Source organism: Ochotona princeps, chromosome 26 (genome assembly GCF_030435755.1).
Source record: "Ochotona princeps isolate mOchPri1 chromosome 26, mOchPri1.hap1, whole genome shotgun sequence".
NCBI lineage: Eukaryota > Metazoa > Chordata > Mammalia > Lagomorpha > Ochotonidae > Ochotona > Ochotona princeps.
Genome location: NC_080857.1, coordinates 18,638,569 through 18,779,225, shown reverse-complemented (window position 1 = coordinate 18,779,225; position 140,657 = coordinate 18,638,569). Strand labels below are relative to the sequence as shown.

Genomic DNA, 140,657 nt, shown 5'->3' with positions numbered 1-140,657 from the left:
GAAGGAAAGACAGAGAGCGAGGACTTCATCTGCTGATTCACTCCCCAAATGGCCACAACACCGCAAGCTGAGCTGATCCGAAGCTGGGAATCTGGAGCTTCTTCTGGGTCTCCCACGTGGGTTCAGGGGGCCCAAGGACCTGGGTCATTTCTGTTGCTTTCCCAGGCCACAATCAGGGTGCTAGATGGGAAGTAGAGCAGCCAGGACATAAACTGGCACCTGTACGGGATGCCGGCACCACACGGTTTAGGATCAGCCTGCTGAGCCACTGTGCCAGCCCCATGCAGCTATTTTTTTTTTTTTTTGATCTATCATCTCTCCAGCCCCATCTCCAGTTTCCTGGATTTGTTGTTGTTTTTAAGCACGGGGATGCCACCATCTTGCATTTGAGGGGGTGAAGTTGAGCTTCTTCCCAGGTAGGAGGGGTTGTTTCACATGCTAAGGGTGAGTAGGGCTTCCAGATCAAGCTGGAGCACACAAAAGTTGGCCCATGCACAAAACTATAACACACGGAACAATGAGTTCCAGGAGCTCACATGCCCCCAGGACCAAATGCCCAGTGGGGGCCAGGAGAGCACTCCCAGCCTGTGGTCCTGTCTTAGGACTGGAGGTACTGTGGACTCGGTTGGGTGTTAAATGGCCTCATGCTCCCTGCCTCACAGCATAGGCCCTCTGTGGCTGGTCCCATGCTTGGACCACTTGTTTGCAGCCCATAAAACAGCTACAGAAACACCAATGCTTCCAGCCCCAAAATCACACGCATGCACACACACACACACAGAGGAGACATTGTACACCAAGTTGGCATGCCCTCCTGCACCTGTGATCTGCTCCTGTCACTCCCTCCACCCCCACCCACATACATGTGGCCATGACCTCTATCTGCTTCTCCCTTCTCTACCCTGGCTTTGCTCCATGCTTGGACCGCACACTGAATAGCTAATTGAAAGGAAAATACAAAAGCCAGTGAAGCAAAAGCCGCATAAAAATTCCAGATACTAATGTTGGTAATTATATGCTGCTGCCTGGAGGGAAACTCAAAGAGAGGCCACCGCTATGGTGTCAAGGGCCCTGGCCCGGGCGCCAGGAGATCTAGGTGCTAGTTTTGCCTTTGTCACTAATTGGCTATGCAACCTTGGGTGGCTGACTAATCTCCCTGGGTCTTTCCCTGAAGAATCCCAGGCCCCTTTAGCAGCTTTCTAGAAACCAGCTGGGCAGTGACAAACAAACCTGCCACAGTGAGCAAGTGCAGCAAAGAATTTCCTTCCAGAAAACTACCTTTGCTCCTGGCAAGGCCGAGGAGGTGACTCGGGGACTGACAGATCTGCTACTAGGCAACCTTTCCATTCTTCTTGCCATTCCCTCTTGTGGCATTTCCTGGTAAGCAACGAAGCTCAGCTCCCAGAAAAGTGAAGTGTAAGCCCAGGTCCAGCGTGCTGAAGGAGCTGCCTGAAGGGAGAAAGGGTAGGTGGACACATTGACTGGCCACTCTGGCACACGGAGGAAGGGACAAGTTCACAAGGAAGGAAACAAACTGTTCTGCCTGGAGGAAGTCCCAGGAGGTTTCCTGGGGGAGGTGACATTTGGGTTGCATTTTACTAAAGGATGAAACATTCAACAGGCAGGATAAAAGAAGAGGAGGAGGGAATTCTGGCTGGGAGTTGGAGCAGCATCCAGGAGCGAGAGCTAGAGAGATTGAACAAGGAGTCCATGGGATGGGGGGATAGGGAACGGCGGAGGGCTTAAGATGCTTCTGAGTGAGAGCAGAGAGGAGAGAGTGGCTGCGGGGAACGGTGGCAAGTTTGCACTGCCTGCAGCGGAGGGCCATGATCTGCTGCTTTCTAGACTTTCACACTTGCTGTTCACTTTCCTTCTCTCTGGGAAAGTGCTTTCAAGTGAAACTCCCCACCGACTTCCCATCTTATCTTGATTGACCTCAGGAAAAGGGCAAGGTCCAGGCTTGGGCCAGGAGAGCTGAGTCAGGCAGAGCAGCCCTGGAGGCCCATGTTGAGAAGGCAGCAGGTGTTCTTCCTGGGACAGCAGACTCAGGGTGGGGCAAGGAGTGGGGTGGCGGAGAGCAATCTGGGAATAGCAGCCCTCCTGCCAAAGTTTCTGCACTCTGACATTTCCCTGGTGGGCCTGAGGTTTGTTGGAAGTCAGCTGGGGCTGCTAATCTCTTTCCACCTGGGGACTTCTTTTCATCAGCTTCTTCATGCATAAACTCTGGATTCTGTTTTACAAGGGGTTGATTTCCTCATAGCATTTCCCAGGGGATGGAAATCTGCACCCAGTGTGGGGAGAGCTGCTTCCATGGCTGTTGCTTCCCTTTGCCACGTGGTGCTGCTGCTGGTGGTGGTGACGGGAGAGATACTCCCTCCCCATGGGTGGGAACATGTGTCTTTCTCCAGCCCAGGGAGCAGACTGGGTCAAGGCCACACAGCTGTGACCCATAGAGCCCTGGGAGGAGCAGTCTAGCAGAGGACAGGGATAGGCAAGCTTTTGGGCTGTCCATCAACTGAATTCTGTACCTTGGGGTGTGGGTCCCAAATAACACAGTTTCAAGGAATGAGTGTGTTTGAGGGTGCAAGCATGTAAGTGGAAACCAATTTCTGACTGTACCCAGAAAAAGCCCTGCAAACCCTCCCTGGCTCTTCGGTTAGTGCTGGATGCTTCTCCTTCCCAACCCTGTCCAGCGGCACAGCACAAAGTATATCTCTTCAGTTTCCCTGCTGGGGGGCCTGGGACATACACTATGACAGCTGCCCACTTCTCTCTAGCAGACTGCACCACTGGGTACATGAACTTTTCTTTAGAAACCCACTGATTCATGTGAAGGAAAGAAGAGGACCAGCATTCCCAGCCCCAGCCAAGGCTGGCTCCCTGCTCTCCCACTATGCACCTGCTCACCTAGGCCTACGGAGGACAATGGGTGAGAGGCAGAACCAGAATGAAGGTGGAGGACCAGGGCAGCCGCTGTAGATCCCGCTCAGATCCCTGACATGTCCTACAGCATCCGAAGTTGCCTTGTTGTTGGAGAGGAGGGAGCTAGCAGAGAAGCCTGCCCTCTTGCCATCCCTCACTAGCCTGGAGCCTGGGTGTGGGAGAGGGTGGGCTCACTGGGGGTGGGCATACCCTGCAGTGTCAAGCTGATCAAAGGGTTTTCTCAACTGGTGCAGTGACAAAAATGAAAACAAGTGACAGAAGGGGAATGCCTCATGTTTGCTTCATGGAGCCCTGGATTTGAAGCATCTGCTCAACCTTGATTGTTCTCATTTGCATGTGTTGTCCCCAATTTACATATAAGGAAAATGAGTCCAGAGGAGGTCATTTTTGTCTGGGGAAAAATAAACACAGAAAGTGCTCTGGCATGGTGTTGTATCAGACTAATCCTCCACAAGCGCCCGTGCCTTCTGATACAGCTCTCTGCTTCTTGGCCTGGGAAAGCAGCAAAGGAAAAAGGGATGAAATGAGTGACAAGTCACGCCTTCTCTATGCCCTTGCAACCACAGCCAGCTGGGTGGAGTCCACAGAAAAAGGTCCTCTTGGCTTTCACCTTTCCCTAGGAGGATCCAGAGTGAGCCCCAGACACCAATAGCATCCTGCCTGGAGCCCACTGAAGCGCTAAGGCCCAGGGCCCCAGAGTGCGTGCGTGCAGGCTTGGGTGTTTGTGTGTGCATGCCTATGCATGTGCAGACAGAAACCACCGGAGTGTCAGCCCCAGCGGTGACATCTGAGCTGGGAAAGAAAAGACACTTTCCAGCTGCCTGTGTCTGCAGAGAGCAGTGACCCCTTAGTGTTTCCTGGGATGCTGGAAATTGACAGGGCTATTGGGACTAAGAAAACACTTCTGGAGGAGCTGAGGGGTGGGGAAGACTTTTCATACTCTTTAGTTTGCAACACACAGAAAGCAGCATGGTTAGAGTGTCTACTCTGCAGCAAACATATCCATCTTTGAATCTTCAGAAAGATTCCATGGAATGGTTTGAATAAAGTCTAAAAGAAGTGAGGCTCATGTGTCGGAGTCATGCGTTCAGTCAGTAACAGGCAAGGTTGGCAGCCGGCGCTGTCTGATAGTTAAGCTGCATTGCTCCCAACACTCTTCCCTTGGCCCTACCCTTGGCCTAGAGATTGGGACATTTAACGAGGGAGCAGGAGAAGATTGAAGAGGAAATGACCTCAAAATGCCCAAAGCAGATCTGGAAATCCACCTCACTTCCCACTGCAGGGCAGGACAGCAGCAGCACAGGTTCCAGGTTCTCTGCCAGGTCAGCTGCTGCACTTGCCAAACTCAGGCACATGGGATTTTAATGTGCTTCCTTTGTTTATATCTATTTTGCTTTCTTTCTTTCTTTCTTTCTTTCTTTTTCTGATGCCCCCCCCCCTTTTTTTTAAAAAGACTTATTTAGGGGGCTGGCATTGTGGTATAGCACATTAGGTCTCCATTTACAACATTGGCATCCCATGTGGATTACAGATTACATTTCTTCTTTTTTAGATTTATTTTTATTTATTTATTTGGAAAGGCAGAAATACAGAAAGGAGGAGAGATAGAGAGGAAGATCTTCTGTCCGATGGTTCACTCCCCAAGTGAAGCAATGACCGGAACTGAGCCAATCCAAAGCCAGGAGCCAGGAGCCTCTTCCAGGTCTCCCACATGGGTGCAGGGTCCCAAGGCCTTGGGCCGTCCTTGACTGCTTTCCTAGGCTACATCAGGGAGCTGGATGGGAAGCAGGGCTGCCGGGATTAGAACCAGCGCCCATATGGGATCCTGGAGCTTTCAAGGCCACTATGCTATTGCGCTGGGCCCTGCAGTTCCATTTCTGATCTAACTTCCTACTAATGTATCTGGGGAAAGAAGAGAGGGAGGCTCAGGTGTTTGGGCTCCGGCATCCACATGGGAGACCCAGCAGAAAGTCTCGACTCTAAACCAGCCCAGCTCTGGCTGTTGCAGCCATTTGGGGGGAGAACCAATAGATGGAAGATTCTCTCCCTCTCTCCCTCCTACTTTCTCTCTCTGTAACTGCCTTTCAAATAAAAATAAATAAAAATGTTAAAATGCTTATTTGTTTTCATCTACTTGAAAGGCAAATGCACACACACCCACAGAGCGCGCAAGAGAGGTCTTCCCTTCCACTGACTGGTTCAGTCCTCCAATGATCACAACAATCAGGGCTGTCTGAAACCAGGAGCCCACAGCTCAGTATTTAAGCTATCAACACCTGCGTTCTGGGCTGTGCATGAACAAGATGCTGGAGTAGAAGTGGAGCAGCCAGTACTCAAAGCAGGAATTCTGATGTCAGATGTGGGCATCTCAGGCAGTGTCTTAACCCGTTGTGCCACACGGCTTATGCCATGCCCATCCTCCCCGCACCATGTTCCTTTTGAAGATCCCAGCTTAATTCATCTAAGGGTGAGTGAGTGAGAGAGGACAGAGCAAAACCTAGGGGTTGCAATTCACCTTGCCTTCTAAGAGCTCACCACTTGAGCCTTGGAAAGGTGTGCGTGAGAGAGAGAGAAGCCATCCTCAGAGGCCAAGGCTGTTACAGTTATCATCTGCTGGGGCTGTGAGTCACCACAGCCCCAGCAGATTTTGGGGACACCTAAGCAGGGTCCTGCCTCTCAGGACACATGCATTTGGTTTCACTCTGTCTCCCCCATCCAGCCTGCTATGTAGTGCTTACCTACTGGCTCCTACGCCTGTTACGGCAGCCCAGATTTGGGACCCTGACTGTGCTCTTTTTTTTTCTTTTTTTTAAGATTTATTTATTTATTTATTTATTTATTTATTTATTTTATTTTATTATTATTATTGGAAAGCCGGATATACAGAGAGGAGGAGAAACAGAGAGGAAGATCTTCCATCCGATGTTTCACTCCCCAAGTGAGCCGCAACGGGCCGGTGCGCGCCAATCCGATGCCGGGACCAGGAACCTCTTCCGGGTCTCCCACGCGGGTGCAGGGTCCCAAAGCCTCGGGCTGTCCTCAATTGCTTTCCCAGGCCACAAGCAGGGAGCCGGATGGGAAGTGGAGCTGCCGGGATTAGAACCGGCGCCCATATGGGATCCCGACACTTTCAAGGCGAGGACTTTAGCCGCTAGGCCATGCCGCCGGGCCCCCAAGATTTATTTATTTTTATTACAAAGTCAGATATACAGAGAGGAGGAGAGACAGAGAGGAAGATCTTCCGTCCAATGATTCACTCCCAAATGAGCGCAATGGCCGGTGCTGTGCTGATCCAAAGCCGGGAACCTGGAACCTCTTCCAGGTCTCCCACATGGGTGCAGGGTCCCAAAGTCTTGGGCCATCCTTGACTGCTTTCCCAGGCCACAAGCAGGGAACTGGATGGGAAGTGGAGCTGCTGGGATTAAAACCGGCGCCCATATGGGATCCTGGCGCGTTCAAGGCGAGGACTTTAGCTGCTGGGCCACCGCGCCAGGCCCTTGACTATACTCTTAACCTTAGAGCTCTGCCATGTCCATGGGAATATTAACAAGAGGAGTCATGGAGGGACTCTGAGCCAGGCTGGGCACTGGCAGCTGGTGAGAAAGGCCCAACAGGGATAGGGAAACATGGAGTTAGGGACAGAGAGAGAGATGGGTAGAAGGATGAATGGCTGGGTGGGTGAATAGGAAGGTGGGTGGGTGTGTGGATGGATGTAGGGTTTTTTGAGTGCCTCCCATACACCAGGAAATGTTCTGAGAGTTTCATATGCCTTATCTCAATAATCTACTAACATTGTGAAGCAGGTGTTCACTATAAAATACAATTTATATTGATTGTCAGATGATGAAACAGGTGCCAAGTCTTATGCTGGCTGCTCCACAAACCATTCCCCTTGTTGTACCAGGGGAGCAGAGATCGCAAGGGGCCCTGCAGAAGCCATTGGCAAGAGCTGAGCTGAGTGGTTGGCTTCAGATAGGCCCAAGTTCAGATCATGGGAAATTGATCAAGGCACATTTGTTCTTTTTGGAAGAGTTCTCTGGCGTGGTGCATCACGAACCAGACAAAAATGCACCACTGGGAATTTGTCCTAAGGTGACATCATGTTCACTGAGTAAATACTAAGTGCCTGGCCTTGTTCTGAATGATTTCAGATGAATAACTGAACAGCTCCACAGAATAGGCACCGTTGTCATTGCCACAATATGTCTCTGAAGACCGAGTCATACCATTTACCCAGTTATATGACTTGTCAGGGCAGAGCCCAGATTCCCAGGCAGGCAACCTGATTGTATAAGCTTCTTACATAAAACTGGCCATTGTAGTATTAACTGTTCTCACAGGGGCACACATTTAGCCTTGTGGTCAAGATACTGCTCAAGACACCTGGCTGCTGCTCTCTGTTCCAGCTCTCTGCTAACGGGGACTCTGGGAGTTAAAGGGAATGGCTCAAGTAACTGGATTCCTGCTACCCAAGCCAGAGATCTTGATTGCATTCCTGGCTCTTGGCTCCTGGCTCCTGGCTTGAGCCTCAGCCATGTGGGGAATGAACCAGGGGTTGGGAGCTCTCCCTGCCTAGTTCTCTGTCTGCCTCTTAGATAAATAAATAAATGATTATCATTGAAAAAAAATTGCTGTCATAGAAAATGTGGAGCATGTACAAATGTCCAGGAAATAGAGTGATGGGCAAAGAATATATAATACCACGGAGAAAATGCTTACTGTCATATGAAGTGGGAACAAAATCAGGTTACAAAAATTGCGCATATGATAAAGCCACATCACGAACCAGGGGAAAAAAAAATCCCAGGAGGAATTAAAACAAAATGCTGCTAAGGTTTGTTTCCTGTTGGAGGCAACTGTAGTTCGTTTCAATATCCCCCTTGATTCTTTAATTTTTTTCTATTTTCTAACTTCTCTGCAACATGTATGTATTACCTTACAAATCTTTTAGAGCTTAAATAAAACCAATTGTTCCCTCAAGTGGATGATTGAAACGTGGGGTTCCCTTTGAAGACACATCTTCTCTCTCAATATCTCACTCCCAGCAGGGAAGGATGGAGGGATGGGGGGGTGGTGACCTCCACCTCTGGCCTGTCTCAGTAGGAGAATGATTGTAAATGAGGCCACGTTTCTAAAGGATTCTGTTCTCCTTGCAGCCCTAGTGATCCTCACAGAGCAAAGGAAGGCACACAAGAAAACAGCAGGGAGGAAGTGGGGAACAGAGTGGCAGGAGAGGAGGAGGTGGAAGCAGGGGGAGAAGCTGTGGGAGGGGAGGGGAAGAGGGCGAGGAGAGCTGCATTCCCTGGGAGGGTTTGGGCAGCTGGGAGAGGAGAAAGTGAGTGAGGGATGAGCCAGACAAAGAGAGGGCAGAAGGAAGAGGGAGGGAGATAGAGCACATAGCAAATTTTAAGAGGTTTAAGTCTTTCCATCTGCCAAGTTCTGGCTAAGCTGCAGTGATTGCTTCAATGTTACAGAAACTATTTCCACCACCCCCCACCACCCCGTGGGTAAATGCTGCTGTTGCATCAGAGGGAATCCTCTTTGCAGGCTTGCAACTCGAATTTCTCTCTCCCAGCTGCCCGCCCCGACTCTAGGACCCAGCTAACTAGGAACTCTCTGAACTGCAGCTACTGCAATGTGCCAGGGACAATTAGACTCATCCCTGCTGCAAACTCCACCAGCCAATCCCAGGAGCCTTGGCCGCAGTGGGCATGAGTTAGGACATAAGCAGGGGCACTTGTCCAGTTGTCCAGGAGCAGCGTGTACAGAGGCAGCCAGTTTTTAAGCCAAAACGTTAGAAAAAGAAATCATGGGACGTCAGGTTTTTCCAGGGTCATCTGTGCAGCCCAACCGCAGGGAGAGAAATGAGGTCCAGAAAGAGAAGATTGGGCCAGAGCCAACAGCTTGATGGTAGGGGAGATGGTAGGGCTTTCTGACTTCTTACCCAGGAGAAAAGTCACTTAGCGGCCCAGTGCGGTGGCCTAGTGGCTAAAATCCTCATCTTGAATGTGCCGGGATCCCATATGGTTGCTGGTTCTAGTCCCAGCAGCCCCACTTCCCATCCAGCTCCCTGCTTGTGGCCTGGGAAAGCAGTAGAGGGATGGCCCAAAGCATTGGGACCTGGCACCAGCATGGGAGACCTGGAGGAGGTTGCTGGCTCCTGGCTTTGGATTGGCGCAGCGTTGGCTGTTGTGGCCACTTGGGAGTGAATCATCGGACAGAGGATTTTCCTGCCTTTCCTCCTTTCTGTATATCTGACTTTGTAATAAAAATAAATAAATCTTTTTTACAGAAGTCATTTAGAACAGGAGGGATGTTTTGTGCTTTCAAAGGGCTTGTTGGTGAATCTGATGACCCCTCTTGGACCTCCTAACACTTACTGAGGAAGGTAAGCCATGTGTGTAAGTTCCTTAGTAGTAGGTAGAAAATTAGCAGCTCAGATCTGCCCTGGAATTTCCTCTGCTAACTCTGGGCTGATGACTGTTGGTTCTGGGCTTGCAGCTTGGCCCTTAAAAGAGCTTCAGGCTAAGCCACGCACTTTCCAGGGCAAGTAGCAGTCATGGCAAGTCAGGAGCTATTTCAGTGCTAGCGCACCTTCCTGAACACCATAGCCAATGTGAGACCGAGGCTTCTATTCTAAGGTTCTGGTTTCCACCTTGAGGTCATTTGCACAGCTATAGTTGTAAAGAGTGTGGGCTTGAGCCCATTATCATTGATTACCATTATTTGATGAATGAGAATACTTTAATTCCACAGAAGATGGAATTAAAAGATAAGTTTTGTAGTGGGCATTTGGCACAGTGCTTCACATGTTGTTTGAGGAGGGTCATATGGCAGCCGGTGAAGCTGCGATATGATGGTGCCAGCCTCCCAAATGGCTGCTGGTTTGAGTCCCAGTAGTTCCACTTTCTATTCAGCTCCTTGTTAATGGAAGGCAACAGAGGATGGCTTAAGTGCTTGAGCTCTTGTATTCCTGTGGGAGTCCAGAAGAAGCTCCAGGCTCCTCGCTTCCACCTAGCTCTGCCCTGGCTGTTGCAGCCATTTGGGGAATGAGGCAGCAGATGGAAGATCTCTGTCTGTCTCCCTCTCTCTGTAACTCTGCCTTTCAGATAAATGAAATAAATCTTTAAAAGGAAAGAGATGCTGCTTTGCATGCCTGCATCCCTCTGCGAGTGCCTGGGTTCGAATGCCAGCTCTGCTTTGGGTTCCAGTCTCCTGCCAACGCACACTCCAAGGGGCAGCAACTGATGGCTTGTGTAGTTGTGTCCCTGTTCCCCACAATCCAGACTGAATTTTCATCTTCTGGTTTTGACTGCTTCAGTTCTGGTTCTTGTGAACAGCTTGGGAATGAACTAGTAGATGTAAGATTTCTCATTGTCAGTCTCTGGCTTTTTTTTGTTTTGTTTTGTTTTGATTGGAGGTACAGATTTAGAGAGAGAAGGAAAGACAGAAGGATCTTCCATCTGCTGGATTACTCCACAAGTGGATGCAATGGCCAGGGCTGAGCCGATCTGAAGCCAGCAGCTTCTTTCCAGGTCTCCCACACAGGTGCAGAGTCCAAGGCTTTGGACCATCCTTGACTGCTTTCCCGGGCCACAAGCAGGGAGCTGGATGGGAAATGGGGCTGCTGGGACATGAACTGGCACCCATATGGGATCCCAGTGCATACAAGGTGAGGATTTAGCCACTAGGCTACCACACTGGACCCCATTCACGTCTTTTGTAAGAACGACAGGGCTGGTGCTGGGGACTTCCTGACCACTCCTAACAAGGTCTTACTGGTGTACCTCATTTGCTAGGCAGCTGAGGAAAATTCAATGACTAAGTAACGTGGACTACCCAGAGAAGGAAACTGGCCAGACAAAAGTCAGGAGCCATGAACCTGGTTCTTGTTATGGGTCTCTCACATGAGTGGCAGGGGTCTAATTACCTAAGCCATCACATGTCTCTTCCTGGGATATATATCAGCCAAAAGCTGTGCTTACAGACCAAAGCTGGGACCTGAACCCAGGAATTTCGAAATGGGATGTGTATGTTCCAATTAGCATCTCAACTGCTATACCGAATGTCCAACCCTGGTAAATTCATCCATGTAATACAATGAAGTTCTTTGAATTTTAGCCAAATTTGAAGTGTGAACAGTATTCTACAGATTCCTAGGCCACACAGCTGTGGCTGCAGGGAGCTGATGTCCTTAGGAGGTTTCAGGTAAACCTGGTTTTGGTGTTTGGTTAACCTGGGAAAGCCAAGAATGTTTTAAACTATGTAGGTTCTGGGCTCAGAAGGGCAGGCTCATAGTTTGACTCAACCTCTTCTTCCTCTTTCTTCTCTTCATTTCCTTCTCCTCCTCCTCTTCTTTCTTCTTCCTCTTTTAATATTTATTTATTGTTATTGAAAAGGCAGAGAAAAGGAGAGACAGAAAGATCTTCCATCTTATGGTCATTCCCCACATGATCACAACAGTCAGAGCAGAGCCAATCAGAAGCAAGGAGCTAGGAGCTTCTTCTGGGTCTTCCACATGGATGCGGGTCCCAAAGCCTTGGTTCATTTCTACTGCCCTCCCAGGGCATAAGCAGGGAGCTGGATGGGAACTGGAGCAGCTGGGACATGAACCAGCACCCTTATGAGATGCCAGTGCCTATATGGGTGATTAATCAACTGAGTCATCACACTGAGCCCTCAGTCTCTTCTTAACTGAGCTGCTTAACCTCTCTGGGCCTCAACTTTCTCATTATATAAAGTGGGGTTAATAATAGAACCTGTCTTTCTGGGTCTATTAATTGTTTAAATATTTGCTGAGTGATCACTGTGGAGCCCTGTGTTAAACAGTGTGAGGCAACTGTGAAAGAAACCAGATGGAACTGACGGTTTAGGGTGGAGCTCAGGGACGGAAGAACTACGCTGACAAATCAAACCTGTAACTGTGAACAAGTGCTGCCAATGACAGCCACATGGTGTTAACACTGCTTATGACAGAGGGCTCGCATGTGGTGAGGGGTTCCAGAGAAGGTTTTCCTGGGAAGGGGAAGCAGAAAAGCGTCAAGAATGAGGATAGGGAAATAGATAAAGGGGGAAGCAGGAGATGCATAAGTCCTGGGGTAGACAATCTGAAAGTCAGTGAGTCAAGTGGGAAGAAAATAAAAATGAATGTGGGAACAACTGAGGTTGGAAGGTGCCAACAGGGACTGAGAACATTAAATCTGGTTTTGGAAAAGAGCTCTAGCTGTGTATAGGTTTGGGGGAAGGTGGCAAAATTAATACGGACCCCTCCCCCCCAGCTAGGAAGCCAATCTTGTGGTCCAAGTGAAATAGTAAGGTAACCTAGAGGGGGTAAGGAACAGAGAGACTTAGAAGTGACCAGACACGAGAACTACTTAGGAGATGGAGTTGACAGGACCTGTCAGGAGACCAGCGAGGGCAGGGTGGGGGATGGTGAAAGCAAGGTGTCTGTCATTCTGATTCTTAAGATTCCGGTTTGGGTAACTGGGTGCCTGATGGTGCCCTCTCCAAGAAGAGGGATTCCGTAGAAGAGAAGTAGGTGTCAGGTAACAAGCCCTGGAGTCTTTGAACCTGTTGGTTTGTGCCCTGAAGCACTTCTGGTCAGGTATAGGGGGCACAGCTCAAAAGGTGGATCTGAACTGGAGGCGCCAATTTGGGGGCCGTCAGCAGAGGCGGTGATCAAAACCATGCAAATGATTGAGATGCCCAAGGGATTGCATTCAGGTGTAGAACTAGGAGAGGGTTGGGTAGAACGAATGAACTTGAAAATAGACCAGGGTATGAAGGGGGCAATAAAATCAAGGGCAGAAGTCATGGGTCATGAAGGGAGGTGTGACTGAAGGAAGGGGAAAAGATGATGATGGAAAAGTTGTGTGTGGACAGAAGGATGATCTTTGTATTTTGCAAAACCAATTGCTGTGGACCCCAGAGGGCTGAGGCTGTGGAATGATGGGCAGGAGTCCCTATGAGGAGAGGGTGGGAAGTGAGCAAACAGTGAACATAAAGCAATCTTCACTGTTACAAGGTCAGAAGGGAGAGCAGATGGGGACCCAGAGTCAGCTTGGGGCATGGTCACCACTTTTAAATGTGCTGTTCCAGCGAGGAGTTGGGTGGGGAGTCTGGTTTCAATGACAATGGTGCCTATATCATGCCTGACCCCGAAGACACATGTGTAGGTCATAGAGAAAGTGATGAGAAGTCCTAGAAAGTGGCAGTTGTCTGAGTTCAAGGCTTCCCTGTGACATTGACCATACTTGCTGGCTCAGATTCCTGAGCCCTGTGGACTGAGCCCTTCTGTAGGGGAGGCTGAGAAGGCAACTGCCGAGAGAAGGAGCTAGAGCTTCATTCTCAAGGAAGGTCCTGGAGCCATGGAGGGCAGGCTGCCTTGGAGTGCAGAGGCAGGGAGGGTGTGTCTCCCTGCATGGGCCACGCCTCCAGGGACTGCAGGTCCCAAGCGGGCCTCTCAGTCCCCATCTTGCTTGCTGTTCCTTGCCACTTCCCCCTGCCACTTTGGCTCACTCATGATCATCATTGTTGAAGACTTTCCTGCATACGGCCAATGAAATGGGGCTTAGTAGAAGGAGTTTTTAAGTTCAATGTTTACAATCTTTACCTAGTACAGGATCAGTAAATGAGAACAGTGAGGCTGTTCTGAGGATGTCAGAGAAGAAAAGAATGGCTGGGTGTTCAGGGCAGCACTGAGACTTGGCTTGGGATGCTTGCATCCTGTATTGGAGCACCTGGGCTCAGGTTTCAGTTTGGCTTTCCACTTCAGCTTCTGCTCACGCCCACCATGGGAGGCAGCTGTGCTGGTTCCAGGAGCTGAGTTCCTGTTACCTCCACGGGAGACTCAGTTGGAGTATGAGGTTGGATACCTGCCACCCAGGTGGGAGACCTGGGATTGAGCTCCTGATTCCCAGCTTTGGTCCCAGTCCAGCTCCAACTGTTGCAGGTATCCAGGGGTGAGCCAGCTGGTAGAAGCTCCCTGTCATTCTGTTCTCTGTCTCGGCCTTGCTGCCTCTCAAACACATAAATCATTTTTCAAGGAAATCAGGAATTCCACTTGCTTCAGACATCAACATGTTTCTTTATTTTTCTTTGATTGTGGAAGAACTCCCAAGTCCTGGTTCATTCAGATCATTAAGTCACCAATAATCACAATTTTACCTTGCAATGGCAGAATACTTGTTAATAGAAGCTGGAAGAACATCTATTTTAAGGTCTACACAAGTGAGCTGACCTAGAGACTGAGTCAGCTTCCAGTGTGTTGGAATACGACACATGGGGCTGTTGTTTAGCCTAGCAGAGATGTTGGTCAAGATGCCCATGTCCTGAGGTGGAGTGCCTGGGCTGGATGCCAGGCTCTGGCTCCAGAGGCCAGCTACCTGTTGATGAAGACCCTGATAGGCAGCTCACATGATTGGGTTCTTGCCAGCCATTTGGGAGACCGGGCTTGGATTCCCAGCTCCTGGCTTCAGTCTGGCTCAGCCCAAGCCATTGTGGGCATTGGGAGAAAGAACTAGTAGATGGGTGATCTCTCCCTTTCTCTCTGCCTCTCAAATAAATAAATAAGAATACAAACTATGACTCATAGCTAAGTTTCTATGCTGTCTGTTTATAAAGACATGTGTGTATAGAAACATGGATATATTTAAATTTGGCAACTCATTTTCCAAATGTTGTGCACTGTATGCTTCATTATATTTTGCAAAATCAATGCCTGAAAACAACCCTTGGAAGTAGCTATTATCATTCCCATGTAATGTGGAAAAACGGGGTCTTAGAATACGTAGACTTCTGTTTCTGGAAACAAGAAACTTGTCAGAACCAAAACGCAGTCACTCAAGTCAAGCCCCACAAACAAAGCCAGGAGTTTCGGAAGGGAGGGCCTCATGTACACCTGCCTACATGGGTCTTTAGCCAAGAGCTTTCCAAATTACAGCTTGCTACGTGAGTCACAGGACGGCTAGCTGGATGTGTAAGAACACTCGCCTGACACACTGTCAGCGCTAATGAACTGACGTCAGCTCCTGAGAGGCCCCAGAACCAACCAACATTTCTTTATTTCAAACCAAACCCTGAGTGTTTCTTGCCTTTTCCTTTGTAAATTTCCCCTTACCTTAATTTCCCTATGTCTGTGAGAATCCTCTCCTGCTCCAGGTGAAACGGATTCCTCAGAATAGTCTAGATTGTTGGCTAGGTGGGTGCTTGGTATTATCAGAAGACACTTTCACAGAAAATGACTTATAATTCTGGATGAAATATTTGTAATGCATCAGTGATCTGACCAGAAAGTAAGGAATTTACAGAATAAAGAAGGAATCTACAGAAGTCTACTTGCTCATGGCTTCGCAGGCTTCCTAAGCTTAAGGCTGAGACTCTAGGTAGGGCTTGGGAGACAGAGCCTTCCCCTTCCTAGGTCCTTGAACTGTGAGCACGGCTAAAACCCCGAGTTAGCCTTAGGTTTCAACAATGTAAGCTCATTTTCTAGGATAGGAACTGAAAGAACAATGAGCAATCTCATCTTTCCAACAGTACCAGAAGCAAAGGGAGTGCCAAAAAAAAAAAAAAAAAAAAAAACCCATAGTTGACGTGCAGCAAACTTAGCAAAGAGGGAAACGAAACACTAATGTGATGAATGATGCAGAAATTAACTCAAATATTGTTTCTTGCAATTGTATTGAATGTAAGTAGATTAAATGCTGTAGCAAGGGATTCTTTTTATTTTTAAATTTTATTTATTATTTTTAGTAAGAGATTCTGAAACTAGGCAACAGGGGTCAGCATTGTGGCACAATGGGCTAAGCCAAGGCTTATAACTCCAGCATCCCTTGTGGACACCTGTTTGAGCCCCGTCTGCTGAATTTTCTGATCCAGCTCTCTGTTAACGAGCCTGGGAGAGCAGTGGAAGATGGCCCCACGTACTTGAGCCCCTGCCACTCGCATGGTGTTATAGGGTGCAGCCAGTGATAGCCGGCACCCGTCGACAGTGGGCAAATGGAATGTGGCTGATTCCCCTACCCTCTGTCCTGAAGGTGGGTCCTAACAGCAATGGAATGTTGATTCCATCCTCAACCACTCCCACCAATTAAGTATTCGCTCCTGCTCACCTGTGACTCACCTATCATCTGAGAGGGGACAGTATTGCATTGTTGTGTAACCACGCATCTCAAAAGCCCCTTTAAAAGAAGCAGGGGCTCGCTCTCTCTCTGGTCAGGTGCTTCCATTGCTCTGGCACATCGACTCTTTGCTGACCCAGGACAGGTAACCCCCTGAGCATGGTCCCTGTGTACTGTTTAGATGGGACAACAGATATAGCAATGTTATTTCTGGTTTGTGTACTATCAGGAGTCCCAAGAGAGATGACACCTAGCAGTGATGGAATGTGGGCAGAGAAGCCAGGGAGGGGTGAATGACTGCAGCTTTGTGTGTCCAGGTTATTTGTTGCATGTCTCTTAGGATAACTTACATTGTTGGGGAAGCTGGGACATAGGTCTTCAGTTTAACGGATGGGCTTAATGGTAATGACCATTTGTTCCTCTTAGGGTTAGGTTTGGTTGGATTATGATTGGCTGGATTGCCATATGGACTTGTGATTTGCTATTTCTAGTGTGCTCTATTATCACCAAACTTGGTTAATAAAGACTCCTTAATAAACCTTTGACATATCTGACGTGATCTCGTTTGCATCTTGTAACAATGAGAGATCTAGTTGGAGTTCCAGCCTCCTAACTTGGGTCTGGTCCAACCCTGGCTCCTGTGATTATTTGTGGATTGAATTGGAGGGTGGAATATTCTTCCTTCCTTTCTTTCTTTCTGTATCACTCTTCCTTTCAGGCAAGTAAATAAATAATTTTTAAGAGATCATAGAATAATTTAAATGCAAACAAAACTGTTCCCTCTACTCTAAAATATTAAAAGGCATAAAAGAATGTAAATAATATATAAAGCAGCCACTAGCAGAAAAATCTCTTGTAACTATATAATAAAGTAAAGCCAAAGAAAAACTCCAATGTCGTAGATAAAGTAACACACAAAGATGGTAAGTTTAATTCTTCCAGAAATCAAATAATCCGTGGGGGTGGGGTGGGAGCCGGGGCACTGAGCCCTGACCTCCCCATCTCTTGGGGATCCCCTTAACCCCAGCAGCTGCCTAAAAGACATACATCACACTCAGGGATGGCCAAAGAGAGAACATGGAGACTCATCTGTCCAGATCCTTGCTCAGCTCTGGCTGCACCTGGAAACCCCATGGGAACTTTACAAAAAACAAACAAACAAACAAACTAACAAAAACCTTGATAGGCCTGTCACAGTAGTCTAGTGGCTAAAGTCCTTTTCTTGCATGCATTGGGATCCCATATGGGCACCAGTTCGTATCCTGGAAGTCCCACTTCCCAGTCAGCTTCCTGCTTGTGGTCTGGGAGGGCAGTCAAAGACGGCCCAAAGCCTTGGGATCCTGCACCCACGTGGGAGACCCAGAAGAAGCTCCTGGCTCCTGGCTTTGGATCAGCTCAGCTCTGGCTATTGCGGTCACCTGGAAAGTGAATGAGCAGATGGAAGATCTTTCTCTCTGTCTCTCCTCCTCTCTATATATCTGACTTTGCAATAAAAATAAATAAATCAAAAAACAAAAACCAATATCCAAGAATACCACCATCAGGGTCTTTTAGGGGGACACAGCATGAGCATGTGTAATTTTTGCAAAGTTCTCCCAAGATCCTTCTGCCTGGTAGGGCTGAGAGCCACTGCTTAAACGGAGCCAGGGATGGCACAACAGCCATGTTTCACCTACTGGTTATTACTTGCCCGGCCCTGGGTGGTTGCTGCAGGCAGTGTCCGTCCTAGGCCTTCCCAGGCCACTTGGCCTCTAAGACTTTGTACTGTGACCTCTGCCTCCACTTCAAACTCTGCCCTTCTTTCTCTTCCTCTCTTGCTCTGTCTTGGCAGGAACTGCTGAGCCCCTTGGGGCCCTGTCTGGCCCAGAAACTTCCTCCCATCCCTCCAATCCCACGCCTGTAGGACATGGCTCCTCAGGTGTGCATCTTCCACCAGCACCAAGCTCTGTCCAACGGTGTGGCGCACGGCCTTCAGACTGCGTGCAGGGAGAGGGACAAGACCACTTGGGACCAGGGGACAGTCTCCGGTCCTACAAATCAGGCTGTGCTGGACTCCAGGAGCTTTCCTGTGAGATCCTCCCCAGAGACAGACAGAGGACTGCTTTGTGGCCTGTCTCCAGTGTTTCAGAGTCTCCTACTGAGGCCCCCCTGCGTGCCAGGGACTGGGATTACAAACACAAGTCAACACAGTCCTCACTTGCAGAATAGAAGCCAGACTTCCTTATGAGTCAGGGAAAGAGGAAGACAAGAGAAGGCTGAAGAAAACCCCTCAGATCACTAGCAGGTGCTGGGTACCCTGTTCTCTGCTGTAGGACTGTGAAACCCCGTGCCAGCAGCCGCTCTTGTACGCTGTCATCAGGGAGTGAAGAAGCAGTGACAAACAGCTTAAACAGCTACCAGTGCTTACACGGCTGTTTCAGGACTAAATCAACATTTATGCCTGGTCTTCCTACTCCCAATCCAGAGCCCATTCTAGGAGTCTGATGGCACCGCTGAACTGAACCTGGGGCTTTTCACCATCCTGAGCTCTGGACAGAGGAGAGACCCAGAACCAAGGGCCTGGCTTTTGGTCCCATATGGGTGGCAGGAGCCCAAGTATTTCGGTCATCTTTCAATGCATTCGCAAGTATGTTGGCAGGGAGCTGAATTAGAATCGGAGCAGCCTGGACTTAAGCAATCATTTATATGTGATGCTGTTGTTAAGCAAGATGCCTTAACTCATTTCACCACAATACTGAAGGTAGATAGTCTAATGATTCTTTGCCAACTCCATGACAATATATTTCTTGGGTATTAAAATTGCATTTCATTTTCCCAGCCAGATATCAATTCATATTGTTTCCACCTGATAAGAAGTGTTCCCAGAGCTCAGAGATGGGGTCACTAGCCAATTTCCTGCCAAGCTGGAGCTGAGCCCCACAGTTGAGGAGCCTGGCACTGGGCAGGGTCTGTCCTCAGTGCCTGGTGAAGGTGACTGCATTTCCAGTGGCCCTGGTGGCAGGATTCCAGGAAGGCTGCATCCCTGGAGCAGCCAACATCTGATCAGACAGGAGGCGGGGGACAGCCCAGAACCAGTCCCAGGGAAGCCTTCCCAGGCGACTCATGCTTCTGAAAATGGCCCTGACGGAGATGCTATCGAAAAGCGTATTTAATGGGTTTTGGAAATTGGCTAATTTTGTAGCAGCCGCCACAGTGCTGTCCCATGCATGTTAAGCATCCAGCACCAGCGTGGCCTTATGAGCAGGGCCCTGGGTGCCCAAGACCTTCAGAAAGAGGTGACACTAGGAGGACGAGACAATGACTGGTGCTTTCTAGTGTCCTGGACAAAATCACCCCATCTCACAGGGACAACCAGGCCTGGTGCTGGGCCAGGGCCCCTATGGGCTCCACAGGAGATTGCTCCCCTCCCCTCCTCTCCCCTCCTCTGGCCTTCTCCTTCACCCTTGTCTCCCCTGTCACCCTTGCCCACAGCCCTGAGCTGAGTTCCCTTACTCTCACCTCCCAAGCCCAGCATCAATAAACCATCAGTATCTCCTCCCACCCCTTGGAGGAACCTCAGCTGCCTGCACGCCTGATTTCCTGAAGCCGTCTCCATTCACATTGCTGCTCACACTACACTGCCCTGCCCTGCTGGGGGTCGGGGGGACGGGGGCGGCGCCTCCTCCCACCCAGCAGTGGTTATCCATCAGCGCGCTGCCTCACTGGTCACATTGGCTTTCTCGAGTTGCCTTCCACACACTTGTTTATTTGCTTCCTCTCCCTCCTGCTTCTCGCTCTTTCTCTGCTTATTCCTGCACTTGATTTCCCACAGGCTGCTGACCTGCCTCGTTCTGCAGAGGAGCCCTGAGACGTCCACTCCATTTCCTCTCTCCAAGTGTCTCTCTCCGCTCTCCAAAGAACAGGGTCACTGAGGCACGGTGACTCATTGTCACACACAGAGGGGACAAGGCCATTGCCGGGGCCCCAGAGTTGAAGTCAGGAAGCTTCCCAATGTGGAACTGATTTGTGGTCTTTTCTGATCCTTGGGTTTGAGCAGTTTAGGGAACTGTGAGCATCTAGCGAGGGAATGAGAACCATTCTTGACTCAGTGCGTTCTGTGGCTTAGGACCCATGCCAGACACCTTCAAACGGGCATTTGAACAAGCCTGGGAACGTGCTTTGTAAAGTAGAAAGTAGACGACAGCAGGCCAAAGTGCCATTTGGTCCACTGGCATTCCCTATCAGTTCAAGCTCTGTTGGTTCAAGTCATGGCTGCTCTGCTTCCAATCCATCCTCCTGGGAAGGTAGTGCATGATTGTTCAGGAGCTCGGGGTTTTGCTACCAAGGTGGGAGACACAGATGGAGAAGTTCCTGGCTTCTGGCTTTAGTCTGGTCCAGCCCAAGCTATTGTAGGCATTTGAAAGAGTGACTTTTAAAAAAAAAAAAGGAAGATTCTCTTTCTGTCACTCTGCCTTTCAAGTAGATGGAATGAATAATGTTTTTTTTTTTAAGATTTTATTTTTTATTACAAAGTCAGATATACAGAGAGGAGGAGAGACAGAGAGGAAGATCTTCCGTCTGTCCGATGATTCACTCCCCAAGTGAGCTGCAACGGCCAGTGCTGCGTCGATCCAAAGCCGGGAACCTGGAACCTCTTCCAGGTCTCCCACATGGATGCAGGGTCCCAATGCATTGGGCCGTCCTTGACTGCTTTCCCAGGCCACAAGCAGGGAGCTGGATGGGAAGTGGAGCTGCTGGGATTAGAACCGGCACTCATATGGGATCCCGGGGTGTTCAAGGCAAGGACTTTAGCTGCTAGGCATGAAATGAATAATGTTTTAAAGTAAGTGCTGGGGCCTGGCACAGCGGCTCAATTGGGTAATACTCCCTTTATAAATGCTAGGATTACATATGGGCACTTGTTCGTGTCCTAGCTGCTACACTTCCCATCCAGCTCTCAGCTTTTGGCTTGGGAAAGCAGTTGAGATAGCCCAAAGCCTTGGGGACCTGCACCTATGTGGGAGACCCAGAAGAAGCTCCTGGCTCCTGGCTTCAGATCAGCTCAGCTCTGGCCATTGCAGCCACTTGGGGAGTGCACCAGAGGATGGCGGGTCTTTTCCTCTGCCTCTCCTTCTCTATGTAAACCTGCCTTTCCAGTGAAAATAAACAAACTTTTTTCAAAGTGCCATGCAAATGCTAACTGTTATAGACAAGCCCAACAAATAATCAGATGAGTACTTCTTATCTACAGAGATGTTAGGCATATGCTGATCTATGAAGTAGGAAAAGCACACTGCAGTAGCTCCATTCTACAGGCAGCAGCCCAAAGCTGGGGTGTGGGAACTTGGACTGCCTCTCCTCTCTCCCCTCTCCCCCGCACCCTCACTCCCTACCTCTGCCCTGCAACTCTATGCAGTGGATTGGAACTGCACCTGTTCCCCTGGGTGACTGACAGGGACAGTATGTGTAGTGTGTGTGTGTACAGCATCTTGGAGGAGGGAAGGGAATGAGTAGTGAAGCTTTGAAAACAGTCGGGCATGGTGGTGGGAGTTGAGAATAGTCACTCAACAGAGTGGGCAAAGCTCCTGGAATCACTGTGCTGGCAAGCGGCTGCCATATCCCAACAGGGCCATCTGGGAAGGGCACAGAGTGTCACATGACTCAGCCTCTGACGGGGGACGGGGGTGGACTTGGCACTCAGGGGTCCAGCAAGGGCTGCTTTGTGCTCTCTGCTGACCTTAAGCCGAGCAGATCATCTCCCAAACATGTCCATTTTCATCTCTACCCTACTGTGCCCCAACCCAGCCTTAGGAATCATTACCAGCTTAATATCCCAGGAGCCTGTGAGTGAACCTGCAACCCTTCTAGCGACCAGTGTAATTATCCAGGCCTCAGCTAACGCCCGTCTGCGGCCACTCCCGGCATCCCACCCATATCATCGCCCTTGACCCTTCAGGATGCCCGAAGGCCTCTTGCCCTCAGGTCAGGATCAGCCCGGGGAAGGTTGCTTTTGGTCTGGTCTTAGATTCCTCAATGAGGAGGGAGCCGAGAGGCCCTAAGAGGGCCTGGTGACCAGGCCGTAGGTTAATGAGGGGACCCAGCAGATGCATCCGTCTGGAGAAGCCAGACGGCCATTGGGATTGTGGCTTTGAGTCTAAGGAAGTCCCTTGCTTTGAGAAATGTGACCTGTGGCCCTGTCTCCTGCAAACAGCAAGTAACAAAATGTTAAGTTTCACTAATGACAGAGATGACAGATTCAGGTTAGACACAGAGAGGTGGCAAATGCCAGTTAGAGCAATGTGGAATCTAATCAGCAGATTTTTAAGTAGGCTAGAGTTTCGCACAGCTGATGATTCCTGGGTAGACTAGTTGAGGGTGGCTGGGTGGGTTGGGTAACCTGTCCTGCCCTGGGATTCACAGCATTTGTGACTGTCTCAGAGCAAGTCCAAGTCAGCGCTGGGTTCAGAACACAGTTCTTGCCTGGGTCTGGCAATCGAGTGTGACCAGGGAAACAAACCTCTGGGCTCTAGGATGCAGGTTTTCTTTTTCCGGCTTTTGCAGGGTCAGGGTAGCCTGGCTACTGCTGCTTGGTCATACACAGCTCTGAGAGAGGCCAGAGGTACAGTGACAGGAAGCACTGGAGTGAGGAGGGGTGTCGGGTGGCAGACAAAGCAGAAGCACAGACTAGGAGAAACTCCTCAGCAAAGGACCTGGCCAATGAGCCACCTCCTCCAGGAAGCACACTGTGATATCTCCAGGCAGGCTGAAGGTTCTTGCTCTGTGCTTGTGTTTATATGCCATGTATACACACACACACACATACACACACACCACCCTGTGCTATCGTGGTCCTTACATGAAACCTATGATCTTGAGATGATCTAAGGATTTCTGAGCCCTTTGGTGGTGAGAGCTACTTCGGCCATGGCTGGTTCTAGGACCATGGGTCAGGGACGGTGCTGGGTAAACAGGTCTTGCTGGATTGACCTGGGCAACAAGTGCACTGTTTGGGGGACTTTGTGCTTGCAGTATCCTCAGGAGGGTAACCTCACAAATGCCCAGCAGAGGTCTTGGCTTTCTGGAACCACATTGCCATGAGACAACTTTAGAGTGGATCCAAGAAGATCTGGGTTAGGTTCCCTGCTCAGCCACTTCATCGTGGCCAGACCTGATTAGCCCAGAACAGTCTCCTCCATGGACTTCAGTTTCCTCATCTGTCAAGAGGGGGTGAAGAGCCCTCGGGGTCACAGGAATGTCTGAGAACTGAATGTGCTCTTGGGTGTGCAGGTGGCGAGAAAACACTGAGAAAGGTCTTTAAGACTTGAACAGAGGTAAGAAGTTATTAATAGATTCATTATTATTCTTACCCACAATGCCTGTGGAAAAGCAGCGTGTGGCAGTCGGCCCCCGCTCCCCACCCTTACAGACTATTTCTGTACCTGGAAAGCAGGTTCTTGCCATGGTAGTCATGGGTTTGCCCTGTGGGGGACCCCAGAGGAGGGCTGGCTGTGCAAGCTGCCCCTCCTGTCCTCCCCTCTGATTTTGGAAGCACAGGCTGCCTTGGGACCCAAGCCTTCCAAGAGTGTAGCAGGCGACATCTTATCTCTGTCACTCCTCTTGATTCTGTCAAAGGAAGAGACCCTGGTGAGGTTCCCAGAGAGGGTTAAATCCTGGGGTGGGCCCGGGGGAGATGTGATGTGTCCCTTTGGGCTCTTTGGGCCATCTTCCCCTTTGTTGACTTCATGTATTAGAAAGGCACGCATGCGTGCTCACACACACACACACACACACACACACACACACACACACACACAGAGTGCTTCGTCTGCTGGTTCACCCCCAAAATGCTTGCAGTAACTGAGGCTGGGCCAGATAGAAGTTAGGAGCCTGGAACTTATTCTGGTTATTCCACGAGGAGGCAGAAATCAAGTACTTGAACTATCACCTGCTGCCTCCCAGCATATTCATCAGCAGGAAACTAGAACCTTGCATTCAAATATGGGATATGGGCATCCCAAGTGGTAGCTCAACTTCTGTGCCAAAGGCTGCCCCTCTATCTGCTATATACTTCCTTGACTGAGAGTTCAGTTGGGCCCAGGGACCAAAGGCAGCAGCCTTGCTCCCTCCTGTGTTTTTCAGAGAGAGGCAGGCTCCCAGAAGGGCAGCCTCTCCTCCATATTCTTTCCCAGGGTTGCACTCCTGCTTTAAACTCACCAAGTCTCGAAGTGGGAAGCCTCAGTACCTGTGGAGCAGGTGGACAATTCCATGGATTGTTCCTTTTCTCACCTCTCGCTGTCCTGCCACATGAGTGTGATGCTTGGAAGCACCAGCCAGAGCCTGCCAGGAAGCCACAGAGCAGAGAAGCAGGTGGCCCAGAGCCAGAAAGAGGTGCCCAGATCTGGGTTTCTGATGGTGACCTCCTCCAGGACACCTGTGGATGCCACATCTATATCCTGTCCATCCTCAGAACCCCCAGAATCTGAGATTTCTAGGGTCCCAGTGCTGGGCCTGATCTCCCCAATCCCAGACCTCACCTTCCAGCATCCCCGTCCCTGTCCCTGAGCTCTGAAGGTCAGCCCAAGGGCAGAGCAGATGAGTAGATGTGGGGTCTCCGCTGGCATTGTGTCTCACCCAAGGCCCAGCGGAGGTAAAGCAGTAAATGCAGAGGAGAGACTGAGAGTCGATCTGAGGTCCAGGCAAGGGTGGAACCTGGAGTGAGGAGGCAGGCCAAGACTCCACCAACCCTGCCCAGCACTCCTTCTACAGAATGAGGCTTTCTATTCTCATGGGGAATGGTCCATCATTCCCAGTTGGGCCCAGCTCCCCCTCCCCACTCGGCCGGCCGGCCAGGTTTGCTAGCTGCTGTCTTCAAATGCTGCCCTCAATTCTATCTTTAGCTCTGGCTGCTGGGAGCCTGAGTGACAGGCAGGGGTGGAGGGGCTTGTGCTGGGATGGGAAACGGGGCAGCTACCAGGTTTGCTGGGAAGCTGGCATTGACTGCAAGAAGGGCCTGGGAATTGTTCACTGTGCTATTGCGGCCAGTGTGAATGTGGGTGTGCAACTCCTCCCACTCTGGTTGATTGAAAAGACAGGAGGATAGATCGATGGACACATGGGTGGATGGAAGGATGCATAGATCCTTATATGGATAGTGTATAGGCCTCTATGGGAGGATCACAGCAGGACCAACTGGTTCATGACCTGAGTCATGGACCCTGGAAGAGCTTGCATGGTATCTGAGCAAATGAATCCCCTCCTGGCTACAGTTTCTCAATTTAAGAGTGACCAAGCAAAATGGTTTGGATTACCTCTCTGGACCACCACCATTACTGCTGCTACCACCTCTCATGTCTGAGAGGTGGCACTGAGTTGCAAGGTTTTTCGGGTGGTTTTTTTTTTTTTTTTGCGTATTTGTTTTTAAGTTTTATTAATTTTTATTTGAAAAGCAAAGTTACAGAGAAAGAAGGAGAGACACACAAAGAGATCTTCTCTCTCCTGGTTCACTCCGTAAATGTCAGCAACAGTCAGAGCTGGGCTGATCTGAAGCTGGGAGCCAGGAGCTTCCTTTTTTTTTTTTTTTAAGATTTATTTATTTTTATTGGAAAGGCAAATATAAAGAGAGGAGGAGAGACAGAGAGGAAGATTTTCCATCCGATGATTCACTCCCCAAGTGAGCCGCAACGGGCTGGTGTGCGCCGATCCGACACCGGGAACCTGGAACCTCTTCCGGGTCTCCCACGCGGGTGCAGGGCCCCAATGCATTGGGCCATCCCTGACTGCTTTCCCAGGCCACAAGCAGGGATCTGGATGGGAAGTGGAGCTGCCGGGATTAGAACCGGCGCCCATATGGGATCCTGGCGCGTTCAAGGCAAGGACTTTAGCCTTTAGCTGCTAGGCCACACCGCTGGGCCCTTTTTTTTCTTTGTTTTTCAGCCAGGAGCTTCTTCCAGGTCTTCCATGTGGGTGCAAGAGCCTAAGGACTTAAGCTATCCTCTGCTGCTTTCCCAGACCATCACCAGGGAGCTGGATCAAAAGCAGAGCTGCCAGAATTTGAACTGGTACCCATATGGGGTGCTGGCACTGCAGGTAGAGGGTTAGCCTACTACACCATGGTGCCAGCCCCTGCAAGAAAGTATTTGATTGACAGGGCTTTCCTACAACTTGCATCTAGGCTGGGTCAATCAATCCTGGACCCTGAGCTTCTTGGAAGAACTGTGTTAGGTCAAGGGTCCTGTGGTTAATGAGGGTGGCAGCCATTGGGCTGAGAGTCCTAATGATATCTCACAGCTCCCAGAATCCCTCAGAAGCATGGTCACCCCTCAGACATGTTTGGGTGTCTGTGGTCAGCACCAGGAGCCACTCCAGAGTGAAACACAAGCTTTACTGAACACAGAGATCATGAAGACCTCTGGAGTATACCTTTCCCTCCTCTTCCCTAGAAAACCTTTGCACTGATAGAATTATTTGAACCAGGAGCTTGGGGAAAACTTCTACAGCTCTGACTTTGAGGGTTGAAGTGGGACTAGTAGAAACATATTTCTTATCATGGAGTCATCTAGAATCTTGTGCTTCTTCCACCCTGTCCTTTGCAGTTTGAGGCCTTGGCTGAGGGTGGGACCAGGAATCAGATTGTGATGTGTGGGCTGAGCAGGGGCAGTGCCCACCATGGTTGTGTTTCCATCTCACTTGCCTTAGGTGGGAATTTGTGTCTTTTCAGCCCCAGGTGAGGGATGAAGGGCTTAATTTATGAAACTATGGACACCCCCTCCCACTTCCAATGGCAACTCAGCTTCCTAAATGCAACCAGTCTTGTCAGCAGGTGGCAGAGTAGCCTGTCAACTGCCTGTCATCAAGACTGATGTGAAAACCCCTTATCTGGACTATAGAACACCAGCAAGCTCCCACTTGGCCAACTATATTATCCAATGAGCACCTAGGAAAGGGAGAGGAGGGGCCCAGGGTAGGCCTTGCAGGGGAACAGCGGGGTGCATTGGAAGGAGCTGACCAAATACCAAGCCAGATCTGGAGGAGGAACATGAGGAGTCTGGAGGCAGGGCAGCTGCCAAGGAGGAAAGTGGGACGAGGATTCTCTTCTGTACATGCTGAAGCGGATGGATCTTAGGACATGGCATGGCCAACATCTGAGGTCTCGGGGACATCAGGAGGCCTGCCATCCTGAGATGCTGGCTGCCTGCCCACCTGTGCTGGCCAAGTGGAGCCTGGGGAATGAGGTCATGGGCAAGGCAGCAAAGCCTCCATGGAAAAGGAAGCCTGGCTCACCTAGCTCATCCCTCATCCTCTTAGGTGAGACCCCCAGCCTTTGGGGTCCTTGGGCAAGTTCCCCAGATGAACTCTCCAGAAAGCGGATGTTCTTACTGGGCCCCTATGTTTCAGCTTCCCAGTTTTCATTCATCTTGCTCACTGTGCCTGGAACAATCCCCCTCCCTGCTGGATAGTCAGGTGTGACTCTCCAAGAGTCACACATGCTCTTCTCACTGGCTGGACTCCTGGACCTACCCTGAGTACCACTGTTTTCTGTAGACAATTCTCTATCTACTTCTTCCTGTCTTCATATCATCCCCTCACTCCCTCCTGCACTGCCTTCTCTTTCTCTCTGCTAAATCAAATGCATGCCCTTTGAATAATTGGTTACTCCCCTCCTCTCCAGGAAGCCTTCCCCAAATAACCCTGTTGTAGTGTTGCCTTCACTGGTGCACTTGGCAGTCTGTAACAGCATCGGCATTTCCATAGTGTGTGCACGTGTGAGCCATGTGTCTGCAGGTTTCATTAAGTCCTGATGGGGGTGGAGCGTCTTTCTTCCCAAAGGGACCACTCCCCCTGTTGCCTCTGGAATGAGATTGGCACAGGATGCTGACCAATCAGGGTCTTGTTATATACAGCAATGACTAGGTCAGGTTTGGTGTCTAGGAAGATGGCAGGAGAGTACCAGATTCAGTGGTGGCATTGACCTTCACGCTAGAACACTTTCACAAAAACGTGGTCACCTGGTGTCCTCCTCTGTCCCTGCTCCGCAGCACCATCATGCGTGAGCTGTGGCAGGGGTTGCAGTTGAGGTGTGGGCCTTGTCGCCTTGTCACTGAAGGGCAGTCAGGATGGCTGGCCTCTTTGCACCTTGCTGGCAGATAAAACATCCGGGGCTGCTTAGGTGCCTGGATTCAATTCTGTGCATTGTCCTGGCATATTGTGTGGGTTTCAATTAAGAGATGCCAAGAACAGCATGTTTTGGCTGCTCAATCCAGCGACCTGACCCAGAGAGTACAACCTTTAGGCATTTTGCAGCTCCGCAATTTTCTTTGTTGACTGTTCTGGTTGGAAAATGAAAAGCCTTCGCTGCCAGCAATTAATTTACCACAATAAACAAGGTTTCTGTTTTTCCGTGACAAAGCTAGTCCCTGAATGCCAATCTTCGGCCTGCCAGATTGCAATTTCAAGTGGGTGCAGCCAGAGCCGAGACACTCACAGGTGATTTGCTGCTGAGGGTGGAGGAGGGAGGATTAGAACAGGTTGTTCCACAAGTTCTTGACCTCATCTCTCACTTCTCTGACAAGTGTTGGTGTCCTTGACTTTCTATTTCCCCCCTCCCCACCAACATACAGTTTTTCCTTTTTTTTTTAAGCTGCAGGTTTTCTCACTTTTCTCACTCTTATTTGGCTGATTTCTCGCCCTTGACTGATTTTGGGTGCAGCCTGGTCCCCTGCTATGAACTGCATCACTGCCTGCCTGCTGGCATCTTGCAAGAAACTCCCTTGTCTTTGCTACAGTTTGCTCGTAGGCCTGGTGCATTTGTCTAAGGGCTGCTTCTGTGGAAACATCCTCACTGCGGTTGCAACTCACTCCTTCCCTTTCCCAGAAGGCTGAGTGATAGGGGATGCCATGGCTTGGAAAGAGAAGGGCTGCTGTGTATTCTGAGTGAGACACAGACTCGCTGGGGTCCTGGGGAAGATTGGCTCAGGCAGGCTAACCTGCCAGGCTAGGAGGTGGGGTGCGAGTGGAGGCTCTGAATGGCAGCAGCCAGGGACCATGAGGCACGATGTTGGGGGAGTTGGAAGCGATGATGACAGCTGAGCACAACACAGCAGCGGCTCTTTCTGCCCAGCCCCTGCCGAGCATGAATCCCTGTAATCACCACTCCTGTCCCCACTGCTGCTCTCCGGAACTCAGCTCCTCATGTTGGTAGATAGATGAACAGGAAGAGAGAGGATCTGCCCTCCAACTTCCTGCTTCCTGCCTACCCACCTCTAAGAACATGGTTCTTTGCAATGTGGATGGTTTTCTTTCCTAAGATGTTATCCATTGGGGTCCCAAGTATTCCCTTGAACCAATGAACCAGAATTTGTTGGGCATGATTTCCAAGATACCCAGTGTTGGAAACAGCTCACACCTGCTCCTGGAGCCAAGGTTAACACAGGTAGCCTTGAGTGGAGCACCTGGAGAATAGCTCCTTTTTGGGTAACCCTGGGAAACTAGATTCTCCCCTGGTTTTTGTCTTTAGCCCTCTTGTTTTTACCTCTCTCATAATCCCATCCTGCAATTTAGACACAACACCCCATGGAGCCTCTTCAAGAGTCTCCCCTAGGGAGACACCGAAGTGGCCCCCCACTCTCTGGGGGAGTGATTAAGGCAGAGAAGTCTTGATGATAAACTCTAACTAGCAATCTACAGATCAGAGTAAGCAGGAGCTAGGGATTCAGTTCAACCCATAATACCCAGGGCAACATGACAGGCCTCGGCAGGAGTGCCAAGTCGGACCCAATGAACAAAAGGACTTCTGCTTCTGAAGGCCATCTCCTCCACGCATTTCTAACGTCGTTTGACTTCTAACGCTTCATTCCAGGGGCAAGTGTCTGGCACAATGGTTAAGGCACTGTTCGGGACGTTCCCCATCCCTGAGTTCAAGTCCTGGCTCTGCTGCTTCCCATTCTAGCTTCCTGTTAAAAAAAACCCTGTAAGATAGCAGATGGTGGCTCAAGTACTTGGGTCCCCGCCATTTACATAGGAGACATTGATAGAGTTCCAGGCTCCTGGCTTTGGCTTGAGGAAGCCCAATCTGTTGCTCTAAAACATTTGGGGAGTAAACCAGCAGGCGGGAGATCATTCTTTCTCTTTTGTTTCTATTGTCTATCTTTCCAATAAATAACAATGGGAGAAAAGCTGCTTCATTTTGTCTGGAACACTCTGGGATGCAGGTTTTGTGGTACTAACAGCTCTGATTCCTTCCCTGAACTCTGTTGAAATTACAGCAGTCATGTCATTAAAATCTCCTGTGAATTTTTACAATCATAGGATATTTAGACTCTGTGTCACTATTGGTTTTAAAAGAAAAAGCTTCTTCTCTTCCCTAACCCCATCCATCTCGAAGTCTGGTTGTGACACTGAAACTGCAAGAAAACGGGTTAATCTGATCCTGTGTTTTGCATCTATGGCAGATTGCCTTACACCCAAAGGACACAGTACCCTCTGTGTCAGGGTTCAAGACACTGTGAACTACCTAGTGACCTCAGAACCCAAGGAAGGACAAGAACACAAGCCTTGGGAATCCTTCCTGGTTCTCAGGACAGCTGCTGGCTGAGCTGCCAGCAGTTCTGCTCTTTTCCCTTTTCCTAGCTCACCCCTCTTCTTCCAGCCTCATGATTGGGGGCATCTCTTTCTGGATTTCTTTCCTCTTGTGTTTTTCTCAGGGGAAGCTCACTGCTAAGTCCTAGCCCTTGCTTTGGCCTTTGATACAGTGTTAGGGTTTTGGACACAACCCAAGGAAAATTTGGCTCTCCCCTCACAAAAGGTCAATCATTCATCACTTAATTAATTCATTATTTAAAAAAGAGTTATTGGCCGGGCGCGATAGCGTAGTGGTTAAATCCTCGCCTTGAAAGCACCAGCATCCCATATAGGCGCTGGTCTAATCCAGGTGGCTCCGCTTCCCATCCAGCTCCCTGCCTGTGGCCTGGGAAAGCAGTCGAAGACGGCCCAAGACTTTGGGACACTGCACCTGTGCGTGGGAGACCCGGAGGAGGCTCCTAGCTTCGGATCGGCTCAGCTCCAGCCGTTGCGGCCGCTTGAGGAGTGAATCATCGGATGGAAGATCTTCCTCTTTGTCTCTCCTCTCTGTATATCTGCCTTTCCAATAAGAAAATAAATAAATCTTAAAAAAAAGAAGTTATTGTCCATTTGCTGTGCTACACCCTGGGATGCAGTGGATGAGCAGAATAGAAATGTTATCTGGTCCGGGGATGTTTACAAGTTACTAGGGATGACAGGGAACAATCAGATAATATTGTCAAGGAAAGAGGCTGACTTGGGTTTGTGGTTCTGGAGGTGTAAGAGCCTGGCACCAGCTTCAGCTTCTGGTGATGGTACCCTGTGTCAAGATGTGTACCAAGGAAATCACATGATGAGAGAGGAAGGTGAGTAAGCCAAGAAGGTAGAACTGACTTGATACACCTGCTCTTGCCATAAGCAATCCAGTCTCACAAGGCCTAACCCATAGCTGGGAAACCTTGTAAAAATGGTGCCCCCAAGGACCCATCAGTATGGATGAGATCTGCCGCTGGGAAGAGACCTGATAGAGGAGCTTGTGGAACTCTTCTGTCAGGACTCAGTCCCTGAAGCTGAGCACAAGAATCAAGGCTGGGAGCAGCCCAGACCAGGGCAGGTTGCGGTGCCCACTAGCATACACAGGGGTCAGGTCTGGGGGCAGGCCAGGCTAGACCAGTTCATAACACCACTGGCAGATGTGAGATCCAGGACAGGGTGCAAGACAGGCTAGGACAGGCCACAACACCAGCTAGTTCACGTTAGGGCAGGGCTGAGCTAGGTTGCAGGACCCACCAGCAAGAGCTAGAACTGGGTGCAGGCAGGGCTAGGTCAGGCTACAGCACCCGCTGACAGATGCTGATATGAGGTGGCCCATGCCAGACTGGGCTGCAGCACCCACCAGCACACGTGAGACCTGGGTTGGGGGGTGCAAGCCTGGTAGGGGAGATATGGGAACTCCCCAACTGGGCCATTGTTCCCACTGGTAAGCCAGAGAACTGGGATGGGGGCAGACCAGGTCAGACAGGGATATAACACTTGTTAGCCTACATGTGAGCTGGATTAGGAGAACCAGGGTGGGCTAACCAATTGACTCAGTGTTGCATGCCTAAGCCAAAGTAAGTGCAGACTGCTTGGGCTTTGCCACAGCATCAGCTGGCAAGTGCTGAGAGTGGGGGGAAAATCCTGTCAAGCTAGATTCCAGAACCACCTGGAGAGTGCAAGATCTGGAACTGGGAGTGGCCCATAGGGAAACTGTAGGCATCTCTTTTTTTTTTTTTTTTTAAAGATTTTTTATTTTTATTATAAAGTCAGATATACAGACAGGAGGAGAGACAGAGGAAGATCTTCCTTCCAATGATTCACTCCCCAAGTGAGCCGCAACAGGCCAGTGCGCGCCAATCCGATGCCGGGAACCTGGAACCTCCTCCAGGTCTCCCACGTGGGTGCAGGGTCCCAATGCATTGGGCCGTCCCCGAGTGCTTTCCCAGGCCACAAGCAGGGAGCTGGATGGGAAGTGGAGCTGCCGGGATTAGAACCTGCGCCCATATGGGATCCCGGGGCTTTCAAGGCGAGGACTTTAGCCGCTAGGCCACGCTGCCGGGCCCTGTAGGCATCTCTCTTAAGGGTTGTAACTCCCACTGGTAAGCTTGAGAACCAGGACTGGGGGGGGACCTGGATAGGCAGGTGGTGGTACCTGCTGGCATGCATGTGGGCTGAATAGTGGTGTTGCTTGGGTTGAGCTAGGCTTCAATGCCCATTGACATGTAAGAGAGCTTAATGGAATGTGGGACAGATTGGACCAGTCTGCTGTGCAAATTAGCAAGCATAGGAACCAGAGCTAGGGACAGGCCTAGTGGGGGTTAATAGGGGTCACTCTGACTGAGCTACAGCTCCTGATGGTGAACATGAGGGCTGAGTGTGTGGTGGGCAGGGTTGGGCTGGGCTTCAGCATTCATTGTGTTTTTTTTTTTAAAGATTTATTTATTTTATTACAAAGTCAAAGTCAGATATACAGAGAGGAGGAGAGACAGAGAGGAAGATCTTCCATCCGATGAGCAGCAACGGCTGGTGCACGCCGATCCGAAGCCGAGAACCTGGAACCTCTTCCAGGTCTCCCACGCAGGTGCAGGGTCCCAACTCATTGGGCCGTCATTGACTGCTTTCCCAGGCCACAAGCAGGGAGCTGGATGGGAAGTGGAGCTGCCGGGATTAGAACCGGCGTCCATATGGGATCCCGGGGCGTTCAAAGCGAGGACTTTAGCTGCTAGGCCACGCTGCCGGGCCCATTCATTGGTTTTTGTGAGATGAGACTGGAGACAGAACTGAACCAGCAATTGCAGCTGCTAGTGTGTGAGGCTGATGTGGGGGACAGACAGAACTGGACCCCATACTGGTAAGCAGGCATAACAGTCATGTCTGGAATTGTTTCAGGCAAGGTTTCTTTGGGGATCCCCCCAACTGAACCGCTGGATTCAGAACTCCAACCATAGAGAGAATTACAGTTTCTGTGGTCTGACCCTGGAGTGCACGTGTCAGAGCTGGGACTCTTCGGTGGTTTGGATGGAGGAGTGCATACCCAGATGCACATGGAAGATATGACAGTCCATTGGAAGCTACAGAAGACATCTGTTATAACAGAGGAAGGAGGGTAGAAAAGTTGGCCAATTACCCCAGCCAACTGTTGGCAGCAAGTATCTTGGTAAATAGAGACTGTAAGGTGGACTATATCAGCCAATGGACCTTGGAAGGATTTCCTCATCTTTGGATTGGTGAGGTAAACAGCATTTCAGGATTACTGAATTATTGAAACCACTTGAGCAGAACCCTTGGAGCATGTTCCACACTGGGGACCCTGGGATGATGTCAGGTAGCTATTCCCAATCCCCAGGTACTGAGGCAGTTGCGAGGCTGGGTGCACCTTTCCCTGTATATCCCCCACCCCCTTTCCGCAGATACAGGAAGAAAGAGAGAGAAAGAAAATGTGAAAACAATGGTCTCACCCACATTCCCCTAACCCTTGGTCCTTCCCACCCTAATCAACTATGTAAACATCATCAAGAAAGAAAGAAAGAAAGAAAGATAAGAATGATGCCCCCAGTGACCTAGTCACCTCTTATTTGGGCCTACCTCCACGTCTTAAAAGGGACCATAATAATGGAGAACCAAGTCTCCAATTTGTTGAATATTGAGGGGAGGTGGAGGACAAACCCTGGTAGAGTGCTTTATCTGTATGGGGGGAAGTGATTGGGTAAGAATCTCCTGGGAAGGAGACATTTCAGCAGAAATGTGGAGGATGAATAGGAGCTAACTCAGTGAAAGAGGAAGGGAGAGAGGACTGCACAGCTGTGAGCGTCCACGGCCAAGGAAGACACAACGGACAGCCAGAGGAAATGGAAGGCCCTCAGCCCGGCTGGCACACGTGTAGAAAGGAGAAGTGGGTCCCTCAGCCTGGGGAGAAGGCGGGGCTGGAAGGCTGAAATCCAAGTAGATAATTATAGCTGAACACACCAGGGGACTCCAAGACATTTGCAGAAAGTGGGATTAAAAAAGGTTGATTTTAATGCAAAAAAACTTCTTGAAATTCATGCATGATTTTTCTCATATATTCATTTTCCATAATTTTTTGAAGACTCTTCATAGCCATAGATTTCAATCTTGTCTTTTTTTGCAGCAAGAGAAACATCTTTAAATTCCATTTTCCATAAACTTTTTGAAGTGCCCTAGCATGCTAGGTTCATAGCCAGGATGTAACCAAATAGTCTTAGTGCTCGCATAAATTAAGTAGGAAGCAGGTTGGAGACTATCAGTTCAGGAGGCTGCTGACTACAATAAAATTTCCGGAAAAATCTCAGGAGACAGAGCAGGAATAAGCTTGTCGAGTGAAGGAAAGAATGGATGGAGAGGGTTGGTGCAATAGCGTCACAGGCTAATCCCCAGCATCCCATATGGGAACTGGTTCGTGTCTTGGCCGCTCCACTTCCCATCCAGCTCTCTGTTTATAGTCTGGGAAAGCACCAGAGGATTGCCCAAGTCTGTGGGCCCCTGCCACCATGTAGGAGACCCAGAAGAAGCTCCTGGCTGCTGGCTTTGGATCAGCTCAGTTCTGGCTGTTGTAGCCATTTGAGGAGTGAACCAGCAGAAGGAAGATCTCTCTGTGTCTTCTCTCTGTAAATTTGTCTTTCCAATAAAAATTTATAAATCTTCAAAAAAGAGATAGATTTAGAAAGACATCATTACAGTATCAGACATGTCTGTTTCCAGCCATGTTCCCGGCAGAATCCTGACCCAGCCCTGCCTCCCTCAGAGCCCATCTCCCATGGTGCTGCTGGGCCATCTTGTAGCCATGGCATTTTACACATGTGACCGTCACAGCGATGCCCCGAGGGCATCACAGGAGTGATTTGCAGCTTGCCACTTCCACTAGACTCTGAGCCCCTTGAAGGCAGTGACCTGGCCTCACTGCTATGTTCCAGCCCCTGTGGCCAGCATGTGCCCAGAAAGCACTGGCAGAAGCAATGCTCGCATCATTCATTCAGCCAGACAGCACAGGGATTGAGATGCGAGAAGTGTGCATTCTCAATCCTCGGAACTAACAGCAAAGACCTTCAGGAGAACCAGGTGCCTTGCAGGTCTGTTTTGTACCCAAAGAGAAGCATTTACTGAGTTAATACTCCTCTTGTTCCTATGGCGATTAAATCAAGGACTTTTTTTTTTTCTGGAAGAGGATTTGGTTTGCTGGAAATGGGCTCAGCTATCTTGCTAAGTCAACAGGATCAAGGTGGGAATACCCAGAAGATTCACTGCTCGACCTCCACACTGCACTGGCCTGTAATATTAACGTTCTGAATATGTGTGACCTTTGTGTTTCTCAACCACACATGCACAACTACTGCTTCCTTTGGTCTGCATGTACCGCATGAGGCATCAACTGAAACAAGTTGAATGAGTCATCCAAGGTCACGTAGCAGATCAGTCAGGCTTTTTTCCTCCTGCACTTCATAGCCTTGCTGTCTGCCCCAGCACTGTCCCTGTCACCCATCTTGAAGGGAGTGGCTTCTCAGCGGTCACACTCTGGGAGATGTCTTGAGAGCCCTTCAGGTTTGGCAAGCAGCTGAAAGGGGTCTTCAGGGGGGCTGCCGGGAGCCAGCATTCCAGAGGAGAGAGGGCTGCCTATGTCAGATACGCTTTTTCTTGCCCTCCCAGAACCAACTAGATCTGAGTACAGGATGCAGCCATGGAGACCATCCCCATGTGAACCTGACAGGGATAATCTGGAGGGAGAAGCTTGCTGAAGTGCAGACAGACAACAGCCAGGGAAGGTGTGGTGGTGGTGGGGCAGGTCCAGAAAGCCTTCAGGGTGGAGATAAGCTCTTATTATCAGTAATTTCTGGATATAGGTGGCAGGTAACTACTGACTACCAGCTCTAACCCCTTGGTCCTGTTCCAGGGCCTCCCATGGGGGAGAGGCCACCACCAGGCTCTTTTTGAAGAGAATAAAACCAAACCAACTGTCACTCTTCCCTCTCCTTTGCAGACTAGGGTGCTGCAGAGTTAAATGACCAGATTCAAAACCTTAAGAAAATGGCTTTTTAAAAAAAAAGATTTATTTATTTGAAAGGGAAAGTGGCACACAGAGAAGTAGAGATGGAGACAGAAACAGAGATCTTCCATCTGCTGGTTCACACCTCAAATGGCTACCGCTGCCTGTGGTAACCAGGCTGACGCCAGGAGCGAGGAACGCCATCCTGATCTCCTACCTACCTGGGTGTTGCACTGCCTTCCTGGATGCATTAGCAGGCGCTGAATCAGGAGCAGAGCAGCCAGGACTTGAGTCAGCATTCCAATGCTGGCATTGCAAGAGGTGACTTAAAGTGCTGTACCACAGTAGCAGTCCCCAAATCACATTTTTCACTGTGAAATCCTTTAAGGATGTGGACCAGACTGTGCTGCAGTAGATTAGGCCACAGTCTGTAACAGCAGCATCTCACCTAGGTGCAGGTTCAAGTCCTGACTGCTCCACTTCTGATCCAGCTCCCTGTGATGCACCTGGGAAAACAGTAGAAGATGGTCCAGGTCCCTGGGCCCTGGCACCCGTGAGGGAGACCCTGATGGAACATTGGCATTCTGGTTTCAGCCTGGCCTGGCCTCTGCCTAGGGAATAAACCAGTAAATGGTAGATCTCTCTCTTTGTTTCCCCGCCTCTGTAACCTTGCCTTTGAAATAAATAAATTGATCTTAAAAAAAAAAAAAGATCTTTAAGGGTGGGCATGTGCTGCTGGGAAGGCAGCAGATGATGCCGAAGTACTTTGGTCCTTGTCACCCACGTGGAAGACTAAAACGGAATTCCAGCTTTGACCTGGCCCAGCCATGGCTGTTGTGGGCATCTGGGGGAAGATCTCCCTCATAGCAACAACAAAAGAGAGATTTCTTAAACAGTTGGCTGAGTGATGAGTTCTAGGCAGTTACTTAAAGCTGAAAGTGGAGTCTATACTATGCAGGTATTTCCCGGCTGGTGAGCTGACACCCAAAAGTTGCTTGCAAGAAAAAGTGATTTTATGTGCCAAGGAGAGAGTTGGCATCTGACTTACTGAAGGCAAATCAGAGTGGGGCACCAGTGGGGCATCAGCCTTGAAAGGAGCCTGGAGTTAAATCTGGAGGACAAATCAGGCGATCATAATGATATGAAGGACCTTTCTCAAGCACCCTGTGTTCTCACTAGAACTGCCCCGAGCTGGGTCTTCTTATCTGTTCTCATCTCCTATTTCACAGTTGAGGAGACTAGTGGCCTTCAGAGGCTAAGTGATTTAACCAAAGTCAATCAGCTAGAAAAAGTTGGCAGGGAGACATAAGCCCAGCTATTGTTTGGTGCAACAGCTAAAACGCCACTGACATCTGCAATGGTGAAGACACCACTTGTAGTGTGCCTTGTTCAAGTCCTGGCTCCAGCATCCTGCTAGTGTGCGCCCTGGGAGGTAGCAGGTGATAGCCTAAAGGAACTGGGTTCTGACATCCCCCTGGGAGACCTGGATGGAGTTCTTGGCTCCCAGCTTTGGTCTGGCACAATCCCAGATGTTGAGAGATCTGGGGGAGTAAACCAACAGATGGAAGATCTCTCTCCCTCTTTTTGTTTGCTTTTCAAACAAAATGAAAATAGATCAAAGTTTAAAAAAACACAATTGTGCAAAAAAGTATTAAATGTTTTAGAAATGAGGAAACAACTTTCCAAGGTGAACAGCTTTCCTGTAGACTCTAGGGAGATGCCCAGTTGTCTTGTGGGACAGTCCACAGTTGGTGCCATCCTCTCTCCCGGGTGCCAGGCTCCTAGATTCTGGAGCTCCATGGCAGGAGCTGAGACCAAGATCTCCAGGCAGGAAAAGATGAGGGTTAGAACAGAAGCTCAACAACATACAGCTGAGGTTTCTGGAGGCTCAGACACAAAGCTCTGGGGCCCAGCACCCCTGAGATGGTCTTGCAATCCAGTATTTTGGCTTTAGGCTTAATCCTAAAGCCCTCTGGGCTCCAGATCCCTGGCCCGCCGCAGCGTTCAGTGTTCCCTGCTGGGTCTCAGTAAATTACAAACCTTGAGTCCTGAATGAGGACACCATCTGGGAATCTGGTCTGACCCCTTGGTCTATCCTAAGCCACCTGTTTTAACTGTGGCTGACAGCAGAACCACTGGGTAGTCCTCGCTGTTTCGGTGAAAGAACTTCTCACCACTGCACAACTGACATGAGCGTAATTTCCCTTGATTGCAAAATACCGTGAAGACTCTCCCAGCATCTCGTGTAGGTGCCCCGAAGAGCTCCATCAATCTTTGTCTTTGGAGTTTCTCTCCCTCATGGCAGAGGCGATGTGGCTGGGGAGGCAGAGTAGAGAGCAGAGTTGTTTGCTTCCCTCACGTCAAGAACGAACACTGCCGCGACTAGCCTGCCCTTTCACTTTCTGATCTGGTGCCTCCAGCTTTTCCACCATGCTGGAAGCCAGCAGACGGATGTCTGTCGGCCAGGTTCCTTGTTGGCCTGCCCTGCTGGCAGTCAGAGTTAAGCTGATCTGCTGGCTGCTTAGCTGGGACGCATGATTTGTGGTCAGGGGCCTGCCAGAGAGGAGCCAAGGCTTTATCTCCCAGAGTCCCTGCAGGCAGGGTGGGAGTGCTGCCATGCCAGCTCAGCTCTAGCATGGCATACCTTTCCTCTCCATGGGGGGCAGCAAAGAATCTGCGCCTGGTAACTACCGCAGGGCAGCCGGTGGAGCAGCGGCAGGGAATGCTTGGGGCGATAGGTGAGGACACTGCTCTGCCACCACAGCCTGGAGGAAGAGTCAGCTGGGGGGGTTGGCACTCACATTGCTCACCCTCTGGGACCCTCAGGACACCTACGCAGCTCTGCCCCTTCTGGACTCCACCCTGCCTTCTATCCCTCACCTCACTCCCTTTCATTTTATCTAATTTTTTAGGAATCAAACCCCTGGTTTAGAGAGCATGGTAGGTTCCCATAGTGATGGGCCGTTCAGCTGTTTCCATGGCAACCAACACCCCGACCATTTAGTTGCTAGTCAACTGACAGCTGTAAGTGAATCGTATTCACTTTAGAAGCTGAGGAATCAGCCCAGGGAGTCTCCTCCAAGATAAAGACACAAAAATGGCTCAACCTCTTCAAAGATGTGTGGGTAACACCCCTCTACCAGATGCGCAGAGCCACTTTCCACCTTGGGGTACACACCGCTGCCTTTCCCACCCAATTCTCAACACACAGATTACCTAGCTGAGCATTCCAGGCCTTCATCCCTGCCAGGCACATCCCAATCTCTGGCTCTGTGAAGAACACTTGTTTAGCATGGCTCTCTTGTTGAGACTCAACATAGAACTCTTTTGTCTGTGCCCGTTCCCTTCCTGGTTACCATGACCCGATCCTCATGCAGCAACTGATCACTTAGCAAGTATTCACTTCCAGACGGTCTGAAGTGAATGGTTACTTCAAGAATATCTCTTTGTCAACCTCACCCTTGTCAAGTCGCCCTTCCTATGTCTGGGGCCAACCCAAAGACCTGTGTTGTATCGGCTTTTGCAAAGCATAATTGAGATCACTATTTCTTTTTAAAGTCAACTAAGATTTCAAAAACAAACATGCAGGCTTTGAAATGACTCCATGTGTGTTGGACTTAATTAACAGACTTCACACCTAACCTTCTCCCAAATTGGGGATACTAGGCGTTTGTTTCCCTTTATTTTGTAAGCAGGGGTGCTCTTCAGTTTATTTTCTTTCTTTCTTTTTTATTTTACCTACTAGAGTGTGGGAGGGGGCTCTGGGATTTAGCTGCTCTGGAATTCATGCAAGAGTTGAGTCTGAACTTCTCAGGTTTGCTCAGAGGACTAGAAAAACCCAAGATTGACATGGGAAAGAGCGTGACCTTTAGAGACTAAGCTCCAATGCTTCTGGCTGTTATAATGACCATGAACCATTTGCGGGGGATGACCTTTCAAACTAATCCCGGCATTGGTGTCCCACCTAGCTCACTGCTTCGGCCAGAGAGCTTCCACGATAGATACAGCCAGAAAATAGATGCAAACTATCACAGTCCCCTTCCGTTCTGGAGGTAGGGTAGTGACTAGCCAAATTGTTCATCTTCTGTGCATTTAACATAGGAAGATAGAGGGGCATGGAGTGTAGGGGGGTGGCTGTTGGCCTCAAAGGAGCTAAACACAAGGAATTCTCTCAGGGAGTCTGCAGACACCCACAGGAACCGAGCAGGGATTTTCTGAGCCTCGTAGGAAGTTCCTGTACACAGAAAAGCCCCATTTTTTGGAGGATACTTCATCAAGTAGCAGATTGAAATTTCTGCTTTCCCAGTTCTTTCTAGACAAAGAGGAGCGTTTGACTCCTAGAACAATAGCCAGCCATTGCAGAGAGTGTGTCACACCAAGGGGGCGGCAGCAGGGGAGGGGGGAAAAGAGGGAGGTCATTCTAAGTGTTTTACATGCCTCATTTCATTTAATCTGCACAGCCTTATAATTATCATCCTTGGCCAGCAAATAAGTGTACTGAAGTGGAGAGAGAAATTCCAAGTGGTTTGAAGGCAGAACCCATAGTGGTTAACCCCTTTGCAATTTACATAATTCTGGTACACCTAGGGCCTGCTTGGGAAGCCAGAGCGAAATGTCCCCTTAGACCCAATGTGAGAGCATAAATAAAAGATCTCAGCTAAAAGAGTTGTGGTTGAATGGCTTCAGAATCAACTCGCAAGGTTTTACTGTGGATAACTTTCTACCTGGTGCATTCCTGACCCCTGGTGGTTCCTCTGGGAAACTCACAGGTCAAAGAAAAGGTTGTAGTGAAACCACGAAGATGGGGAAGAACTGGGCCAAATGGATCATTTGCATTTAACCACATTGTGCAAGTTAAGAACTTCCTGTTTTCTGCCATACAAGAGATGATTTTCCAACATCCACATTATCTAATTCAACTATCAATAAGCTTGTAATTCCTGTGCCATCCACAATCTGATGGCATTTGACGTATAGCTAGGTATGAAATAACCTAAATTTTAACTACTTAATTTTTTTTTCTTTTTTTAAAGATTTATTTTTATTACAAAGTCAGATATACTGAGAGGAGGAGAGCTAGAGAGGAAGTGGAGCTGCCGGGACTAGAACCAGCAGCCATATGGGATCAAGGCGAGGACCTTAGCCACTAGGCCATGCTGCCGAGCCCTTAACTACTTAGATTTACAGCAAAGCTGGGAAATTGATGCTTCAAGGGTCTTTTGCGGGGTTTCTGCATGTCCATGTCCTAAGCGTCATATGGTTTGTTTCTTATCTCAACCTCTTTCCCAGAGGAGTCAGGCTTAGGTCTAACCTCATCTCCTGTGGACTTCAAGGACCACCATGACACAGAGAAGGGATGTATTGCCACTGACAGCATCAGCCTTGGCACATGCTGTGGTGTTGGGATGATTTTGCCGCATTAACAGCCCCTTCCACCAAGCCTCTGAAATACCCCCAAACACCCAAATCCAGCACAGCTCTGCTATCTTCTCATCTGTTGTCAAATTAAACTTTTCTCATTCCTTTACCCTCAGATCTTGCCCTTGTTATTTGAACTTGGCTTCGGGGACAGCACCTGAACTTTCGGCATCAAGAACATCAGAGTATTTGCCACATAACCATGCTTCTACTTTCACAGAAGTAAAAGCCTAGAGTTCCCTGACTTAGCCATTGCTTGCTGCTACTTCACATTTTATTTTCTTTAAAACAAATAGTTAATTTGAGAGTACTCCCCTCAGCTGCTTCAGCTTTCCCAATGCCTGGGCCTAGGCTGAGGCAGAGGGGTGGTTTCTCATCGCTGGCAGAAACCCAGCTCCTTGAGCCCCCATTACTTCCTTCCAGGAGCTGCAATTAGTAGGCAGCAGGTGGCAGGAGTCAGAAGCAGCTACTGTACCCAGGTATTCCAATGTGGGACATGGGCATCTTAACTGCTGAACACCTGCCCCTCCATCTTTAAGTGTCTAGGCTTTCCCTATCAAGGCAGAGGACTCCCGGAAGATCACTATGTGCTACCCCAATCTGTAACTCCAGACTCGTTAGTCCCCTTGCCCTTTCAGGTATTGCAGTATTCAAGTAGGTGGTGAATATTTTCATGGTCTCTTTCAGCTGTGTTTGGTGGTATGTGATGGTGTCAAATAAAGAAGCCCAAGGCCATTCTGTGTAAGATGGATAAGGTCCAACTGGGGAAAAATAAAGAGTGAAAGATAGCTTCTGAGTCAGGTGTTCAGGGAGAATGTGGGGACCATGGAACTGAGTGCTGGTCACTCACAGGCCTAAGGGAACATACTCTGTCAGAAAGAAGTAGGTGGCCCCAGCCCAAACAAAGAAGACAACACCAAAAGGATTTTATTTATTCAAAGCTACATTCCTAGGTGCAGAGAGAAGCTACTAGTTAACGCTCTTAAAAAAAAAAAAAAAAAAAAAAGACAAATCAAGCATGTGTGAATCAACTGCTGCCTTTAATGAAAACCACCTAAGACAGAAGAGATGACACCACCACAGAAAAGCAGGCATCTGCAGCCGATGCAGCCTAGGAGGCTCCTCTCTGGCAGGTCACTAGGTCCCAGCAGAGGTCACTGTTACGGGAGCACTGGAGTCCAGCCAGAGGACATGGTGGCGGATGCACTGGATCCAGAGAGGCACTTAGAGAAGAGGAACCTTCGGGGGTCAGGTTGCAGCTGGTGGGGGGTGGGGGAGTGGTGGTCTGGAAGCCAGCCTCCACGGGGAGGACCAACAGGGCATGGTGCCTGAAGGCCCCCAGGCAACCTCCTTCAGGTTTGGCCTGGTTGGGCCCTCCGAGACGGGTGACTTGATCCCTGCTGTCCCGCTAGCTTTCGTAAGGCAACAGTTCTGGGCTCTCAGGAAATCGGTCCAAGGTGCTGCTGGAGGCTGAGGGGCAGCAAACAGTGCCTCGACACTCATTTCATCCTGGGCGGGGAACAAGTCTCAGGTCTGAAGTCTTGGCCGCCACCTCCCTTCCTCCACCCCCACCGCTAGCCCTCACACAGGTAGGCTGGCCTCGGAGGGCTCTAGGCTGCGATTTCAATTGGGATTTCCCAGCAGAAGAGACTTTTCTGCTTCTCATCCTTAAGTTCCCACTTCACCACCAGTTTTATCTGGAGAAAGAGAACAAGAATAGGCAAATGTGAAACTGGAACTTGATCTCCACCCATACATTACCTACAGCTTTACCAAGTGCTTAGACTTAGCTTGAGCTGGTTTTCAAATCAAATGTACTCCACTTACCAGGTAATAGCTATCATACATTGAATGCCCCGGCTCAACACTCTTGTGTATGTGAAGTTCAGAAATCCTCATGTTCATATGGATACTTCACTAATAAATCTACAAACCTATCTCTATCTCCAACATTCCTTAAGCCTGGACTCCTTATATTTGAATCTTTTTAGAATGTCCTTTAGTGATTGTCTCTTCCAGAAAATAAATGACCAGATTACCTTTAGGTTCTAACTGGTTTCCTATCAAGAAATGCAGGGGAAACAACAACAATAAAGACAAACCATTTTGCTTCACTATTCTTACCAAAATCTCTACCTTTAGTGCTTGGCAGAAAAAGTGGTTGTGGTGGGTCAGAGGTGAAGGTGGAGGTTGTTGGGGGTCAAAGCGAGAAAAAAAGTTAAAAAAAGCTACCTCTGTTACAGCTAGCAGACCTCTGCTCTCCCAATGTGAGGTTAAGTGGGGCAGTCATCTTCTGAAGATAATGCTGAGACATGCTGCTTCTTCAGCTATTTTGGTACCTGAGCCAAACCTTTTAACCCTGCACAGGTTTTGGAGGCACAAGATCCAGCTCTAAACCCTGGATGTCTTATTTCTTAATGGAGTGGACTCTGTATCGCATGACGTTAGAGGATCAAATTTCCTCATCCATAAAATGGAAAGGCTAACACCTTCCCAAAGGGCGGTCATGAGGCTCCAGGGACACAATGCATGTGAAAATGACATCATTAGGTTACATGAAGGAACAGAGGGAGACATCCTCCCCACTCCAGGACCCCTTGCACCCTAACCTATTTCTTGCTCCTCAGATTCTACTTCTTCATCATAGACAGGAGGTGCCCCTGATCACAAGGCTTTATGTCCTGTCCCTTGCCCCTCAGACTGCCAGTCCAGCCCCAAGACCTCCAGTGACCTCACCTACAGCGTCACTCACCGAAGGGTACTCATTCTTCACCGGGAGTTTGTTCAAGTAGCTATAGGTCCGGCCTTTTTGAATGGGGCAGCTGATTCCACTCTTACAACCGTCAGGCTCAGGGATGGGAAAAGGAACCGGAACCCCGAACAAAATGCCATGCACATAAGCTGTGCTGTTTTTAGACTGGATATCTAAAAGGGAAAATAAATAAATAAATAAATAAATAAATAACATAAAAAGACAAGATGGTGGGAGGCTGCTTCCAAATTCTAAGTCAAAAAGTTCAGACATGTTCTCAAGCAACAACATTGTCATCATATCAAACCACAGAACTCACATTTCGTTCCCTGTGTTTCTTTTTGTTGTTGGGGTTAGTACCTTGCACAGAACAGGTGTTCTCTGCAATTCATGACCAATTACTGAATTATGCAAAAAGGAGCAATCAGTAGGAACTTTTTTGCTGTTCACTGCCTTTCACTGTTTCTCAGGAACATCACGGCTACTTGGACAGATAACCTCAGCCAAGAAGGCATCTGATTCTTGGCAGTGAACTTCCTACTCCCTGGTCACACCAGACTCTAACAAAGTTTCTGGTGTGTCTAAAATGCTGTGGTCTGTGACAACAGTGAAGGCGGTAGGTAGCTCTTTGGAGACTGGGGAAGATTAGAAAGAGATATGTTTCATGAAAAACTCCATCTTCACATCCCAACAAGGGCAGCAGGAGTAAAATATGCACAACATTAGTACAACCCGAGTTAGGAGCTGCCAGGCATCTGGGGAATCCCAACTGTTGGCTCTGTGTCTTTCTTTCTGTGCGAGTTGGGGATGACTTTGGTTTTGAAGGTATTTTGTTATTCATTTTTATTGAAAAGTCAGATATACAGAGAGGAGGAGAGACAGAAAGCAAGATCTTCCCTCCAATGATTCACTTCCCAAATGATCGCAACAGCCGGAGCTAAGCCGATCTGAAGCTTGGAGCCCTGAGCCTGCTCCTGGTCTCCCACGTGGGTGTAGGGTCCCAAGGCTTTGGGCTGTCTTTGACTGCTTTCCTAGGCCACAAGCAGGGAGCTGTATAGGAAGCGGGGCTGCCAGGATTAGAACCAGCGCCCATATGGGATCCCAGCGCATGCAAGGCAAGGACTTTAATCGCTAGGCCACTGCGCTGAGTCCTGGAACTTGAAAGTTTTTATATCTGAAGGTAACACATATAGCATAAGAAAGCAACAATTTCTAACAGCATTTCTTCAAGTGAAGAAGAAAGCTCAGGATTTGGAGGTTCTGAGCATTCAGTGAGCTCCCCAGACCTTAGAGAGATGGCTAAGTATCAGCCACACCCTTACTTTCAGCTGAAGGAGTTCCAGAGTGGACAGCCTTGGAGTCTGTGCAAGGTCTCCCACATCTGCAGCCAGGCAGAGCTGACCTTCCCACAGAGGCCTGCTGTGCAACAAGTGCTATAATAGTACAAGGAAAACTCAAACCATTTTCTCTAACCTGGGAAGGCAGTCACTGCCCCACTTGTTTACAGGGAGTCCGGCAGGCATGGACTCTGGGGAATGGGCCTCTGCACCCAGTACGAGAGGAGTGGCCAGTGCCCCAAGGAACCACAGCTCCGCACAAGGCGGGAGGGAGGTCATGGAGGCCAGTAGGCCAGTCCCCAACTTCTTTCCCCATTCTAGGGCTCGTTGGGATCTGTGAGATCTATGCTACCCCTCTTAGGCCAGCTTTAATGGAAGGAGCCGTCTGTACTCACTGCTGGAGAAGGTGACATTGACACCATAGGACTGGCCTTTTTGCAGTTCGCAGGGCTGGACATGGCACGGGCTCACATTCACTTCCTTAATCACCCCAACTTCAGAACCTGCAGATAAAGAACAACAAATTGGAACTGGAAGGAAAGTAAGCTGTGGAGGATTCTCCTTTCCTCGTGGAAATGCGTTCTGCTATCCTAGTGGTCAGACTCCATCCTTCTTTGGCCACTTCCCTGGATGGAATCTTTGTGACAATATGGAATTGAAAGTCAGAACCCAGATCCCTCTTCTTCCTGAAATCACAGCTTGTCAACCAGAGGGAAAGGGAACTAGCTGGTGTTCTGACCAAGACACAGTGAATATTTATCAAACCAAATATCCAGAAGCCATGGCCACAAGATTATACAAACGGACTACACTATAACCAAAGAAATGCCAGGTATTCCTGGACTCGTATCTTGTATTCTCTCTCTCTCTCTAAGATTTATTTTACTTTTATTTGAAAAGCAGATTTACAGAGAAGAGGAAAGACAGGGAGGGAGAGAGGTTTTCCATCTGCTGGTTCTATTCCCAAATAGCTGCAATAGCTGGAGCTGATCCGATTTGAAGCTGGGAACCTGGAGCTTCTTTCTGGGACTCCCATGTGGGTGCTGCAGGGGCTCAAGGACTTGAGCCATCCTCTGCTACCCTCCCAGGTCACCAGCAGGGAGCTGAATGAGAAGTGGAGCAGCCAGGATCCCAACTGGCACCCATATGCGATGCCAGTGTTACAGGTGGAGGATCAGCCCACTATGCCATTGTGTTGGCCTCTGTATCTTGTATTCTTAACATTAAGGGGTTACACTTCAGATCTCAACCTTAAAGATGCTTGCTTCCTTCTTTCTAATTAAAATACTTATTTCTACTTTCATTTCCTAGTACGGAGATACACAGGAACATCTGATTCAGCTTATTCGAGAAAACAGCAACACCAGAACCTGACTTCTGGGGAGGGAGTCGCATCAACTTTCTACCTCAGGTTCTACAACAGCAAGGACTATGTCAGGGTACCTGTTACTGCCTGTTGAAGTTTAGTGGCTTTCAGAACAGACAGACCCTTTGTGGAGTTCCTGAGTCATTTATTCTTAGACTCTAGAAACACTGTATCTTGGGCAGCAAGAATGGGGGAAACCAAGGCCAAAGAGGCTTACCACATCAAGTTCCCCTGACATTACTTGAAAGTATATGAAACAGAAGTGTATAAAGAGGACCGCAACATGCTCAAAGCCACATGGCCTGCAGAGGGTAGCTTAGGACTTTCTGGGTCAACTTGACTCAGACCTTGAGTGACCTTTCAACTTTGTAGCTGTGGTGATAGATGGAAGAAGACCTCCACCACGGATTCCTGGTCGTCCGCTCTTTGAGGCATGTGGTTGAAATGTCAAATTCAACTACAAAAAGCCTTTTCAAGTATGTTGATTCAGCCTCATAGGGTGGCCCCTCACTACTGTTCTCTGAGAGGCTAATTCCGCATCCCTGTTGCCAGCAATGAAATATCATATGACCAAATGTTATATCCTTTCCCCAAACTCCTGGTAAATCCTTGGTGTCACTTCATTCTTTCACACCCTAACCTAGATTTCTAGAGAAATGAACAGACCCATTAGAGTCATAAGCCAAACAGGACAGCCAGGCTGGGCTTCTGAGGTTGGGCTGATTCCGCTGGCTTTCAGCTAAGTAGACGATAGAATTTCGGAGGAATGACCTGCCATCTCCGAACTGGGAATGACTTGTAACAGGGGACTAGCCTGTAATTTCTACAGTGGGATCCACAGTGTGCCCACAGCACTCCTGTGCTGTCTTCAGTCATGGTTTTTTTTTTTGTTTGTTTTGGTGGGAAGAAATCTATGAGTCACAAAATATTCTGGTTTTAAAGATAATAGGAAGTCATCTTTTAAAACTTTTAAAAAGATTTATTTATTTATTTATTTATTTATTTTTGGAAAAGCATATTTACAGAGAGACAGAGAGAGAGATGACTTAGCCAAACAGCTTAAGTCCCTGCTGTATTAAACAGCAATCCTGCTCCGTAAGTCTAAGTTTCTTTTAAGCCCTTACTTGGTCAAGGTCTCTATCCCTGCTGGGAATAATTCCCTCCCAGTATCGCACATGCTTGAAAAATAAGGATCAGATGTTAGCAAGGTCCTAGCAAAAGCCAGAAGCAGGACTCATCGGGCCTCTAGTGCTGCTTCTAGACACTAGTTTCAAAACTTGCTGTAGGACTCACCAGCTCTGTTGAATTCAGGAGTCACCTAACGGGGAATAAAGCCCCCAGGGACAGCCCTATACATTCTCCAGCCATTTCTGAATTTGTACTTCTAGAAAGAGCCACAGTTGGTTCATATTTGATAAAGGAAAATGGAATAAATTACAAAGCTCAGCCAAGAGCCCTGCTTTATGACCAGGGCAGGACGAGTGGGGGACAACTGCATCATCAGGGAGATGTTTCCACACTAACACAGGATTTTAAAGTGGCACAAACATGGCTCAAGTTTAGTGCTCCTGTTCCCTTATTTGAAGGGGCGGGGGGAGAGGCTGTGTTGGTGGGGAGGAGAGTGATCAAAATGAGTCAGGTCAAATCCAGATGCCAAGAATTCAACCCACATCACCACTCGGGGAGCCAGGACCCAAGATCCTGAGCTGCCCCTTGCTGTCCTCCTGGGGTGCCTTTTGGCAGGAGGCTGGGCTGGACTGAGAGAGCCAGGACTCCAATCTGGGTACTCTGCAGAGCTTCAAATATTCCAAGTACGCACCACCCCTCCATTTTGCAACCTTGAGAAGAGACAGGCTCCAGGCATGTCAGCCTTGGGGCCCCACCATTGCAAAGCTCTCAGGCTGCACACATTCTAAGTGTTTGTAGGGTTTTCGACTCTAACTATGGAAGCAACCTCAATTCTTGTCTTGCAGGAAAGAAAAATTTTCATGAAAAAAGAATTTAGTTTTAAAGCAAGATTTATTAGAAAAGCTGAGAAAAGGAACTTCTGTCCTAGTGACAGAAGGGGGCTTTTAGAGAGAAAGGACCTGTACCTCCTGCCATAGTAGCAGGAGGAGGAAATACTTGAATTAATGGTGGGGATAGCATCTTTTAAAGGCTCACCTCAAAGATGTTTGTCCATAAACAAAGGAGAATTCCTGGTTTCCATGGTACCTGGTCCTGGGACAAAAGGCCCAGAAACGTGTCACCGGCCCTTCCTCAGTCCCTTTTTAATAATAAAGAGGCCAGTCTGAAACTACCTCCTTGGTAATGTCCTGAGAAGCTGACACTTCAGGTGGGGAATTGGTATGTTAATGTCACCCTTTTCCCTTGGGGAAGCGTATTCTGGTGAATCCAAGATATGTTCTATTTGAAAAAAAAAAAATGATGACTTGGGGGGGGACCCCAGAATACCCTAACTGCCTACTATCCAGTCTAACTTCTCTCTCATAAGCACACACAGCCGTTCCCTATCCCATCATCTACGGACACATACATATCCCCTGAACTTGAAACAACAGCATGTCAGAAATCAGCGTTGTCGTGGGAGGCTCTCAGATTGTCCAGTTCCTACAAGCTCCTTTTTGAGCATGAGTCACATGATACTTAGTTAGGAACTAAGTAAAGGGGGGGTACTCATAGCTGTGTCAGGCTGCCTTTTTTTTTTTTTTTTTTTGGCTGACAAATTGTTCTTGGACCTCGGATGTCAACAGAACAAAACTCCTTAGCTGTACCCTCAAAGATTGCAAAACTGAAGGCTGCCAGCCCCATATCACCCACTTGAGGAAATCTCACAGCAGGGGAAGGTGGGTGTAGAGCCTAGCAGTCTTTTGATGTGGCTGCAGGATGTTGCTACCTTGTATTTCCCAATCCAAAAGTAAATTGAAAATCTGTAACTGATGCTCTTTGTTCCTTTCAGAAGCTCTTCCCAGAGCTGTGCACCTCACCTTTTCAGGGAACTCTGACAATCTCTGGATTTGCTCTATTTTATGAATGTCACCACTGGAACCTCAAGTGACTCACAAAGCCTTACCAGCTTCCTATCACTAACTTCGCTGTGAGACTTTGGGTAGCAAGCAAGCTAGGTGCCTGTTTGCCAATCTGTAAGACAGATTGTAAAGACTGAATGAGTTAGAAAAGTAATAAAGTAATACAGTGTTTCCATCCACACGTTGACCACCAGTGTACGAATTCATGGAGGGAGAGTCGTCCACAGCAGGTGAAAATAGCATTTCTCAAGCGCCAGTCTCCCAACTCTGAAGCCTTCACAGCTTTGGGGTCTTCACTCTTGAATCTGTCCTGCCTCAGAATGTCACTTAAACCTCAACACAAATTTTGAAGAATCAGTGGAAAGAGTATACATACCCACTCACTTCCTTTTTCAATGTGGACGAGTGTACTCCAAAACTTCCACGGAAAAGGGGGAATTAAAAGATAGTTTTGTTCTGGGGCACATATTTTTGACAAACACGCACAGTTCTTTCATAACGTGTTGCTGTGCCGGATTTTGAAATCCCCAGAAAATCATCAAGTCTGAAGTCGGTGCTAAGGCATAAAGGTGGTTTACTCAAGTTAGCCTAGGTCTCCCAGCTGCTGCAGGATCCAGGGAGGGCAAAACAGAAGGAGAGGGAGCGAGTCCCTGGTTGAACAGCCAAGCAGCCCAGCGTTCTTACACATTTTAGGCTATCAATTATACAGTCATGATTTAGCAGGCTTCTATTGGTGGGTTTGAGGCAAGCAACTTTCAAAAGGTACAAATCGATGAGCTAGACGAGCTATAGGGCGGTGAATCCTATCAAATACCAGGTACCTCCTTCCTGAGGAGTGGTCTGCCTACGTGACCTGCCAGGTGTCCTGCTGGGTGTCACGTTGTCTATCAGGCCTGGAGTTCACATAGCCCCCAGCCAAGCAATTAAGGCAGAATCATAAAAGCAGAAAACATCTAGGTTCTTCAGTGTCTCCCACGAAAAATTTTGTATATCTTTCCCAGTCACTGCTGCCTGGGCTCTGGCTATAAAGACCCAAACATCTGGTTGTCTTTCTGCCAAATGCAGGTGTTTTTTTTTTTAAGATTTATTCATTTTATTACAGTCAGAAATACACAGAGAAGGAGACAGAGAGGAAGATCTTCCGTCTGATGATTCACTCCCCAAGTGAGCCGCAACGGGCCGGTGCGGGCCGATCCGAAGCCGGGAACCTGGAAGAACCTCTTCCGGGTCTCCCACGCAAGTGCAGGGTCCCAAAGCTTTGGGCCATCCTCGACTGCTTTCCCAGGCCACAAGCAGGGAGCTGGATGGGAAGTGGAGCTGCCGGGATTAGAACCGGCGCCCATATGGGATCCCGGGGCTTTCAAGGAGAGGACTTTAGCGGCTAGGCCACGCCGCCGGGCCCCAATTGCAGGTGTTAGGCAGTACCTCAAGAAGTCAATGATTAGGTGCGCTCCAGGCTTCCTTTCTGCGGTTTTATAGAATCAGTGTCCCATGCCTGCCATTCATCACTGCCCCTCCACAAGGAAGTCGCTCAGAATCTGCCCACCCCACTCCCTTTGCAAATCCCAACCAAGAATCCAACCACAGCGCCTGGAGGATGTTATGTGCCGCATTCTGGGACTGGAAATGCGACACGTCTTGTAGAAAAGTAAAAACAAAACAAAACAACAACAACAAAAACACGAGGAAGAATCCCAAGATTCTTTAAGTCTGAGGACGCTGTAAGGTATAGAAATAAATCTCAGGAAAGGGGAGGCGACTCTTGAGTGGTCCCCAAAAAGGAGCGGGAGGAAGCCCTACACCCTTCCCCCTCCCCCCTTCCGCGATCATGACCCTACAAACTTGGGGAAACTTCACTGAAACAGCCACCTCCGGGAGCGCCCAGGGACCGCAAAGCACGCATTCCAAGGAAAGAGTTGTGGGTCGCCAGGTTTCCGCGAGCCCAGCGCGTTCTCTCTACCCCTAAACCCTGCCAAACTTCACCCTAGTACGAGGCTGGGGCTAGCAGTGCAAGGAACCCAACCTACTGCAGCCTGACTGGTCAGCGAGGGACACCCCTCCGGCGAGGGGACAGGGCCCTCGGGTCGGGCCGGGACTCACCGCAGTCCTTGAACCGCACCGGCTCGGCCTGGACCGCGGCGCCGAGCACCAGGAGCAGGAACGCAGCCGACAGGAAACCCATCGTGGATCCTGTGATTCCAGGCTCGAGGAAGTAAGCAGTGGACGCCGCGGTCACAAGATAAACCTGACGGGGCGGGCCGGGGGGAGGAGCCCCGTCAGGCGACTGGTCATTAGCGACGACGGCCGAGGCCTGCCGGCGTTTGGCTCCGGCGAGCCAGGCCCGGTTCGTTGGGTGCCAGGCGCTCGCTGTCCCGCCCACCCGACCGACTGCTAGAGGCCAGCTCCGCCCTGCCCCGCTCCGCCCTGCCCCGCTCCGCCCTGCCCCGCTCCGCCCTGCCCCGCTCCGCCCTGCTTCGCTCCGCCTTGCTCCAGCTCCTCCCCTCGCGCTCCGCCCCGTCTGCCTTGGAACGACCCCGCTTTAGCAACCGGGAATATTTCTAAGCCAATCCAATCCCTTCTTCTCTCTCTCAACCCAATAGGCACGCCTTGAGGGCGGGGTTTCAGGGAAGTTCCCGCCTCCGAGACCCGGGAGGAGGCGGGGATAAAGGCGGCACGAGGGGCGGATTCTTGCGGGGGCAAGATGGCGGCCACCCGGGGGTCGTTCCTAACGGCCTGGACGCTGAGAGCTGTCGCCCGCTGGCCGAGGGACAGGTACTAAGACTGCGGAAGGGCACTTGAGGGAAAGTGGGACGGTCAAGGTGAGGCGTGAGGCCGTGCAGGCGGGGGTCGCCGGTCGACTCCGTACGGGAGTCGTCAGGTGTCCTGTTCCTAGACTCTGTTTGCGTTGCGCCGCAGGCTTCTCGCGGCCTCTCCGGGACTTGAGGCGCGTCGGGTAGCGTCGTCCTCCGGCGCTGAGGCTGGCGAAGGGCAGATCCACCTCACCGACAGCTGCGTCCAGGTACGAGGTGGCTCGCAAGCGCCGGGAACCTCCCCTCACCCATCCTTCCTCCACGGGCCGGCCTCCTGGATTTCCCTCCTCCCTGCTTTTCAGAGGCTTCTGGAGATCACGGAAGGGTCAGAGTTCCTCAGATTGGAGGTGGAGGGAGGTGGATGCTCCGGATTCCAATACAAGTTTTCGCTGGACACTGTAATCAACCCCGATGACAGGCAAGGAGAAAGCCCAGGGGCCGGATCCGGATAGAGGGGAGCGGGACACTTGAGCGTGTCCAGTGTATTGTGAGGGTTTAATTTGATTCAATGTAGTTAGTTTCTAAGGGGACAATTGGCCTTCCTAGTTTTCTAGGTTAGTAGAGGGTCAGGCTGGGCTCCGGGATGCCAAGGTTTAAATAGAATTCACCGTTTCTCCCTGTTCTTCATTGACATTTCTTTAGCCTGAAGGAATGTCAGCATCTCTTGTGGGGTAGGTCGTGAGGGATTAATCCCTCACTGCTCCCCGCTGGCTTTTCAGGGTGTTTGAACAGGGCGGAGCCAGAGTGGTGGTGGACTCAGAGAGCTTGACCTTCGTGAAAGGCGCCCAGGTGGACTTCAGCCAGGAACTGATCCGAAGCTCATTTCAAGTGTTGAACAACCCTCAGGCACAGCAGGGCTGTTCATGCGGGTCGTCCTTCTCCGTGAAACTCTGACTGACGTGGGATATGGGTGGCTCTAACCACCTTCTCCCCTCTGCCCCCAAGTGTCAATATGAGGAACCCGGGATTTGTAGTAGATCCTTCTAATCATGTCCCGCTCCCAATTTTTATTTCCTTTAGTGGAGCCTCCACAGATGTTGTGTTTTGCCACCTTTATTTCAGAATGTGAAGCCTTTGCTCGTTGGCTCCCTCGCTACCTGACACAGACACACAGTGACTGCAGATTTAGTCACTGGTTGAGAACAGGATAACGAATAGAGCACCATTGGAAATCATTTATCTTGGTTTTCCGAGCTGTTTGTACATATATATAACTTTGCATAAAACCTCATTTGAAAGAAAGTCCTCATCTACTAGTGTTTTGGACTTAGGGTTGTATGTTGGGCAGCTTGCATGTTCTCTTCCTTCCAAAATGAGTCCCCTTCTGCGCTTCCCATGTGATAGGACAGATGCGCTTCACTGTCCACTTGGAGCCATGAAATGAAGAGCTCATCACCCAGGGAACCTGCTTGACCCCCCTCTACTGGCTGAATTATTTGAAGAGTTCCTCCCCACTGTATACTCATGAAGACATGTCAAGGTTCAGCAACTGAATAGTTATTAAGATATGCTGATTCACCTATCTTTTGGTATAGGCTGACTGGTTTTTATATGGTAGTGAGTAGTCGCTTGGTCGGTATAGATAATAAATATGTAGGGACCTGTTTTTAGATTGGGTTACTGGATGACATGCAGGATGCTCAGGAAATTTGAATTTCAGGTAAACAACTTAGTGTAGGTTCACAAAATATGCTAGAAATTATTTATTGATTATCTGAAACTCAAATTTAACTGAATATCTTATATATTTTTTAAAAATGCTTTCATGAGAGCAACAGGGAGAGATCTTCTGTCTACTGGCTTGCTCCCCAAATGTCTTGAACAGCCAAGGCTGGGTCAGGCCGAAACCAGGTATGCCACATTCCATTCCTGTGGCCCACGCGAATGGCAGGGGTCCAGGCACTTGAGCCATCATCTGCTTCTGCTGCATCCCAGGATGTGTTGGCAGGAAGCTGGATTGGAAGTAGAGATGCTGGGACTCATAGGATGTGGATCTTGGAGGCTGTGGTTTAACCCATTCTGCCATGATATCTGCCCCAGCATCCTGTATTTTTGCTTGTACTACCTGGCAACCCTATATTTTAGGGTCACTAAAAGAAAAGCTTTTTTTTTTTTTTTTTTTTTTTTTTTTAAGAAAAGCTTTTAAACCATAGGGTCTTTTCTTATTATTTTATTTTGATGATCTTTTTTTATTTGAAAGAAAAAAAAGTTTGATGATCTTTATTTACATAGTTGATTAGGGCACAAAGAGTCAAGGGCTACAGGAAAGCGGTTAAGACCATTGTTTCCACATTCTTCTTTAATGATTTATTTGAAAGGCTCCCACTGGCCCATTCCTCAAACAGCTAAGACTGGGTCAGACTGAAACCTGGAACCTGAAGCTCAGTCTGGATCTTCAAGTGGGTGGTGGGAACTGCAGCACTTGAGCCATCGCCTGCTGCCTCTCCAGGGGTTCATCAGCAGAAAGCCACACCTGAGGAGGAGCCAGAACTCAAACCAGGCACTCTGATACGGGATCCCAGCATCCCAAGTGGCATTCTAAGCACTGTACCAAATAACCGCTTCTGGGGAATTTTTAATTACTTGGCTAGATTTGGTGCTTATACCAGTAACAGGGGTTAAAATGATAAAGTTACAGTGTGGGGCCAAGAACTATATGTAGACACAGACAGATGAAAAATAGAACCCATCACCACTGGTGATTTATAAATACCAATGTTGGGGAAACGAGTCACATTGATTCTGGAAGAATCATTGGTTAAGGCTTTTGCTCTGGTACTCAGAAATTTTAATACAGTAAAAACTTGGCATTTCTGAATTGGATTGGGATTTAGATAATTTAGTGAGACAATTTATCATTAAAAAAAAAGATGAAAAAAGAAAAAGTTTAAAAACAAAGTAACTGAGACAGAAACCTCAACCCTACACCCCTACACTGAGTGATGGCTGCCGCAGGTGCAGGAGGTAGGCTGGGCTTATTGCAGACCTGACACGTGACTCTAGCCTCAGCCCAGAATCGGAAAGGGCCACAGGAGCCAGACATGTCATCGGACTAGCAGGGCTCCAGCCAGCCAGTGATGAGCCTTGACTGACATTCCTTACCTTGTTAGGGTTCAAGCAGAGTCTGTGCCAGCACCCACGTCAAAAGGGGCATAAAACCCTCACCAGCACCATTTTGCCTGCCTTTTCTCCACACCTCTCTCTCCTTCCTCGGGTGTGGGGAGGGGGCTTGAGAGCAAAACTCAGTAAAAGTCTACATCGTTTTTACAACTGGCTGATGTTTTCTTTTCATGGGTAGTCAGCAAATCTAACACTGGGAATGTGGGAAAACCTAGGATTTGGGAAAGGGAGCTTATTGTGGCGTGGTGGAGGAGAACCCTGAGAACCTGCTGCGCTAGACACCTCCATGCTTCCCATTATCTGCAAAGTCTCGCTGGTTGCAGAATTGGCTTTAGTTTTTTATGTGGTCAGCTTCAGGTCATTAGTTCAGAGATGGGCACTTGTGCTCACCACTCAGATTCTGTTGCAGCATCATGTTCTTCAGCTCTGTGACAGTAGTGACTGGCCATATGTGACTCTATGTCCCACCCACTCTATTTTTTTGTGTGGGGGGTTGTTAACTGAATTCAGGGGTCAGAAGGAAACCTGTTTGGAAGAGATCTGAAGGCCACCAGACGCCTCTCTCTCCAACCTTCTTCTGAGAGCCAAGTCCCTTTCTTTAAGGTCCAACATCTGGCAAGAGCAGCCTGGCCCAGCGCCATGGACAGCACTGCCCATGGTTCTGTAGCCCTGCCTGGAAACCTGGCCCTAAGCTGGTGCTATGGACCTGGCCTTGGGCAGGACCCAACCTTGTCCACTGCAGCACTACTAGGCTACGGCATCAAGCCCAGGATTGCTCTTTTAACATCCCTGTTTACCTGTCCTTATAAAAATGCCACATGGGTCCAGCAAAGTAGCCTAGTGGCTAACGTCCTTGACTTGCACTTACCGGGATCCCATATGGGCACCAGTTCATGTCCTGGAGGCCCCGCTTCCCTTCCAGCTCCCTGCTTGTGGCCTGGGAAAGCAGTCAAGGATGGCCCAAAACCTTGAGACCCTGCACCCATGTGGGAAGCTCCTAGCTCCTGGCTCCTGGCTTCAGATTGGCTCAGCTCCGGCCGTTGCAGCTACTTGGGAAATAGATCACTGGATGGAAGATCTTCCTCTCTGTCTCTCCTTTCTGAATATTTGGCCAATAAAAATAAATAAATCTCTAAAAAAATGCCACATGGCTGCTGAGTGGATGTTTACCTTAAGAAATTATGGAATGGGCTCGGCATCGTGGCCTAGTGGCTAAGGTCCTCGCCTTGATCCCATATGGCCGCTGGTTCTAATCCCGGCAGCTCCACTTCCTCTCTATCTCTCCTCCTCTCAGTATATCTGACTTTGTAATAAAAATAAAAAAATAAAATCTTAAAAAAAAAAAAAGAAAAGAAATTATGGAATACTTAGGGCCTGGTGGCGTGGGCTAATGGCTAAGGTCCTCACCTTGAACCCACCAGGATCCCATATGGTCACCGGTTCTAATCCCGGGAGCTCCACTTCCTCTCTATCTCTCCTCCTCTCTGTATATCTGACTTTGTAATAAAAATAAAATAAATTAAAAAAAAAGAAATTATGGAATACTTATCATTTGGTCTTAATTACAAGTTACAGTAAAACAAATATATAAAGAGGGGAAGCATTTAAGCAGTTTGTGGCCAGTAGCCATATTGTTAAAATACTTTATTTTTTGAATAGATAATACATGTTACAACATAATAAAAATGATAAACACACACACACACACACACAAATGGGGATGCAGTGAAATTTCCCAATCCATACCTATCCATCCTACAATCCTTCCTCATAACCACCATTCTTTTTAAGAATTTATTTATCCCATAGATAGAATATGAAATAACAAATACACAAGAATATTCATTACAGCTTTTTATATATATATATATATATATATAATAGCAGAAGATAGAAAGTAGGAGCTGACTTGGGACTGTTGAAATAAATTACTGTGAATGCATGCAGTGAAACCGTAGACAACAATAAAATAGAACTAGGTATAAATACAAAGTGTGGAAGAAGCAAACCGCACAGCAGCAAGCGTGGTACACTATGTTTGCAGTAAGAGGCAATGTGTGTGTGTAAGGTGGGTGTTATTTCTGGAGGGACCAGCAGGAAGGTGAGCGTTCTGAAGACACAGCAACAGCAGGGTGTTTGGGGTATGAAGTTTTGTGGATAAGGGGATATAAGGCAGAATGACCAGGATGGCTATCCACTTCCCTTGCTGCTTTCTTGAGACAGTATGCAGTGACATTTGCTACCCACTGTTACTGCACCTCCCTTTCTGCTAGGGTCTGTCTTTAGCTAGATTCAGGCATTTAGAGTTACTTTTTCTTTTAAGGTTTGGTAGCATTGAAATGTTTCTAATCTTTTAGAATTGATGTTGTAATAAGTTATTTTCTATATATGTTATTTCACACTAGACAAGAATATATCTGAAGGTACAGATTCCTAGAGGAATTACTAAATCAGAGAGTGCCTTTATGCTTTGGCAAGACCTTGTTCTGGCACCTTCCTCAAGTGTGGTCTCTCCTCGCCTCAGCTGTTGCAAGGGTGCCCATTTCCCTTGTGCTGCCAGGCAGGAGTGGCAACCAGCTTTGATTTCTGCCAATCTCGCAATTAAAAAAGATGATCTCAGTGTAGTTTCAAGTTGCATGTCTTTTTATTATGAATGAGATAGTAGTTAATGTATTTAAGAGCCGTTTATCTTTGTCTGCCAGAAACATTCCAACAAATATAATGACCTAGAGCAAATCACTCAAGCATTCTGGGTCTTGGTTGCCACACCTGTACTTTGGGCATTCAGAGTAGGAGTGTGGAATAACAGATTTCTGTACAAGCACCCAGCGCCATGCAGGGCACATGACAAGCATTCAATAAGTGACTGATGGCCGACGGTCAGAGCAGCAGGCAGGACAGGGCAAATTAGGAAACAGTGGCAGTCATCTCTTTGTCCCCAGTCACATGGGCCTTGTCCATTTCCATTGCCAGTCATCAGAGGAGTGCTGGGAAAACTTCCCGGTGTGTAGTAGCCAACAACCTTTTCCCAGGGGAGCCCGTTGCAGATCAAAGGCTGTCACAAGGCTGGCAGCGGGGCTAGCCTCATCTCTGACACTTAGCCAATGTGGCCCAATACGAAATGAAACCAGAAACAGAAGAAGCCGGATGTACACGTCTATCCCACCACAGTTCTGAGCTCCAGCCAGTCTGAGTGGGAGGGCTCTCTGCTCATAAACAGAGAGGGATGCCTCTGATCAAAATCACTCTAGAAAACAGACCTTTTTATTATTGGCTCATCAAACTTGTGTTCACAGAAGGAGAGCCCAAAAGACGCATTTCCTGTGAGAAGCAGTGTGTGTTTAATAAAGGGCTAAGCTATGTGCCACCTTGCAGTGACCCTGGCTGCTGGTGCACAGGGGCTATTTCTGGGTGGACCTGGAATGTTTACCTGAAGTGACTGAGTAGCTTTTTCAGACTTGTACAAAGCCCTGGCTCTCCATCCCTTACCTCCTTTTTCTTACCTCTCTAATACTGCTTCCTTAGGCTCTTGCTCCTCCTTATCTCTTAGACTCAATGAGCTGATACCAGTCTGTCTGCTCTGAGGTGAGGAGCTCTTCTGGCCCTCTGTGCAACACAGGACCAGCTACAGGATGCAGATGTGGTAAGATCAGGGCCCCAGCCACACTGGCTGGGTGGTGGTGATAGTTGTTGGGAGGGGGCATTGCAGTTGGGCAGTGCCTTTCTGGTTCCGTTAATTCTGCAAAATTAACACCTGGCAGGTGCAGCCCCTGTCCCAGTTGTGGGACCATCAGTGTGGCACCTGGATCACGGCTGGACAGGGCTGTCTGCCACATGAGGCCACAGGTCCTTGCACATTTGCACAACGTGGAGTGGGTGAGGCTCATCCTCTGATAAGCATCCCAGAACAAGACCAGGACAGGTGGTGCATTGGGCCTCGTGGACAGTGGCTGAAGCTGAAGTGGAGCCAAGCAAGACATGGCAACAGGGAGGCAGTGGTGGAAGCTCGCAGCCAGAGCCCAAGCTGGGAGAGATGAAAGCTGGTGAGGCTGACCGGGAGCTGAGCTGCTGGGCCCTGGCCTGACGTCGTCATCGCAGTGGCTTCCCAGCTGGGCAAGCTTTCTTTGGGGGGGGCCCACCTGCGGCTGGAGGCCATTTTCAGGCAGCTGGCAAGATGGACCCCTCACTGCTGCTCCTTGGCAGCACAGTGCGGGGGGCCTGCCTCAGCCACATAACCTGGGGAGCAGTGGCAGCGGTAGGAGCCCTCGGTGTTCTCACAATGACCATGGCCACAAAGCGCAGCAGGCCCATTGAGGTCGTCACACTCATTCACATCTAAGAAAGAGGGAAGGAGGAGAGAGTTGGAGGACACCCTCTGCTCTTCTGGCCACTAAGTCTAGGTTGTGCCCTGTAGTGGAATCCTAGGTGGGACAGCCAGAGGCTAATGTCACTGCCCCAAACCAAGTCAAGTCCATTCAGGACAGAGAGCGGTGGCAGCGAGCTCCAGGGGTGCTGTCTGGCCCTCACATTGGTTCTGGGGAAGAGTTTCCTCAGAATGGGCTTTCCCAGCTTGGCATTCCACCTGTCTCTGCAGCTTTCTCACCTGCTGCGGGGAAGCCCCGCCAGGGGGCAGCAGTGGCTTTCCCAGCCATCTTCAGTTGAGTCATCCCTGTGGGCAGTGGGCCAGGGGGATAGCTCCATCCCTCTCAGCTTACCCACGCAGGCCATGTGAGCTGCATCCAGCTGGAAGCCCTCAAAGCAGTCGCAGGTGTAGCCTTCCCGCACGCGCACACAGCGGCCATTCTCACAGCCGTTCAGGATGCCACACTCCTCGGCCTGCAGCCCTTCGAAGCCAGCCTGGGGCTCTGGGAGGAGGGGGTGGGAAGAAAGGAAGATGCGGCCTTGGGCCAGGATTCTGATCTCTCCCAGGCCTGGAACCCTCACCTCTAACACCAAAGCTTGCCCTGGAGAACTCAGGCGGCGGGTGGGGGGCAGGGGTGGTGGTGGTGGAGGTGATGGGTCAGCTGGGGTCATTTCAGGCATGGGGAGCAGGTTCCCACGTGTAAGTGTGAATGTGGGCTGTCCTTGCTGTCTCGGTACCAGCCTCCACATTGGTTGGCCATTTCTCTGTGGTTGGTGGTGATGGGGACTTTTGTCTAAAGCTTTGCATTGTTTTTATGTTGGGAGGCAGAGGGGCCTCCCTCAACACTAAGCAAAACTTCTACCAGATATGCCTGGCCCTCTCACTGAGCACTTCCCACCCCTGAGGGGACCCCCACGCCTCCCTGGCAGCATGGACCCTGATGTCTGACAAGGTGCCTTCATCTGTGGGGGCTCTTGTGCCCATTGCACAGGAGCCAGGTGGGCACAGGAGCCAGGTTGCACTTCCTCACAAGAACCCAGGGTCCAAGGGCTGGAATTGTCCCAGTCACTGAGTCACCCCATGGAGCTCTCCTGTTGCCAGGAATCCTGGCTCCCCCAAGTTGCTGTGTGTGGGGGGTGGGTCTCTTTGGCACAGGTTATTCTGCATCTGAATGGTGTTAGGGAGAGGAGCAGGCCCAGCACACCTGCTCTCCTTCTCACCACCCAAGGCAAGGCTTCCGGAGGTAGGGTAGCACCCAGGGCCTCTCAGTGTCCCCGAGCTAGTTCGTCCCAAAGAGCCATGTCTGAGGCCCCAAAAGCAGAGACACCTGGCATGGTTTGTCTTTCCCCTTCCTTACTCTTCCCCCAATCCCCCACTGGTGGTATGAGTGACAGATGGGGGAGATGGAAGGGAACAGCTTCAGCATCCACTTGCCCCCAACCTTTGCAGCCACACAGACCTGGATGGCTGGCCACATAGTGGGGCTCGAGCTCCGAGGGCTGCAGAGGAGATTCCGGAATTGGAGTGCGATCCCCTGGGGGGCTGGCAGCGTTGGGAAATGGCAGCTCAGGGATGGTGTCCTCAGGGCCCAAGTAGTTGTAGAAGGGGGCTCCGTCCGGGCCATAGAGGCCATAGTGCAGGTCATCAGGGCCAGGGCTGTACTCGTAGCCTGGCCGGAAGTGGACCCCAGCCTCCCGCTCTGCCTCAATCCTGGCCACGTTGCACAGCTGAGCGTAGACCTCTGCCAGGAAGGAGGAAGACATGGGGCTTAGTTGCAGCCCCTGTTTCCCCAAAGCCCGCAAGAGGGGGTGTGTGGGCACAGGATGGGGGGCAAGTCCTCTCCTTGACCACCCACACAGATGGAAGGCAGGGGCACTGCTCTGCCCTCATCTTACACCCCCCGCCCCAGGCAGGGTGTTCCTCCCCACACACCAGAGCTCCTGGGGGGGCACAGGGCGCACTGGCGGCTCCAGGCCTCGCCATCCTGGCAGCAGCACTCAGTATAGGTGGTGTGGCGCCCGCGTAGGGGCTCACTGCATACGTCATGAGTGACTCTCTTCCAGCAGATGTCCATGTGGATGTCATGGTCAGGGAGGTCCTCTGTGGGCACAGTGAGCACTCCACCCCTAAGCCCAGCCCAGCCCAGCCTGGTCTGGGGCATGCCCTCCTCCACTTGACCACTTACCCAGGTTGCCAGAGCTGTTGACACAGCGCTGGCCGCTTAGGTCCAAGGTGAGGGGTGGGTTGCAGAAACAGTGAAAGGAGCCTTCTGTGTTCACACACTCACCGTCCTCACAGGCCATGTCCTGGCACTCATCGTGATCTGGGAGGGAGGCACACTGCAGGGTGTGGGCCATACCAGGGCAGCCTGGCTGCAGACCCCCCTCTCACCAGGGAACTGTTTTTCCCTGGCACCAACCATGATGATCATGACAAGGGGCCCAGGCCAGAGGCCCCTCCCGAGGCACCAGCTGGTGGCCTAGGGCAGTCATGGCAGGGTGGGGAGAGAGGGGTAGCGGACATCCTCACCCTGGCACTTCCTGTGGGTAGCGTCATAGTGGTAGCCAGGATCACACAGGCAGATGTAGCCAGGCACGGTGTTGAGGCAGCGGCCGTGGGGACAGAGAGCAGGCCCAAACATCGCACACTCATTGGCATCTGTAGAGGCAGTGTCAGGGTGAGGCGCGGTGAGGAGAGCTGCGAGGCAGGGTGGCAATCCCAGTGCTGCCACTTGGACTTCAGCAAACACTCAAGGAAAGCCACTCTGGGTTTGCTGTGTCCGTTTCAAGACTGGCTTTGGGCCCAGGGTTCTCAGGAGCCCATAGTACCTGACATCACTGCCAGTGGGCATGTGGGCTCTGCCTCGGTAAGTGGGGACCGCCTGGAACCTCTGTCTGGAGGTGCTCCCTGCTCTGTCTAGGCTTAGACGGGGCTGGGGGTGGGGGCTGGGCAGGGCAATGTAGTTTCTCCCTACAGGGTAGCATGAGACAGAGTTGAGCATCCTGTGGACACGCCAGGGGCCCTGCGGTCAGAGGGGACTGGCTTGTAGTGCAGCAGGTTAAAGCTGCTGTGTATGATGCCGGCACACCATCTCAGAGAGCCAGGTGGAGTCCTGGCTGCTCCACTTCTGATCCAATTCCCTGCTAACGTGTCTGGGAAGGCAGCGGAGAAGTGCTTGGGTTCTTTGCCATCCATGTGGGAGACCTAGATGGAGTTCCTGGCTTCTGGCTTGGCTCAGTCCTAGCTGTTGCAGACATTTAAGGAGTGAACCAGTGGGCAGAGGGTCTCTCTATGTCACTCTGCTTTTGAAATTGATAAATGAATCTTTTTTTTAATTGGTAAATAAAACTCTACAGGAAGTGACCTGAGGCCCTGGCTGGATGCAGAACCTCCCCAGAACCTCCTGGTAGGCCAAGTTGGGCTGAGTCAGGAGAGTGGTGTGTGCCAGGAGTGGGAGGAGAGTTACCTGTGTACATGGTCTGCCCGAACATCCAGGCCTCTTCCACAGGAATGTAGCCTCTGCCGCTGGGGCACAGCTCACTGAACTCCACTGTGCAAGGAGGTGTCCCGGCTCAGGGAGGGAAGGGCCCCATGCTCCCTTCACTCCCCACCCAACCCCCAGCTTCTATCAATGTCCCCTGCGGAGCTGGCCTCACCTGAGTCCTCAAATGGGCAGGGGTCACAGGTGTCTCCCCAGCCCCTGCCCTGGGTGCAGCAGCACTCCGCCTGGGTGGTGTTCTGGCCCAGGCGGCTGGAGCAAGCTGGCTGGCCAACCTGCCCGGAGTAGCACTCGGCACGCATGGGGCCCACCGGCTGGTGCCCCGTGGGAGCCTCAGGAATGTTCTGACCTGTGAGGACAGGTACCCCTGGTTATGCTCTGCCTGCCACCCTCTGGGGCATTGCCTCAGCCCTGGAATGGGTCCCTTCCAACGAACAGTAAACAACACTGTTGTAGATAACACACTGCCACCCAGCTTCCCTCACTCAGGACTCTGAGCAACCTGAGCAGTGGGTGTTACTATCATCCTCTCCCTTTCTCAGAGGAAGCGACCCGTGGAGAGAAGCTTCCTGACTCACCACAGCCACACAGTTGCTCCCCAGGGAGCAGTATTCTCATCTCTCCAGGCAGCTGCCCCCTCCCTGTCTACGTCCCCTCCCTCCCACCCCTGTTGTGGTGGGAGGGCCCCAGGTCCAGGGTGTACAAGCTGACCTCTGTTCCCACGTATATGCTAGCCCTTCCTACCTCCTGTTCCAGGGCCCCCTTTGCCTCAGCAGTGAAGGTCGCCTGGCCCAGGTCCTAGCCCAGCCCCAGGCAATAGCCCTGGGGTTAGGTCTGGCCAGGAGGGTGAGTCCAGCTCAGCACAGCTCAGACCCTCCCTTGGCTAGAGGACTCCCAGATACCAGATGGAGAAAGCCTGAGCTTTCTCTAGGACTGTCACAGCCCTGTTGGCTGGAGAAGATGACCCCTCAGCCCTCTTTAGACTCACAGCCCGCCTTGCTCCTTCCCTGGCCCACACCTCCCCGTGTCACCTCAGTTTCCAGTCCCTCACTGACCCTGCCAGGTCTGGAGGTTCCAGCAGGTAGATGAGCTCCACACCCTAGAGTCTCCTGGGAACTCACCTGCAGGACCCCGCGGGCGGCAGCGCCCCTCCTGGGCGTCGTACTCTTCCAGGTCGCTAGCACAGAGACACAGGAAGGAGCCCTCCACATTCTCGCAGAGCGCGTCCCCACACACGGCCAACATGAGCTCACACTCATTCACATCTGCCAAGTGAGGCCAGGCTCAGGGTGAGAGGGGGCAGGGGGACCCCTCCCCAAGCCCTCCAAAAGAAACAGGTGCAGTCTTAGGGGAAGAAGTAAGAGTGGGGATGAGTTAGGAAGAGGGCAGGCATTCACACAGGGCCTGGGAGTGAAAGAGAAGCATGACAAAGAAGGGGTCCAAAAAACTGGAGCCAGCAACATAGCTACCCCTGGGCATGTTCTCCAGACAAGGTTACCCTCCTTCCTGGGCTTGCTCCCCAGCTGCCCCTCGCCCGTGCTGTGGGGAGCTGCTGTGAAGCCTTGAGACCTCCACTCAGGACAGACTGGAATGTGGGGCGTTAAGGATTCCCAAGAGTTGGGGGAGGGAGCTGCCCTGGCCCAGACATGGGGTAGCCCACAGGCTTCTCACCTACACAATCCCAGCCCAAGGGTGAGGTCTCAAACCCCTGGTCGCAGAGGCAACGGAACGAGCCATCTGTGTTGTCACAGAAGCCATGGCTCCCACACAGGGTGTCGTTGGCACACTCATCTATGTCTGCAGGACAGAACAGGCATGAGAACCCCACACTTTCCCTAGCTGCCACCTCCAGACCCAGAGCGATGAACACTGTAACCCTCCTCTTGCATTTGGGTATTAGCCTTGCAGATGCAAGGGGCACCAACTTCACACAGCCACACCGGGAGCATCCTCAGGGGCTGGAAAGCAGGTGTCATCCCCCTGGCCTCCGACTCACCAATGCAGTCTCCAGTTGGGGCCCTGTGGAAGCCCGGCTGGCAGCCCAAGACACAGTGGAAGGAGCCAGGGCTATTCTCACACTTCCCGGTCCCACATACCAGCTCTCCACTGCGCTCCTCACATTCATCAATATCTGTCCTCAGAGCCAAGAGGAAGGGACAAAGGTGGCCAGGTCACTGCTCTACCTGATGCCCACTGGCACTCCAAGGTCATGTCCCATAATCTCCAGGGTCCTTGTCTGGTCCACATGACCATATTCAGCTCAACCCCAGCACACCAAGTTTAGGACAAGTCCCCTGACCCAACAGGCTTGGGCATTTAGGAAGAGAACTGCACGCTGTTCAGGAAGCCCTGAACTGCTAATCTTCTGAAAATTCTTCCCCCTCCCCCTGCTCCAGCCTCCACCACAGGTGCTGTGTCCATGTCTTTGTAGGAGGCCTTCTCTATGGCAACATAGTCATCTTCATATCTGCCTTGTTCAAGATGGCCTATAAATGTCTCTCTGTCCCAGCAAAAGGCAGCAAATGCAACAGGTGGCTAGTATATCTTGAATCGATTTGCCCTTTAAAACTAGACCAATGTACATGACTGTCATCATCATCTCATCCTCAACCCATCCTGAGCCCATCCCTGAGCCTGTGGAGCCTCCACAAATGCACCTCCCCACACACCCTGGAGGAGCCTTCTGTGGGCAGCTCTTGCTTCCCAGGGAGTTGAGGACCAGGTGGGGGTGGGTCCTGGGGTCCTTACCCACACACTCCTTGCTGTCTGCAGAGGGCTGGAAGCCAGGGTCACACAGGCAGTGGAAAGAACCCTCAGTGTTGACACAGTGTCCCCTCGGACATGGGTCTGTGCTTGCACACTCATCCACATCTAGAACAGGGATGGCCGTCAGAGGGTCCCATGGCCCACAAGAGGGCTGTGGAGTGGCTTCGGACAGGAAAAGTCTGGAAACCAGAGGCTGGGCTAGAGGCAGGGGCCTGGGAGCTAGGCAGCACAGGGAGCATGGCGAGGATCCCCTTCCCAGGGAAAGACCCTCAAGTTCCTTCCCAACCCACTAAATTCCTCTGCACTTCCTGTCACCCACTTTCTCATTCCTGTGTGAGGCCATGAGCATTCTATTTCAGGAGTAGCATGAGCATTAACTCTAGACATGGCCCCCACTGGGAGCCGCTGGACATGGCCGCTGGACACAGCCACTCAGGCTCCTCACCCTGGCAGCTGGTGCCTCCCTCCACGCTCGAGAAGCCGGGTGCACAGAGACAGAAGAAAGACCCAGGGCTGTTGAGACACTCGCCATGAGGTGCGCAATGCTCCTCCTCTCGACACTCATCCACGTCTGCCGGAAGATGGAGGGCAGGGTGGGTATCTCAGGTGTGTGTTCCTGCACCATCACTGCCTCCCCACCCACCCATCCTCATCCAACCCCCAGTTGAGGAAGGCTGGGCTACTCACCCTTGCACATAGTGCCGTTGGCCAGCTGGAAGCCCTTGGGACACAGGCACTGGTAGGAGCCAGCTGTGTTCCTGCACTCACCACCAAGGCAGCTGCTCTGGGGGTCTTCACACTCATCCACATCTGTGGGACCATGTGGCAGAGGAAGCAAGGCAGCTAGTGGCTGCAGTTCCCTGGGGCAGGGTCCAGGGGAGCTGGGTTTCTCCAGCTCTGCCCACACCAAGCCCAGGAGTCTCGACAGAGGCTGGCCAGGACCCCTGCTGACCATGTCACACTGAGATAGGTTTGGGATTTGCAGAGAAGCCAGGGAGAACACACAAATCCAGAGAACTTGAGAAGGTAACAGAATGACAACTCTGCAAGACAGCCTACAGACTGCATGGGACCCCACAGCCACTGGGAAGGGGCAGTGGGGGAGCTTGTTAGCCCAGTCCGAGGCCCCTCCGGAGCCTGCTCACCCAGATCCAAGGCCAGACCCACAAAGCTGCATGTGGACTATAGCCCCTCAGTGGTGTGGCAGCCTATGACCCACTTCACCCAGATCTGCAGCCGCTCCTCTGGTTCCTATTCCGAGGTGGGAGTGAGACCAGATCATCCACCCACCCCACCCCTGCTTTCCAACCTGGCACCCTGGGTGGACGGAAGGACTCTGCTCATTCCCTTTCTAAGAGTGAAAGGTTAGCGCCCTGCTTCCCACCAGCCCTGGTAGGGGAGAGGGACTCTGACCTATGCAGGTGTGGCCCAGTGGGCTGGGCTGGTAGCCCTCATCACAGTTCTTGCAGGAGAAGGAGCCCACGGTGTTGGTGCAGACCCCAGTGGGGCACACTCCCGGGAAGGCACACTCGTCCAGATCTGGGCAGACAGAAGGCCCATCGCTGCAGGAACTGGGAGGGCTTCACCAAACCTCTGGGTGAAGGGCAGGCCCTGGCTGAGGCTTTGGTGAGTGCCCCCCTCCATCCAGGCCAATTCCCAGCCACTGGACTCCCTGCTGTGCTTCCAGCATGCTGCAGAAGCAGCTTGCCCTGGGCTTTCCTCTTGGACATTTTGGGTTCTTGGCTTAGCTGGAACCAAAGCTGAGGGGCAGGCAGAATTCTTGTAGGTGGATAAGAAGGCCTATGGCTCTTTGCGCCCCCTCCCCTGCCCTGCACCCAGCCTTGTTCCATCCTCCCCGGGCATACCTTCACAGGCAGTGTGGTCTTCATTTACCCAAAACCCACTCTCACAGGCCGAGCAGGTGAAAGAGCCCTGGGTATTGAGGCAGAGGCCCATGGGGCATGAGGCTCGGTTGGCACATTCATCCACATCTGAAACAGGCCATGAAGACAGATGTGCCAGGACAGCCAGAAGCCAATGCACATGCAAGGATGTAGGGGAGGATGGGGTCTCAGCAAGGGAAGTGTTTGGGTCAGTGTGGCTGGGAATACAGGACCAGGTATGGATGGGGCTAGCTGGGGTGCTGTGTGCCGAGGGGATGGGCCTGTAGGTTGAGTTGGCATCCTTATACCTTGGCAGCCCTTCTCGTCAGAGGTGAGCTCATAGCCCTGCTCACAGGAGCATCTGAAAGAACCTTCTAGGTTGATGCACTTTCCATGGGCACACACCCCAGGGGTCAGACACTCGTTCACATCTGCAGGACATAAGTTCAAGATGACAGGCTGGCTTGGCGTGTCTCAGCTTCCACCCTGGGGAGGCCACCAGGTCATGCTCCTCGTTCCACCAACCCAGGCAGGGCAGAGTGCCCTTTCCCTTCGTGCTTAGTTTGTCTTTGTCCAGTAACACAGAGCAACCCTGCTGCCCATGTTCTAGAAAGGGGAATGAGGCCCCTTAGCCCTGGGGCTAGTTTGGCCATCTGGGAGCACTTGGAATGAGACCCCTGACACCTCAGTGTGGACCTGACCCCCCACTGGCCTCCTACCTGCCAACCAAACAATGTGCGTTTCTAGCCTGACACCCAGCTTCAGCAGGTGGGAGGGCAGTGTGGAGCGCAGCCAAGCTGTGCTGGATGGCTGTGGTTGTCCCTAGGGCCTGGGAAACAGCTGCCCTCTGCAGGGGCTCAAAGAATCTATTCACATGTCAGTCCCTCCCAGCATCCTGCAGCCAGGGCTCTCTTCCTGTGGGGGCCCAAGAGAACACCCCTCCTGCCTCTCTTGATGGCTGGAGGAGAAGGTCAGGGGGACACACTGCTCAGTGAAGGCTGGTTAGATGCTGCTGTGACAAGCAGAAGGGTACATGTCCCCACAGCCCCAGGACTGCAAAAGTATGGGCTGCCCACTCTCACCACTGGGGTCAGTCAGGCTCCTCGCCCGCCCCACAGGATCTGGCCACATAAGCTTCCATGACCTTAAACACCAGCTCAAGAGCGGATGTGGCCAAGTAGCAGAGGCAGCCCCTGGCTCTGACTCACTGATTCAGAGGATAGAGCCCTGGGACCGGCAGCACCACCCACCTCATGCCATGTCTCCTCTGGGAACCCTGCTGGAGTACACAAGCCACATCCCTGTTCCCTCATTTTCCTCCCTGTGTGTGGCCTCACCCAGAGGTTCCCCCACTGCTGCACCCTAGTAGGCAGTTCTCACCTACACAGCTACCACTCTGGCCTCGGTACCCCTCTTCGCAGGCCTGGCAGGTGTAGGAGCCAGGAGAGTTGATGCATCTCCCGTGGGGGCAGGTGCCCGGGTGATGGCATTCGTCAACATCTGCAAAACAACGGCCCCTCCCACAGTTGTGCCAGGAAGCCCCAGCCCCAGGGGGACTGGGTGGTGACCATGCACACCCTGGACCCTCCCCTTGGCTGAAGAAACAGTCAGTTTGTATACAGACGAGGAGTAGGAAAAAGTGAGTCTCACCATGTTCCCAGCTCTACCGCCCACCCACTGTCCTGGAGAGAGAGAAAGGGAGACTCCCTGATTGGGCGCAAGAGGCTGTGGTCACCACTAGCTGTGGGAGACTCAGAGAGCCCAAGGAGATGGGCTTTGCCTTGCTCTGGGCCGACTCCTGATCCTCTGCAAGCAGTGACTACTACTGGGATTGCCTGGTACCAAGGCCAGTTAGGTTATTGCCTGTGGCCCTGATGATCACCCTGTGGGTGGGCAGGAGAGATGGCTGCTCTGCACCAGAAATGAGGATGAGCACCCAGCCCAGCCCTGAAGCCAAGGGTGGCCTCAAGGGTCGAAGGTGTCAAGGCTTCTCTGCTGGGCAAGGGGTCAGACCCTCTTTCCAGCCAGGAGCAAGAGAGAGCTCCCACTCTGCTGAGATTCAAAGAAATCAGCCAGGAGAGATGAAGCTGGGCACCAGTTCAATAGGCAGGGACAATGACAGCAGAGTGGGGGGTCTTTCCCACAGGTGTTTGTCCCTGTGACCTGAGCTACGGGAAGTCCACCACCAACGTCATGCCATGGGCACTTGAACCCAGGCAGAACTGGAGTGGGGGAGGGAAGGACAGACTCCTGGTTACCACTGTGTGACAGAGTGGCCAAGCTCTAGGCACTACCAGGAGGAAGCCTGTCAGCCTATGTAATTCAGAGTCACTACTGCTCAAGAAGAGGATCCATTCAGCAGCCCTGGGGGAGCACAGGAGGCAGGCCAGGGGTCAGGACACAGTCTCCTGCAGAGGGGTGGCAGGGGTTGCCAAAGAGTAGGATGTGGGGCTTTGGAGAGGAGGTGGCTGGGTCTGTACAAGTTAGGGCCCATCAGATCTCTCTGTTCCTGGGGACCTGGAGCCCTACTTCCCAGGATTCAGTAGAGGAAGCCCTCTCCGCTGGCAGGAGGACCTTGGTGTCTACAGGGAGATGCCTGTGACTGAAGCAGTCCTGGGGACTCCTGGACGAGGCACTTCTCTGTAGAGAGAGTGCCCCGGGGTGCTGCAATGACACCAGACTGTGCCATCCTAAGGGGTTCTGGGCCTGGTGTTTGGTGCAGTGTTTGGGATGCAACTTGAGACGCTGGCACCCCAGAGCAGAGTGCCTGGGGTTGAGCCTTGAGCTTGCTTCCAATCCACTTCCTGCTAATGTGCACATTGGGAGACAGCAGGTAATGGCTCAAGTAGTTGGGTCTGACATGCATGTGAGAGGCCTGGACTGAATTCTTGGCTTTGATACATTAAGCCTGGCCCAGCCCTGGGAGAGTGAATCCATGGATGGGAGATCTCTTGTCTGTTTCACTTGTCTCTCCTTGTAACTCTGTCTTTCAAATAAATAGGATAAAGAAATGAAAAATATTCTAGGGGGTTCCTGAGAGACAGAGAGAGAAACGAAGTAGGACAAGAGCAGCCCGCACCCTGGCCTGCTGGCCTCGGTGAAGCTCGCTGGAGTGGCAACGGTCCTGGGAATGCTAAGCAACCTCTGCTTCGGAACTGCGAGGCTTTGCAGGTGAAAAGAAAGTGACTGAGCCAAGGATGCCACTAAGTCTATGATGAGAAAGATGCAGGCTTTGCCTTGTCTGCTGCAGAAACCAGGCAAGGCCACACGGAGGAGACCAGATTTACCAAGTCTGTCCTGGCCCACTCACACTGGACACCTGTGCTGGACACCTCTGCTGCAGGCAGAGCAGGGACATCTCATTCTGCACCTTCAGGAGACATGGGTTGCCCACTAATGCTGGTGAGGTAGTGTGCCAGCCCTCCATGCTCTGGGCCACATAGGCACCCATTCTAGCCCTCCATGCTCTGGGCCATGGTAGGCATCTGCCTCCTGGTCCCTTGTAGTCAGGTGGGGCTGTGAGACTAGTGCTGGCCAATGAGCCATGAGTGGACAAGGTGTGTGTGATTTATGAACCATGCTATTGAATTGCGTGCCATCCTCCAGATGGCTTCTTCCTTCCAGGGAATTGGCTACACTTTGATGGAGCAGAACCCAAACCATCCTGGCCCACCCCTGCTGGCTCCATCCTCAGATCCAGGCCAGTGATGACCCTAGCCACAGGTGAAGCCATCTGTTAGCAAGCAGGTGAGTAAGAGCAGAAGACCCAAGCAGCATCTCCAGCCTGCAGCTGAGCCAGGAAATAAATCCCTGTGCAGGAGTGGACACAACAGAGCCATTTGCCAAGCCAGGCCAGAGGATCCAGACACAGGCTTGGCTGAAACTGAGCCCAGCAGCAGATCCTGACCCTAAACCTCAGGGCCCAGACTGGTGCTAGTCATTTTGCATAGTATATAGGGTTTGATTTTCATTTTTCTGTAAAAAAATTATGTATGTATTTATTATATAATACATTTGAAAAGAGAGAATCCATCCACTGGTACACTTTCTAAATACCTTCAGTGTCTGGGGCTGGGCCAGGTAGAAACCACAAGTGGGGAATTCAATCCAAGTCTCCCACCTGAGAGGCAGGGATCCCATGGCTAGAACGATCATCCCCTGCTACCTCTCGGGGTAGTAACAGGGAGCTGGGATTGTGGTGGGGCTTGGACCCAAAGCCAGGCCCTCTAATAAGGGAGGTGGACCTAAAGGCATCTGAGGCCCTAGACCCGATGGCCTCTCCTAGACTTTGATGTTAGGGTGTGCTTTGGTGAGTTTGGATGCTCTGTTGAGCGGGGGACAGCAGGTGTCCTACTCATTGCTGTGTTCCCAGCCCATGGCTGGCACTCAACAGATGTTGGCTGAGATGAATAATACAATGAGGTGTCTAAAGCCTTACTGATCATCCTCTTGGCATGAAGCTGCTGAAGGGACCCCAAAGGCCTCCATGGAGCAGCAGGCCCATCTACCTACGCTCTGGGCATCGGAAGAAGAGAGTCCTGGCACTCCCTAACTGGGGCTGTGCTTTGGTGTGTTAAGTCAGCACAGCTGTGCTCAGTGGGAGTACGGGATGGGGTTGGGGCTGGGGCCGGCACTCTGCCAGGGCCCAGAAGCTCTGCCCCCTTGGGTGTGGGTGGGGTCTACAGGGCAGTCCACACCCACTCTCTGATCGTGGGAAGCTGGAGTCTTGGCACGATGGAGATGTCGCCAAGACTGTGGCTGGGGCTGCTGTCCAGACTGCTCAGCCTTCCACCAGACACTTGGGGTTTCAGCAGACAGCGTGGTTTCTTTGGAGACAGAAGAAAGAGGGAGAGGAAGTGGACTGGCTCCCAGGGTGCCGGGCTGGGCCAGCGGTTACTGATGGAAACCTGGAGCCTTGTGGCGGCTCCATCATTCATGCTTTCAGCAGAATCACAGTGCCTGCCCAGGGCCAGGAACTCGCTGTGACCTCTCAGACCCCTTCCTCTGGGAGGGAAGGGGACAAGCCAGAGAGTAGATGGGGGTTGAGGGTGTGGCTCTGATGGTCACCTTCACATTGTGGGGCCAGGGAAGGAAACCCCAGGGCCAGGGCCAAGCACCTCTGCATCGCCCCACAAGCCTCTGCCATGGGCCTGGTGGTTTCCATTTCCAGACACAAGCTTGAAGCCAAACCCAAGGCCTGTCTCCACAGGAGCCTGTGCCCTTAACCTAAAGTGGTCAGGATGACTCGGGTTTTTCATGTTTTCTTGCACTTTTGCTTTTCTACCCAACATAGTATGAACAGACATTGCCTGGTACGCAGTCCCATCACCCAGCAGATGGCAGTTGTGTCACATTCTCTTCCTTTTCATGGTGTGATGGGGACAAACTCCACTGCAGAAGGCCTGGGAGAAGACTACTCAGCAAGCAGCCAGCCACCCTCTGGCTGGGCCCAGGAATCTCTCGTTCACATAACCCTTCATTCAACCAGCACTGCCTGGGAGCTTATAGGTGTCCATGCCTGGTGGCCTAAGAATGTGGTGCAGCCCGTAGCCTAACAAGCTTTAGCAAGGCTGCAATTCTCAGACAGATGGACACTTCCTAGGCCACCCAAGTAGAAATGGAGGTACCCTGTAGACACATTCCTGGGGTGTCAAAGAGATTCAGCTGCCTACACAACCTACGATAGCAGGCTGACAGGAAGCTGAAAGGATGCAAGAACTCAAAAATGAGAAGACATGCTCTGGTCATCAGGGTGGCTCAGCTTCAAGGGGCTGGGCGCGGGGGGAGCAGAGAGCAAGGGGTAGACAGTGTGTTGGAAAGGAACCAGTAGGCTGCTCACCTTGTTCCCACTCCTTACCTTGGCATTGGCCCTTCCTCACCATGACATAACCCCGGTCACATGTACAGTGGTAGGAGCCCTCCGTGTTGGTGCATTGCCCTCCGCTGCACACTCCTGGCTGCTCACACTCGTCCACATCTGTGAAGACACAGGCAAGTCCTGAGCCACAGGCAGCCCTAGAGGGGCCCTGCGGGCATCCCTAGAGATGCTGGGCCTGGGGAAGGGAAGGCTCCTTGTTAGAGCCCCAAGTGGATTGGAGAGGCTCTTGCGCTGCATCTGAGACTGATCTAGCACAGGCTCCTACTAACCCTACATTGCTTTCTCTTAGGGCAGCAACTTTTGGAGTTCATGGAGGCCCTTGAGGCTGCCTCTTCAGCCTGATGGGAGGGCTGGTGTTAGGGCTGGGTGGCAGTACACACAGCATGATTGGAAGAGGTCAATAAGGTCCCCAATCATGTCCCAACACCGGCACAATTCCCTTGGGTCAGCTACAACAGCTCTTCAGGCCTACTGCTACAGCTGCTGCTTTTTAAAAATATATATATATTTGTTTGTTTTTATTTGAAAGGTAGAGTTATAGAGAGACAGTGGAAAGACAAAAGTCTTCCATCCACTGGTTTACTTCCCAAATGGCCTAAATGGCCAGGGCTGGGTCAGGCTAAAGCCAAGAGCCAGGAACTTCATCCCAGTCTCCCTCAAGGGTGCAGGGATCCCAGCACTTGGGCCATCCTCTGCTGCTTTCCTAGGCCATTAATAGGGAGCTGGATTGGAAGAGAAGCAGCTAGAACTTGAATCAGTGTCTGTAGAGGATACTGGCATTGCAATCTTCAGCTTAACCCACCACAACACAATGCTGGCCCCTCTTCTGGGCCTTTATTAAAGTTAGGAGTAAAGCAGACAGAGAGAGCTCACATGTTAGGCAGCTACAGAGCTGCAGGGTGTAGCTCACGTCACTGTACCAGGGTATACCAGTGCTCCATGGCAGCTCTGCACCCAGCTCATGACCATGCCCCTCTGTTTCTCCCCTGGGGGCACCTGCTCTCCCCACAGTCTGGCTCACCAGGCCTGTGCCACTCAGCCCCAGACTTGCTGTGTTTGTTCACTGGCCTGTGCTTCTTGTTCTGGCATTGACCATAGCAGAATCCCCCATAAGCAGCCCCAAGCCTTTGTTCCCACAAATGCCTCTTCCTGGAGTCTCTTTCCGTATCATAAAGGTATCTGATTCCTCCACAGTTTTTAGGACTAGTTTGGTGCATCAACTCTAGGAGTGCAAGGCCACTTCCCAGACCCTGCCCATGGTCACGTTCATGGAGATCTCAGTTTTGTACCTCCTGCCCCTAGTATGTGTTCAAACATCTCAAGGAATCCTTGTGAGGATTCAATGGATGAATCCAGGGGAAGGGCTTGGCCCAGTAGTGACCCGACCTAGCGTTGGCACTGAGGATGTCAGCTGTTACTATGCTTCTTGCACTGAATCTGCCCTGGACAATCCAAGCTGCTCAGACTGCAGGTGTGATCGGTCAGCACTTGCCATTACCTCTCTTTGCTGCATCCTGCACATCTCCTGGCCTTGACCACACAGGAGCTCCGAAGAGCCTTGGCCCCCTCCTCAACTCTCAGTGACGCTACCCTCTCCCCTCCAAGCCACCTGCTCCTTCCTCGGCTCCTCTGAGTCCATCCCTCAGCAGAACTGTCCCTAGAAGAAGGGGAGACCTGTTCCCTCCTGAGTCCACATCCTGAGATCCCGACCTGGCAGTAATAAATGGGCCCAAGCACCTACATTGTGACAACCTTTCGGATAATTTGCAAATAGTTGGGCCTCACTTTGCAAAGCCCTAAGACCCATGGAAGGTCAAAGGGAACTCAGGTAGAGCCATGGTTGGGAACTGGAGGGTCTGATTCTGGGAAAGCGGATTTACTCTATGCAGAAAATGGAAGCATGATAGAGAAGACTGGGTTGTTCATGTCCATGTAAAGGTGGATTCCAAGTGGACTAAAGCATCCCATAAAAGATCAAATCATAACCCCAGTGAAAGAAAGTGCAGGAGAAAGGGCTCGCTTTGTGGAACAACAGGTTAAGCCACCTCCTGCAACGTTGCCAAGGCATCCCACATGAGTCCCAGCTGCTCCACTTCTAGTCCAGCTCCCCACTAACATACTGGGGAAGGCAGTGGAAGATGGCCCCTGCCACCCATGAGGATCGAGTTGTAGTTTCCTGGTTTCAGCCTGACCACAACAGCCATTTGCGGGGTGAATTAGTGAGTGGACAATTTTGTCTCTAACTGTCTTTCAAACAAATAAATGAGTCTTTAAAAAAAAAGCACAGGAGAACATCTTTGGGGGGTGGGGACAGACCTCTTCAACAAGGTCCTCAAGCCATAAGCAATGAGACAGGACTGTGAATGTCAACACATTACAATGAAGGATTGCTGTTCAAAGAAAGGCATGTGAATCAGGTGAACACACCGAGAATGAATGGAACAGTATCTAAACCACAGTATCTAAACCCAGTCAAGGATCTAGAATATGTAAGGGACCCATGCAAAGCCACAAAGCCAAATGGCTCCCATAGCTGGAGCAAAAGACAGGAGCCAGCAGTTCATAGAGGAGTTTGACATCCAGGGGCCAATGCACAGATCCTTGCCAGGAAAGTACATATTTTAAGTATTGATCTAAACACCCAATATGGAAATGGTTTAGATGAATTATTTTTGTATGAAGTAACTTATGAGTTCTTATAGTTGACATTAAATATAAATGAAATCCATGGAAATACCACTGCAAGAGATGGCAACATTAAGAAGGTATGTCTGATCTTGGATGACAAATCTCGAGTGGCAGCCAAGCTCCACTGGGAGAAACGCTTACAGTCAACCTTGAGCCACACCTCCTTAGTCCCAGCTGTTGGGGCTGGTAAAGACAGCTGGGCACGTTGGCTAGCACAGGGTAGAAGTTTTATCTGGGCCAGTGCCGGTGACACCATTCCCCAAAGCAGCCACTGCTTGCCCTGGACCAGCTCCTGGGGCTGCTGCCTCTGGCCCCTGTAGGCTGCTGGAAGGGACAGTAGCTGCCTGGCACCTGCTCCCCTCCCCGACTCCCAGGGCTGCTGCAGTCTGCTCTGAGCACTGCTGCCTGAGTCACTTTCCTGAAGGCCAGCGGATCACATCACTGCCCTTCTACTTACAACCTCTTCTGGCTGCTGCTGCGGGACAGCATCCAAGCACTTTAGCCTGGCACTCAAGGCGCTTCCGAACTGGCCTCAACTCCTCTGTGCTCTGGGCACACTGACCTCATCGCTATGGACAGAGCCTGCCAGGCCTGCTCATTGTCCTGGTCTCTCCAGAAATGACCCACTGTTACCTAGACACCCACAGTTCCCTCCATTTCTATTCATGCACCACTGTGGTATGTAATGTTGTATGCAAGGGAATGTGTGGTTGGAAGCAGATCATGTCTAGGAGCTGAAGTGACTTGGATTCTGTTCCCAGCTCAGCCTTGACTAGGCATGTGGGTCCTGGTATTTCAGTCCAACTCTCTGAACCTCAGTTTGCCAAACTATAAAATGGGGATGGCTTGTCCCACAGAGGGCTTGCTCCTCTAAGCTTCTTGGATGGATGCTGGGACTGTTCTGCTCCAGTACAAGCAGGAAATATTCCTGAATTCTCCACCATGGTGCCTGCTGCTTCCTGAACCCCACAGCATCCCTATCCCTGCCTCCTTGGTCACAGTGTCCTCAGAGCTCAACACAGTGCCTGGCTCACACGGGCTTGCCACTTGAGTGCCCTCCTCTTCCACAAGCTTAGTGTCATCTTTTCTGCCAATCCCACCTCCATCACCATAAGAGCCCTGGATGACAGAACAGACCTGAGGTGACCCCAGCAATGGGAGGATGCCCAGCATCCTGAAAATGACCACAGAGATGAGAGCCCTAACAGGAGGCAGTGACACTCCCAAGGTCAAGGTGAATGATTTCCTGCTGGCTGGTGACAAATCAAAGGCACTGCTTGGCAAGTGCTGTGTCCTGGTCTCCATGAACTCATTCACGAAAGGGAGGTTCTGATTCCTAAAGGGTTTGCACCAGACTGGATGCAAGGTCACCGAGTGAGGGTCCCCTAGAGGAAAGCTCAAAGCTGTGCATTGTCCCCAAGCTGCCAGTGTCTATGTCCCTCCCTCAAAGGCACAGACATGTCATGCGTCACCTTCCTCCTCCACTTCACTCCCTCACCAGATGGAAGCAACTCCCGTCACTCAGAGTGCGGGCCCCTGCCTTTGGTCCCAATTTCCAGCCTCACCCTTGATCCCCTGTCAGCTCACAATCCCTCAGATCTTTGAGCAAGCACAACTGCTTTACGGACTCCTGTCCTTCCTGCATATCGGGGTACAGGCTCAGTCTCCTCCCAGGCTGAATCTACTGTGGGCCAGGACTGCCTGATGCTCTCCCCACATCCCCAAGGCATGGGGCCCAGCCAAGATGCTGCCTCCCATCCCTCTCTTGGGATCATGGTGGGCGTGGCTTACCTTGGCACTCTGGCAGCACCCCTGAGGTGGCCAATGTGTAGCCAGGGTAGCAGAAGCAGGCGTAGGAGCCCACGCTGTTGACGCAGCGCCCTTTTCCTGCACAGGGGTCTCTCAGACACTCGTTGTCATCTGGCCAGACAGAGGCAGAAGCCAAGTTAGGGAGAGCTGGCAGTGGGGGCTGGGTGACTGTCCCCTGCCCCAGTGGCCCCCTGACTATCTTTCCTCTCCTTCAAGACCATGCTGGAGGTGTCTACCTTGTGTAAAACTATTGGGGCTGGGGAATGAGGTCCACTCTTGATTTATCCTGGCCCCAGAGCTTCCCCAGGGACAGCCCATTTATAGCTGGGGCAGACCTGGGCCTACTCTGCAGGCAGCAAACCATCAGTTGGAGGAGTGGGAGAAGGACTGCCAAACGCTGGTGGGGTGCACTGGGGCTATACTCCCATTCCTCGGGTCCTGGAGACTCACAGAATGGCACCCATGGAGGAGAGTCTTCCCTTAAAGGTCAAGGTTGTCCCTAGGGACTATGCTCCTTACAACTCACTGACAAGTACAATATAGCTTGGGTTTTCTGCTGCCTGGACTGCTACCCTGGCTCCTGTCTACACCAGACACACAGCAGGCCCAGGGTAACCAGAGGGAATACCTGTGCAGTAGGCCTGGCTGGGGTGCAGCCGGTAGCCAGGGCTGCAGACACATTTGTATCCATCTGGGAGGTTCACACAGGTTCCTGGGCCACAGATGTTGGCTGCGCCAGTAGCACATCGGTCAATGCCTGCAGGAGACAGGGCAAAGCAAAGCCTAGGGCTGAGTGCAGAGTGGATGAGGGCTGTGGGGGCTGGGGAGCTGCAGCTCATTCCTCTTGCCTAAGGCTTAGTCCAGGCCAGCCAATCCAGCCCAGCCCAGTGGGCTGCACCACGGAGGAGGGAAGAGGGTAGCAGGTGATCTGGGAGGCCACGACCCCATCTTTCTCCCAGTTTTGCTGTTGGAACCCACCATTTCCTCAGGCTGCAGGGGCCTCCTTCTCACTAGAGGAAATCCAGACCCTTTCTGGCCTCCCACTCAGCCCATGAGGTTCTGAGAGCAGCAGACCCCTAGAACGGCGCACACAAGAGACCCATGCACAGTGGGGCAGTCAGCATGGGGTAGGGGCAGCATCCCGGCTTCTCAGTTCCCGCACAATGACCCTTTGAGGACTCCACATTCCAGAACCAGGTGCATCTGCCAGGGGTCTCCCCCACGGCCACCCCCGGAGTTGGTCAGAGGGACAGCAGTGCAGATTCAGGATGAAAAACAATCTTAAGAACTGTGTGGCTTCCCAAAACCACATTGCTTCCTGAAAATCCATCTTTCCCCTGGGAAAATCACACCTTCTGCCTCCCTGGCCTTGTCAGTGCCCACAATCGGGCTCCCACTGGGGCACTGTGCTCTTCGAAGGATGAGCTCCCCCTACCACGGCCACCGAGTCTCCTGCATGGGGGTCACCAGACACTGCGGAGGCAAGAGGGACTCTACTTGTGCCTCGGGGCCCTGGCACCAACTGGTCAACAGCCGTGTCTCATAGGATAGGGTGCACGGAGCCCCCAAGGGCTGCCTGTGGTTACCTGGGGGGCTTGGAGTCACAGGCACAGCAACAGAAGGTGTCACGTGTTCCACTTTCAGGGTCTCTGCAATCTCCTGTCTGGGTAGAGGTGGTGCTGGTCTGCCGGTGACATCCTCTGTAGGGGATAAACCAGACAGGTCAGTGGCCATGAGTGGAACAGGGGTAGAGCTCAGTTTGGGTCACCCCCTTGGGCCTCCTGAAATGCATCTGGGCTCCCTACACAGTCAGAGAATCAGGGAGCTCGAAGAGGTCTTCTGGCACACCCATTTCACAGGTAAGAAGACTGAGGCTGGAAGAACCAGCCAAGAGTCTCAGGTGAGCTGGTCTTCAACACATGCTTGCTTTGTCTTATGTTTGCAGATGGTCTTACTGACTTCTGCCACAGCCACCGCTGCCTCAGGGGCTTGGAGAGGAAGCCATTCAGGGGTGGGTGCTCAGTGAGTAGGGGCAGGGGGCAGGAAGGCAGTCCTATGGTCCCCAAGGCTATGCATGGAGGCAGCAAAAGGTCCCCTGAGGGAAAGCGTTCTGGAACCGACACACTCCAGGCCTCAGCCTGGGCTTTCTCCTTTGGCCTGTGTCATGGTACGTTCAGTGGCACTATAGGACTCAAGAGTGTATGGCTAAGAAAGTACTTGCAGAGCAACACAGGGTTTCTCACACGTCTTCAGGGATCAGACACTTGCAGAAAAAACATCTCAAGCCATATCATTCATGGCCTCCCCTGATATGAGCCCCAGCAACCAGCTCACTTGGCTACCAGGTATAAGCCCTACCTCCTCATCCCCTTCATTTTTTCCCTGGGGGAGATACCAAACACTCACCTGGGACCCAAGCAGGTAGGTGGGCAACCCTGGTTGGGGCCTGCATGGAAACAGAAGGTCATGTCTCCTGGTGACCCACTCACCCCTTCCTAAGACTTCCCATCCAACTTGCTCTTTTGCTTTTAAGTTCATTCCAAGTATTTGGTGAACACTTACTATATGCTGGACATTCTTCCAGGACACTGCACCTAGTCTTAATCTGTCTCCTCAACTAGCTTATCCTGTTACTCCCCCTCCTTGTCCTGCTACCTCCTCCATATTGGGTCCTTCCTTCGCTAGGGCATCAGTCCCACTTGTGAAATGAACCAGGCAGTGCGCTCTGCCAGGGTCTGGTCCATAAGAGACTGCCAGCCAGCAGGGTATTAATTCCTTGGTCAGCATGTCTCGGGGCAATTGACATTCAGCCGTTAGGGCCACAGGGCCACTGTGGTGAAGCCAGGATCTACAGCCACACCTGCTGGCCCTCCCTCCCCACAGCTGTGGACAGAGGCAGCTGAGTAGCAAGGAAGCAGAAGGCTGTAATATCAGGGTATGGTTGGGTTTGCAGGAACATGGGGTGAGAGCCATGGTATGTGAGGACAACGTGGCATCCCAAGGGAAGAGCAGCCCATAACAGCAAGGATTCGGCCAGGCATGCAAGTCAGGGGGTAGGGGTAGACTGGTAAAGGAAGCAGCAGATCTACTCTTCTGGAATGTTCTGTAAGGACACCTAACTCTTTACAGTAGGGTATCTTGGGCCCAGGGAAAGGAGTGAAGTGGTTTGAGGTTATCCACAACTTCCCCTTGAACCACTCACATAAGAGACCTTAAAGTGTCAGTTAACCTGGTTCAAAATGTGCCAGAGCTCGAAGGAAGTGGAGCCAGCTCTAGATCCTGTCTGCCATGCTCAAAGCTTGTACAACAGCTAGGACTAACTGTACATGGTTCTATTTTCTTTCTGGAAGGCCCCAGAGGTTGCGTGCATGCCAGTTGCCCTGTGAACATGACCCAGTGTCGTTCCCTCCTTGGGGGTCACTGGATTTTGGGCTCCCCCCGGTCATCTCTCTGGTAAGGCCCGACTTGGCATTCATCTTTCTCATTGCCCTTTGCACTGGGACAGTGTCTTGGGGCTTCATTGACAGCCAGTTCCTGCTCTCTGCCACCCCTTGCCCATCTCCCCCCGAGAGGACTCACTCACCTGGCCAGCCACAGCAAGAGAGGCATCTGGGAAGGGAACAGTGAGAGCATGAGCTCTGGGCGGGACAGGCAGGTGCCATCTGCCACACCCCTCCTTGGAAATTGGCCAGCACAGAACCCAGGTCAGGGAGGTGGGAAGGAAGCTGTGCTCTGCCTCCCCCTTGGGGAAAGGAAGCCTGCGAGGAGCCTCTGGCCACTCAAGGGCCAGTCCACCCAGCAGCCCCATAGCCCAGTCCCTCCTCTCCTGCTTCCTAGCCACATCTGGCCCCTCCGCTCCTGTCGTAAACGCAGCTGCTGGCTTGACCAGTGTCTATGTGAGGGACTCTGTCTTCATTGTCTAGTCTGATTTCTGGGGCAATTTTGGTGACCCCAAAGTCCTCCTGGTCCTAATCTAGGCCCAGATTCCTGCCCTCAGTGTGACCAGCAATCTAGGAATGACTTCTGCATGGTTTTCCAGGTCACCTCCCAAGGGAGACGCAAGCCCAGTGTCTCACCTGCCCCATTGGGAGCAAGTGTTCTAACTCCAAGCCTAGGGTTGGGGTCAAAAACCCTGTAACTCCCCAGGGCATCCCTGCGAGCACTTTAGGATTGGCATGGTGGGGCTGGGGTGACACTGGCCTGAGCACCTGGGACGTGAGTTGCTACTGCTCTCTTCCCCCTGCACTAGTGACTTCCTGGGTGCCTCTAGACCTAGTTGGGGGAGGACAGGATGAGGCCTCTGCTGGACCAGGCCAGGGCTGGGTGATACTGTTCCAGGCTGCCTTTCCTAATACCCAGAAATGGGACCCCAGTGATCTGTAAGAAATACCCTGGGTCTCTTTGAGATGCAGCAACCTTAGGAGGAGGAAGCCCCTCCCTGTGACAGCTCCCCTAGCCCCAATACCCTTATCAGACATAGAGACAGTTGCAGCCTCAAGCCAAGTGTCAGTGGCTGCCCGGAGGGGCTGTCTCTCTGCTGCTGCAGGCAGGGGATCGCTGCTCTTCTGTTGTTGCTCCCGTGGGGGCCTGGCCAACTCCTCCTCCTCAGCCTTCCTCATGGACAAGCGAATGTCTGAGCTGGAGTAGGTGTAGCCATGGCCGGCAGGGCAGATCTCCCGGAAGGCCTCTGCAAAGCCAGTGGCAGGGAGACAACTTGAGAGATGGCAGCTACTGCCAGAGTCACAGCCCTCCCTCCCCACCCCACTCTAGAGGCCATGGCCACTGTAGCAACAGGAAGGATGCGAGCCCCAGGTTGGGAGAAAGAGGTCTGTACCCAGGCAGGCTTGGGGGAGGGAACGAGGAAAAGCCCTAGGGGCCAGAGCTGGCATGAGAACGAGAGGTTACCTGTGCCAGGCAGGGGGCATTTCTCACACTGGCTGCCCCAAGCTTTGCCCACTCGGCTACAGCAGCAGATCTGCTTGGTGATCCGCTGGGCCAGAGGTAGGGTGCAGGTGCCGGGCCCCAGGGATCGGTAACACAGTCCCTGATGCATGGACACAGCCTTGTCCGCTGCAAGAGACAGGGTGTACAGGGGTGGATGAATGCCCACTCCTGGGACAGTGTCATGGGAGGACAGAAGATGGAGGGGTGGCCAGCCTCATGCACTCTGGTTGGTCTGGCTCATACCTGAATCTGGAAGTCTGGGGGTCCTAAATTTACCTGCCAGAACTGTAGGGGAAGGGGCAGCTATAGGCAAATGCTCTGGCCCTTCCTTATGGCACTGGCTCTTGACCACACCTGCCTCTGTAGAGACTCTGAGTGTGGGAAATTAGGGCACACCCGCTATCTCCAGGTTCCCGAGAGTTGACTAAAGGTTCTGTGTGTGCCTGGGGTGGAGTGGGGAGCAGTGTGCCCAGTCACTAGCAGCCTCCTTGGGACCATGAGACAAGGTGACTGCCGAAGGCCTAAACGGGAGGTTGGAGGACAGAGGCCCTGTCATGGTCACCTCTGTCATTCAGGCACCACCTTGCATGGGGTTGATGTTCAATAACTTGATTGGGTTGCTGGATGCCTTACTAGGTCAACTTGTCAATCAAACACTGCATCAGTGATTTTTGGGAAATATTGTGGGCTATGCTGTCCCCTTTCTGTGGTTGAAATGTGTCCCTCAAATGTGATTAGCTGGAAACTCAACCCTTCAAGTCAAATGTGACTGGTCTTTGAGAGGCGGGTCTCTTGGAGGTGACTGGCTCATGACTGGAATTGAGGGGTTGGCAGTTTCCCCTGGAAGTGGCTTTGTTATACATGGAATTCTCTGTCTTGGCCACGTGGTACCTTCTGCTAGGAGAGAGTGCAACCAGGAGACCCCCAGCAGGAGCCACACCGTGCCTGTGGACGTCCCTGGCTCCACCATCGTGGGCTACCAACACCTCTGCTCTCTTCAAATCGGCCCATGTGTGGTGCTAAGTTAGAGCAAGAGACTTTTCCTGGGGTCCATCTCAACAGAAGGTGAGAGAGGACCATAAGGGGACAGAGCAGGTGTGGAGAGGACAGCAACAAAAGCTGTAGAATCAAGGACCTTGGAAGGTTCGGCACCTTAAGTGCCCATCCCACTGCACCATGAGCCACATGACCTCTCCAGACCTCAGCCCCTTGTGTGTCAGATGAAGCTGCAGTGATTGCGCTAGGGCAGTGGGCACCTGGATTTCCACCTGCCCTGCTCTGGGGCCCATATTCTGCCTAAGCACCCTGATTTTCCTGGCTGCCTGCCCCAAGGCTCTTATTGTCTCTTCCCCCTGGACGCTCCCTCTGGGTGGCACTGGAGTCCTGCTTCTGGCCATGGCCTTCCCAGACCTGTCCCAGGCAGTCTGTAGTCCCAGAGCTTGGCTTGGAGCTCTGCTGAGCTAGCTGTTGGTGGGGTGGAGGGGCAGAGAGGTAGGGGGGGTGCGGCAGGGAGGTACCCAACCTGGCCTGGGGCTGCTGCTCTCCACAAACCAGCTGGGGCTGGTTTGACTCAGCGCTGATTGGGCCGTCCTGTCCATGGAAAGCCCCATCGGGGCTGCGGTGTCAGCCTGGGCCCCTCCCAGCCAGAAACCACAAAGATCTCTGGAGACACACTGCCAAGGGTGCACCTGTGCACATACACACATGCAGTGCCACAGCACATGTCCACATCCATTGATATAAGGACACATCCGGGACAGGGACGGGGACTGTGGGAAGCCCCTGGGATGGAGACATCGATGTTGAGGCAGCCCTTTAGGAAAGTCACTCTGAAGGTCCTGTGACCAGGCCACACCTCACATCCCTCAAGGTGTGTGAGGCGACAAATGGGACCTCATAGTCCCCAGGGTGTGTGGGGTGACAAATGGAACAGAAAAGGTTGTGAGAAACAAAACTTGGAGGGATCAGAAAGTATGAGTAGGAACGGGTCCTGCTTTCGTGGAAGAGACACTGGGCCGACCTTGAGGCTGAACAGCAGACACTGGCCACTGCAGCCCAGGGTATCCCCAACCCTGGCCCCACCAGCACTCACACACACAGCGGCTCCGTGATGGATCCAGCATGAGGCCAGGTCTGCAGGTGCACAGGTAGCTGCCCCTGGTGTTCACACACTCCGAGTCCTGGCACAGGCCCAGGGCCAGGCACTCGTTGACATCTGCAGGGTTAGAGGAGATGAGCAGGCATTCACCCCACCGAGGCCTGGGATGGGGCCGGGCCAGGCGAGACCTTCAGTTGTTTGGTCCAGATAAAACAACAGGAAGAGAGTTGCTGTTGATTAAAGGTGATGCCCATCTCTGGGCCTCGGTTTTCTCATTTGTAAAATGGGGATAATGATAGTAACCAGAGTGTGTTGCTAGAAGGAGAACATTATCGGGGAGCTAATACCATGTCATAGAGGAGAAAGCCACCACTTGTGATGCTGGCATCCCATTTGGGCACAAGTTCAAGTCTTGCTTGTTCTACTTCCTATCCAGCTCTGTGCTAATGGCCTGAGAAAAGTAGCAAAGGATGACACAAGTGCCTTGGCCTCTGCTTCCATGTGGGAGACCCTGAGGAACCTCCTGGCTCCTGGTTTCAGACAAGCCCGGCTCTGGCTGTTGCGGCCATTTGAGTGAAATAGCAGATAGAAACTATCATGAGTGTGCTCTCTCTCTCCCTCTAACTTTGCCTTTCAAATAAATAATTTTTTAAAAAGGGTAAAATAAGGTTAAAAATGGCAAACAACTTAATGTAATACCTGGCTAGTACTAATGGTCATAATTAGGAGATAACATCTATGATATGCCTACTGTATGCCACATGCTGTGCTGGGTCTTCGACCCCTGACTCCTTATTTTAATTCTCACAGTTTGTTAAGTAGACCCCCAAGTTCCCATTGTGTAGGTGATGAAAATGAGGCCATGTTTCATGCTCCTCCATGGGTGTTACCAGGGCCCTGATCTTTGTCTCCTCCACCCTGGTTGTGGGGCAAGGCAGGTGGAAGCACAGCCTGGGAGGCTGGAGGTGCCTGGCCAGAAACAGCCCTTCCAGGTCCTGACTTGATCTCCCATGTGGCAGTGGAAACTCCTCCTATTCCATGTGGATTGCCCCAGGAGGGGTGGACTGAGGGTTGGAGGGAGGAAGGCCGGGCTGGGTCTCTGGGCTCATTTCCTCCCCTTTCTTAAGTCCCCTGGAATGCAGTCCCTACCATCCCCTACCCTGAAGCTGGAGCTGAAGGATGTCTGTGGGGCAGGTGCTCCTGCCTTAGCACCTCCCTGTCCCACCACCCCTGCATCCCCTCCCCTGCTGGTTCTCCTTACCTTGGCAGTGAGTGAGGTTGAGCCTCTTATACCCCAGGGGACACTCCAGCTGGCCATTTTCAATCACTGGGGAGGCTGCAGGGGTGGACATGGGCAGGTGTCACCAGAGGGCCAGGGAGCGGAGCGCAGGTGCAAGTCCTTGCCCCACTGCCAGGTCCTAGAGGACTATGTTTGCTTGCTCTCACCTGGCTCCAGGAAGCCCAACTACGCACATGAGTAAAAACATTCCTGAGGGAAGCAAGTCAGGCCTGGAAAGACCAATGTGCATGCTCTCATTTACAACCAGAGGCAGTGAGTCTAAAACAGTGGGTACCAGTTTCTAGGGAGCCAAGGACCCAAGGATGCAGAACCAGTGAGAGGGCAGAGTAGGTCCAGAAGATTTCTGTACAATGAGATGAACACGAATGAACAAAGAGTCACTTATCCGGCAGCTGGAGGACCCCCTCATCAAAAGGTAGCAAGCGAAGCTCAAGTGCCTTAAGAATTACTGCCAACCCTGTTCCTTGCACACATTTTTCCTCTTAGAGCTGTCACTTTGTAAAACCAACTCCATGATGACCACCTGCAGCCCTTGCACTGTGGGGCCCTGGCTTGTCTGTGGACACTGCAGTGAGGACATTTCACACCCAGGGCCATCTGTCCACCGCCTGACCGCCCCCTGCCCCCCGCCCCGGATTCCTTTTCACTCCAGAGGTTGCATCATGAAGAGTTGTTTGGCGAAATTTGTTTTTATCCAGGAAGTCCTTTACTGGTTCTGCCTGCCTTTAGCAGCTTCCCAGAAGTTACTTTATTATTGAGCTGGGTTCTTGCAAAGACCAAGGGAAATAGCTATACTTTCATCCCATTGCGTAGCCAAGCTTGAAGGTGTTGGTGTTTTAAAATGTTTTTCTTGGGCCCAGCGCAATAGTGTAGTGGTTAAAGTCCTCGCCTTGAACGCGCTGGGATCCCATATGGGCACCGGTTCCAGCTTCCTGCTTGTAGCCTGGGAAAACAATCGAGGATGGACCAAAGCCTTGGGACCCTGCACCCATGTGGGAGACCCAGAAGAAGCTCCTGGCTCCTGCCTTTGGATTGTCTCAGCTCCAGCCGTTGCGGCCGCTTGGGGAGTGAACCATTGGATGGAAGATCTTGCTCTCTGTCTCTCCTCCTCTCTGTATATCTGCCTTTCTAATAAAAATAAATAAATCTTTAAAAATGTTTTTCTTAATAAATATAAATTTATTCTAGCATCCATTGCCATCTTGGGGCTTGTTACACACTTGAGGCAAGCTTTGTTATTATGACGGCAGATAGAAATCTGTATTTAGAGAGTCTTCTGGAACATTTAGGCACTGGGTACATTTTGGTCATATTTGTTATTGCTTTCTTTGTGAGGCCAGGAAGACAGACACACAGATGGAGAGAACAGTTCCCATCAGCCCAAATGCCTGTAAATGCTGGAGCTTGGACAAGGGCAAAGCTGGGAATCAGGAACTCAATCCAGGCCTCCTGCTTGGGTAACAGAAATGCAATTGCTTGAGCCACCACAACTGTCTCCCAGCTTTTGCAGGAAGCTGGAGTAAGGAGCTAAGGCTGGGAGTTGTACCCAGGCACTTTGAGGTGGAAGGCAGTTACCTTAACCACGAGGCTAGCCACCTGCTCCAGGCCATGTCAGCTGTACCATAGCTTATACCACGGCTGCTGCTATGCTGGAGATAGCCATGGCGGGAGGCATCAGCCTTGTGTTTTTTTCAGGACTGCTGATGCCTACAATTTCAAACCCAGTTTCTTCGCAGGAGTTTTTCTGAAGCATTTCTCCATGCTGGGAAGGCCACTCTACAGCAAACATTGGGCAACCTAACTGAGCAGTCCAACGAGCCAAACACTGCAAACCGCACTGTGTCGTAACATGACAAGGACAAACATAAGGAGGTGCCACATTTTCCTGGAACCCCCCACTCTTCCCCCAAGGACGCCGCAGATGCCAAACCCGGCATGTGACAGTTTGACAAACGGACAGAGCAAGTAAGGACATAAATTAGTAAAGCTGCATTTTTTCAGACTAAGAAATGTTAGACTGAAGTTCAAGAATTTTTGCTCCCCTGCATTGTATTGTTCTGCTCAGCTCTGAAAATCTTGAGACCGGGAGAGAAAGAAAGATGGGTGCGCTAGAGAGCAGGCATGTCGCTGACATGGTGCCTAGGGGTGGGTGGGAACAGAAGGGAGAAAGGGAGGTGGCTTTTCTGGGACACTCAGAAAGCTGCTGATGAGCTGCAGGCTGAGAACAACATGAAGAGTAGAAAGTGGCAGGAACAGGCAAGGTCACTGACAGAAGATGGAGATATAGCGTGAGACTAGACCCATGCTCCTGACCGAGGTCACTAGGTGTCTCATCCTGTCTTCATCCCTATTTTGCAGACTAGGAAAGCGAGGTTCCAGGGAGACTAAGTAGCTTGCTGAAGTCAGAAAGTCGGCTGGAGAGGAGTCAAGGGTGAATCCAGCCTCCAGATAGAAAGACCACATCCTCTCCACTCAACCCGCCTCCCTTCCCTGAGTCAGGGTAAGGGTCAGGGACCTAGGAGAGCCAGCAGGCTGTGGCAGAGCCACTTTTTTTTTTTTTAAGGCCAATGATCTGCAAATATTATTTGTTCCTTTGTTGGAGAAAGAAAACCTGTCCTCTGGTTCAGTCCCTGGATGCCAGCAATAGCTGAAGCTGGGAGCTGGAAACTCAGGCCAGCTCTCCCAGGCAAGTGGCAGGAAGGCAACCCCTTGAGCCATCATCACCACTGTCTCCCAGGGTCCACCTCATCAGCAAGCTGGAAAGTGGACCTCAAATACCTGCCCCAAGGTCCCCTCTTGGGAAAAGTCAGGCAGAACCTCCTTGCATTGTAAGTGACCCGGAAAAGTGATGGAGCGCTTACAACTGAGCTGGGAGCAGGAAGGAGGGGGTGGGCAGCTGTTGGCATGTATAGAAGCAGTGATTCCCAAACCCTGGAGGACTGTGCCAAGCTCCAGGACCCTGAGGGCCATCGTGGGTGTGGACATGGCTGAGTGCCTCTTCTGTGAAGTGTTTCCTGCCCACCATGGGGGCGAGCTGTGAGAACACCATGTTGCAGGGCAACGCCTTGCAAAGGCACGTTTCAGAGATAAAGAAATGCAGCCACCCCCTCAGGTGCCACCGCTGCCTGTTGCCATCACTCCCCACGCACTCCCCAGAGCAGGGTCCCCAGAGGCATGCAGGAGGCCAGTGTGAGGCTAAGTGCAGCATGCATTCACTTCAGAAAACTCAGCTGGAAGCTACTGGGGAGAAAGTGGAGGTTTGCATGGCTCACACAGGCCTTCAGCAGCCCAGGAGCCATGTAACTGCCAAAGTGGGGGAGGCATGTGACACTTGTCACCATTCCCAACACACTGTCCTGCCTTGTCACAGCCCCTAACATGCTGTTCACCCATCCATCTCACTAACACGTAAATTCCAGGGACTTCGTCTTCTTCCATCATTTCTCTGTCTAGAGCTAGGTATACCTGGAGCAATACAGACACTCAGTCAAAATGGAAACAAGTAATAACAACACACAATGGTACTTATTATGACCTTGGCCCTTAAATTAGGCACACTTGGTTTTAGCATCAATTTAAATCACCCTCCAGATAGTCAGTCATATTACCCCCATTTCATGAGCAAACTGAGGCACTGAGGAATCAGGAAACATTCCCCTCAATGGCTGCGTCTCCCTGGGCAGCCTCAGCATAGGCAAAGCTAATTGCTGCCGACAGCTTTGGCCTTGACTGTAAGAGCAGAGCGGGGAGGAGCTGGTGAAGACAAATGTCTGGCCTCAGGGCTGTTTACGGGCTGTGCCCATCTCAGCTGCGATGACAGGTGCTTGCAGCAGGGGGAGGAGCTTAGGGAACAGACCCGAGCACACACCCCACAAGGGCAGGGGCAAGTGCCACAGGGACTTGCAAGCAGACTGGAGCCTTGGCCCCATGCCTTGCAGTTGAGCTAGCGAGAAACTTCTACTCTACACAAAGAGTGGGTGCTGGGGTAGTCAGACCCACTTGTGATTTCTGAGTCTACTCTGGCTCTGTGTGTGACCTGGGGCACATTTTCTAGCTTGAAGTGGAGACAGAAACTTGGTGTGTGAAGCTGTTTGGGGGGTTTGCTTTGCTAAAACGGGGACTGTCAGACTGAAGAGTTGGGATCCCAGCACAGTCCATGGATGCTTCCCACGGGTCCCTCTCTCGCTCCTCCCCTCTTTTGTTTCCTTCCACAGGCTCTAGCAGAGCTCCCTGGCCAGCCGCCATACCAGATCATGTGAGTTACCCATCCTTGCTGGTGCTGGCGTTTCCTATCAGCAAACTGGAGGTCAAAGTCCTCTCTCGTGTGCCGCTGTGCACACAGAGTAAGGATGTGACCCTTGGAGCACATCCTTGTCACATGTCGTGACTACCACAATGCCTGGCTTTCTAACTGCGCGCTCCACCCAAAGATGCCCTTGGCTTCCTCAGGGGGGACAATAACCCCAGGCATCCTGAACAGTGAGGACAAGTGGGATGGGGGACACCCAGCTGCCCCCGCTGCAGCCCTTTCTGGAGCTCCTCAGGCCAGCAATGGTGCCACGTGGCAGCGCCCGCCTCCCCTGCTGGGGCTTCTGCCCAAGACACCATTCCCAGGAGGTTTCCAGTCCCTTGGAAGAGACTCTGAGAACCTCTCCCAGCCACCGTCACCACGGCTGGTGCAGCCCAAACAACTTGGAATTCTAAAAGCCCTGTTTCTTGATGGCAGGGAACTGGGTGTCCTGGCCAATTGAAGCCCCACCCTGTCACAGCTGTTCCTGAGCCGGGGTCTTCTGGGTGGGCCAACTCCGAAGGCGCCAATGCACTAGAAACTGCACTAGCAGGTGAGTGGCAGAGTTCCTTGAGGCCACTGGACCTGCAGTTTCAGGTCTGACTTCCTCATTGCTTGGATGGGGATCCTGACATCTGCCAATCACAGACATCACCAAAATGCTAAGCAGCTAGTATGGCACCTGCCCCAGGCAGGCTCCTGAACAAACAACTGTTAAAACCAAGAAGGGGACCAGGCCACAGCTGCTGCTCTGGCTGGCCCTGGTCCTGGCCTTTCCACTCCCACCCCATCCCTGTCCACATCACCGTCGCAAACCCACCCTCCCCAGCAGCAGGTACCACAGATCCACACCTAGAACGTCCCTCAGGTGCAAGGGTCAGGAGCAAACCAAAGCATGGCGTACAAGCATTCTCTGACATATTTGAGCATATAAATCTCCATTCCCTTAAAACTCTCTTTCCAACTCCTTCAAGAAATCTGGCCTGGGCAGGTAGACGCTTACAAAGGGGAGCCCAGCGCTTCCGAGTACCCCCTGCTTTAATGTTGATCACCGATAGCTTTTCAGAGGTTGTCTGTTATGCTCAGCAAGTAGAGCTCTGTTTCCAGAAACATCTGTGCATTGATTTGTTTGGCTCCAGAACCACATGGAGGAAGCTTGCCTCCTCTCCCAGAGGCGAGCTTTTCAACTTGTCTCTTCTTATTCTTCTTGGGCATGGGCTCTGTGCTGCTAACCTGCCTGTCTCTTTAATGCTAATCCTGACAGCCATTTATTCTGTACACACAAGCATCTCACATAATAGAACACTCAGGGTCTCCCCTAGGATATATATATATACACACATATATATAATTAGACCTCCAATCAGTCTTCCCAGAATGATGAGGGAGATCACTGCCAACTGCCAACCAGAAGCATTGAGCTCCGCCCATCCTGTGGGACCTCAGTCTAGCTTCTCGGCTTTCTATGAGCGTCCTTGTCCTGCTGTGTCAAAGAGAGTTACAATCCCTAGCTGGCAGGTGGCTGAGCAGATGACATGGGATACTACAAGCAAAGGGCCCAGCACACAGTAGCAGCTCAGTAACTGACCACTCTGATTGTAAGAGGGAAAGAGGCAGAAGCCCTTAGAGGGACAGAGCAAGAGTCAGCTCTCCCTGGAGAGGCAAGGAGCGGCCGGGGTGTGGAGGTGGACTACTCCGTGCCAGGCAGACGAAAGGCGATCCCTGGGCAGACAGCTGGAGCCCACCGCTCTGGGGCCTTCAGCTCTGTGCCAGCTCTGCCCAGCCCGGCAGAGAGGCCCTGGGGTTGACATGGCCGGTGCCAAGCCAGATGGGGCAGCAGCCAACTTTCCAGTCAACCCAGATGTCTGCCTTTCGCTGATGGAAACTCCAAAATGTGACCTCAGTCAATGTGGTTGTGAGGACTGCATGATCTCCAGACTCTAGCAGGAGCACCAGGAGGTTGTGGGCTGGGGGATTTTTGGTACCTCCCAGGGGTCAGGGAGAGATGAGGTATAGATGGGTCTTGGGAGGAGGCCGGCTGGGGACATGCTGCATGGTTTCCACAGAGAAAGCAAGAAAGCAGAAGAGGGGAGCTGTTGAAACCCACTCCCCAAGCCCTGCTTCTGAAAAGAGGTGCTCCATGGGATTCTGGGAGAAAAGGCATGAGTATGGGCCATGTGACTGTGTCTCCAGGGCAGTCCCTTCTGTGTCACAAATAGCAGCGTTCTGCAGGGACCTTCCCTGACACTCTGGCAGCTGGTGACCAGGGGAAACCATGAAGTCACATGTCTCCCATGTTGCTCCTGCCCTGACCCTCTGGTGGGAATGACAAAGACTCCCCCCTCCCCCAGCCACTCATCCCCCACAAGGGAAGCCACAGAGGCTCAAACAGGCAAGGGTAATAGGAACCGAGAATATTCTAGAATCCAGAAGTCCTGCCAACCAGTCCCGCAAACCCTCTCAGCAGCTCATCTTCCCCTGATTCTTACAGAGTAGCTCGCTTTTCACACCAGCTGAAAGGGGCATCCTGACCCCAGGCCTGGGCACACAGCTAGGTGCTGGCACCCTGCCAATGCCCAGCTCCCCAGTATCTCGCTCTTCCACCAGACAAGGCCCAGATGCTTTTTCAAACACTTTCAATGTTTATGTTGCTCTGGTCTTTGCTATTTATCACTGAAGGTGCTGGCATGCTTGACAACCCAGGATCTGCCACCCAGTGCCTAGTTTTCCAGGAGGTGCTGGATACAGTAGGAGAGAGGATGGGGTACCACTTGAGTTATGGCGAGTAGGAGCAGAGGCAAGGACAGAGCCTTGGAGATGTGTGTTTGGAGGGGATCCTGTACCCTTGTACACATGTGAGGTTGCTTGACCCACAGATCTATGTTTCCATGCCCATCGCCTTGGATTCCCTGCATTAACAAGACTAGTGCCAGCTCTACTGCAAGCAGAATCCTTGGGCATCAGGTGGGACCAGGTATGGGACAGGTAGACGGGCAGACAACAGTCACTGTGCCTGCAAACATGGTCACTGTGCCTGCTGACCTTGGCTAAAGGGGCAGGTCCAAGAGCCTCTCCTGTCAGCAGCCACTGCTGTGTAGGTCTCACAGCTGGCATCCTTACATTCCTGCTGGACTCCAGGCCCTGATACAGCAAGGTCCTGGGCTCTCAGTGTCTGCTTCAAGCCTGTAAGAGGTAGGGTGGAAGCTTATGGCATATAAATGAAGACTTGGGAGTAGGTGCTTGGTAAAGCAGTTAAAATGCCTCCTGGGATCTCCATGTCATATGGAATAGGCCTGGGTTCAAGTCCTACCACCTTCACTTCCAATTCACCTTCCTGCTAAAGTATCTTGGGAAGCAGTAGATGTTAATGGCTCAAATTCTTGGGTTCCTGCCACTCATGTGGGAGACTTTGATTGAGTTCCAGGCTCCAGGCTTTGGCCTGGCCCACCCCTGGCTGTTGCTAGGATTTGGGGAGTCAACCAATGGATGGGACCTGTTCTGTCTCTCTTTCAAATAAATAAACATGAATGTTTAAGCAAAATCATGTAAAAATATAAATAGGGGCCAGCAGTCAGACACAGGCAGGTTAAGCTGCTGCCTTTGATGCTGGCATCAATGTGCTATTTTAAGTCCTGACTACTTCTGATCCAGCTCTCTGCTAATGCACTTGGGAAGACAGAAGAAGATGGTTTGGTGGCTGTCAACCACATGGGGGATCCTGGCTTCAACCTGGCCCAGCCTAAAATGTTGCAGACATCTGGGGAGTGACCAAGCCAATGGAAAATCTCTCTCTCAGCCTTTTAAATACAGCCAGTGGAGTCTGGAGAGATTTCATGATTGGAGTGGCAAGATCGGCAGCTATAGAGAACCGTAGAACTATCAAAACCACTTGAGCAGAGCCCTTGGAGCAGGCCCCACATCGGGGACCCTGGAATGGTTAGGAGACTAGATGTGGCTTTTCCCTTATTTTCCTCCTTCCAGTAGCCTGTTGTAGGATCTCCTGTCACAGCCGCATACAGCTGTGCAGGCTGTGTACCACACAAAAGAACTACATCCAAGGGAAGAGTTGGCATCCTAGATGAGCTCACTTAATCTAGCAAAATGGTTTGAACCAACGGAAAGGGGAATTTTCTAATTTGCACAACCAGGACCTGGTTCCACCGTCTGCATCCCTATTATAGGTGGCACTTCTCTGGTCACTACACTGGTTCTCTGGTCACTACACTGGTTCCTCCATGGCCTGTGGCCCCCACTAGACTACAAGATGGAATAGAGTGGGTGCTTTTCTTCCGCCCTCCCCACTGTTTAGCCTGGATGTGCACTCTCTGGGAACCTTGAACAAGTGTGACCAACTGGAATGTGGGGTGTGAAGTCGCAAGGATGGGCCTGGGGGTGAGAGGGGAGGCGGGGGAGAGGAAGAGGGAAAAGAAGGAAAGAGGCAGAGGAACAGAGACACCCTCGGCCTGCAGGATGCTGCATTGGATCGAGTGCTTGGGGCCACTGGAGCCTGTGGGCGGGGAGGGGAAGCCTGCTGGAGACTCCTCAGCTGAGCAGGAACCAACAGAGGGGCGAGCCTCTGACAGGTAATTAGGTAGAAGGGCTGAGCCAGGAGCCTGGAGGAGGTGAGAGGCCCCAAAACACCTTCAAAGCTAAGCTAAAAACCCTGCTTGGTCTAGCAGCCTGGCCACCAGCCTAACCCTGAGGCTGTGGAGGGGTGCAAAAAGCCCCCACTTCCCCTCCCTTGACCTGGGCAGCCAGCACTCACCTGGTCTTGGCCGGCAAGGGGCACACGAAGTCACCCCCCAGAAGGCCCCCACGCTGCCACAGCAGTCCTCTTGGGTGGTCAGCTCCAGCAGGGGGTTGGCACACTGGAAGAGAGGCAGGGACACATGTGACCCCCTCCACCCCTACTTCCCATCCCTGCTGTGTCCCAGCAAAGCCCAGGACACAGGCCTCATTTCTGTATTCTACCAGAATACCTCCTCCCCAGGGAACCAGCTCATGCTGCCACAGAAGAGAACAGATAAACCTGCCACACCCTAACCTCACAAGATCTGCCTTGCCCAGAGCCTGTAGACTGTCATCCTTCATGGATGGTCTGGTGTATCCCCCATTCCTGGGTGCCTGCCTTCCCACCGGCTGCCTCTGGGGGAGTGGCAGGTCTCTTTCCCTGTACCTGCAGCGCTTGAGATGCACTTGCCATTACTGATCCCACCTGTGTCTGCACAGCAGACTCTCCCAAGATGCCACATGCCTGGAGAGTGGGTTCTAGGTCAGCTCTCTGAGTGCCAGGATTTCCAGACTCTGGGCTGCCTGGTGTCAACCCTACCTACCCCCTGATCCTCTGTAGTGGGCATGTCTTTGGTAAGTACCATATGGCACCCAGGTAGCAGGCCTAGCCTCTGCATGCTTAGGCAGTCCTATGTCCAAGACTTTCCCAAGTGGGACAGAGGTTACAGACACTCAGAGTTCAGGAGAAAGAGAGAGGAAGAGAAGTGTAGAATCAGGAAGAAGGGGAGATGGTTGTTCTGGAAGCTTCCAGGGCCCGGGGTAAAAACCAAATCCTTACCTGTCCATTCACGGTGCTGAGGTAACAGCGACCCAGCAGTCCCTGGGGTCTGAGCACTGCCGGGGGAACTGGCCGAGGGTGCTCTCCTGACCGAGCAGGGATGGTGTTGCTGTCCCAGTGGCCAGGGCCGGGACCGGCAGGAAGCTGTGCTGGGGGCCTGGGCTCCACACTGTTGTCATCTGGGGCCCTCTCGGCCTCGGGCCGCACCCGGGCCACTTGGTGGATCTGCACAGAGGCCTCGGGCGGGTGGTGGATGTGTACCTTCACCAGCGATGGGTTCACAGAGGCTGGGCAGAGGGTCAAAGCTCAGGGCAGGGGAGTTGAGGGGGGCACCTGCTGGGTGCCTCCCCAGAAGTTTCCTTCCATTTCTTCACCCCCATCTACCTCCCTGCCACGACCCTGTAAAACCCCTGCCCCAAATACCCCAACCCCCCTGCTACCTGCCACGCGCCGCCCCCCCCCCCCCCCCGGGCCTTCACTGAAATGTGCCAGTCCTTCTGCTTAACCCTCAGCTACTCAGCACTGCAGACCTAACTCAAATTCATCCTGGTTGTACCACTCTCGGACTCATGACTCCTCCCTCCTGCAGGAATCTGGATGATTTGCATTTCTGTGTCCTTCCAGTGCCTCCTAATCCCAGCAGCAGCCCCCTTCACTGACTCCCCTGTGATGATTCAGTGGGAAAGGAAGTGAAGTTCAGGCAATGAAAGGAAGCCCTTGGAGGGCAGGGGAGACTGAGGGAGCCTTAACTGGTAAACAAGGTCTGGAGGCAGCTTCCCCATCCCAGTCCATCTGTTGCAGGCTCACAAGGATGATGCCCACCCTCCTTGGTGCTCCTGTTGGACCAGCTGTGCCAGCACTCACCCAGTTGGTTGGAGAGAGGCAGAGTGAAGGTGGACTGCTTCAGTGGGCCTTCCAGCAAGGCCCCACGGTGCGAGCCCCTTGCTTGGGGCTCCCTGTCGGGCTGCGGAGCAGGCAAGTGGCAGAACTTGCCAGTGGAGTTGGAGGGGCACCAGCACTCATCCCGGCCAATGCAGCGGCCTCCGTTCAGGCAGGGAATCTGACAGAAATCTACGAGGTCCATGCCGAAGGTGAGCGGTGGTAGAAGGCGGGCAGTGGGCAGCACCCAACACAGAGCCAGTAGGGCCGGGAGAGCAAGATCCTGGATCTAATGGTTTGTGGGGAGCAGTCTAGCACCCCTTAAATGGAGGAACTTACCATATGGTTCAGGAGGGGAGGGCCCAAAGTGTCTCCCTCTTCCCCACCTCACCTTTCTAAAAAGCCCTGTCTGTCCCCTAAGACAATCCCAGGGGATACAGTAATGGCATTATAATGAGTCCCCTCACCTCTCTAGTCTTGGGCAGGCCTGTCCCTCTGCTCCCATCCCAGGGCCTGCCAGGAACCAGCATGCAGGTCAGGGAGGACTCACAGATGCGGAAGCCAGACTGGGGGTCATGCCCATGGCCCCCCTGGCTGTACAGGGTGGTGGTGCCACCCCGCTCACAGCTGTTGGCACAGTGTCCACGGGTACACGTCTGCTTGCAGATGGTGGGCGTGAAGACAATCTTGATCTTCTTGATCTTCTCCGTGAGATTCAGCCCTGCAGAGAGAGGGCTTGGGTCCAGAGGGCAGGGCTGAGACCTACGTCAGCAACTCAGCCCACCTCTCCCACGTGGGTGGCAGGCCATGTTCAATATGGAACAAACAGGAAGGAGGAGCACCCAGACACAAGCTAGGAGAAGGAAAGCGTGGCAGAAGATGAGGCGTCTCCGGGAGGTGGGGGACTGTGTATCTACTGATGGGATGGAGGCTTGGAAAAGCCAGGGAAGGGGGCCTAGAGTTGTGAAACAGCAAGTTAAGCTGCTGCCTGCCACACTTGCATCCCATTCAGGCTGCAGTTTGAGTCCTAGCTGCTCCACTTCCCATTCAACTTCCTACTGATGTGTCTGGGAAAACAGCAGCAGCAGATCACCCAAGTGCTTGAGCCCGTGTACCCATAAGGGAAGACCAGATGGAGCTCCTGACTCCTGGTGCTCTCCTGCAACCATCTGGGAGGTGAACCAGCAGATGAAAGATCTCTTCCTCTCTGCAACTCTGACTTTCAAATAATTTTTTGTTTGTTTTTAAGGAAAAGTGGGGGAAGGGAGAGTCCTTGAGGAGTCTCTATGAGGAATGAGGGAAGTAAAGTGCCCAGGCCTGGGGCACGGTGGCAGGCAGCGACTGAGTGTAGTGTGGCATGAGTTCACCAGGATGCCAGGGGCTCCAGTGAGCAGCAGGGACCTTGCCCTAAGGCAGCAACTGGCTGAGTTCATCTAGAAGGGTTGAAGTTGGCAGGAAGGAGGTGGGTGAACTGAAGCCTGGGAGTCCAAGTTCAATATTGTCTATGAAGGAAGTCAAGGCAGAGAGGATAATACGGGTGGGCAGAAATCAAGCAGCCAAGTTCTTCAGGTCTCCACCAAGCCCAGATCAGTTGGGAGCCCTGGAGCTTGGTCCAATGCAGGTGCTCAAACACCTAGTACTCACTGGGTGAAAGAATGAGGAATGAGGTGACAGGAAAGCCCCTCAGTGAGAGTCAGTGGGAGGTGGGAGATTGGAGATGCAGACCCTCTGTTCCTCTGGGTCCTAAAACAGGGCATCCTTACCCCAGGGGGGTGCAGCCTGCTGGGCACCAGCCCTGGGTTCTGGCCCTGCTCCCATTGGCAGCACATTGGAAGTCAACTGGCCACTGGCAGCCGTGGCTGGGTAACGTCGGACAGTCCGTGAGAGCCCGGTGTGCTCCTGGGGAGGCCGGGTCTGGCTGAGTCCACTCAGGGTCCTGTGGAGGCAACCATGGCATAGGGTTTGAATCCTGGAACAGGTGTCTGGGTCCACTTCCTCCCACCATGGCCTGGAAGGATGCTTGCTGAAATCACTACCTGCTCTCCAGCTAGCTGAGATTGACTCCTGGCCACAGAGGGATCCGAGGCAAGAGACCTGAGCTAAGGCTAATGAGCCAGTTCTGGAGTTATCTACCCTGATGTAGCTGGACTTTTGCTGGGTGATTCTGGGCAAGTCATTTGTCCTCTCTGTGGTCTCAGAGCCTTTGCTCACAAAATGAAGGTTCTAGACTATTCCAGGGTAGCTCTGACATGCTGGTAGTCTCTGAGAGCCCATAATGGGCAAGACCTTGCCCTGAGGCCAAGTCCTGTGATCTCCCTTGCCATGTTTCAACACAGCCTAAAGGAACCACCTCTGCCAGAGGTTCCCAACAGCGCATGCTCATGGATGGAATCACAGCCTGAATTCCATCTGACTTGTATCATAAAAACAACATAATGATGACATTTAAGGGAGAAAAATGAAGGCATCTCACCCTCCCACCCTAACTCAGCAAACCCTTTTGCTTATTTCCTTTCAATCTGTGCTCTCATAAATGTCTACACCTGATTGTCATTTAGAGATACAGTGGGAATTCTGATTTCACTCAGTGTTACATCATAGCTAGTGCAGTTCCCTGCTCTTTTTATATTTAACACGTTGTGGACTAGGCTGTGGACTACAGGTGTTCCATCTGCAGATAAATTACAATGTAGTCAGACATTCTCCTATCACATTTTTAGATTTAACCTCTTATATACTATGCTTTTTTCTTCTACATTATCTTTTTTTTCCTTCCATTGGAATATTCCTCTAGTAGAGGGAGTTCATTGTACTGCTTCTAGTTTATCCTGTGTGCTTGAAAAAAAATTATAAGAACAATTTTGAAAGGATGATTCTTTTAGAATAAGTTCCTGAGCTAAAGCAACTGTCTCAAAGGCTATAAAAATTGAGGGCTCTAAACACACTCTGCTATCACTTTCTGCAACCCTTCTGCTATCACTCTGCTAACACACTCTGTATCACTTTCTGAAAAGGTTGTATCAAAATGTATAAAATCTAAGATTTGGAGAACAGTCTCACCAGCATAGGATATATTGTTCATTTTCCATGCTTTTCTAGTTGAATAAACTGTGGTACCCCGGGGTTGCTTTCATTTCCTCTTTGTGGTTGTTGCTTCTGAACTGTTTTTCATGAACCTATTTACTACTTGTGAAAACTCTGCTCACGTCCTTTGGCAGCTTAGCGGTTTGAGTGTCTGTCTCACACATTTGAACACATTGTTTTTACTTGTTTGTTGCTGGCAGCTTCTGTTGCCAGTACTCTCATGGCCACTGTGAACCACTGGCCAGACACAGTATGTGGACGGCAGTGGGTGTGAGCACATGGTGGACATCCAAGATGGCAGACATTAAGTCCTCACCTCTGGTTACACCTACAGCAGGCTGACTCCAAAGCCTAAAGACCTGATTTTTAAGCCAAGTAAGAAAATGCAATGGAGTCTCTTCACAATTCCTTGCCTCAAGACTCCAGTGAAACATATTTCTACTGGCTAAGTACCCTTATCTAAAAAGGGCTAGGTGCAATCTCTTATCAGCATAGACTGCTCCAGGCCCAATTCATCATCCTCTGCTGTTGCAGTGAGGATTTGGGGTTTATGGCGGCGTAAAGAAAGAAGCCCCAGGTTTTCTGACAGGTGCCACATCTGACATCAGAAGCACCTGCAGACGGAGGCGGCTATCTCCCACTCCCACTACACTGGACTAGTCTCCAGAGTCAGGCACGGAGAGAGGCTGGCCATGCATGGGGCTGCCGGCTCTAGGCTCCACCCCATCCCCACACCCCTGTGGCCTCCAGTTGGCCATGGCTACCATTACCATTTTTTTGGAAAGGCATAGGCAGCCTAGAATGGGTGGAGATTGCTAGCTGTGCAGTCTGCTGGCTTTGGGGGAATCTTTGTGCTCAGCTCCTTCAGCAAATCCCTGGTCTTCAGTCATGCCCTGGTGGCATGTCTCATGAGAGGTTCAGTTACGGCTGTGGAACATCAAGAGGAGGGTCTTGGAGCAAGCATTTAGCCTGGCAGTTAGGAGGCCTGCCTCCCGCATTGCAGTGGCTGGATTTGATTCCCAGCTCCACCATGACTCCATAGCTCCTAGGTGGCTCAAGCTCCTAGGTCCCCACCTCCCACATGGGAGATCTGGATTGAGTTCCTAGCCCCTGGCTCCCCCCTCAGCTCAGTTGGGACCCATTTGCAGGTTCGAGAGGAAGTGCTCCCTTGAGGGTCACAGGATGGTAGAAAGGTCAGGCAAAGAGAAGCCTCTAGTCCTGGAGGAGCTGGCACAATGTCAGTCAAGCAGAGCAGTTGTCAAACTCACCCTACACGAGGAAGGCACTTGCTATCACCCTGAGATTGTTCCAGAGAAGTCCTGGCAAAGTTGCCACAAGGGCGGGAGCAGCATCTCTAAGTTTCATTTATTTTGAAACAAATTTAGGGATCCAGACCAAGCTGCCAGCTTTTCACTTAGGTAGATTAAAACATGAGCACACGGGCTCAGCATGGTAGCTCAGCGGCTAACGTCTTCACCTTGCACACGTCGGGATCCTATATGGGCACTGGTTTTAATTCCAGCAGCCCCGCTTCAATTTCAGCTTCCTCCTGGACGGCCCAAATCTTTTGGACCCTGCACACGCCTGGGAGACCTGGAAGAGGCTCCTGGCTTTGGGTCAGCTTAGCTCCGGCCGTTGCAGCCACTTAGGGAGTGAATCAACGGATGGAAGATCTTCCTCTCTGTCTCTCCTCCTCTCTATATATCTGACTTTGCAATAAAATTTTAAAAAAATCTTTTAAAAAACCGTTAATACACACAGAGCTACCAATTACTGATATTTCATCAAAGAAAAGAGTTCAGTGACAAAAAAAAAAGCATTTGAATAAGTTTGGCTTTATGCACATCTCCACACACTGCCTTTATTATCTTCATTTTTGCACAGACCTTGGAAACTCCTTTGTAGACCAGCACCAAGCCCCAGAGGAGCCACTGGATCCAGTGCTCCCCACTGAAGACTCCCTTACAAACAATTTGGGAAGCAAAAACTACTCCTGCTCAAGCTGGCTGAGAGCTCAAGACCCACATGAAGACCAGGAGCATAGAGTGGCTCCCCAGCGATGCTATTCAGTGAGATGAGTTCGGTGTGGCCACATGTCGCCTTCCATATCAAGGTTTCAAGTTGTGATGGGGAGACAAGTGGATGAGGAGCCCTCTATCCCCTCTATTTATTCCCTTACCCAGCGGGTGTACTCTAATTTGTAAACAGGGCTTTCAAATACTGTATTATTTAAAAAGTATTAGTTCTAAAAGAAAATTTAAAAATAGCACTACAAGGTGCAAGGCATAGTTACCGATGGCACAGTCCTTGAGCCCCGAGCCAGTTGCTTTAGCTGCATCACCGTATCCACATAACTTCAGTGAATGACAAAAAGCAAGTTGCAGAGTCATACAGATGGTATGCTTCTAATTTTGTGTTTTAATCCAAGTTCCTCTCCCCTGACACCTACAGATTTTTAAAAATATTTATTTGACAGAGACAGACCTTCCATCCACTGGTTCACACCCTAAATTGCCACAACAGCTGGGCTTGCATCAGACTGAAACAGGAAAACTAGGGACTGTATTTGGGTTGCCCATGTGAAAGGCAGGAGCCCAAGTACTTGGATTATCTTTTCATGTTTTCCCAGGCACATTAGCAGGAAGCTGGACCAGTAGCGGAGCAGTAGGACTCAAACCAGGACGCCAATATGGGACGCCTGCAGCCGCTTATCCCCCTGCACTACCCCACAGCATCCCTAAATGTTCACACAGTTGTAAGAGAGTTCTGGAAGGATGTGTGAACAGGACCAGCTCCTTGGGAATGAAAGGACCTGTGCCCTTTAAGTGCCATTTTAAACTTTCTATATTTTTAGAACATGTTTACCAGCAGCATGAATCATGCAGAACACATACTTGTTTTGTCTTCAAAATACATCTCTAGTCTTCCCAGCACCTCCATTTTATAAATAAGGGAAGCAAGGCACGCACACACACGCACACACACACACACAAGCTGCTCAGTAAACGCTTGCAAATAACAAGAAACCAAGGAAGACCATGATGGCAAACAGGTAAAGGAGTGCAAACGCAAGAAGGAACGTTATCTCACTTTAAGCCAGGGAAAGTTGTGGGCAGGAAGCAGCACCTGGACTGGGCTTTCAGGCTTGGATGAGGTTTAAACAGCCCACCAGGAGGAAGACATCGCTGATAAGAGAAATGACCAGCAACGCGGCCATGTTTAAGGAAGAACAAGGAACACAGTTTGAGCAAAGCACAGAGCGGAGGGGAGGGCAGGGAAGGATAAGGCTAGCACTCGGAGTGTGCCAGGTGGCAGGCATCCTGCTGAATGTTGTTAGGTGATATATCGTTGACTCAGCCAAACAACACTAGGATCAAAATCCCCTGCCTGGCCCCAACCACCTTAAACAAAGCACAAAGACCAATGACAAAATGGGAAAAATATGTGCAATTCTATCCTGGATGAAAAATGAATCTCTAGAATATCTAAAGAGTTCCTAGAAATAGAAAAGGCAGAGACCAACGGCCCAGAAAGAAAAATAAGCAAAGAATAGGAAACAGCAATTCACAGACAAAACCATCTGTCTTATAACAGAAAAATGTGCTCAAGCCCTTCTCCTTAAGCTTAGATGTGCGAATGAAAAAGACACATAGATTTTTTTTTTATATATATATATCAGATTAGCCAACATCCAAAACAAGCATTTGGCGAGACAGTACAGAAACGCACTCTGGGATGTAAACAGATACAACCCTAGGGAGAACAGTGTCTAGACAGGTAGGCCCAGGACTCTCTGGTTCCACCTTCTCACAATGCTAGAACCTGCAGCTCCCTGTTACTCCTGCTGTGTTAGGAGCCGCTGCCGTGTTGCCCAGACTCCCTCTCTGACCCGTGCATCCTCAACAGCTGCAGGTGCAGCAGCCAAAGGCTCACACGTGCACGGCTAAGTCTAAGACGGCTAAGTCTTGCACTTGACTGATGGAAACCACCTGAGAAGCCCTGCCCACCACCATGCACATGAAGCCCACGGCTGCATGAAGTGGGAGCTTAAAAGTTCATCCCCCAAGAAGGAGTCGGGTGGATGTTTGTCATGGTGGTTAGGATGTTACTGGAGACACACACATCCCATATTAGTGTCTGGGCTGGAGTACCAGCTCCACTTGAGTCCAGCTTCTGTTACCGCACAGCCTAAAAGGCAGCAGGTGAAGACTTAAGTAGCTGGGTCCCTGCCACCCATAGAGGAGACCCAGACTGAATTGCAAGCTCCTGGCTTCAGGCCATCCCAGCCCCAGGGCTGTTGTGATATTTGGGGAATGAACCAGTGGCTAGAATATGTCTCTCTTTGTCTCCCTGCCTTTTAACTATAAGTAAATAAAATATTAAAAAAGGAAAAAAAAAGTCCTGGCTCCCTTGCCTCAAGATACTATGACTTCATAGGAGCCATCAAAATCAACCAAAGCTTGATTTATCTGCCACCATTCTTCTTTCCTAAAAGGAAATTAATGTGTTTACTTTGAAGGCAGAGTGACACACAGAGATAAATAGATCTTCCATCCACGCATTCACTCCCCAAATAGCAGCCAACATCTGGGGCTGGGGCTGGGCCGGCCTGAAGCCAGAAGTCAGGAATTCTATACAGGTCTCCCACATGGGCAGCAGGGGACCAAACTCTGTGGCTATCTTCTGCTGCTTTCCCAAGTATATTAGGAAGGAGCTGGATGAGAAGCAGAGCATCGCTCTGATATGGGCTGCCAGCAGCACAAGAGGTAGCTTAACATACTATGTCACAACTCTGATCCCTGTGCACATTGCTCTTCAGCTTGGTCCCCCTTCAGCACACACCCCCGAGCCCCACACCCAGGGGACCTGACAACAGACATTTGCCAATGTCCAGAATGACACAGGAACAGGGTTATTCGTAGTGGTACTAATTTGTCCTGGCATTTCTGCTGATGTTGAGAAGAGACACTCTGGTGTCCTCCGGGACAGGACTGGTTCAACCACCAAGGGTCAGGCAGTGCACAGCTGGAAGGGCGACAAGTGCCTGCCAGAAACGCCTCCCACATCCCCCTGCCCCTCCAGCACCCCCACCAATTCCACCCACTGCCTGTTCTTGGACAAACGGGCCCAACCTTGGTTTTTACATTTCCAAATGGCTGGGGGGAGGGGGAAGGGAATCAGCAGAATCATATTTCACCACATGAGAAAATGATATCAAATTCAAATTTGAGTTTCCATAAATAAAGTCTAATTGGAGCCCAGCCACGCACATTGTCTGACTTCTCTGCTCTCCTGTGGTGTGGTTGAGTGCTTGCAGAAGCCACATGTCGTAGGAAGTCCCAAATATTTACTATCTGGCCTTTTATGGAAGAAGTTTGCTGACTGCAGGGTATATAACCTTTTGGGTAAAATACAGAATGGGGGTGTGCATGCTGCATTTCTTTGCATATTAAGCAAGCGACTTTGGAAGAGCGGCCTGGAAAATCAGAAACAGGGATCACCTATGTGTGCATGGGGGTGGAGGTGGTGGGGCGGGGGGGAAGAAGTGGAGAAGGGGGCGGGGAATAAACCCGAGTCAGTGATTGCTCAGTCTACGCCAGCCTGGGCACTCTCTCATGTATGCTTTTCCAAGCCCCAGGAGTTAGACACTCACGATGCCCATGCTCTAGAAGAGGAAACAGGCAGGGCAGTCTGCATCCTGAGCGGAGGCCACAATTCCCAACCAGGCGCCGCCAGGCTAAGTCCACCCGACCGTTCACCTCTGTGGTCATTTGACAGATGAGGGCACAGAGGCTGGGAAGGATTAAAGGAGAATCGGCTTGGGCCTGTAGCAAGGAGGGTCTGAGATCCAGGCTGTACTGAACAAGGGAAGGACAGACTGCCACAGAGGACTGTCCAATTCACTCTTCTCCCACTCATGCAAGGAGCACATGCTGAGGGCCTAGCATGTGCCACTGGGGTCTCACCTCCAATGGAGGTTGATCAAGGGGCCAGCACCCCAGCGAGCATGAGGGGGCCCAGCAGGGAGCTGCATGTCAGCGCTGAGACACCCATCCTTGGTCTTCATGCATCAGAGCTGTTCTGGGATTTTTGTCCTGTGGGTAGGCGGAACAGAGAGGGGAGGCTAGAGGCCGACTGGCAAGTGTAGGTCTAGGCTAGCAGGGATGGAGAACAGGATCAAGAGGGGAGCAAGGACTCAGAGAAGATGCAAGACACACAGACCTGAGTCATCCCCTGCTGTGGCTTAGGCCCACGGGAGGTGGGGAGTCCCAGGACACAAGGTCTCAGCCTCGAGTCCCCGGCTGATGGGCTCCGTTGGGGGTCCTGCTTTAGGATACACCTCGATGTGAGCATTGGGAGGCTGGAATCAGGAGAGTGTGCTGGGGCTGTAGACTCCACAGGGGGTGGGGGACTAGGGCACAGGGCTTCTAAGCAGTGAGGAGGTAGCTGTAGAATTAACAGAAGTGAGAGTTCATCACTGCTGCCCAGGGACATTAATTCTGCTCACACCTCCCAGCTTGGAAAGGGACATCCTGTGAGCCAACAGAAGAGTCTCAGATTTTAAACTTTGGCTCCCTTAAATCCTCCAGCCTTCGGCGCCTGCTAGCACACGATGTAGCCAGTGAGCAAGCAGTGTATGCATGGCAACGGGACCGTGTGGCCACAGTTCTCCTGCTTTGCCCTTCTGTGGACACTGGTGTGTGTCTACTGCTGAACTGAGGGGCTTGCACACAGACCATCATCACCGTTCCTGCTAATAAAACCGTTGCCAGCCCTAATGGTGACAATTAACAATGGTTTGTGGTGTTGCTTAAGACCTGCAGATGTTCTGACATCTAAACATTCTGAGAGATGAAAGAGAGGGAGAGGCTGTGCAGGCCTCTGGGAGAAAGGCAAGGAGAGAGCCCAAGAGTTGGAGTCCTTCCAGAACCCTCTCTGCTTCTGGTCAAAAGCATAGGGGCCACTCTTCCTGTAACTGCAGGCAATGCCTGGCACCCCCCTCGGGTTCAGTTTCCCCAAGAATTCAAGTGCCGGCGAGGTCCCTGCAGAACTCTGCACCTGCAGACCATAGTCCAGCGGTCCTCCAGGGACTAGCAAGGGGACACTGGAGGCAGCATGGTCAAGGGGCAGTGTCTGGGGAGGGCCAGCACCTGCTGCCTGACACACCTGTTGCAGGCACCATTGACACTGACATCCTCCCTCCTGGGTGCTCAAGCTTCACGGGCAGAGTCTGCTACCCCTGCCTCTGGTTCAGACCACCACTGGGGCTGTACCTGTTGTGTCCCACTCTGGCTCCTTTGACCTCACCGGTCAGCTCAAGGTCCTCCACAGGGTCCCATTTGGGCTCTGTGAGTCACATCCACCTTGGGCCTCCAGCTCTCTCTGTGGCCACAGCCAAACAGGGCTGAAAGGACTTGGACAACTGTAGCACACAGTGCCCGGGGCATCCCTGCCAGGTCAGGATGGAGGAGAGAGTGGTACCTTGGGAGCCTCGCCTGCTCACAGTTATACCCTGCTTTGCTGTTTCCCAGCCAGTTCTGCAGGGAACAGAGCACCCCAGATTCCAACAGGTATGAGGCTGGGGGCCCTGGGTGGGGATGCTCAGCCTCTGCCTGGGAGCCTGTGTCCTGTCCCCACAGCAACCTGAAGCAGGTGCCACCTTCATTTGCAAAGGGCCTAGAGACTGCCACCAGCCTCATCTGCTCTGCCACCCCCTCCCACCCAGACTCCAACAACTCGGGGCTCCGGGAACACCTGTCCCATTGACAGCAGAGCCATGCAGCCAGAAGGTGCCTGGCTTCTCCCAGCAGGCATGGCCCTGGGCCAGGGGGTGGGGGCAGGTGTTCCAGGCATTGTGAGCTGCAGGAAGGCGGTGGGGGAGGCCCAAGAGAATCCAGAGCACAAAAAGACAAACGGGGACATGCACCCACAGCGGTGGTCAGCGGGACAGGCAGCCCATCTGGGCACATGAGAAACAGCAGGGGCCAAGGACGATACACAGCCACCAGGTACAATGGTGCTTCACCCATGTGCCCTTAGTTGATCATCATCCAGGTGACAGCTGGGGCACAGAGACATGATGTCACTTTCCTGAGGTCACACAGCCAGGGGCTGACAGAGCTAAAACTCAAAAAGGCAAGAATTCTGCAGATATGCTGGCTGTAGTGCTCACATTCTGAAGCTCTCCCCGGCAGCCTGGCCCGAGAGCTACCCTCTGTACTGGAGAAGGTTGAGGTTCGGAGCCTCAGCATGTGGGCTTTGCAATTACAAGGGTTTATTTCTTTATTTCTACTGAGGAAATAGCAAGGGCAGAAAATAATTGCTTAAGAAGAGAGGGTCTTGGACAATCCCTCCCTGGAGACCCCAGACCTGCCCCCTCCCTCCCCCCCCCCCCCCCCCCCCCCGTCATCTGCGTGGCTCAGAGCCACTCTCCACTCCCTGGCTCCCAGCACCAAGCTGCTCTGGCTGCTGGCGCCCGCTGTGGGGCTGGATCTGAGCCTTTGACGCAACGCAGGAGTCCAAATCATCCAGTAGTCCCTGTGCCTGGAAGGCAGGGAGGGAGGGAAGCCTGCATGGCCCACCCTCTGGAGGGGCTGTTTCCGCTCTGAGAATCCCTTCTGAACCCTGCCTAGTCTGAACAAGACATGCATAACACACATGGCTGGTGGGGATGGCTGGAGGTGGCAGCCACCTCGGAGAGTGCTTCTTCCTAGGGTTTACAGCTCCTGCTCCAGAAGCTGAGGGCAGCACACCCCCTCTTTGCTTGGGGAGCTGTGGGAATGCTGAACTGCAGGAAACCGGGTGTGTGCAGGCAGGCTGCCAGACACAAGAGTAAAGCCTGGGCCATCCCTGGCCACTGACTCGAGGTCATTCCTCCTCGTCCCACAACCATGGGGGCAGAGAGCCCACCTGTATGACATTTGCCGGGTGGTGACGTCTTCTTGGGGTGACTTTTATTTCCAGGGGGTGACTGGGACATAAATCTGGGATCGTAAATCTTCCCCCTCCCCTGCAAAAGACCAAACTCATTACACTTGCTGAATACAGTGAGCACCACCAGGGAGCAAACACATGGTGGTGTTTCATAAAGTTCATAGAAAATGGAATTAAATAACAAGTTTATCTTGGTGCAAAAAAAATTGAACTCCCTGCCAAGATTTCCCACCCCCCGCAGGAAGCTTTTGAAAACTCTCCCCTACACCTGTCCTTACAGAAGTCCCCCACTAAACCAAGAAAGAGGTTTCATTACAGTACCATGCTCAGTAAGATGGGCTCAGGATGGAGAAGGGAAGGAGCTGATCCAAGTTCAAAGCTGGACTGGGTTCATGAATGGCCAGACCCAGGGTTCTAAATCTTGCCCTGCCCCTCCCACACCTCCAGCAGAATCTATGAAACTGTCCACACCAGGCAGACGAAAGTGTTTGGAGAGCCAAAGCCTTCAGAAACCAGCCAAATTAAGGGGACAGCTTTCTTTCATTTGTCCATTATGATCGTTAAAAAAGAAGAAGAAGAAGCCAGATCAGCCACTTGAAGTCTAAGAAGCTTGGCAATGGTCCTGTATATAGTCTTATCACCTCCACCAACTTGGCCAAGAGGTGCAAGCCTCCTAAACCTTTGGGCTCTCTCCACCTGCCACAATGCACCCTCCTACAGGTGCAAATTTGGTCAACCCAGGTCTGTGACTTTAGTCATGGCTCCTCACTCCCAGGCCTTTCCAGAACAGCCTACTGCAGCAGAACCTGGGACAAGGACTGCCTCAAGGGGTAAGGGTTGGAGGAGGTGGTGGCTAAAGCCCTAGCAGCCTGCAGCCAGCCTACCCTGCCTGCTGCTGCCAGGGGCTAGAAATGCATGCAGGACCATAAACCAGGACTGTGACCTGAGATGTTTCTACACAACAAGTCACCAACACAGCCCAGCCCCACCACTCTGCCAAGTGCGCAACACCTGCCACAGTATCTCTGGTTTCCTGCTTTGCTGTGCCCTTTACACCTGTGACCTCATGTGGTTGTTCTGCAGAATACAAAAATGGAAGCATGAGGAAGCTATGGTCCTGCCCCAGGTCATGTCCAGCAGGTCTGGACTCTTTTTCCTCACCACTCCCACCACCGCCGCCCCAGCTGACTATTCAACCTCTGGCTGACTATGACAGAAACCTCACCAGGGATTGAAATACCCTTGAGTACTCTGGGCAAACGCTCAGAGCTTTGAGTGGCCACTTTTGCTCAGGGAAGTTTAAGAGTGGGTGCCAGCCACTGAAAAGTGCCAGAGAAGTGCCACTCACAGAAGACCTAGAAGGTGCCAGACGCATTGACACATATCCAAATAGGAATCCTCTCGACAATTCTAGAAGAAAGTGGTGGTTCCCATTCTATCGATGAGAATACTGAGGTTCACGAAGTTACCTGCTCCAGAGAGCATAACCAGTAATAGGTAGAACAGAGATTTACTCTCAAGGCTTATTCTATGGCAGGACATAAATTATTTCATAGTTCCACCCTCACATGTGAACTGTGCCTTGGGGCCTCAACCCAGGAACATGGAATTCACATGTCTGCCATTCCAGAAGGAGAGAATGGCCTGGCTGGGGTACACCTCCACCCTCCACGGAACACACGCGGGCATGCAGAGGTCCCGGGAGGATAACGAAGCGTGGGCAAACTGGCTGGACACAGAAATGTGGTTACCCGGAGGGCTTGATGGTAATCTCTGTTTTGCAAGGGCTGGGGATTTTTCTCTTCAAAAAAGCAGTCGACTTCCTTGAATGTTAGACCTTTCACAAATATTTTTTTAGGAGGAGTAAGAAAGCGACCATGAGAGGAAGGGAAAAAAATATCACAGCATGCCTGTTAGAGCCACTCACTTCCACAATGAATCACGACACCAAACCACAACTATGTGGCCCACAAGGGGGCTGTGTGCGCTCGCCTTTCCTGATTGGGAACCATTTAGTGATTTCACTCTGTCATCCGCAAACAGGAACAGACACATGGCCGCGCCCTGCTGGGACCCACCACAAGATCATCAGATGGCTTTGAACTTCTTCCATTTTGCTTTCCTACCTAATCCTTTTTTGGAAAATGATCCTGTGAGGCTTAAATCTTCTTCAGCTCCTGAGAGGTAAGGGGTGTGTGTGTATGTGTGTGTGTGTGTGTGTGCACGCGCCCCATGGCAGGGGCACAGAAGGGAAAGAGGTGGGCACTGATCCAGTTAGCACCACACATGGAAACACATGTTTATTTTAGCCTCTCTCTCTTTCTCTCTCTTTTTAATTACTGTGACCCTATTATCTCTCCTCTGCTAAAGGGATGCTCCCCTGTTCACAGGGCCTTTTCTGATGGTGCCAAGTTTTCTAGTGGATGGTCAACTTACAGCAGGAGTGCCTGGACAGCCTGGTGGGCCAGAAGCCAGAAGCTCCTCTCCGTGTACGACAAGCAACAACAACCCCACGTGGATGTGAGCAACTTGAGGAGATTTCAGGGGCCAGCACACTAGTGTAGCAGACTAATCCTTCACCTGCAGTGCCAGCATCTCATATAGGCGCTGGTTCATGTTCCAGGTACTCTACTTCTAATCCAGTTCCCTGCCTATGGCTTGGAAAAGCAGCAGAGAACGGCCCAAGGCTTCTAGCTTTGGGTCAGCCCAGCTCTGGCCATTGTGGCCATCTGGAGAATGAACCAGTGGATGAAAGACTCCTCTCTCTTTCTCTGTAACTTCGACTTTCAAGCAAGATAAATAAATCTTAAAAACAAACAAACAAAATTCACAGGACCTAAAGAATCTCCACTAGGACTTCTGAGGCATGTTTACTCCACAATTTCTGTTTCTCCCTCCCCTTTCCCTCTCTCTCACAAACACACACACAGAGTTCTGTAATAGCAGCCTGGTCTCTCCTTTCAGTCTCTCCGTACCTCGTGGCTTCCTCACCTCTGGCTTTTGAATAAAAGTCCTGTGTAGCATTCAAGTCAGACCACTGCTGGGAGGACTCAGAATGTTGTCCCTGCCTTCCTCGTCCGATTGCTGGAAGCTGCCCACCCTGCCACTCTATATGGCTGTGAAGGAGGCTGCCCCAGGATTTCATTGTGTCTCTGCAAAGACATCCATCGGGACAGGGGAGGGGTTGACAAGTGGATCCTGTGCAGCGTTCAGCCATGTAGCGCGCTCCTGCACTTGGCCTTGCTCCCCCAACCTAAAGCTGACTCAGCATCTGGGAGCACAGCAACCCAAGCTGGACACAGGTGAGTTTGAATTGTCCTTTCTCTGCTCATGGGGCCACCACGGGATGCAGAAGGCACTGGAAGCCTTCCACTTGTCCCTAGAACCCTGTCCAACCCTCTGCAGCCTAGTCTGGGCCCTGTGTGGCTCCTACACTCTGCTCTGGCCCTACCCTCCAGGCTGGCTCAGCCAATGGGGAGTCCCAGCAAGAGGCAATAGGTAGGAGAGTGGGGACAGGCAGACCAATCTCCCTGTGGAGGGCCCTGCAGGTAGCTGGGTTCCTCTGACATAGCCCACAGCCTTGCCAGCAGTCTTGCCCGATGGCTGTGGCTGGTCTGGGTCCCAGAAACTCCTGGCCCCTGGCCTATTTGGACCCAGAGGATTCCCTTGGGGTGTTCCACCACCCTATGTTGGCTCCATTTAAACTTGTAGGTGCACTCTGTATTCTACAGTCTCAAACTAGTGTCCCAGTTTCTTGCCACTGCAACTCTGACTGATCCAGACAAGAAAAGTATCAGGTATCAAGGTGGGCAATTGGCACAGAGGTTAAGATGCCACTTTAGATGTCCACATCTCATACCAGAGTGCTTGGACTCAAGTCAAAGCGTTGCTTCCAACCCAGCTTCCTGCTGATGCACTCCCCGGGAGGCAGCGGGTGTTGGTTCAAGTATTTGGATCCCTGCCATCCATGACCAAAAAAACAGATGAAGCTCCTGGGACCTGATTTCAACCTGGCCCAGGCCTGGTTGTTGCAGGCGTTTGTGGAGTGAACCAGCAGATCAAAGCTCTCTGTCTCTGTCTGTCTTTCAAATAATTAAAAAACATAAATAAATTTTTATGAACCAGCATTGTGGCACATGACGGAAAGCAGCCATTTGCGACATGACATCCCATATAGAAGTTGGTTCAAGTTTGGCTCCTCCACTTCCAATCTAGCTCCCTGCTCATGTACCTGGGAAAGCAAGGTAAGATGGATCAAGTCCTGGGGTCCCTGTACCCATAAGGGAGATCCAGAAAGAACTCCTGGCCCCTGGCTCCTAGCTTCAGACTGGCTCAGTTCTGGCCATTGTGGGCGTTTGTGCAGTGATTCAGCAGATGGAAATGGCAGATTTCTCTGTCTCTCCCTCTCTCTTTGTAAACTCTGCCTTTCCAATAAATAAATAATTTTTTTTAATTAGGCATGCAGGACAGAGCCCTTAAGTATGTGACTCAGCCCCATCTTCACATGGTTGATTTTCTTCTGACCACAACCCTATGCCGCTAGTATTAGCATCAGCATCACTTCACACGTAAAGGGCTGGAGAACAGCAGGCTAGCTGGAAGGGAGGCCTGTGCAGCTCACAAGTTAGCTGCACTCCTAACTCCACTGGGATGTCCCCAGCACTGAGTCACACACAGCCCATAAAATGCCAACTCACTCATGAAAGGGCCCACCAGTGGCAGATCCAACCAGCAACCGCAGTGGACTCCAAAACACCCACAGTCCTCCCTTCCACTGGAGCATAACCCCAGCTCAGCCCAACCACAATCCCAAGGCTCTAAAACCTCACCCTCATATCTCATTCAGTTCTACCTCAAATCTCACCCTAACCACAGAGTGTGACCACCCTAACCAGACACCCACCCCCGGAGCTAGAATTCTGGACACACCACTAACACTGTGGTGAGGATCGGGGATATCCCAGCTCTGGTGCACTGGGCAACAGGTGCAGTATGCCAGTCCAGCTCCCTTCTACTCCACTTGGTGGATGCAACACCTGTGCCCAGTCAACCACTGAGGCTTCTATGCAACACCTACTTCCTACTTGTCCCTGAGCCGGTGACCAGGATGTGGAGACTAACTGGGACAGGAGGGGAAGGCAAAGTCAGCACACATCTGGCCCAGGGCCTGGGACACGCTGTCCACAGGACGTAGTACCTCTGATGACAGAGCAAGGGAATCAGAGCAGAGCCTGCTGTCCCCGAGCGGCAGGCTGTGGGCATAGCAGAGACCAGCAAAGGGGCTGGGCCAGGAAGGGAGGGAGTGCTCACAACCCCAGCTCCTGCAGGTCTTTTGAGATGTGGGGGAGAGCAGGGATAAGTGGAAGCAGGAAGTAGCTGCCAGCTGCCATTGTCCCAGCCTGCCACTGCTGCTGCTGCTGCTGGTGCAGGAACCCAGGTTAATGCTATTCTGAGAGGCCTGAGTTCAGTACTTCCCTACCCCAGAGCAGCTGCAGGGCTTGGGGGCAGAAGACAGAGGCAGAAGCACATGGGAAGAGGAAGGTACAAGGAGGCTCCCCCTCCTCCACAGCCTCTCCTCTGGGGCCCAAGTCTAGGGTCAAAGCACAGCCAGACTGCACATTGTGCCCACAAAAGAGTCTTTTTTGTAATTCACCCACAAGCTCACTGGACGACTAGCCTCAGCCCTGCCTAGGGACTGAACGCCTTGTGCTTCAGGTATGTGTGTGGGTGGGAGATGCACATCAATATTACAAAGTCTAAATGTCCATGCTCCTCACAGCACAGGAACCCAGAAGGGGCCTCTGTAAGCTAAACCCTATGATGAAAGACAGCCTTGAAGCCACATGCCTTGTGGAAGAAAGGAGGCATCTCTCTGTCTCTCTGTAGCAAAGAAGCCACTTGCAGTTGCACAGGCTGTGGACTGCATAACTCTCAGTAAAACTATCCTAGAAACTGCAACATGAAGGACGGGCCCTGGCACGTGTCCAGCAGGTGTAAGATTCAGGATGTCACAATCTGCCTCTCTCTCCCCTCCTAGCCCAGCTAAAACAGGGTGCTTCTGACCAGCCCAGCCACACCAAGCAGTCTCTGCCAAGCAGAGGGAGCTGAATTCAGCCAAAGAACTCTCTAGAAACCTTCATGTGGCACAGATGTACTTCCAGAATGCATCCCTGGTGAGCAGTAGGGACGGAGGCATGGACAGTAAAGGTCAAGGTCTTTGCTCTTCTCCCCAAGCGGTAGCTGGGCGTCTGCAGCTTCAGACTTGAGAGAATTGAACCTTTGCCACTTTTCTGGCTGGAAGGCTACAGCAAGCATCTGCCTCCTCTGAGTCACAGCCGCCAGCAGGGAGTGCTGGGGGACCGGCTGAAGGTCAGCTCAGAGTGGACCGCGAGTAGCCTTGCTTCGGGTGACAGAGCAGAAGACATCTGGGGAAGGAATGTCCACTTGGCAGGTCCCCACTTCCCAAGAGCCCGCTGCATGCTGGGGGCCCTGGATAGGTTGGTGACCACAGCAAAGATGCCCGCCCTGGAGGAGCTCTCAGGAGCAGGGGGTGGGGAAACAGACACAAAACAAACAAAATAGATCAGCACATTATCTGCTGTGTAGGAAGCAGCAAATATAAAAGGCAAACCAGATGGAAGCACTCCTAAGTTGAGGCTGCCAACATCCAGTAATGGGGATATTGGAAACAGGAGCTATCTCCATCCTGGGAGGATGCCAGGTCTGGGGTCCTCTTGGACAGCTGCCCCAGTGGTGCACTGCACAACATCTGGTCTCATTGTGGCAGAGATCACCATGGGAAGGATGGCCCTGGTGTTGTGAAGGCTAGCCCTTACGTTACAGAGCCATTCGAGGCAGGCCTCAGGTAGAAGCTTACTTTCCAGTCACTGAATACACCAAAGACATTGGTGAGCTCTCCAACCAGGGCCAGCCTTGGGAAGGGGAGGAGCTTAACATTCTAATGAGGAAGGGGTCACCTGTCTCAAAGGAGCAAGCGGAAGGAAGTCCAGCGCTGGGGAGGGAGTCTAGGAGAGGTCTGGAGCAGTAGCTGGGCACAGGGGGCCAGCACAAGCTTCCAGCAATTCCTGGGTGCCCCTTGTGGGCACACAAGCTGGCTGCCAACCTTTGCCTTCTTTCAGTTTCCCTATCTGTAAGCCTGGAGAACATAGAGGAGGAAAGTGCATCCTGGCAGACGGGGTACCCCACTCTGATTTGCCAACAAGCACAGAGGAAATAGCTCAAGAGATTTACAGGGACTGGACCTTCTGTGTGACAGATACCCATCCACTGCTCTCCTTGCAGGATTTGGAATTCTCTCAAAAACACCCCCTGAGGCGGGCACGGACCTGGAGTTTGGGGGCTAAAGTGGCTGTGGAGTTCGCTAGTGAGGACACTAAGGTTTCAGTCCTGCCCAATGCCAAAGGCCTGTGCACATGGAGACACCTCTTCCTGGCACCCCCTTGTCATCCCCTCCTCCATCAACCAGACCTCCATGCTTGGGGCAGCCAGGAAACATAGGGCCTCCTTCCTGCCAATCAGGTCTGAGTTCCCCGCCAGGGCTCACAGCATCATCAGAACTGTCCATGGCAGCCCCCCAGGGAGCCTTGGCCCTGATCTACCTGCCCCTGAAGGCTCTGTGTTAGAGGGAAGGGAAAACAGACAAGGAGCCAGGCTAATTGGCCACACGCAGTGTGGTTTCCAGCTGCCCTCTCTCCAGTATCCAAGTAACCCTTTCCCATTTCTGTGAAATATTTGCTATTCCTGTCATCAACCAACCTTGAAGTAGATGGGGGGAGACCAGTGTTGGGACACTGGCATCCCACTTGAGCACCAGTTTGAGTCCTAGCTGCTCTACTTCCAATCCAACTTCCTGCTCATACAACCAGGACGGGCAATAGGTGTAATCCAAGTGGCTGGACCCCTGCACCCACGTGGGTGACCCAGACGGAGTTGTGGCACCTGTCTTTGGCCTGGCCCAGCCCTGACCCTCTTGGCCATTTGGAGAGTGAACCAGAGATGGAAAACTTGTCTCTGTCTCTTCTCCCTCTCCTCTCTGCCGTTCACATAAAGAAATTATTATTTTTTTTTAATTAGGGAGAGGGTCTTAGATTATCTAGGTGGACTTGGTATCAACTCAGGGACCCTTAAAAGTCAAAGAGGGAGTAAAGAGAGCCACGGGGAGAGCCAGCAAAGAGGGAGGCAGAGGGGGAGACAGACTGTGCAGGAGGCACCTGCTGAGGCCAGCACTGAAGATGCAGGGAGGTGGCAACCGGTCAAGGGATGAGGCTGGCTTTTTGAGGCTAGGAAGGACCCTCAAATGGCAATTCAGGTGGGAAGCAGGGACCTGAGACCCACAGTGATAAGGAACTGAACACTGCCAGGTCTTGGGGCAAGCTAGGGAGCACACTGGCCTGGGCCTCCAGCATTATAGGCTCTGGGTACAACCAGCTGAGGCCCTTGCTGGTAAGAAACCAGGCCCAGCTGCACCTTTGTTTCATGGTATTTTCCTATGGCAGACAGAAAGTGAGGATGGCAGATGGATGAAAAAGATAGGGTAAGCAGAAAGGAAGGAGGGGACCTAGTTCCCCAGGACACCTCCTCATCCTTCCCCCTGTCCAGGCCCCTCATCCCCCCGTGGGTTGACTGAGCCTGCCATGATGTCCCCAGATCCTCAGACCTGGCCTAAGGAGCAAACCAGCAGAGGTCCCCCAGCCCTCCCTACACATCCCTGCAAACCCCTTTCCCAGAGAGCTGATGACCACACGTGAGGCCTGGGGGAATAGCTGCTCCCACATTAATCAGTCCCTGTGGGATCTGATACATACCCATGGAGCTGGCTGTAGGAACTGCCTTCTTAGAGCCACTACACACACACACACACACACACACACACACACACACACACACACGAATCTCTCTTTGCTCTGCACCCCTCCTCCTGGCCTAAATCTCTGCTTTCCAAAAATTCACTGGTTCCAGTTTCTAGAAGCAGCCCTCTCCCCACCTCCAAGGTCTTTCCTTCCCCAGTGGCCTTTCTTGCTGCCTGGCCTCTGGGAGGAAGCCCAGGCGACCACTCAGTGGAGTCTCCGGGCACCTGGCAGCCATCCCCAGCTGCCACTGGACAATGTCACACTGATATCTCATCTACTGCCTGTGTCCCCCCGGGTTCATCCTCCCCTTGGGGACACAAGTGACCTGGCTTCTGCCTGCTTTGGCCACCATCCCCCAGTTGCGCATGGTCTCCCGGCTCCCTCTCCTCCAAGAATGCCTTGAGCGTAAGTCCCTCCTCCAATGCTCTCTGGACACACTGGGCAGGTCCAAGTTGCTCTTGGGACAGAGGCCAGCGACAGCCTGGGAAAGCTGGCCAAGCTCACAGGAAATGTCTGACACCACCAGGCAAGTGAGATTTGGCCTCCCAAAGCAAAACACAGCTGGGCCGACAGCTGGGCACTTGAACTTTCCTGGATGCTGTGGTACCAAGGCCCTGGGGCAGAGAGAAAGAAAGATCTGACCAGGTTGGAGACTGCCGCTCATTAAGGACATGACAGTAGCCCCCAACCAGGGAGCCTGTGGTAGGCGAGGAAGACAGCCACCCAGGACCTTGACCCTCTCTTGTCCCTTGCACACAGGACACCCATCCGAAGGGGTGGAAGGCCCATGATGTGTAACTGCACTCATCATCCATTCTGCTTCCATGTGCTTACAGTGTGCTCAGTGCACAGATACCATCATGGCCTTGGCTTCCGGTGAGCTCCTGGGTAGGTGAGTGATTGCATGACCACCCTTGCCCAGGAAGCCCAAGCCTTCTCCCACTCTTGGCTCCAGGTACAGGACAAGGGTCCCATGCTGAGTGGGCCCTTTGGCTAGCTCAGCTTTGGGATTTGCACCAAGCACTGGAATTGAGGCAGACAACTGGGCCCTTCGTAAAAGCTTAGGAGTGGGGATGTCCCTGTACAAGTTGCATTGTCCCCTTCTAGGGCTCAGGTGCCACAGTGGACGTGCAAGTGCAGCACCCAGTCCTTAACAGGTCATGCCAGTAAGTAGAAGCTTCAAGGGTCCGGCAAGTGGGAGGCTTGGAAGGCAGCAGCAGGAGCCAGGCCTGCAGGATGCAGAGGAGTAAACTGAGTTGGGAGATGGAGCAGGTCCCTTCAGAGGACTCTGAGTGAGGGTGAAGGGGCAAAGTCGCCTCTAGCAGATATCAGTACCTGCCACAGGCATGAGACCAGCAATGCCCGGCTGGAAGGAGTCAGCAGTCACTTTGCCTGTGGCTAGGCCTCAAGCTGGTGCCTTCAGATGCTCCTCCAGGTGCCTCCACACAGCCCCCGCCACCCTGCACCTGTGGCCAGGACCAATCCAGAATGAGGCTCCAGCCCTTCCTCCCCCATACTCCAGCCAATCCCAGGCTTCGTGTTATCCACCTGGACCCTGCACAGCCTGCTAGGGCCTCACCTTCAAGCCTTGACTTCCCCAGCTTTGATATTTACCTCAACCTAGGCTCTTCCTGTTTTGGCTGCCTTTGGGGTCTTGGAACCTCACTTACCCAAGACCCAGGTCTGTCTGGCTCTGGCCCTTTCTGAGCTGCTGGCTCCCTCTCCCTGCGACTCAGGGACTGGCTCCTGGTCCCTCTCCCTGCGGCAGCTGACCTCCTGCCCAGCTCTCCTGGCCTCCTCAAAGACAGCAAGTCCTTTTTCCCCTTAGTTCAGCAAAACGTGGCTGCAACATTTCAGAGAGAGAGACTCCGAAGTAGCAAGGTCTTGGAAAAATGGACATGAAAAACCAATAGCAAAACACAGCCCCTAGAAGTGGACTGCTTTGCAAAGTTCAGATTTCCTGTCCTGGACTGGAAGAAGTCTGGCCAGATTGGCTGGCGGGCAGGCACTGGCGAATCCTGCCCGTCTGCTTGCCCCGGTTGCTGCTTTTCCTCTCTTCCTGCTCCCATATGCTTCCTCAGGTCCTTGCTAATGAGACAGGCTGGCTGATGAAGGAACAGAAGGGCTCTTTTCTGGTGCAGGAGTGTTCCAAGGCCACAAGCAGGATGGAGCAGGAGTTTGCATCACAGAGAGCTGACACTGCGCCAGGTGCTGTTCTAGTACTTTCCTTACATAGATTAATCTAATCATAATAATGCCATTACACAGCTCCTAGCTTTATCCCCTCTAACTAGTAAGAAAGGAACTTGTCCAGGGCCTGATGCAATGGCTCAATGGCTAAAACTGCACCTTCCAGGCGCTGGGATCCTGTATGAGTACCAGTTCAAGTTCCAGCTGCTCTGCCTCCCTTCCAGCTCCCTGCTTGTGTGTGGCCTGAGAAAGCAGTAGAGAATGGCCTCGAGAACTTACACCCATGTGGGAGACTCGGAAGAAGCTCCTGGCTCCTGGCTTCAAAGCGGCTCAGCTCTGGCTGTTGCAGCCATTTGAGGAGTGAACCAGTGGATGGAAGATTTTTATCTCTCCTTCCCTCCATAAATCTCATCTGCCTTTCCAATAAAAATAAAATAAATCTTAACAGGAAGGAAAGAAGGAAGGAGGGAAGGAAGGAAAAGAGGGAGGGGGAGGAAGGGAGGGCAGGGGTTAGGGAGGGAGAGAGGGTAGGAGGGAGGGAGGGAGAGAGGGTAGGAGGGAGGGAGGGAGAGAGGGTAGGAGGGAGGGAGGGAGAGAGGGTAGGAGGAAGAGAGAGGAAAGAAGCTTGTCAAAAGCCATCCACCCAGGGAGTGGCAAAGCCAGTACGCAAGCCGAGAGACCTGCCCCAAAGAAGGGCCTGTCCGCACGCAAGCAAAGCACCCACCACCAGGCTGGTTAAGCAGCCTGTTCACCGGCAGCAATAACCACTTCCCTAGGCATAATCTCGGAGCCAGTCCTGGCAGGGCAGAAGGGAGAGCCAAGGACAGCTCCTCCTCCACCTCCACCGCGTCCTCCAGACCCAACAGGCCGTCTTGGAGGGAAACTCACCTGGCAGCTGGTGGCGGTGGCAGCTGGGAAGCCCGCGGTTGCGTTCTGGCCTCGGGGTGTTCTCTGGGCGCTGGGCCCCTGCGCGGGCTGGGGGAGGCCTCGGCGGAGCGCCGTGGTGCGGGCCGCGCGTTCCGGGGGTCGAACTCTTCCTCGGGAATGAGCTCTTCGCAGCGGGCACCGCGGAAACCCGAGCGGCAGACGCAGAGCTGGGGCCGGCTGCAGGACCCCCGGTTCTGGCACGGGGGCTCGCACACGGCTGGGGAGACAGGAAGAGAGGGTGGTGAGAGCAGGGGCCAGGAGACGACCGCCTCCTGACCGGGGGCATTGGGTTATGGTGACCCCTGGGAAGCCTGCATCCCATATGGGCAGAGTGCCTGGGTGGGTTTCAATTCCGGCTACTCCTCTTCCTGCTCATGAGCAGCCGGGGCGGGGAGGAGGGGCAGCAGGTGCTGATTGGTCTCCCCTTTTCCCCAACACAAGAGAGACCTAGATGAAGTCCAGCCTAGGCAGAGGTGGGGATGAAATTTGTCCATTTTGTCCAAGCCAGCCTGCACCCTTCATCACCAGGCCAGGTCCAGAGCCTGAGCGGCTGTAAGGTGACCAAGGGAGGCCCATGCAGGGACTCACACTAGAACCCAGGGATCTCCCTCCCTCCCCGACCCACCGCGATTGAGCGCCAGAGAGCGCATGCTCCACCTCATACTGCATCCTCCAAACCCCATGTCACATCCACCCATTACTCATTCACTTCCCACACAGATTTGCAGCCCTACTAGGTGCTGGGATAAGGGCTTGCCATGGGCTTTTCAGGCCTGTAAGAAATAGCGATGGGAGGCCAGGGGTCGGGAACACAATGTAAGTTGCAGAACCTCACACCCAGGAACTCCAGGCTTGTCCAGGAGGTCCTGGAGGTGGGGGCAGGGCATGGACAGGGCACCTCTCTGAAAGGTGAGATGGGAGGGCCTCAAAGGGGCTGGACAGGGAAGATCCAGACAGGGCAGCAGCCTAGGCCAGCACAGTGAACTCCAGGAGGGGCTGGGACCTGCAGCTGAAGGAGGCAGGAGGCAGAGTGAGACGGGGAGTGGGGACAGACTCACAGGTCATGTCATTTCTGCTGCTCCAGATGCGTCTGTGCAAACGCTATGCTCCACTGCCCTCCTAGCAAGTGCCTAGAGGGTTATGCACTAAACTCCCCTGAGGTCAAACCGACACATCCACAAGCTTGGAATGACTCTCCCAGAATGCATCTGACTTATGCCACCTTCTCTCAGAGACCTGCAGTGGCTCCCCAGTACCATTAGGACTGGAGTCTACAGTCAAATGCATGAAGAGCTTCCTGAGCCTGAGCCCCCTGGGTCACCTGGCTACAGCCCCAACGCAGCCTCTGCTCTCTCTTGTCCCTGCCTTTGCAGGGTCCCCTCACCGGAACTCCCGCCCCATTCCTCTGGTCCTACTTCAGATCCTGATTATCCCATTTGACAGACAATGCTTCTGGGGCTCAAAGCAGCAAAGAGCCTTGTCTGAGCTCACATGGCATACAGGTGGCAGAGCCAGGATCCCTTTGACTCAAAAACCCACTCTGTTCACACCTGCCTCCCCCACCCACCAGCAGCCCCAACTCACAGCCAACCTGCTCCAGGCCCCTCTCCTGTCAGGGACTGCCCTTGCCAAGGAAAGATTTAGAGTCCTCATGGGGATCTGGCTTGGTACAAGGACAGCTTCTGAGAAATGAGTGGTCACAAGAAACCTATGAAAATAGCATTTGACAAATGTCTCTGGATCACAGATAACAAGAGTCTAAAGGGCTTTGAAGGCAGCCAATGAGCTGGTGGCAGACACCCCACACGCCCAAGAGAAGGTGTCCCCTCTCTGTTCAACCCCCTAGGAGACAGCACTAGGGCCCCACATGCTGAGCCTGCGTCACCAACAAGCTTTAATGGTCCGAGGTTTGAACTGTGCTCGTGTTATCCCTGAGATGGTTTACACAGATCTCAGCATAGCTGAGATCCCATAGCTTCACCCCACAGAGTTAAAGTGCTCTGACCTTGGACCAGTGTTGTGGCACGGTAGGTTAAGCTTCTGTCTACAGTGCCAGCATCCTATATGGACACCAGGGGTTCAAATCCCAGCTGTACCACTTCCAATCCATCTCCCTGCTCATGCACCTAGGAAAATGGCAGCAGCAGATGGCTCAAAGTGCTTGAGCTCCTGCCATCATGTGGGAGTTAAGGCCCCTGGCTTCAGCCTGGTCCAACCATGGCTGCTGCAGCTATTGGATGAAAAATATCTGTATGTGTGTGTGTGTAACTCTGACTTTAAATAAATAAAAATCTTTTAAAAGTATGTAAAATGTTTTATTTTGTGCTGAGTGGCTGTTCCATGAGATTAGAACATAAACAACTCCTCCCTTGTGTCCCCTGAGGGTCACTCCAGGTATCTGTCTATGGAAGGAGCATCCTGGCAGTTTTGACTGGTTTTCCAGAAAGCAAACAAAAACAGAGCTTCTTGTGTGTGTGCTTTCTGTTAGGATATTTTTGCCCTGTAACAAAAGCACCTTTTATTTTAAAACGCTTTCTTTCCCATGTTATTGATGATAAAATTTTCTTTTTAGTGAAAGTTGGTAGAGAAGAGCAGCTGTCTTTTCCCTTGGGGTGGGGCGGGGGAACGGAAAGTTGGCCATTGTCTGGAACTGAAGAAACTTCTGGAGATGTTACCGATGCTTAAACGCCAGTGACCCTCTGGGAGGAAGCAGCACAAATGGTCTCATGTTTCTCTGTCTCAAGGGAGCCACCCTAGAACACTCCCAGGTCCAGTGAGCACAGATTTCAACACCCAAGTGTCCCAAAGGAAATTCGTCATCTCAACATCGCTGGTGCCAGGGACCATTGCACCAAGCCAAGAAAGGCGTGCCAAGGGGGCCAGGAAGGGCAGCCCCATGTGGAGCAGTGGGGATTTGAAGAAAGGGTAGGACGAGAAGTCTTCCTGCTCTGTGCTCCCATCTTCCCTATGGAAAGGAGGGAAGTTAGCCCAAGGTGGGGGGGCGGTGGGATGTTCACAGTTCAAACCTTAACCCTCATGGATTGACGGCTGCCACTGCAAGTGCCCATACCTAGTCACCTGCGGTTGATCATCATGGGACAGATCTCTCGCAGCCCCTTCCTGGTGGGGGACAGCATCCTCGGGCGATGCAGGCCCGTGCTGTAGCTCACTCTCCCTGGGCCCTCCTGCCAGCGCCAGGCCTCAGCAACTCACAACTTGGGCTCTGGCAGAACTCTTTTTCTTGCCATCCTTCCCTGGCACCCTCTACTTCAGCAAACACTGCATGTGCCTGAAGTCTGTCCATCAAGGGGGTCAGGTACCAAAAGACACGAAGCTAAGAGGAAATCCCCACAAGTGCCTAGAAAGGAGAGAGAGAAGGCATTGTTTGTGTGAGCCCCCTGCCCTCCCAGCTGTGCCCCTCTGCCTTCACGCTGCCCCAGAGTGGGCGAGTAAATAGGCTTTACTCAGATTTTCCACCCAAAACTCTCAGTTTCGGAAGAAGACCAAGCCAGGAATGGGCAGGCCTGAGGGACATTCTAGAAACAGCTCGTGCTAGGCCGGATCCTCCTAGCATCTGTTCAGCCTCTCTGGTAACCAGCTACTTGGTAGCAGAGAGAACACGAGCTTGGCAGCTGACTGGGACCGGGCTCAGCCACGTGCCAGCTGCATGGCCTCAGGCACATGGCAGCTCATGCAGCTGCCTCCCCCGGCACCTCGGCTGTCCCACCCATAAAACGGGGCTGACCATTTCTTGAAGAGTAGATCCTGCATGGGATTCTGTACCCCTTAGCTGTGTTGTCTTCCACAACTGTATGTTGTAGCTACAAGCTGTCCATACGTTCCTTAAATGTAACCCAATTAAAATCTAGTAAAATGAAACATTCAGTGCCTCAGTCTTACCAGCTGTCTCCACAGCTGCCTGTGACTCCTGGCTACCATACTGGACTACGAGACAGAAATGTCCATTGTCACACGACAATACCTTACCAACCCCCTAGAGGCAAGATGGCCTCAGAGCTGCCCAGCCCTGGTCTCTTAGCCAGAGAAAATCCATGTCAGCTCCATCCACAGCTAGAGTGATGGTTGAACAAGCACTACAGTGCACAGGTGTCCTTCCCCTTTCTTGCCTCCCTCCCCCAACTCACAGGCAGGGCGTTTGTCATTCACCCGTACCCCAGAGACACCTGTTGCCTCCATCCATGACCCCTGTGAGGCCCGGTAAGCCTCTCCCATCTTCCTCCAAGGCTTCAGTACCATGGTCCTGGCCTCTTCTCTACCCAGAAGGCTGCACAGTCTCCAACCCTTCTCCAGTTCTGACCTCTGCCTGGGTGTTCCACCTGAGACCCCCGATTTGGAGACCTCACCTGGCTCCTAGAGTTTGCTTGCTGGGAGGTCCAGCAGTAGCCCTAAGCTGCTTCTCTGTAACCCCGGCCTTTACACAGGAAGAGGGTGCTGACAGCAGGGGTGAGGGACCAAGTATCCTTCCCCACGCAGACCCTCAGGTCCAGCCAGAGCCTCAGCCTGTCCACAGGAGCTGTGTCCCCTCAGGCCCTGTCCTCTCAGCCGAGCCTGCCCAAGACAGCAGGAGGAGAAGCCACGGTCAGCCTCAGGGTCTTCACCCTGCTCCTACCACAGCTGTGCCGGCCAGCCGACTGGGGCTTCTGGAGACAGCACTGGGGACCTGCATGCCGGCCAAGAGCCCGGCTCCAGAATAGCAGTTGTATTCACATAAAAGCTTCTAATGAGAGAAAGATGCCGTTCTTGGCCCCTTGCGCGTGCTCTGCAGACAGCGTCTGGCAGGCCAAGTGGGCCTATACCGTTTGGCGGCCGGAGGGGAGGAAAGGAGGGCGTGAGTCAGACCTTGGCCTACAGCCCCTCAGCCTGGACTGCCCTGCTCATTGTGTTAACAGATGCTCCAGCACTGGGAGGAATACGGAATGGGCTTAGGATAGCATGCGGGTGGAGGGGGTCTCTGGCCACTGCTTATGCCACCACCTCCCGACCCAACCAGGGGGCTGTGTCTCCAGTGGCTGCCCCAAAGCTGGAGCAGAATGCCCTGTCGGTCCCTAGCTCCTCCTCTGGGAGGAAACAGGACTTAAGAGGCCTCTGCAAGTGAGAGGAGACAGGCAGGGGACCTGGGACAGCTACTGTGAGATGAGCCCCAGGAGGAAGGGCCTGCAAGACACGAGCCCTCATCCCTCCATGGCAGCACCAACTCCTCGCCCAGGCCAGGGGAATCAGGAGGGCTGGGAGCTGCAGCTGGGCTGGGGACTCAGAGGAGGCCAGGGTGGAAGCCTGGAGGGGCAAGGGGTAGAGTGGAGGCCTGGGGTCCCAACTACGAGCCCTCAGGCCAGGTCCTGCCCCAGTTTAGGACACAATCTGGCAGTCAATAGTCGATATCTACTCAGTATCTACTCGGTCAGCACCAGGGCAGTAAACAAGACGAACACCGCGGCTTCCAAAACAGTCAGAAGGACTTTCCTGAGACAAGTGGGCAGACAGGTGGAATGGGGAGGTGAGAGGCGGGTGGAGAAAGAGGCAAGGGGCCGAGTTGGAATGCCAAGGCCAGCAGGGCTGGTATGAGACTGAGGCACCATTGCCCAGGGTGGGCAGGAGGTAGGCAGGGGAGATGGCTGGCTCCAAAGTAGAGCAATCATGAGTTCATGTTGGACGAGCAGGGGGCACCGAGGGAGGCAGCGAGGGCACACGTGCAGTCTGGGGTCAGCGGACAGTCTGGTGGGGCGTGGAGACGCAGCTGGGCACATTTAGCCCCGAGGTGGGCTTTCCATTCATGAGAATCCTGTCAGACAGCTGGGGAGCAGAGCAGGAATGAAGGAAGCAAGGGAACCCTGGGCCTGGAGACCCAGGGAAGGGAGCCCAAGGCTCAGCAGTGGGTCGAGGAGAAGCCACAGCCAGGCACCAGGACACAGGCCCGCACAGGGGCCACTTATAGGCTTGGAAGAGGGAGGAAGGTGGTTAGTGTGTCCCTAGCAGGGTAAGCACTGCACAGCATCATTTTATTATTATTATTTATTTTTATTACTTCAAGATAATTGTCTGGCACAACAGGGCCTGCCAGAGCTCAGTAACAGGTGGCAGTTTAGGTTGGCTAGGCTACTATGGCCCCTTCCTAGAAGTAGGAGTTTAGAAGATTGTAGAAAAGCATTACATTAAGATGTTGGGTACTGGGGCTGGCATTGTGGCTCAGCGGGTTAAAGCATCTCAGAATGCTGGGGTTTGATTCCTGGCTGCTCCATTTCCAATCCAGCTCCCTGTTAATACACCTGAGAAAGCAGAAGATGACCCAAGCCCCTGGACCCCTGCACTTAAGTGGGAGATCCAGAGGAGACTCCTGGCTCCTGGCTTTGGCCAAGCCCAGCAACAGCTTTTACAGTCATTTAGGAGAGTGACCCAGCAGAAAGATACCTCTCTCTAACTCTGCCTTTCAAATAAATAAGTAAATCTCTAAAATTTTTTCAGAGTTATTTTTATAATTGTTTTATGATACAGTTCCATAGGCTGAAAGTGTTCTTGTAAGACTGTTAGTGGGGGTGAAGGCAGCAAAGCAGGAATGGGTGAGTGACAGGAGCTGATGATACAGGAAGGAAAGCTCCAGGTCCTACGCCCAGCAGTGGCACGATTGACTGATCCTCTGCCTTGCAAGCTTGGGATCCCATATGAGTGCTGGTTCCTGTCCCAGCTGTTCCACTTCCCAAAGCAGTAAAGGCTGACCCAATGTGTTGGGCCCCTGCACCCATGTGGAAGGCTCAGAAGAAGCTCCTGGCTCCTGGCTTTGGATCAGATCAGCTCTGGCCATTGCGGCCATTTGGGGAGCAAACCAATGGATGAAAGATCTCCTTCTCTCTGTAAATCTGTCTTTGCAATACAAACAAATAAATCTTTTAAAAATCTTAAAAAGAAAAATGAGAAGAAAGTGCCAGGTGCCCCATAGATGAGCTGCCCACTGAGTTCCTTAAGCAAGCACAAGCTGAGTGGATATGGGGGATCCATTGCCAGCAGGCCATGGGACGGGATTTCACAGGTTTCCGGTCAAGGATGTCTCTAAACTCTGGGTGAAGTGTCTCAGGGGGACGCCTGCCTGCTCACCAGGGAGGTCCTCAGCATGCTGGGGAGAGTGAGCATTGGTTCCTATTGGAACCGCATCATTTGAAAGAGAGGCAGAGGCAGAGAAAGAAGGATTCAACAATACTCCCATCTGCAAGTTCACTCCCCACGGCCCACAATACCCAGAGATGAGCCAGGACAAACCAGGAGCTAGGAACTCCATATGGGTCTCCCATGTAGGTGGCAGAGACCCAGGTACTTGAGCCATCATCTGCTGCTTCCCAAGGTGTGTGTGTGCATTAGCAGACAGCTAGGAAGGGCTAGTATTGGTGCTCAGGCAGTCCAGCAGGGAGTCCCAGATCCGGCGATCCTCACAGCGTGTCCACAATTGCTCCCTGAGCAGACAGCATGGTGGTGAGGCCCTGTGCTCTGGAGCTGGGCTATTGGCTTCACCTTCAGGCTCTGCCAGTGCCCGGCTGTGTGCCAATACCACAGGGGTGGGCATTCAGTCCAGAGGCTGAGTCTCCATATGATAGGAGTGCCTGGGCTTGCATTCAAGTTCTGCTTCTGATTCTAGCCTCCTGCTAATGCACACCCCAAGAGGCAGCAGGTGAGGGCTCAAGTCACTGGATCTGTCGCCCACATGGAGTTCCTGATTCCCTGCTTTGGCTTGGCCTGGATCTGGCCATTACAGGCATTTAGGGAGTAAACCAGCAGGTGAGAATTCTGTCTGCCTGCCTTTCTCTCTGTATGTGTTTATCTTTCCATCTCCCTTCCTTTCAAATAAATATGATTGTAAAATTAATAATATAACATGCTTGGCACAGCCCCCGACAAACAGCAGGAGCTACAGGACAGCGTCATCACTGAGCCCCACCAAATGACTCAATACAGCATCGACCCTTGCTTCACATCTGGGAGAAATGCTCAACTGCCCAACCACCCTGAACCAGGAGCCAGGCACCTGCTCCTCCCAGATCCGACCCCAGAATCCGATGCACAGAGTCTTAAATTTGAACCTCACTGCACAGTGGGGTGGGAACTAGGGAGCTGTGGCCCACCCTGAAACCCCTAGAGCAGCAGCAGCTGTCGGCACATTCTTCTGCCCTGGGGATTCGGGCTATAACCGAAGAAGTCTGCCTGGGGTCAGGGTGAGGATGAAGCCAGCCTGAGACAGATGTTTATCCCTACAGAATCACTCCCACCCGGCAGGCCAGGCCAGGCCACAGTCAGCTGCTTCCCCAAATATGTAAGCACAGAAGTCTCTAAGGAGAGCCGGCAAAGCCACAGAAGGAGAGGCAAGGAGAGCCCTGAGACCAGAGGAAGGGACCACAGCCCAGCTCCAGACCCCTCCTCCCGCAGGGGAGGGAGGAGAGTACTAACCCCATGCTCCCAGGAGTCCCATAGTAGGGACAAGGAGGATGGCAGCAGGCCGCCTGGGTAATGATCTAGCACATCATGGTGACTGGAGTGGGAGGCGGCAGGGACTCTCCTGTGTGTGGGCGGTAAGCCAGGGAGAGACTGTGTCTCTGCGTGGATCTGGAAGGAGACTTCACTATTGGCACACCCCTCATGCATGGAGCAGCTAGCTGGAAATCAGGAACATTCCTGGCCTTAGCAGTTGCCCTCCAGCTAGGAGGGCTGCTGTGGAGAGGGGAAGGGGAGAGATAGCCAGCTGTTGGGGTGTGTAGCCAAGAGCCCCATATTGCGCAGTGCCCTGGACCAGTCATCCAGACCAACACCCTGGTGCCCACGTGCTTCTCATTAGGCTCATTAGCAGCAAAACAGCAACAAGCAAACAGCCAAAGGACTGGCTGATCAGCACTCAGCCTTCTAGCAGGCAAGGCCACTGCCACCAAGCTGCCACCGCCAGCCAGCGGGGTGGAGAGGGACCAGGCAGGGTAGGCGGGGAGGGGAGTAGCAGGTGACAGGGCCAGGAAAGGGGGACACAAGGACAGTGGGGAAGGATGCCATCCTGGAGCAATGCCCTGGTGAGGCTGTGACAACCAACATGCTCTCCCAGCCTGGAGTCCCCGTGTGGAAACTGCAGTTTGGCAGCAGGGAACACTGGGCAATCACGAGCAAATTAGAAACTGGGAACCTCGTGGTTCGGCAGGTCTGAATCCGCCTCCCCTCAATCCCATCCTGCAGGCAGGAGGGGCAAAGTCCCCACCCCGGGAAGCCATGGGGCTCCAGCTGCCAGCCGACCTCAGTCACACTCTGCATGCTGCAGACCCTCCAGGTCACACCAGCCCATGGCTCCCTCCCTCCCAGAACCCCTTCCAGTCCCTGAAGGCCAAGGACTGGTTCCATCAGAATCCCCAGGAAGCAGTCAGAGTGGGGTCGCAGTCCGTCCCAGCTCTGCTGAAGCTAAACCTGCCCCAGGACTTCCTGCCATAGACCCCAAACTGTAGCAGGCATTCGGTGAGTGAACCCACAGATGGAATATCTTCCTTTCTGTCTCTCCTTCTCTGTTAACTCTGCTTTTCAAATAAATAAATCTTTTTTAAAATGTTGCAGTCAGGAGCCTAGTGGCTAAAGTCCTCGCCTTGCAAACACTAGGATATGGGTGCCGGTTCGCGTCCCAGCTGCTCCACTTCCCTTCTAGCGCTGCATTTCCTGGCCATGTGACCTTGGGCAACTACTTGTCTGTGCCTTTAAGAGGCTAGTGAGACTGGCTGCGTAATGTGCACCTTGCACGAAGTGCTTGCTGCAGAGGTGGTGGCTTCTGTCTTCATTGCCACTGCCTCTGAAGCCACCGGTGGAGGGGTTCATGGAGGAGGCCCCGGCTCCTCCATCTTCACCTTCAGTTTCACATAGTCATGACAATTTCTCTCTCTGTTCTCATTTGGGTCACCTGCTAGGTGGCAGAGCAGGCCAAGAGAAGATTGTCCACACCCCAGTGATTATCATGTGGCCCAGAGCACTGGGCACAGGCCCACACTGCCCAGCCAGGGGCCAGGGAGAAGGTGGATTCCCAATGCACACAAATGGGGTCCTCGGGATCACATAGGGTGGAGCACATAGGGCCAGACATGTTCTGCAGACACAGGCAACAGCGCCAGCACCCTGAGGACCTGGTGCACAGGGGGAGGGAGTGCAGGAAGCTTTAGAAGCTGGGAGAGGGCGCTTGCTTTGAAATGTTCCTTCCCGTTGGAGACATCTTCAATCTCCTCCAGCCATTTCAGACATCTCTGGGCTGAAGTCGCTGGGCCCAGCCTGCCCTATGGGAGACAGACAGCACAGGGTGGGAGGCACTCACGTTTGAGACAGTGGTTGGTGCTGTTGGCTCTGGTCCATCCCGGGCAGCACTGTCCCCCGCAGACGTTCCTCCTGTGGGTCACCAACATCGGATCAGTACAAGGACGCTAAGCGCTGACACTTGTCGGCCCCACCCCCTACGGAGATGGGGCTGGGATGGGGGAAACAGCAGGACTGGGAAAGATTGTCCCCAAGGGGCCAAGGCGCAGGTATGGCACATGGCTAAGGGATAGGACTGTGCCAATCTAACACTGAATTCTGAGTCTGCTGTCTTGGCACATCCCCAAGGCAGCTCCCTGGTGCCCGCTGTCCAGCTTGCCTTCTCAGGGTCTGTGACCATTTAACCAGGGAAAAACGCACACCACCTGATGCCAAGACAGCCAAAAGGACCACAACCGTCTAGACGACATACAGGCCGGCTCAGCGAGGCTCAGGCACTTGCTCCAGCGATCCAGAAGCAAAGAGCCTCAGCTCAGTCCAGATCTGGGCTGGCTCTCGGCTTCCATTTTTGCTCACTGAAACACAAACAGTGCAGCGCTTGCTGGCCCCACACATGCTGATCCTCTCAGGGAAGCTGGGGGACATGCCTGAAGTGGGCCTGAAGACACATGGAAGCATCACCTGCCACCAAAGTCACACACAGAGGAACCCTGGCCTTTGGCAGACCAGAAGGAACAGGGCTCCAGAACTGTGTAAGGAGAACTTACAGGGAAACAAGCTTGTTGGAGGGTACAGCGGGGGACCTGATTACCCTGCTTCACCTTGGTGCTGGCACTGAGGGCACCCAAAGGAGACACCAAATCTGGGGCATCACCTATCCCAACCCAAGTGCCTCTGGCATCGGCAGCACCAGTGGGGGCTCCCTGGGCCTGACTCCAGCTTCATGCTTCAGGTGTGGGCCTGAGGGACACTGACAAAGTCTCCTGCAGCCCCACAAGCACCCACTGACACTGGCCAGAGGGAGAGACTGAGGGTAGAGCCTGGTGGCCATGGCTGGGCTGCTGGTGGCCAGCGCCACAAGCATCTGGTCCCACTTAGGAGTTTGTTTGACACTGAAGTGGACCCCAAAGCCTGTGCGGTTTTGGGAGCCTTTCAAAGAATTCAAAATCACATTCCTGCAGCTTAAACAAGCTGAGGTCCATTCCTGGTCCTTTGGTCCAAAGCTGTGGGGAACTGCCTTCCAAGGGCACCCCCAGAACGTTCCCCCACCTTCGATGGCCTTCTGGCTTCAAGGAGGCCCCTTGCACACCAAGGCTGGGGTCACTGGGGTCTGGGGAAGAGGCTGTTCTTGCCATGCAGGGCTCAGTGGCGTGAGCCCTGGCGGAAGGGACATCACCACCCCTGGTGGTGGCCATGAGGCCTCCTCAGGCCTGAACACTCTGAGAAGAAACAGGATGCAGACCCTGGGAGTCTGCTCAGGGTACCCAGATGCAAAGAAATGAGGGGCCTGGCACAGCTGTGTGGCATGCTGCCCAGCCCAAGGAGGCAACCAAGCCAGCTGTCATTCCAGAGCCCTTCAGGATGGCTTCGCAGCTGGTTGGGCGGGGGCAGGAGAGAGGCAGAGGCTGACCTGGCTACAGGGGAGCCCCAAGGGATGTCAGGACACATGGACACTGGCCAGAATCACCAGCAGAGGGGTTAGCTGAGAGAGTCAGGGGCCATGTGATAGCCTCTGAGCGGTCCCTTCGAGGCCAATGCAAAAGTTTTAGATGTGGGACCTGCCAGGAGGTGGCTGTGCTAATGGGTCTGGCTGGCAGAGGGGATGAGTGCGACGGCCTGGGATGCTGGCCTCCCATGTCAGGTCAGAGTTCACACGAGCCAATTCTCCCAACTGACACTGAGCCACCATTAGCCGCCCACCATGTGGTCTCATTGCTGGGGACACACCTGAGGAGCAGCCTGGAACACACCCAGGCACAGCAGCACCTCCCACGGCTCCCCCTGGCCAGGCAGCCAGCTGCTCCTGTCACCCCCTGGTCAGCCAGCTGCTCCTGTCACCCTGCCCATCCCCATCCAATGCAGAGGACACAAGGTCAGCCACGTCTTCGTTCAGGTGGTCCCTCTGTTGCCCAAGCCCGTCTTCACCTGCGCACTCACTGACATCCTTGGCATGCTGCTGGACTGCCAAGTCAGATGCTCCTACCTTGGTAGCACACCTGCCCTGACACCTGCCCAGTCCCCACCCCAGGTTCCAGAGGCTGCAAGTGTGAAGGCTGAGTTCTCTGGGGTTTTCTGTGGCTCTGTGTGGGGGGAAGAGGGGGTCTTCTTTTTTCCATTTTGTGTCTCTGCAGTCCCACATAGTGCCCACCCCACAGTACATACTGCCTGCTGTCATCCAGTGTTTCCTGCAGGTGGTAAAAGTAGCACTGGGGGCCCGATGCAGTAGCCTAGTAGCTAACGTCCTCACCTTGCATGCGCTAGGACACCATAAGGGCGCTGGTTTGTGTCCCAAAGGCCCTGCTTCCCATCCAGCTGCCTGCTTGTGGCCTGGGAAGGCAGTCAAGGACAGCCCAAGGCCTTGGAACCCTGCACCCACATGGGAGACCTAGAAGAAGCTCCTGGCTCCTGGCTTAGGATGGGCTCAGCTGTGGCCATTGCAGCCACTTGGGGAGCAAACCAGTGGATGGAGGATCTCCCTGTCTCTCCTCCTAGGTATCTGACTTTCCAGTAAAAAATAAATACAAAAGAAAAAAAGTAGCACTAGGCTGGGACAGGAAGTCAGGGATAAGGGGTGGGAGAGGTGACATTATCTCAACATTCAACTCCCCCTGGATCACATGGTCTCCCTGTAGGGCTAGATCCTAGCAGCCCCTCCCAGCCTCTCTCACAGCGCCAGGCCCCTCAGTTCAACAGGAGCAGCATATCACAGGGCAGAACAGCTGAGATGGCCATGGCATCCAACCAGCATCCTAACACCAGTGTGTCTCCTTTCCGTTTTCCTGCCATGGCCTTGGCTCACGCAGGCGCTCCACCCTTCAATTCACTACAATGATACGAAGTTTTCCTTTCCACCAGGAATTTATTTATATAGAAAAATGAGTCTAGCCCTTTTTGTAATAGCAAAATGCAATCTGAAGATCCCAAGCCAGGAGGATAGATAAAGCCATGGACAACAGTTAAAGAAGAATGAATCTGAGTGAGTTGTACATTAACATGATTAAATCTCAGATATGTAACAACAAGGGGCATAAGTTGCGAAAGAATACAATAGAGTATCAATGAGCTAAGTTTAACTATGCAAAAGTCGAATTGTGTATTGTGAGCACTCACATCTATACCCTTAAAACATGAATTGGAGGGGTGAGAGTTTAGTCTAGCAGTTAAGACACGTTGGGATGCCTGCACCATATGGGGGTGTTTGGGTTCGAGTCCCACTGCCTCCCCTGACTCCAGCCTCCTGCTAATGCACACCCCGGGAGGCAGTGGGGATGACTCAAGCAGCTGAGGTCCTGCCGCCATCCATGTGAGAGAGCTGAATCGCATCCTTGGCTCTCAGTTCTTGACTATGTCCTGGCCCAGCCCCAGCTGTATTGGGCCTTTGAGCAGTTCAGCACACGACTTCGCTCTCCTTCTCTCTCCCCTTCCTCACAAATAACATATTTTAAAAAATATATGCACTGGGGCCTGGCGTGATAGCCTAGGGGTTAATACTCGCCTTACAACTGCTGTGATCCCTATATGGACACTAGTTCATATCCCGGCTGCCCCACTTCCCTTCCAGTCCTCTGCTTGTGGCCTGGGAAAGCAGCTGAGGACGGCCCAAAGCCTTGGGACCCTGCACCTGCGTGGGAGACCTGGAAGAAGCTCCTGGCTCCTGGTTTTGGATTCGTTCAGCTCCGGCCACTGCAGCCACTTGAGGAGTGAACCAGTAGACGAAGATCTTTCTCTCTGTATCTCCTTCTCTCTGTATATCTGGCTTTCCAATAAAAATAAATAAATCTTAAAAACAAAGTGTATGCATTGGCATTAACTAAATTTGAGCAACCAGATAATCATGGGAAGAGACAGAGGCAAATTTATAGAGGAAATTCTAATTCAACTAAGAATACTGAAAACTGGGTTGGCTATTCAGCCTAACAGTGAAGACATCCCAGTGCCTGGGTTCGATACTCGGCTCCTGCTCCTGACTCCAGCTTCCCACTTTCAGTAGTGACAGCTCAAGGGACATTTACTGCGACCTGGATGAATTCCAGGGTCTTGGTTTTGACCCCTCCCAGGCCTTAGCTGGGGTTGGGGAGTGTGAATCAGCAGATGGGAACTTGCTCCCTGTGTCTTTCTACCTCTCAAATAAAAACAGAAATATTTTAAAATTGGAAGCAAAATATAATAAAATGTTGAGATTTGGAAAAACTGGATTGTGAATTTTAATATTTCCAATATGTTTATTTTTATTATTTTCCAAAAACCTTGTCTCTTAAAACTCCAGTTCCTGCTATTATTTTAACAGCATAGAAACTTAAAAAATAATATTAGAACCAGAGAGAAATGCTATGAAGGTCATGCCATGGCTTAAAAGTCTCCCGTAGACTATAAACTTAATTAGTACAGAAACTGTGTCGGCTCCGGTCACAGCTCTAACCCAAACATTTAGTGCCGTGCCTGGCACATACTTGAAAAATCTTTGTTCTGCGCACTAAATTCCAACCACATTGAAAGTTCCATGAGGACACAATCTGCCTTGGCCACTGCTTGGGGTCCAGCACAGCCTAGCATTCCACGCTCAAATGAAAACTACCCAGCAGTACGGATGCAGTTCCAGGCCTCACCAGCAGGTGGCACTTAGTCATTGGCTCCATATATCCCACCAGACCAAGGTCAAAGCAGTGGGCCTGGCCCAAAGCCACAAGCCAGAACGGACTTGGATGGGAGATGAAGTCAGTGGACAAGATTGTCACTCTGGACCCTCCCCGGCTGACCAGAGTTCCAGGAGAACCTACTCTTTATGGAAGCTGCACAGAGGACGATGCCAGAAGGGCACCAATGCCAGTCTGTGCTCATCGGTGTGCACTGCAGACAGCAGGTATCTGCAGGTGGCACCCAGCCCATACTCCTGCACACCTGTGCATGTCTGCCAGTCTCACGGTCACAACCTGCTCAGCTCACCCGCAGCTCATTTCATAAACTCTGATGGTGCCCCCTCCAATCCCCACCCCGCATCCCCCAGCCTTCTCTCCCACCACAATGCCTACAGAATAAGCTCCTCCATCATGCTGCAAGAGAACCTCCCAACACTTATCATGAAGTTTCTAGTTCTAGAAAGCTGCATACTTGTATCTGTCCATGTCTCCAATTTGAATGTTTTAAATGTTTATTTATGGCCATCTATGTGAGCGACAAAGAGACACATTTATATGTTCTTTTTTCTCCTGGATTGCTCCCCGAAATGACATCCAGGGCTAGGCCAAGGAGCCAGAATTTCGATCTAGTTCTTGCACATGGGTGCCAGCAGCCCCGGCACTTAAGCTGCTCACCCAGGAGCAAGCAGCAAGAAGCTAGACTGCAAGTCTGGGGTTGGAGCAAGACTCTGGTACGGGCTGCAGGCATCCAAGGCCGTGGCTGCACCTGCTACACAGCACCACCCACCTTATCCCTCCAAGTTGCTGTCTGTAGTTGGGCTGCTATGGCCGCTGGGCCCCCAGCTCCTTTCCCACACTCTTTCTTTGGAAGCACCTGCCCCCTTGCACAGGTCAAGAGAGGAAGACGAGAACAGCAGGTGTGTGTGAACACCTGCTGAATGCTCTGCCTAAGCCCGTGTGCCATGTATGTGTCTAACTCAGTGCCCTTTCCCGGGCAGCAGGGAGTTCACTGTCCCCTACAGACATCATTCAGCGAACACCAACCATGTTTGCAGGCATGGTCTGAGCGCTGGTAAGACAGGAACAAGCAAAACCAAGTCCTTACAGTTTGCACTAGGATGGGCTGGAAGGCCAGAACCCCAAACCCAGAAACAGAACATGTCAGATGGAGTGAGGTGTCTAAACCCGCTGGGAGGGTGGAAAGCATGGGGCAGAAAGGAGGGGCAGGGTAGGCTTCTTGAATCCAGATCTGAATGAGGCCAGTGCTGCCCCAGCCAAGTACAACAACAGCCATTCATGCTACTCTCCACCACTGAACCCCGTTAAAAACCACCCCCACCCCAGCCCAGACGGGCTGCCTATTCCAGACTTGTCAAGGATGCCCCCCACACCTCCCCCCCAACACACACACACACACACACACACACACACACACACCACTGCTCTAAAGCCTTCACTGTGAAGATGCCAGGCCATGACAATCGGGGGTTGAGGGTCTCGGTGGGGGGCCTGCACCCTGAGATAGCGCCCCTCAATGTGAGCAGTGGTGTGACACCCCAAGAGGACTGGAAGGAAGCTTAACCCTGCAAGTCATGCTGATACTCACATATTCTTGGCTTACACACTGGGTCCACTGGGCCGGAGCCACATCCGGGTGGGCATCCTGCTCCAAGTGTCCCTAAGCGCGCGCTCATTCCCACACCTACAAGAGCCCCAAGCCACTCACTCCTCCCGGGGCGCGGTTTTGCTGCCAGTCTCCTTCCCCAAAATGCCACCTACCTTTCGGCCCCGGTTTAACCTCCCTGGGCCTCCAGCGCCTGTTGTGCCCACCCGGTGCCCCCCCCTCAATCCCTACCCCGCCCCCTCGAGAGCCCGTGGCACAGCTGGCTTCTGTGTGCCAGGACACGCGGACAGAGGAGCCCGTGTGTACACAAGGGTGCCCCGTGTGGGGAGCGTCGAGGTTCGCGGCGAGCCGACCAAGAAGGGTGAAAACTGGCTTGCTCTTCGTCCAAACACCTAGAAAGCCGGTCCGAGCCGTGAGCCTGGCTCTGGAAACTGGTCTGCTTCCCCCGCGGCGCTGAGAACTGAGGGACCGGCACACCCCTGCCCGAATGAGTGCGCGGGAGCTCCGGCGCCTGTGATTTGAACCCCCGCCTCCCCATCTACCTTCCCCTCTCCCGTGCTCACCCCGTGAGCCGCCCTCGCGGCGCCGCCGGGGGCCGTTGCGGGGTTCGAAGGCGCGTGAGAGCCGGCGCCGCCCGGGTCCAGGCTGCGGGCTGCGGCTGGCCCAGGGCGCTGCTTCTCCGATTCTGCGCAGGTGGCTGGATTCGGCGCAGCGAGTTCTGCGCGCGGTATGGCCTCCTGGCCTCGGCTTCGGTGAGCCTCCTGGGGCTCCCCCAGCCCGGCTGCGTCCGCTCCGCGGGCGGCAAGCCCGGGACGGGCGGGTCCTGCTCGCGGAACAGGCTGTACACCTTGGCTGCAGCTGCTGCTGCGGGGTGGCTGGCTCCAGGGCGCCGCAGCCGAGCCGCGTCCCTGCCGGCCAGCTCGTATCTCCCCACCGGGTCCCTCTGGGCATGACCCATGGCCACCAGGAGGGCCAGGATGAGCTGCGGCAGGAAGCCCTTTCGGGGGTTCCAGCAGGTGCCCCCCGGGCGGCTGGAGGTGGCCGGTGACCCCATGGCACCGAGGAGAGCAGAGTGCGCTGAGGCGACCACAGGGGCTTAGTCGTCGGTGCGTCCGGCCGCCCGCGGACTGCCCTGCTGACTCGCCCGGGCAGCGACCTGCTTCTGCTCGTCTAGGGGATTCCTGGGGCGGCCGGTGGGAGCGGGGAGGGGGCCCACGCTGTCCCTACAAAGCCTGGCGTCGGCGCTGCGACTCCCTCTGCAGCCGTCCGAAGGGGACTCGGAGGGTTTTTATTTTTGGAAACCTCCTCCTGCTTTTTCGGCTCTTTTATCCACACCATGCCCCTTCCTCGGAGGGACAGCTCGGCCCCCTCATTACGGGAGAGGGAGACAGAGGAATTCCAGCAACACCCACTTTGGCACCGGGAAGCGAGCGGGCGGCGAGGGGGATTAACCCGTGAGGAGCTAGGGGCTGGTAGG

The 140,657-nt window shown here is 52.2% G+C and overlaps 3 protein-coding genes across 3 annotated transcripts; 1 reads left to right on the top strand and 2 right to left on the bottom strand.

The window, feature by feature from the left end:
• Positions 1–43,072: 43,072 nt before the first annotated feature.
• Positions 43,073–52,891, bottom strand: NPC2 (NPC intracellular cholesterol transporter 2). The gene is made up of 4 exons (XM_004584591.3): positions 52,636–52,891; positions 46,536–46,643; positions 44,804–44,976; positions 43,073–43,748 (listed from the first exon to the last, which is right to left on the bottom strand). The coding sequence occupies exons 1-4, from the start codon at positions 52,715–52,717 to the stop codon at positions 43,662–43,664; spliced, it is 450 nt and encodes a 149-aa protein (XP_004584648.1). The 5' UTR covers positions 52,718–52,891; the 3' UTR covers positions 43,073–43,661.
• A 264-nt stretch (positions 52,892–53,155) lies between these two features.
• On the top strand, positions 53,156–54,548 carry ISCA2 (iron-sulfur cluster assembly 2). Its single transcript, XM_004584397.4, has 4 exons — positions 53,156–53,307; positions 53,452–53,554; positions 53,648–53,763; positions 54,065–54,548. Exons 1-4 carry the CDS (start codon positions 53,237–53,239, stop codon positions 54,237–54,239), a joined length of 465 nt encoding a protein of 154 aa, XP_004584454.1. The 5' UTR covers positions 53,156–53,236; the 3' UTR covers positions 54,240–54,548.
• Positions 54,549–60,629: 6,081 nt separating this feature from the next.
• Positions 60,630–140,456, bottom strand: LTBP2 (latent transforming growth factor beta binding protein 2). The gene is made up of 36 exons (XM_058655357.1): positions 139,744–140,456; positions 132,762–132,832; positions 122,396–122,651; positions 100,193–100,365; positions 98,980–99,150; positions 98,415–98,621; positions 97,551–97,837; positions 96,747–96,849; positions 87,655–87,729; positions 86,388–86,510; positions 84,257–84,421; positions 83,817–84,038; positions 82,935–82,960; positions 81,758–81,797; positions 80,938–81,051; positions 79,980–80,108; positions 79,334–79,462; positions 74,834–74,953; positions 70,357–70,476; positions 69,285–69,407; positions 68,959–69,084; positions 68,507–68,632; positions 67,781–67,903; positions 67,539–67,664; positions 67,076–67,198; positions 66,324–66,458; positions 65,999–66,124; positions 65,449–65,592; positions 64,485–64,676; positions 64,295–64,378; positions 63,358–63,486; positions 63,014–63,151; positions 62,761–62,928; positions 62,288–62,569; positions 61,181–61,330; positions 60,630–60,800 (listed from the first exon to the last, which is right to left on the bottom strand). The coding sequence occupies exons 1-36, from the start codon at positions 140,232–140,234 to the stop codon at positions 60,649–60,651; spliced, it is 5,469 nt and encodes a 1,822-aa protein (XP_058511340.1). The 5' UTR covers positions 140,235–140,456; the 3' UTR covers positions 60,630–60,648.
• Between the last annotated feature and the right edge of the window lie 201 nt (positions 140,457–140,657).

Coding starts and splice junctions, on each gene's coding strand:
- LTBP2 (XM_058655357.1), bottom strand. CDS start 140,234: ATGGGGTCACCGGCCACCTCCAGCCGCCCGGGGGGCACCTGCTGGAAC. Junction 84,039..84,256: donor ATGCCCCCTGCCTGGCACAG/GTAACCTCTCGT, acceptor CTGGCTTTGCAG/AGGCCTTCCGGGAGATCTGC. Junction 68,633..68,958: donor AGACCACACTGCCTGTGAAG/GTATGCCCGGGG, acceptor CTGTCTGCCCAG/ATCTGGACGAGTGTGCCTTC.
- NPC2 (XM_004584591.3), bottom strand. CDS start 52,717: ATGGGTTTCCTGTCGGCTGCGTTCCTGCTCCTGGTGCTCGGCGCCGCG. Junction 44,977..46,535: donor CAATGTCACCTTCTCCAGCA/GTGAGTACAGAC, acceptor TTTCCCTTTTAG/ATATCCAGTCTAAAAACAGC. Junction 43,749..44,803: donor TGAAGAATGAGTACCCTTCG/GTGAGTGACGCT, acceptor CTCTTTCTCCAG/ATAAAACTGGTGGTGAAGTG.
- ISCA2 (XM_004584397.4), top strand. CDS start 53,237: ATGGCGGCCACCCGGGGGTCGTTCCTAACGGCCTGGACGCTGAGAGCT. Junction 53,308..53,451: donor GCCCGCTGGCCGAGGGACAG/GTACTAAGACTG, acceptor GTTGCGCCGCAG/GCTTCTCGCGGCCTCTCCGG. Junction 53,764..54,064: donor GTAATCAACCCCGATGACAG/GCAAGGAGAAAG, acceptor CTGGCTTTTCAG/GGTGTTTGAACAGGGCGGAG.